Source organism: Centruroides sculpturatus, unplaced genomic scaffold (assembly GCF_000671375.1).
Source record: "Centruroides sculpturatus isolate CEXI.00-Female unplaced genomic scaffold, Cexi_2.0 scaffold917, whole genome shotgun sequence".
NCBI classification, from domain to species: Eukaryota; Metazoa; Arthropoda; class Arachnida; order Scorpiones; family Buthidae; genus Centruroides; species Centruroides sculpturatus.
The window spans coordinates 1-127,654 of NW_019385056.1; the positions used below are offsets into that span (position 1 = coordinate 1).

Genomic DNA, 127,654 nt, shown 5'->3' on the forward strand with positions numbered 1-127,654 from the left:
ATAACTTAACATTATTATAATAATTAATTACTGTATATAAATAAAAATGTAAATGTTCGTTTGTTCAAAATCTTAAATTTCTAAAAGTTCTTCACAGATTGCTTTGAAATTTTGACACAACGTTGCATTCAAATATGTGCATGCTTTTATATCAAAATTCCCCCGAGGGGAGAGGTAGAAAATTAAGGCTTTAACCTGAAGAATGGCTTCTATTGTACTATTTTAGATGTAATTTTTTGTTTCCGTGGTGATAACTTAATTTCCAAACATACAATATTTACGTTTTATGATTTTTTAACCAAATGTTCAAACTGTTTTAATTTAAATTCAAATTTGTTATTGTATATTGGTTTGATTATAGAATGATTGTAAATGTTCCAGATAATTGATCAGATTGAAAATGTTCCTTTGAAGCAGTAAAATGATTCTCAGCAATAAGGGGTATGTGTTATATAACGTTGTTATAAATTAAATAATTACTATGGTTGTTGAAAAACTGAATATAAATGGTGTTATGATGCCCCATACCATCATTCCAATTATACATGATGGAGCTTGCCTCTTTAGAGTAATATCCTTTGTTTTATATGACATTCAAGTGATGGCCAAAGAAGTATGCACAGAAATAGTGGCTTATGTGATGAATCACTGGGATGATTTTTCAAGAGAGGGTTATTTCTATCAAATTGCAAAATCTGTGCGGGCGAAGCACTGGGTTAGCTAGTGATAAATAAAACAGAAATAAAATGACGCAATTAGCAACTTTTGTCATTTGGTACCATTTCATATTTTCAATACAAAGTTTAGGAGTTTCTTTCTCCTTATTTTATAATTACATCTACAGTAAACTACTAACAGAAATAAAACAAAAAATCAATATTTCATTGTTTGAGATGGTATCTTCTAAACTGCATACTGGTGTCATGCTTACAATTACAACTCTGGAAGCACAAGGTGTACAATGGTGTAAATTATGCAAAGGATTTATTTTCATTCTAATAATTTTGTGTGAGGTATATGCCACTACAGACTATCCACACAAAATTATAGTAATATATTAGAAAGTAATCCAAAACTATGATTATTTTAATATTTACTTACTGATGCACATTATATGCTTGCATCCAAGGATTATTTTCACTATGATCATTCTGATGAGTCACTTTCTATAATTAAAAAATATAGATATTATATATAGAAAATTTGCTTTATAAGATAAGTAAATTAGTTTTTATGAAATATATATTTAAATCTACACTTAAAATCAGTCAATTCATTCTATAATTATGTGCAGTTGACCCCCCTATAACACTGTTGATAATTCTGTTTTATATGAATTCCATGTTGTACGAGTCACTTAGATTTTACAAATACATGAGCTGTTCACAGCCCGGCACACATATTTGTAAAATCTAAGTGACTCATACAACATGGAATTCATATAAAACAGAATTATCAACAGTGTTATAGGGGGGTTGACTGTATACTCAAAAGAAACATTAGAATGAAGAAAGCTTTCAATATTGTTCAAAGTAATTTCTTCAATAGATAACATACTGTATACATTAAGCTTGTTCACAGTTTTGTTTTCAAAATTTATTCATATTTGTCACAAGCTATTTCTTTTGTCACTCTGTGTTCTCAAATTACCTTCCAAAGTCAAATCAATATTAAAAAATATTGATTTGACTTTGGAAAACAAGAAAAAGACTAGAAAAAGTAAATAAGAGAAATAAGAAAGTCATTTAAGAAAGCAGATTAATCAGCTTATTTTGTAATTATCTGTTTTATTAAAAATTCAATCGCCACTAGACAATAACAGTAGTAATTTCAAACAGAAAAAATTCCCTCTATTTTTGTCCTCTCTAAAATCAAGGTTTTTAGAGATAATTATTTTGGTTTAAAACTATAATTAAAAATTATAAGTTATTAGATACATATATTAATTTTTTATGATTAAAAATATTAAGATCTCGTATATTAATCTAATTTGATAAGACAGCAAGTCTTAGGAAAACTGAAAATCCAATGTGTCGAAAACTTTAACATATATCTAAGAATTGTTTCAAAATTATAATAATTTCAGGAGAATGCAAAGTATCAAAAAGGCCTAAAGAACTAATTCAGGAGTACTAGAGCTCATGATAACCATAAAGAGATCTTAGACTAAAAATTTTTCTAGTATTTTTTCAATTACTGTGTCAATTACTTTAAAGTAAACCATTTATAAAAAAAAAAAAATAATAAGTTGCTATTATACAAAATGATCTATGTTTTGTGTCCTTAACTTTTCTAACAACAAACTTTGTTTAAACTGCCACAGAAACAGAAAATGGATTATTATTTTCTACTTATGAATCAAGATTCAATTTACAAACTGATTCTCAATGTATTTTCATCTAAAAAAATTTATAATTATCTTTCCAACCTCAAGTAAAAATATATCTTTGGTGATAGCAATATGTGAGGATCTGGAAATATTTGTATATCTTGTTGAATGAATACATATCACTTTATGGCATTTACAAAGACATTGAATGCTTTATATTACACAAGCAAGGTCTATGATTCTCCTACTTTATGAATTTTCCAATGTAATAATTTTATTTTTGTGGATGATAATACTTAAAAGCAAATAATAGTCTGACGTTGAGATCTGGGATTCTTTGGTGATAATTTGACCAATTAGACTAGACCTCTATCCTGTAGAGCATTCCTAAGATACTCAAGAGAAATATACGAGGGGAGTCCAATATTAAAGATACAGGCCAAAATTACACTAACATTTATAATTAAAAAATATATTTAATACATTCCACAAAAACTACACACTTTTGTTTATTTCTCAACATAAACTCCATAAACATTGAGACATTTATCCCAGCATGACACTAGTTTGAACATCCTAAATGATACTGTTGCTTGTCAAGTTGCTTGTAGTAGTCCAGAACAGTATCTTCCAATTCCTCCTGATTCGCAAAGCGTTTCCCTGCAAAAACTTCTTTAGAGGTCCGAATAAATGAAAATCCAAGGGGGCTAAATCTGGACTATACTCCACATGTCAAATCAAACAAAACTGTGGTTGGCACAGTGAAATTGGGAGGTCCTGCAACATCCTCAATATAGTCCAAATTTAGCTCCCATCCAGATTTTAATTTATTTGGACCGTTAAAGAAATTTTTGGTGGGAAAATGCTTTACAGATCAGGAGGAATTGGACGTTACCATTCTGGACTATTTCAAGCAACTTGACAAGCAACAGTACATGAAGGGATGTTTAAAATAGTGTCATGCTGGAATAAATGTCTCAACATTTACAGCAATTATGTCAAGAAATAAACAAAAGTATGTAGTTTTGAGGAATGTATTAAATATTTTCTTTAATTATAAATGTTAGTGTAATTTTGGCCTGTACCTTTAATATCACACTCCCCACAAATGTTCAGTTGAATGACCCACTTAAAACTCTCAATGCATCTTGTGGTTAAATGGAAATCATGTAATTAGTATGATTCCCTGTTGAGAATCATTATTTTAAGATGAATGTGTCTATTAATTTACTGCAATGAATTCATCTAATGTCAAATTTGAAATTCCATAAACATCCATGATCCATGATAATGATTTAATTATTTATACTCAATTGTATAAACAAATATAAAATTGCAACATTCTCCACAGTAGCCTCAAAAGAAAGGTCGCCTCCATGCTTGTGAAATTGTGGACTGTCAACTGGAGCAAACGATGGATGAATAACAGAAGCAAAATATTTTATCTTTGTTAAATGTTGCAATTTTATATTTGTTTATACAATTAAATGTAAATAATTAAATATAATATCATCAGCCATGTTTTATATTTTATATTTACTTAAATTAAGATTATGATTTATCAAAATAAGGATTTATTGTTATATCTAACAATAATTTTTTCTAGCTTTATGATTGCATATAAAGTACATATATTTCAATTTTCAATAAAGTTTATTGTGTTTCAAAATTAAATTTTAAATTTTAATCTTAGATATCAGCATACTTGAATTTGGTGCATTGCAATAATTATGAATATGGATATAAAACTAGAATTAATTTTAGAAACTAACAGATATTCCATAAGAACAAAAAATAAAATTTTTGAAATTAAAATTATTTTCCTAAACTGAATAATTTTGATAAAAGATAAATATGTTTAGTCAGTCATACACATAAAATGCATATAAGAGGCCTCAATTTTGAAATATAAATACCATAGAAATGACAAATGTTATTTTTCACATAAATAATACAAATTAGGTAATCTGATTTTACTCCATTATTTCATAGATAGTATATTTCTGAGTATAGAATGACAAGAAATTACCAAAATTCATTAACAAACTTCAGGCAAAAGTATTGTGAATTAAGTCATAGTTCACAAGAAAAACTTATCATTTGGAGCTTGTTTAATTAATGGATAAAAAACCTGAGTAATGTGTGTTGATACTTGTAAAATCAAAACAGTAAACATAACATTTTTCTTTGCATCACAATACTGTGTGCAATTATTAGCTTATTAATTACTTATTAATCTTAGTTATTTACAAAATAAACTAAATTTATTTAATTAGTTGTATTTATATTTTGTAATTTTGTTTTCAATTTAAGCACTTTCAAATATCTTTGATCAGAGCAACTACACAGATCACTTTCTATGACTTTTATGTGATCATTTCTGAAACTTTCTGTATATTGTTTAAAAAATATTATCATTGCAAATTAGTTTTATTTTTAACTATCCATTGTCAAATTTAAATATAATTAAAAAATGATAATTATATACCTGTCAATATACATATTATAAAAATATTAAACCAAGTTTTTTAATAAAATATTGTTTCAATAATCAAGAAAATATAAATTTTCTTTTAAACAAGACTGATACATGGCCAATTAAATTATATACATTTTTGAGTTATTGAAACTTGAATTTGAATACTGTATTTTCAAATATTTGTATTTTAATTTCAACATATATATTAAGGGCAAATAATCTTTTTGATTATATATTGAGCTATATTATGGCTACTATTTAAGAATTAAATATTAAGTAATTTTGCATACAGTAGGAAGTTATTCCATCATCTCTTGATCAATTTAATAATTATAAATAAATAAAATTATTTAATTTTTTTTTTTTAATTTAGAAAGTTCTGGAAGAAAATAATTAACCTGGAGCAGGACTCAAACCTGCAACTCTTGTCTATTGTGAAGATGTGTTGTCAGTAATCATAAACTAACCTGACATATAATCCAGTAGAAAATTAAGCAAAAATCAGGTTAATGAATGTTTATATTTCAACATATGTATATGTATACGGTATTTAACTGATACCATATTTAACTGATATTTGTCTGAATTGAAATTACCAACAGTGTATCAAAATTTAGAATAATTTGTTAAATAGATATGTATCAATAAACAAGAGGTTTTCCAAATTAAAACTTAAAAAAATATAACCCATATTTTGGTTACCTACATAGCTGCTGCCAATCTTCAGTGTAACATCTCTGACAGATGGCATAGATATTTATGGCACCAGCCTACTGCCCTGGAAACCCCAGAATTTCAAAATTCTAATGAAATATCATAGTTTGCTGTTTTTAGTGCCTGCCTGCAGCATGACAATGCAAGATCTCATACAGTCAGCCATACCATTGGCCTTATTTGGAATATAAAATTTGGTGTTATCCCATCTTCCATTGGATTTCATTGGATTTCCATTGAATTCCATCATTCTATTGGAAGATGGAATAACACCAAATATGCCCAACATAGCAGCAAGGAGAAATACTGTACAACAAAAACTCCAAACTAAACTAAAACAGCATTTAATGCTTTCTTGGAGTAAATAAAAAATAAATTTAACTTTGTATTTACTCCTGCATTATATGCTATTTTAACATCAAGTAATTATCATATTTTTGGATCTTTAAAAAAAAAAAAAAAATGCTATATAAACAAATCATTTCAGGATGTTATATAGGCAGTGTATAGAAATGTTTTCTCCTGTAAAATTCAGAAATTAGTGATCTATTGAAGGTGTTAAATGTCAGAAGAATTTCATTGAAAATTGACAGTAGTAGTTTTGATTTTGTACAGAATCAAAACTTTTAATGTTTTTTGATTTTCATTTGAACCACATTATATTTTAAAGCATGCAGAACATGACTTAATATCTTTTATTATAAAACAAATATATTAAAAACAGTGACTGACATTTCATAACACACACATTTAAACAATTCTTATGTTACTTGATAAATATTTTATAACTTACAGAAGTTACTGATTGTTGTTGTATCTGATTATATATATCAGTGGATATGTGATGATGGGCTGAAGTAGAACCCTAAATCAATAGTATAAATTCTGTCAATATAAAATCAAATAATAAGATTTTAAAAATAATTTTTTTTAAAATGACATACTTCTTGTATAGATGGAGAATTTAAGCAATTTCCATCTTGAGCTGATCTCAGTAATTGTGGTCCAAGGACAGGCACTCCATCTACATGAGTACTAGTAGGTTGAGATCTAGAAGACTGTCTCAAAGCTGCAACCATTCTCAAATCAAAAGACTGAGGATCATGCTGAACAGATACAGGAGCCTATTTTTCAAAAATATTCAAAATACAATAAATAGTAAATTATTTAGCTCTATGGAGGACTTATCACACACTATTGATACTGTTGGAGTAATCAAATAGAAGCTAGTAGACACAGGTTTATTATGACAACAGTATGCATTTCAGATAGGCTGTCTGTCTTTCTTCAGCTGTATTTGTTACAATTTCATGGGTTTACAGGTATTTAAAAGGGACATTCTATTTTGTTGCTAATGCATAGATGACTTCATTTTCAGGATTAGTAGCATTGCTTCTGTAGTAGAAAACATTGTACGAGCTGACTGCGAAAACTTTATTTATTTCACAATTAATTTCATTAAGTAACAATTATAATCTTCTGGTTGCTATTTGTATGGAAAACATAATATAACATCTGTGAAAAATCCTGAAAAGGAAGTCATCCACACATTAGTAACATAATAGAATGTACCTTTTAAATACCTGTAAACCCACCAAATTGTAACAAATACAGCTGAAGAGGGACAGACAGCCTGTCCAAAATGCACACCGTCATCATAACAAACCAGTGTCTATCCACTTTTGTGTGATTACTCTGACAATGCTAATAGTGTGTGATAAGTCCTCCACAGAGCCAAAAACTTGTTGCTCATAGATTCATATTGTAATATAAGGACAAAAAACAAATCACTAATAAATTATTTATTGATAAAATACAAATCTAAACTTTTTAAATATGGGTATCCCTTGTACAACACGATACTTCTATAATATAGTTTTGCTCTAACACACAGTTTGAAAATTGGGGAAATACCCTGTACAACACAACTTCCAGTTTCACTCTAAAACAGTTTTGGAAATCATCCATAAAAAGTTTCACAATTTTTAAGTGTAAATTTTATTTGATATTTTTTTTTATTCGAGTAAGCATGCATGTTGTCTCAAATTTGCTGATGGATTTTAAAATATTGAAATTCTCAAATTATTTTGTGCTTTTTGTCAGGTTTACTTTAATGAAAACTGCTAGAACAAGGAAGAAAAAAAATTGCACTAACTTTCCTATCAACCAGGTATCATTGTGATTGCTCTCAGACTTTAGCCCTTAAGACTGACACTGTGTTTTGTTTATATAAATTAATCTTTGTATTTAATAAAGTTTATTTAAATATTTTTAGGTAAATGTTACTAAACTTTTTTTCACCACAGATAAGCAATCATTCATAAAAATGACAAACAAAATACAGCAGTACCTTGGCACTCAAATTGTTCCCAACTGAAAAAATTCGATATTTGAAAAGAAATTCTAAAAAAATTGTTCAGTACTCAAATGAACAAACATAAGCTCTAGAACAAATTTTTGATTAACAACATATTTTTATTTTGTAATCCATAAAAGATTTTAAAAAAATGACAATGTTACCGTTATTTCTGATCATAATCAACAAAAAAGCGCAGAAGACAACAATAAAAATAAAAATTTTTCTGTTCTTAGTAATCATAATGAAAAAAAAACCCTCATTTAACTAAAATTAATATTAATAGTATTTTTAATTATGCTTGTTAGTTAATTATTGATTGAAAATAAAGTATTGATTGCTTTAATAAACACATTCCTCTTAGTAACAAAAAAGAATAGTATACTTTTATTAACTTTTAGAACCTAACCCTATGTTTTACATTAGTCCTTTGTTTTGTATGACGGATTCAGATAACATGGCACTTTTTCAGAACCTATCTACTGTGTTATATGAGGGATGCCTGTATATAAAATTGTTTACTGTTTAAAATTGTTCAATAGTTAATTAAAAACTACGTTGTTTCAAATGTAAATAAAACAAGAATATATACATAAAAAATAATTTTCTGCTGAAATGCAGATAATAATTCATATTCAAATTAAATTTAACTAAAAACTAAGCAATCTTTTGTGATATTCCAGCTAACAAATAAAATGAACTAAATAGGTACAGTACTTTTATGAATTTTTTCAAAAAATGTAAAATTGGATAAAAACTTTCCAATTTAAAGAACATTTCTGAAGAATAATTTCTGAGTAAATCAGAATTATGGATACTTGTCCTTGCATGCAATACTCCCATTACTTTTTCTTCATTTAATGCAATTATATCGATAATTACTTTAAATGAAGATAAAAGACATTAATAATTAATTAAAAATTAAATACTTGTTTCTTTTGAAAGGTTTTTATATCACACTTTAAAGTTTTAAAAGATTCCTTGATGTCAATATTGTATATTAGCAATTGTATTTGATGGTAAAAATTTAGCTGATACAGTTATTCAACTAGTAATCATTAAATATGCATTGCAGCTGTCAATAAAAATAATAATTTTTCTGTTTGTGGCAATCATGTAGGTATCTAACCTTTTCAACAACTTAGAAAAAAAAGCTCTGATGTCATTCTTCTTTCTTATATGCTGTATATTTAATGTCTTGGCATTCAGAAACATTGAAGCTTTAAAGATTTTCCAATCAATAACAATGGCAGTGCTTTCATTAAATGTATAATTTTTTCACATCATACAGTATTGTACTAACATAAATATAAGAAAACTGTGATGCAAAAACAAAATTCATTTTAACTGATTTCATTGGCAATTATACTGTAGACAGTATAAAAAATGTGTAATGAATATAAAAGTGTGTTATTTAAATAAAGAAATTTAATAGATTAGGAGTGTTTAAATTTTGAGCTAATCTAAATTAAACTCCTAATACAATTGAACAATTACAATGTAAAAGTAATTCAGCAGTCAATAAAATTAATCATAACATATCAAATTTTGTTTTTAATTTTCTAAAACTCTGATGAAATTTTAATTGCCCTGGAAAGTCGAATAAAAAATGAAATAATAGTGTCCTTAGAATATGCATTATCCCATATTAATGTAGAAAATAAAGGTAATATTACAGCAGATTTAACAAATATGATTACAAGATTTAATAAAAATAAAAATTATAAAAAGAAATATAATAAATATCAAAATCTCATTTAAAAAATTAAAGCATACTATATAGATAATTTAAATATAATTCCAGCTGATAAATCAAAGCAAGTTGTAATTACAGAAACCAATAAACTGAAGAATATTAAAAATGATATTACATCTGATATGTGATGATACAACTTCCCAATGACCCTACCAATAATATCAGGAGTTACCCAGAAAAAGAATCTAAAAACCTTTAAAGAAAAATATAACAGATAAAAATGTATATCATTTTATTATGGAATACAATATTAGACTACCTAAGCTCAACATTAGAGTTAAAACACATAACAAAGAAGCCTATAGACCTTTGGCAGATATAAAGAACTACTCTCTTTATAATTTAGAAAAATATATAAAAAGAAAATTATATATTTTTGAACTGTCAAAGCATAGTATTAAGAATACTGAAAATCAAATTAAAAATCTGTAAGCGTTGAAAATAAAAGATAATTATAAAATGATGAGAGGACATAAAAAATATGTATCCATCTATCAGAAAAAAATTCATTACTAATTCCCTTCATAGTTTAAAATGTGAAGAATATCTTATTAATCTTATTTTATTGATTTTTAATAATAATTATTTTACAGATAATGATAAAATATTTTACACACAAACTGATGGAATCTTTAGGTTTATTGCATAGGTCCTAAACTTGAAGTTATGTATGATACCAGTGGACGATATAATTTATAATTTTACAGGCACAATATTCTACAATAGATTTGTTGATGATAGCGTTTTATTCTATGACTCTTCCTTAACAAACCCACAAGTTATTTTAGACAATGCAAATAAAATTAATCCAGAAATAAAATTTGATATTAAAGCTGAAGAAAATAATCAAATTAATTCTTTAGATTTAACTATTCTTACAGAAATAAACTCTCTAAACTTTAGTAAATACACAATAACACTATGTAATGTTAAAAAAAAACTATGAATTTTTATTCTGATGCTCACTTATATATATTTGAAAAAGAACATTTTTAACATGTATATAAGAAAAGTAAACTGAAAACTAGTGATTATAAAAAACAGAAGGAAAAAATAGCAGAAATTTGTAAAATCTTTCATTTAAATAATTACCCTAAATTTTAATAAATAAATGGCTGAAAATTTTACAATAATTAATAAATCTTTTCCAAATAAACCAATTAATATTAAAATACCATATATGGCTAATTTATTTGAAGAATTTCAAAACTTTTTAAACCTTTTATTATTATTATTATTATTTTAGTTCTTGTAATATTATTATTATTATTATTATGCTCTTGTAATATAGTCCTGTCTACATCTGTTGTTTCTGCTGGTTTGAAAATGAAATTTTTTTCTCTAATTTCTTGCAAACTTTTCATGAAAGAGCTCCCAATTAGTAAGTGTTTGTATCCTTTTCCCTGTAACATTATTACCTATTTTTATGCCTTTAATTTCAGTTAGAATAATTCTGTGGTCACTGGCAGTAGTTGTAGTAAGGGTTTCACAAGAGTTAATTCTATGCATGAAGTCATTGGATATCAGACATATGTTGTTCCATCCTTTGGCAAAGCCAGTAAAAAACATGGGGATAGTATTCATGTTCCTCGACACCAGGTCCATTTCCTCCATTAATAAATTTAATTGTCTTCCCCTCTCATCCACCTTGGGGCTGAACCAAATAGGCAATTTTGCATTTAAGTCTCCTGCTACTATTAAGGTCTTACTATTTATTTTTCTTAGAATTTGTTCTAGATTCTTGATGGATTCTGTCATCTTCACTTAGTGCCAGTTAAACACTCATGATGTATATCTCTGACTCCTGATGTATAACTGCAATTGTAATTATGTTATTAGAAAGATGAGGGACCAGAACCATGTCAATGTTGTCGTTCCTAACAGTAATCCTACTCTTTGGCTTTTCTTCCCCTTGTTTCGCCAATATCTGCCATCCCCAAATCTCACAATTTTATTATTGACCATATAGGGCTCTTGTATGAGGACTATGTCTGAATTTAGTTTATTGGCGTTTTCAATTAGCAATGAGCTTGCCTCCTTGCTCCTCTGTAAATTAATTTGTAAGATTCTCATGCTTTGGCTGATTGTATCAGTTGCAATGTTGTAGGAGAGGTTGTATACTTGTCTCCCAGTGTTGTTGCTGCTCTTTTGGGTGGCAAAGTTGGTGATTAGGCTGAATGGGTGGTTACCTATTCAGCCTAATCACCAACTTTGCCACCCAAAAGAGCAGCCATCCAGAGTATGATATTGTTGATGGTGACTATATTCTATAATTTGTTTGCTTGATTGTCTGTGTCTTTGTTCTGATGTTTTAGGTACAATATGGGTTGAAAGCATTATGTCTGGTGTCATACCTCTGGTGTTCTGGGAGTTCTTTACTAACTGCCTTACAGTTGGTGCAGCATGAGGAATGATCTAATCTTTGGCATTCACCATACCTGTGTGCCTTCGCACAGTAGCTGCATTTTTGCTTCTGTGGGCAGCTGGTGGAGAAGTGATTATATCCACAGCACTGGTAACATCTTACCAGTGGGATATAATCATTCATGTAGATGTTTGCCCATGACATTGCTGTGTGTTTGGTCCTGATGAAGATGTACCTTATTTGTGGGGTGGTCGAAAGGACCACATGCCTACAGTTTTCTTTCGTTTTTTTTTTATTTAGAATGGTGCTAATCCATGTCAAGCCGTTATAGTCTTCCTGTTTTACTGCTTCAGTTAGTTTTTTTTTTGGCTGTAGATTATTGAAATTATATCTAATTCATCTATTGAATTAGGCACATTTGTGAGGATGATCCTAGGCCACCTTCCGTTGGAAATTTTACTTTGTACCTTTTCAGATATATCAGGGATATCCCTGATATATTTGAAAAGGTACAAAGCTTTCTGATATCAGGTGATAAGCTTCCTGAGTATTAGTTCAAAAGCAAATTCCATCTCCTTTGACCTGTTTTACTTTTTTGATTTTTATTTTTAATTTCTGGGGCTCTATCTTCTGTTTAATATTATTTTTGATTTTCTTCATGTCAGTTGAGTTTTCTTCCACAGCTTTCATGGATGGCATGCCACTGGTGATTTCATTTGTGTTTGCTTCCCATTCAACAAAATCAAGTTTCTAGTTGGCAAGAATTGTTTGGATTTGGATCTTCCCACAATTAAATTCCTTTGCAAATTTTGATTAAAATTTTAATTTCACTTTGCTTAATTACGGAAATCTCTTTCTTTAAAGTAAGGAAAGAAAGCTTATTTTTGCTGTGTACATCAGATATCTTGTTTTGACTTAAAAATGAAGCAATAAGCCCTAAAATTTGTGTGAATTCTCAAAAAACTTTACTGTAAAGAAATAAATAAATGTCATTTTTGGGAACCAAACAAATTGTTTTTGTTTGGTTCCTAAAAAATGACATTTATTTAATTACAGAATACTTTGTATTCTGTAAATGTATTCATTCCATTGCAATTTGAAAAAATTTTCTGCTGAAGATGTTCTTATAAAAGAACGAAAACATTTCCGATTAGAAACAATTTGTTTCATTCCTGAAAATAGCATTTATTTATTTATTTAATATGGTGCAAAATATGGATGTACTTTTTATTGTTATTGTAAAGAAAATTGAATCAAGAAAGGGAACAAAAACAGACCAAGCTAACAATGAGTCATCAGCCTGATATGTACAGTACTGTATTATTTCCAAACATACACAAACAAAAATTTAAGACATTGTATTGAAAGATACCATACTGAAATTTACAAATTTAAAATCATGTTATTATTAAAGTATTTAAAATCAGAATAAAATTAGTCTAGTGCATTACAAACAAAAATATCCATATCCGAAGTGATTATATGATATGGCATATAATAAATAATGATCTGTAAACACCATCAACTATATAATTCTCAACTGAACAATATGTTCTGATTTAAAAATATAATTTTTAAATGCAAACAGTATATTTTAAAAAACAATATTTTAAAATATAATTTTCAAAAAATGAATATGTTGTGATTCAGAAATAATATATTCACTTCTGTAATGTTAATTTTACACTGTTATATCTAATTAAACTGTATTATCTAACCATACTGCATAAACAATATATATATAGGTTTTATTAAATCAGAACTCATAAAATTGCTTGCATTAAATGAATTTCTCAACAACATTAGATAAAATGACATTCCAAAATAATTAAAAATTCTTAATATTTAAGACTTTAAATCTGATTTTAGTTTAAACTATAAACAAATTATAGTCATTTTTTTCAAAAAACAAAAAAATAATAATAATAATCTAAAAATATTTTATCATATAAATTTTCTTAAATATTAGTGATAAACATAATCTTAAAGCACTTTCATTCTATTGCATTAATTCTAAATATTACAATTTTCAACTAATGACAGAAATACAAACTCAAAAATATTTTTGAACTTGTACAGTTAGTAAATGCAAATTTAAGGAACTATGAAGTATGTAATTAATTCATAAGAATTTTTTTACATTAATAAATTTAAAAATTTTAAATATTTCAGCAAAATTTGTGCAAAATATACTTAGAAATAAATTTAATTTTTAATTAAAAGCTAAAAAACTATTTAAATTACAAAATAATTGAATGTATCATGAAGTAAATATAATATATAATGAAAAATATACCAAATTTTAAATAAATTATGTAAATTTTATAATTTTGATATATCCCTTATTTTATTAACTAAATATAGCCACCCAATAAATGACTAATTTAAAATAAAACTACTATTTCTTTATATTTATCATAATACTGTAAATATGTTTTATAAACTAACAATGTTTTTTTATCTATTGTACTGTAAATATTTAAATTCTTAAATTAATTCTAATGATATATATATTATTTATCTTTCAAAATGCATTCATTAATTAGAAATATGTCTACGTTAATTATAAAAAAACTATTTTACTTCTAATTTTCAAAAATTAATTTTAATATTTACCACATTATGATCTTTTATCATGTCAGATCTTCTATTTGATATAGTTGAATTTTGTGCAGCACGTTGCTGTAATATCGCCTATATGATATTAAAATGTGGGAATAAATCATTTTATGTTAATTATATTATATATATTAATAAATTTAGTATGATAATTATCTGAAAGTTAATGATTACAGAATTAGTAATCTTATGGATTAATTAATAATTTTCATTTAAAAATTATAAAAGAACAAAGTGGATAAGTTTTAAATTTAAATGTTTTTTTATAAATAATTTGTATTAAATAATTTTATAATTGTAACTGTTTAAGTAAAAATTAATGAAATGAATGCAATTTTTGATAATTTTGTAATCAGAAACTTACAAATTATATGAAGTGTCAGTTAATAACTTTTAAACTTGAATTAATTAAAAACTCAAAAGTTAAATTGAAATTTATAATTAAATTTATAGTGCTGTTGACTTACAAGATAGTTGTGAGTCAACAAGTTTCAAAGTTCACATAAATTGTTGATAAAAAAGTAAATAAATATTAAATACTAATAGTTAATTAAACATGAAGACATTATTTAGAATATTGTTTAGACAGAAATTAGAAATTTTAAAATAAAAATATTCAAACTGCTATTACTTTTGCATTATTAATAAAATCATCATCAAGGAAAATAATTTTATTAGAAAAACAATAATCATCAAAAATCAATCTAACTGATGTTAAAAACATGTATTTATTAAAAACTGCAAATACTGTACTTTCAAAGATGTACAGGCCTTCGTCCTCAGGCATAAATCAAAGACAAATTTTAAACGTAAGAATGGAACATAAATGCAATGTTTATCTTTTAAATTCAGTAAAGGCACAAGGTTGGAATATTAAATATTCAATAAAAATTAGAACAGTCTAACAAAAATGTTTGCAAAATTATCAACAAAGATATAAACCCCCAATTTCTCTCCCTTATAACAATCCCGGCATAAAGTGAAAACTGTTTTTATCAATTATCAATGAACAGACTAATCAGCGAATAAATGACAACCATAATTATCATGAGTTCTTTAAGGTTAGTTTAGATTACCTGCATTGCAACATTTTGTCTTCCTCCTCTTCTTTCTCTCATGCTGTTAATTGAAACTTCTTTCATCGTATTTCTTCTATCTGTTTTTTCATTAACTAATTCTGAATTAATAACACATCGATCTGATAAATCTTTTCTTTGTTGTTCTTCATCTAATTTGAAACGTACTTCAGGAGTGTTTCCTTCAGATTGATTTTTTAAGTTCCTTAGTGAAGAATATTCATTCAGAGAGCCATCTTGTTCAACTAAAAATGTATTAAATTTTATTACATCAATATATTCATGTGTACTAAAAAATTTTATTATAATAATAAGTTAAAAACTCTTTCTTTATAATATTTATTTAACATGTTGACTGTCATAATGATAAAAATTTCTGTATCTCTGAGGCCAGGTCTTTTTATTTGTTTAATAATTATAGAAATGTAATATGTTAACAACAGTCATACTCAATATGGCAGTTTTTCTTTAAACAAGATTTTGAAGGATGAAGCAAGTGTGCCTCAGACAGCCTATAATAAGGTAATTTTCATGTTGATGCCATGGGGTGCACACGTGCCTTGCAGGCAAGCACCTCTGAACCTGAATATTCTAGGGAAAGTTTCATACGAATTATTAAATACATTCATTGACAAAAAAGTTATGCAGCAAGATAGAATTGATCCAATTACTGCAAAATATTGCATACAGCTTTTTCAGACAAGTATGCAAATGATTACAACTATGATCCAATTACACCTCAGATAATACAACTAGTATGTCTAAAATCACTAACCCTGTATACCATAAAAAAATTCATAGAGAATCAATGTATTCAGAATTTTCAGTAAACCTATTGTTTGGTCTTTGAAAGCCAAGTAGGCTTGTACAACAGTCGAAGACATTATTGACAAAATTTGATAAAAGCAGCATCCAGTTGAAGGAATCAGGATTGTCATTTCATCAAATTGCCTGTTATCTGGACCATTCTGACCTGACTGAGGTGGTGTTAGGGGACAGTAGATACATCAAGGGCACGCAAATAGTAAGCAATAGAAGACCCAGATACATCATCAGTTTAGACTATTGCCTGATCATGAAACAAGCACAAACAGCTACAATGGCATCTTTGTTCACCATCCAAAGACAGGTAAGCCTTGATACAGAATCTTCTCTCATCTCATACCATTAACAAGCAACTGGAAGAGGCAAATTTGCATGCTCAATGACCACTACACATTCTGCTATTAGCACCCAAAAAACATTATCTTTGTTCGCAGTGATGCAATGACAGAAAGCAGATCAGTATTGTATTACATTTAACAGTAAATCCCAGTTCTGTTTGGTGATAAAAAGAAATCTATTCTCCAGAATTATCTCCTATCAATATCTTCTATAAGGATTTGAAAGATTAGATGGTAGACCAGCTTCATTCTTCTCCTAATGTGAGAGATATGGAGCAACATCTGTGGGAAAACTATCACAGAATAACATATAGTGCCTATTTCCAAACATGCTCAATTGTGATGCTACATGTATGCAGGCAAGGAAATCCTACAGGTACTAAAGGTTTGTTTAAATTGCAACATTATTGCATAAGAAATTGTTTCTTTGCTATGATATTGTGATCACTTATTACCATCATTATATAAACATGATGCTACAAATAATTGATAAAGTTTCATTTGATTCCAACACCTCCTCTTCAGTACATAACTTTTTTATCAATGAGTGTATTTCAGGTATTTTATTTAATGTTAAAACAGATTATTATATTGTAAAAATTTCTAATTCTTAAAATTAGAAGCCAATTTGCTAAAGTTCTTTTGAAACTATTTAAGCTATATAATATTATTTTTAAAAAATCTAATTTCAATTACTATGATCATATAAGTTAAATCAATTTATTACATGATTCAGACAATAACTGTTTACAGTTCTGACAAATATACTTTCAATACAATATACTTTATTTTCTACTAATAATGATACTTCATCTTTCATATACTCTGCCCTACCATTAATATCTAGACACTGCTAGACTGAATACAAAGTAGACTTCAGTTAAGCAACACATCACTGTGTTGCTATAAACACACTTGCTTGGCTTTGAACAGACCATAGCAAAGGGAGCACATTTGCAAACATTCTGTGCAAGACATCACAGTCACACTTGGTATTCCAAAGTCAATAATTATTGATGTCGCATGCAAATGAAAGAGGAATAGGTGTTGAATTTGCAAAGAAATAATCCCAGAAAACCTCCCAAAAAAGAGAACAAGATAGTTTGTGCAAAATGGTGCTCACAATCTTTACATTACCATTGTCACAGGACACACAAAACTCTGTATGAGAATTCTGAAATGACTGTCAGCACAAATACAGTAGAAAGAAGTCTTTGTGCTATAGGTTATAACTGCTGTGCACTTGTTCTGAAGCTACTATCATTCTAACAAATGCTAGATGCTGGTTGGCATGTTATAAGAAATGCAATTATTGGACTTTAAACCATTGAAAATCCATTCTATAGACAGATGAATCAAGTTTCACAATCTACCAGTCAGATAGATCAGCTGCACCTGGATATGGCAAATGTCAAGGACATAGTTCTTTTCAGACTGTATCATCACAAGAAAAAAGTTTGATGGAAGTGGTATCATGGTTTGGGCTCCTTTTTAACTGCTGACTTAGTTGGCCCACTAGCTGTTATTGATAAAACCATAAATGCTGTGTGCAGTCTGGACATTCTGGATGATTATGCACTTCCAACATTCTGATAATATTTCAAGGATATTTATAAAAAATTGATGAAAGTCTGTCACAAAAAGGAAGGGCTATCCTAGCAGAAAAATGTTTCAGCAAAAAGTAAATCATGTTTTATCTAAAATCTAGATATCAGAATATTAACAGTAGGAAAGGGTATTTATTTCATCACAATTGGCATCAATGTAAGTTTTTGTGTAAATAAAAGATTAATTTGATTTGCAAATTCATATTATTTTATAAAAAATTAATCATGAATGATGATATTATCTGGTATTCTAAATTGAACTGCATTGATGAATTAAGAACATATATAACATCTTAATGTAAATCTGAAATTAGAGGTATCAGTGCTGAAAATATTTTTTGTGTAATTAATATATTGCTATTAAAGACTTGACCTTTTTTTTTAACAAAACAATATTTTTAAATTGAGAGAAATTTAAATAAAACTAAGAAAGGAAAAACAGGAAATAAAAATCAAAACCAAATGAAAAGTTAAAATAAGATATTCCATAAATGAATGGTTTCCAAAATTAGTATTTTTTAGCCACAAAATTATTTAATAACCTGTTTTAATTATATAAAATTATAATTAATGAATACCTATTGATTTCCCATTTCCATCACATTCATTGCCAATGTTATGAGATGAAGAATTATTGGCTACTGTAAGTTCTTGAATTTGTTGCATAACTTCTTCAGAAAGAGCTTCTATCTGTTGAATTGCAGTAAAATGTCTGTGTTCTCCATTTGTAGTCTTTCCCAGTGATAATATTTTCTTGCTATAAAATTATTCAAATGAATTTATTATATAATATATACCAACACAAGTTTTTAATTTTTTTTATCTAACATATATGAATCATTTTCATGCCTAATAAAACTTTTGTGTGAAACATATCAGTTATTTTTACATTCAAAATAAATTAATCAGTGAGTTTTCCCTCCTCTTATCTGTTATTTGGCATGAGGATCAAGCTGTACTGTTATAAATTAATCAAACATAAAGAAAAATAGAACTTACGAAATCAAAAATATTTTTGTAACTCATGCACACTTTTTTGTATTCATTAAAAAGTTGTTTTTAAGTATGTACCAATACTTTAGCGTTTTTTAATGTAATGTATAAGCAATTTTTAAAACTAATAGATTATATATAAATGTTACAAATTATTTATGTATAGTAAATCAAGAATTAAGAAAAATTATGAACTGTCTCCAATTACCTTCCAATTCCATTTTCAGCTAACCATTCACCACTTTCACATAAGCGAACAGCTCTTAACCAATCACTTTCTTTTCCTACTGGAAAGTCAGCTTGAGATGGAAATTTCAAATTCCTTTAATGTAAAAAACATTTCTTATGTTGTGTGTGTTGTGTTTAAAACTTATAAAAAAACTTTAGAAATAATTAATTTTATTAATCATAACTTTTCAAATGGCTAAATATTAAATGTTTACTATTAGTATTACAATGTAATGTTAAAAAATAAAAATAATAATTTAATATTTGTTAAAAATTTTTATATTACTTATGAGCTTTTTTCATTGGCAAAAAACACTGTAGGTCCCAATCTTCTGGTAAAGGTATATCTTCATCTAAAAATAAAATATTACACTGATTATAGAAAAATATTTCATTTCAAATATATACTTTCCATTTTTTATTTGATTATAATCTTAAAAGATAGTTCTCTATCAAAAACAATATTGTTATTTAAATATAATTAAATTAAATTCATTATTATAAATCTTCAATAATAATAAAATCTTGTACTGATATAGTTATACAGTAGACCCCCCTATAACGCTTAGATACGTTCCACGCTAATCGAATTTTACGTTGTAGGAACGATTAAATACATGAGCCAATTGCAGCCCGATAGGTGGGAACTTTACGGACTAAGGCTGTTCGAAAGGTTTTCTTCTATAAAATTAACCGATTCTAGACTAATTCGACTCAACATTTCCAAAATACGTATAATTTTTTGGGAATAATCTGTATAAACTATGCTATAAACAAAAAATTATAGGATTACTTACCGAGTGTGTACCGTTCGACTACGCCGTTGCTTAAAGCTGGTTTTCATCGCGGAACAGCACATTAAACGGCGGCCGCGATTTCTAATAACGAATTTTTCGCATAAAAATAACTTGACCTTTGGAGACATCATTAATATAAATAATTTTTATGGCCGTTGAATAAGAAGTGTTTCTTTCACAAGAAATGTATAAAATTAGTGCTGTATTAGACTTACGGTACCTAATTTACATACTGTACAGACGATAATAAACTCAACTTACTAGCCTAAAATCTCCGTAGCGTGTTGCCAGGCGGCAGAAAGCATATATATAATTATAATAAAGTTACAATAAATTAAGTTAATATATAATTATATATACAGTACCTAATTTATATATAATTAATATATAATTATATGTACAGTACCTAATTTATATATAATTTATATATAATACTAAACAGACGATAGCAAACTCAATTTAGCCGCTCCGTAGCGTGGCGCAGGGTCGGAGGTAAGTAGTTCGGCTGCTCATCCACTATTGGTCCAGACTCTATCAATCTTGTCGCGAAACGACGTTACTTTATACGAAAGTTTCTACAATTTTTTCGCTACGTTATAGGAATTGTCGTTATAGGAATGTACGTTATACGGGGGTCGACTGTACTGTTTTCAATATTTAAAACTGTATTAATTTATTTATAAATTAAAAATTTGATTTAATATACAGCTGTTATGAATTAAATTACAAATTTTTTAATAGTTAAAATTTTAATTATTTTTAGTAATATTAGTTATTACAAAAATTTTATTGTTAATTATAAAAAAATATATATATTAAATTACATAAAATAATGCAGTTTCCCCAAACAGAATGTAAAACTCATATAACAGTGCATATTTTTCATTTAAAAATTGTATACATGTTTTTCATAACTAGATATTGGTTACTTCTTAATTTCATGTAATTCCTACAACTGCAGTCAAAGCTGTTAGAGATCTGTTGAAGATGGAAAAGCTCACACAGAGAGAAATGATTGGTAAAAATTATTATTGAATGAACGAAGCATTCATTATTTATGAAAATTTAAATACAAGTGAAAGCAATGAAACAGCCAGAGAAGAGTTTAGTCAAAGTTTGAATGTGAATATGAGAAGATGGGATAATTATAGTTATAAAGTTAAATCCCTTGACTTTAAAACATGGATACTATTGTTGAATGATTGCTTACTTTTGGACACTCATCAAAGTGATGATACACAGTTGTTTCAATAGGACTACTCCATTGGTAGAGAGGTGGCAGTCAAATTCAAAAAGATACGAGACGTTGCTGAATTTTCACAAAGACGTTTATATTACAAGTTAATGTATGTACAGTTTCAAAAGTTCACAAACAGCAGTTACAAAACATCAGGTGTAACAAAGTTCAAATACTTTTAATCCACGACTACAGGTCCATCGAAAAGGACACCTTGCGACGAACTCCTTCCAACGTTAGTTACCGCACAGCGAGACGAAACAATCTTCTAGGCCAGCTTAGGCAAAGTTAGACGAATGTGAGTTTCCTTGATGTGTCCTAGGCAAACTAAACTTCCCAACTAAACTCAATCCTTTTATATGGATTGAGGCAAATGGAATTCCACCAATCAGCACTTACTAGCGCTACAAGACATTCGTTGGTGGTACGATGTCTTGCAGCCAATCCGCGGTCGAGTTTCCAAAGTTGTCTGATCGGCGTTCCCATGGTGACAACCGTCGTTCGTTTGAAAATACGGAAAAGCACGGGAAATTGTATGTAGGACGATTTTATCCCGACAGTAACAATGACAGCAAAAACAATCACAATAAACACATTCACTTTAGTTCTATCAATAAAAATCTCTACGAAAAATATAGAACATTTTGGGAACTACAATGAACGATAGATAAACTATGAAAATTTATTTTAGTAAAAGTACAGTACATAATTTCATAGAGAAAGCTGGATGTAACCAAAGATTTTGATGGTGATTATGTTAATGGAAGAAGAGAATGATTTCAGACAAAATAATCTGCATGTTCATTAAGAGTTATTTGTTTATAATCAGAAATCCAAGATAATATCTTGAATAACCATCTATGAAAACCAAGATATCATCACTTTTCATGATAAAATAATAATTTTTCAGATGACACTGATGATTATTTGGAGTGATGCTGTTCATTGGAAATTCGGCTATACCAATGAGTGCGGCCAATAAACAATTCTAGTGTCTGTTCATTGGAAAGAGCTAATATTAGATTTTGAGTTAGATACCTTAGTCAGCACTTTAGTATTAATAGTATTATCTTAAGAAAACTTTGAAGAATGATGTAATTTCAACAAAGATATCAATTTGAGTGTAGAATGAATTATGGTTAAATTATTAATATTGTAAACGGCAATAAGTACTTTTTAAATGCTCTTAAAGCCATTGCTAGTGTAATGTAAATTTAACAATTATTACATTTATTACCGTATTAGCCCGAATATAACGCGATATTTTTCGACCATTTATTTTCCGTTAAAAAACCAACTCGCGCTAAATTCAGGGTTTAAGTAATGGAATGTAATATAAACAAGGACATTTTCCTACAGAGGTTGAAACGCGACTGAACGTCTGGCCAATTCATAGCTCGACCGACCATTTCAAAACAACCATGTTATCTAGTTAGTAGGCCTGCGCTTTTGTTTGCATAGCGCTACTATAGTAAGGCTGTCGCTGCTTGTTAACGTCTCATGCAACTGTTTTGTTTCATTTGTTTTTTGCTCTAGTGACTAGCGATGGTTACTTTACTTTTTTCTTTATTGCCCATAAAAAATGAGTGCGAGTAATAAAGGTAGTGTTGAGAAAAAAGGCTCATCAAAGAGTCAAATAAATAAAGGTACCAGGAGAATCTACAATATGAATTATAAAATTATGGTTGCGAACGAGGCAGAAACAACTTGAGAGCTTCGAGGAAATACGGAGTTCCAGAAATAAACATCCGCCTATGGAGAAAAGATTTAAGGAAATATAAGAATGCAAATTCTTCAAGAAAATCTTTTAGTGGACCTAAAAAAGGAAGGTTTAATGAAGTTGAACAGCAAGTGTTAAAATTCGTAATAGAAAAGCGGAATGAAGGGTGCCCAATATCCCGTGAACTCATAAGATTTAAAGCGTTAGAAGGGGCTGCTAATTTAAACATTCCTAGAAAGGACTTTAAGGCAAGTATGGGTTGGTGTAGAAGAATGATGAAAAGGAACAGCTTATCACTAAGACAGCGGACTACTCTTGAGCAAAAACTTCCTGACGACTTTAATGAAAAATTGTTGGCTTATCAGCGCCATGTTATATCATTACGCAAAAAGCACAATACAGTCTTAGAAATATGGGAAAGGCAGACCAAACACCAGTCTATTTTGACATGCCTTCCGACCTTACGGTAAATAAGAATGGTGAAAAAACGGTCTTATTGAAGTCAGCTGGTTATGAAAAGTCCAGAATTACTGTTATGCTTGCTGTTACTGCTTATGGACAAAAGCTTCGACCTTACGTTATATTGAAAGGTAAAACAATGCCCAAAGAAAAGCTGTGTCCAGGAATTGTTTTTGGGTCCAAGAAAAAGGTTGGATGACAGATGAGTTGGTATTAGACTGGGTGAATGTGATATGTGGGAAACGGCCAGGTTCTCTGAGAAACTCCCGCTCCATGCTAGTCCTTGATGCATTTCCAGGCCACCTTACGACAAGTGTTAAGGAAAAAATTGAGGCATTGAATTCCGATCTTGTAATAATACCAGGTGGTATGACTTCTCAGTTGCAAGTCTTGGATGTGGTGGTTAATAAACAATTTAAAGAGAACCTTCGAAAAGAATACAACAATTGGCTATTATCGGGCAATCATCCATTGACACCTTCAGGAAAAATAAAAAACCCTCAGTCTCTCTTTTAGGAGAATGGATTGCAACTGCCTGGCAGAAGATCGAACCTGAATCGATAGTTAAATGTTTCAAGAAATGCTGCATTTCCAATGACTTAAATGGGACGAAAGATGAAATTTTGTGGGAGTCTGAAAGCGTGAATGAAAATACTGATGATACCGATGTGACATCAATGAGTTCTCATTCTGAAAACAGTTCAGATTCTGAATAAACATTTCCGTTTTTTGTTGTTACTTACAGAATATTAATTTTGTTTTACATTACTTAATTTTATTGACATAAATGTAACCTGTGTTATTAGCTATAATTACCTAAATAAATGCTTATCTGATTGAATTTTACTTTCTTTGAATTCTTTTATGAGTATTATTTTTTTCTAAATATCTTTATGAAAATTTCGGACTCGCATTAAATTCGGAGTTGCGTTATATTCAGGCTAATACAGTATTTAAATATAATTTAATAACATACTTATTAACAAACTTACATTTTTTTGGATTGAATGCAACAGGCACAGCAATTTCCAAGTCATTCAATAATTTACAGAATCCATGCCAAATCCTATTGAATATTTTTAATATAATTTTTATGTATAGTTTCTTAATCAAAACTATTATACTGCAAATATTGCCATAAGAAAAACATACTGTGGTCTTCTAACAAAACCTTCCTGTTGTAACAGTTTTGGATCTTGAAGAAACCAATCAATAACAACTTTAACAGCTGGAACACAATAATATTCTGAAGTTTCTTTGGGATCCAGTGATGCATGAATTGGTAAGAGAAATGAATGAACCATACTTGCTGAAATGATAAAGATACACTGATGTAATGGTATAAGTTTTATTAAAACACCTAAATTAATTTATGGTATATTAAAAATTAATTTATTATTGATTAAATGAAATTTATAAACCAGAATTACTTGTAAAATATTTACAGATTTAAGCATTTATAAAATACAATTGAAATTTACTCAAACATAAAATATATGTTTGGATATTAAATATTAAATTATTTATCAAAAATTTTTGGATAAAATCTATTTTTTGTTAAAAGATCTTTTCTGCATATGTTTTATTTTTTTTGAATATACACTGTAACATTTTTCTTTGACAGAAAATTAATATATATATTTATTTTTATAAATATTTTAGTAATGAGATACTATCAAATTATTTTTCTTCCAAAAGATGAATTCTTAATTATTAATCTCTCATCCATTTATTAGCAAATTATAATTAGCATTAGTAAATTTTCTTTACATGTATAAAATAAACATTATTTTGCAATTAGTGTTTAAATATAAAAAAACATATTATGTTAGAAATATTAATTTATTAAATTAAAAATTAATACATTTAAGCATAAATAGTTATTACATAATTTATTTGTTCAGTTTAAAAAATTTTTAATATAATATAAATTATTAAAAATATTTTTTATTTTTATTTTTTATATGTGCTGATCTAGAATTTAATTTAGTAAACAAAACTATATATTACTATTGTAACTTTAAAGAAAATTCATTTTTACAATATGTTTAATTTGATACAATTTATTATTTTACAAAAATAAATATTAATGAATAATTCATAAATAATTTAATGTATTCTTTAAGAAAATCTTTATTTAATTATTATTATTACTTGAATATCATACCTAATAGTTCCATAACTAAAGAAGCTGATTTTTGTTCATCTCCACTTATTAATTCATTTTCTTGTTTACCTCTTTCCCATTCTAAATTACCTAAAGCATGCTCTACAGCAAACATACAAATAGCAGCCATTTGTATTAATTGCCAAGTTTCCATTTTCTCAGCAATAATAAGAGCTGGAAGGGATGACATCAAATGACATAACATTCTCTCTGCTTTTCTTAGATCTATAATAAATATTTTATTGTGTTAGTATGAAAATAAGGAAATTATTATTAACATCATTTCTATTAAATATCATATTGCATCAATTTAAAAACTTTAAGGGTAATCTATCAAATTTCAATTTTAAAATATTCAATAAGTTAAAAGTTAATAAATTATATATATTTAATACAATATCAAATATTAAAAAACCAAGTATAAATATTTTGGTAACTAATAGAATAAAATTTGGATTTATATAGATCATTACATCGATAACATGAACAAGATGTAAACACTACAATTTTTCACAAAAATTTTGTCATTTATTTTCAAATATGAAATAATATCTATAATAATATATCTTTAAATAACTGATATAAATATTTAGGAATGATGCACTGAGAAAAAATGCACTTGCTATGTAAACACCATCTGTTGTTTGCTCCCAAGTCATCTCTCATTCTTGCTGTGAAAGCATCTCTTGCATTATGCTCATGTGTTTTCAGTGCTTTTTTTTTAGCTTTATTTTTAGTGTGCTTGATTATTATATATATAACCCCTGTCCCCCAATCTATTAACCATCATGGTTAATAGATTGGGTTAATAGATCCAAGAAGAGTATGGAATCAATGAAGCCTAAGATAAAAGTTATAGCATTTAAGATGCCAAAGCCAACAGTGTACAACCAGTAAATGCAATTTTCATTTTATTATACAGTATTTATATATTTTATTTATTGTTTCATGTTTTAAGTTATTATTTAGGCATTTAATAGTGTTACTTTTACCTTAAATTATGTATTTGCTGTTTATTGAAATGGGTATTGTTAGGGTCTGGGAATGTATTAATTCACTTTTCATTATTTCTAATAGGAAAAACTGATTTGGACTTTGAACAGTTCAGAATTCAAACAGCCTCCTGAAATGAATTAAATTCAAAGTATGAGGAACCACTATTATGTTATTATAAAAACAAATTTTTCAATTAGAAAATTCTCGAGAATTCTGTAATCCTGTGTCTGCAGGTGTATAGGAATGCTACCAGTAAATCAATGATCCAAAACTACATACTTAGATCTAGCTCTTAATTTTAGTTACTGATGAAGAGCCATAAAATATAAGTTGGCTCAAAATGTATATAGTTATGTATGTAATCAACCAAAATAATCATAATTAATCTATAGTTTTGGATTGTTGAATTACTGGTAGCATTCCTATGTACCTGCAGATGCAGGATTATGGAATTCCCAAGAATTTTCTAATTAGAATATAGCTGGTATCCCAACAAGAAAGGAAGCATTTTTCAATTGTTACCCAAAGATTTTGATATACTAAATTCTTTCTCTTTGAAAGTTCATGGAAATTATTATTGATTGATTTGTATAAAACAGTGTTTCTCAACGGGGGCGATAGGGCCCCCAAGTGAGCGTTTTTCTGTGTTGAGGGGCGATTTGTAACAATTTATATTTTGGGGGGCGAAAAACAATTTTCTGGGCAATATAGTAAAACATTATATTAAGAATGATTAGATATTTTATTCGTTATATTGTACAATAATTAAACAAATAACATTATACTAGTCACTAGTCTATTCAATGTAGTACGAATTTGGCATTAGCCTTGGCCCTCGGCATCAGAATTTTGAAGTGAAGGGGGCAATACTACGTTGAAGGGGGCGTCGATTCATTACAGGTTGAGAAACACTGGTATAAAATATTAATAAATATAATTTTTTCATATTCAGATGTTACAAATGATCTTCCACTTATTTTAAAAAATAAATTTAAAACTCAGTTGCTTTTTTTATATTAAAACTGTTATGAAAATATATTGTGTAACTGTGACAAAAAAAATCTTTTTGAAAAACTATTTTAAATTATAAATGCTAGCATCATTCCAGGATAATTTTTTTTTCTTATAATGTACAGTAGATTGGTATTATAATTTTCTTTTAATTTACTCTTACAATAAATAAAATTTTAATACATTTCTGAGATTTTACATAACAACAAAATTGAATTCATTCTTATTACAGTATTTCTAATAAATAAATAACACAGTTTAGTTTTTATACTGACTTGTGAGTAACATTTATAGATCAATTTATATTTAGTTAACATCAATTAATTTTTTAAACTCTTTCTGCCCTGTGGACAGTAAAAAGACATTATCTTCATGCTCACAATGAATGAGAAATGGGGCATGACATATTAGGATGACCATCCCCAAAAATTCCTCAAATTTTTTGACTGTTTGAATTCAATCCTGGGTCACAACAGCAGTATGCTGACACCTCAATTGCCTTGGCAACCCAGCCAGCTAATATTAATTAGTATAAAAGTTTATTTTATGTTATGTAAAGAAGATCAAAAATATATGTATCAAAGATTCAAAATATTACAATTTTATTACTTTCTTTAATAAATTATAATATATTATTTTAATAAGAAATATAAAACCTTACATACAGTAATTTAAACTCTTTCCTTCTAATTCAAGTTATGGCTGACCTTGAAAAAATTTATTTATATGTAAGATTGTGAAATATAAGGAAAAGTAATATTATAATTACCAGAGCCTAAATGTACTGCAGCATGAAAATGGAGAAATCCTGTAATATACTCAAAAGCAGACATTCTTGCTTTTCCTTCAAATGAATTTCTGGAAATGAAAATATATTTTAAATTATGAGCTTTAAACTAAAAATATCAATAATAAAAAATAATATAACATTAATGTTAAGCCCCAAGCTCGAGCTATCTTGGGCAAGTTACATAGCGTTATATAAAACTCGGCGTTTGGACCCCCTAAAAATTTTTTGTTTTTTTTTTGGGGGATTTTTGGAATGTTTTTTAAGTCTCCAAATTTTTTCAAAATTTTTTCCTCACGCGAAAAAATTTTATCGCTATTTTAATTTACCTTTAATGATGCATGATTCACGATTTAATTGTTTTTTAATGGGAGTTTGATATCAAATTTCATTAATCATTCTAAAGTTGTAGTGCATGGATTTTCCTTCCGTAAAGTTATTTAAAGCTAGTTTTCTGATGTCAAAAACAACCTCCAATAGTTTTTAAATTTTTTTAATTAATAGATTTTATTATATATAAGTTTAATTAAGTCGGGGGGTTGGAAATCGCAATTAAAATTTTAATTTTTTAAAAATATTTAAAAATATACGACCAGCTAGTATTCACCCTACTATAAACCCATCACCTCCCGAGACTTCTGAGAATGTCCCGGGAAATCCAACTCCAGCTGTGTTCAAGGTCATCCAGCTGTGTAAACAATGACTCATCAGGGTCAGATTTCACAGAAAGGGGAGACAAAGGAAAATAAAATTTGAAGCTTTTTCTTCAAAATTAATGCATTTCTTTCAGTTTTACGTATTTTTTATGTTTAATTATATTAATATCAAAAATTTCTAGAGTCCCAAGGAGTTAAAAGTTTGATTAAACTAAGTCAAATAATTAATTGAACTATTGGTGATATTATCTACTATCTCTCATGGTGAAATTATTGAACTAACTTTACCATGAGAGATAGTAGAGTTTATATATCATAATAATCTATATATACAGAATATATTAAAGCAAAATCTATTTCTAATTTGTTAAGGTACTTGTGTCTGAATTACAGTACATTTACATTTTATATATAGTTTTAAAGCTTATTTAATATGGATTAGTCCTATTGCATCTGTGTGTTTAATTTCATTTGAAATAACTAGAATAAAAAATATTCTCAATTTCACTCTTGCCATACTGGCTCTCCTCCCTGCCATTCCAGCTAATGAACTTACCAGTATAAAAATGCTTCAGAAAATAACTTCAAATTGATATTGAGTGACTTCTGATTATTTTTTATTTTTAGTTATTAATAGAAAGATTATTGTAAATTAAAATTTTGGTTAGGAGAACTAATGTCATTTATTTCAAATACAAAGATAATTCAAAAACTAAAAGTAATTTTATTTGAACTTGGGTACTATACAAGTTCATGCAAATATGCAAATTAAACAATTTATTTTTCAACTTACTCCCACATTACTGTTACACAATTCTTATAATGGTCTAGAAGCTTGTGGTTTCCATCAGAGTTTTGCAGCTGGGCATGTAGCCAATCATGTGCCACTACTTTTACTCCTTTATCACTATCAAATCTGACCATGTAAGGCTTCTTTTAGGGGTCCAAATAAATGATAATTGGTAAAAGTGAAGTCCAGGCTGTTGATGAACAAGCTATTTGACATGCAAGGTTGATGGCAACCACCAACTCATCTATCATGTTCATACTTCTGAACTTGAACCATTTGATCTACAGATAAACTTTGAGACATGCAGCTGCTTTCATACTGTGCTAACATTCTTCAGTGCACTTCTATAGGTTTTATGCCTTCTGCCTCCAAAAAGTGGATTACAAAATGCAGTTCCTACAATGTGCAGCTGACAAGTGATACATCCATCCTTCCAAGGTAACAGTTGAAATGATAATGCTATTACCTTAGAAAACTTGTATGACACATATTCATATACATCATATCCAGTTTACTTCATCCTCCAATAGCAATAATAGAATTTCTGAATTGCTTTTACTTTTTGAATTACCAGGAGGCCCAAGGATGGCCAATCAAATTTGTCTCTTTTTATTCATAAGTACTGGTGCTAGTCAATATATTGTTGGCACTGGTCCATATATTTTCCATATTGTTTGAACAAGTCCCATCTGCTCATATGAATTACCTACATAATATAGTGACTAAGCAAAGAACTTTATAAGCAGGTGATAATGAAATAAAAAACCATATTCGATTAAATGTTGTTTGCTGAGAAATTTTATAAGTCATTTATTAATAAATTTATTTGCTTCTTTATTTCTCCTAATTATTTGTAATTTAACAATAATTTTTTATAGCAAATAGCTAGTTTAATAATTTTACTTTATTTAAATAAAATAAAATATTGTTATTTATTTTACTTAAATAAGCTGAACATTACACACAATTCGTAAAAACTTAAAAAGAAACTTTTGAAATGATACTAACCCATCAGAAAGCATTTTAGAGAATAATTTCTGTAAATTTGTGGCTGCTGCAGGGAAAGGATGTTGAACAGCTAGACTTCTTACATAAAAGAATACAGTAGATAACTTTTCTCCACTGGCAGCTTCTAAAATAGCTAATTGATTGTACGGTTGGCCTGTAAGAAAAAGAAACTACTATTGCAGAAAAATCTAAAATGAAAATCATATTTAAGTTTGAAAACCTAATTTTAAAACTTTTCAAAAATTATTTTGTAATATTTTCTATATACTTTTATTACAATTATGAAATTTCTTATTTATACAAATTTACATTTAATGAAGACTTTTTTAAAGTATAATGACCTAACTTGATATGAGTATATTTAGAGTGATCAGAACAGCATTAATCATATTTTCAAAATTATTTCTTTCATATGATTAAACTGTCTTGAATTCTAAAATATCAAAATTCTAATATCAAATATCAATTTCTACATTATATTTTGTTTTATGATAAGGCATTCAATACTCAAGAAAGCAATGAGGAAAGAAAAATGTCACAAAGAAAGAAAATTTTATGAAATAAAATTCATTTCTATTTGATGCATCAGTTTAATAATCATAATTTTAGATTACAGTGATACCTCAGTTTTTGTCAATAATACATCTGAAAACAATCGCTGAAATCCAAGACCAAAAACTGAAGCAATTATTTCCATATGAATCAATGTAAATCCAATTAATTCATTCTAGACACTCCAAAATTCATACCAAAAACACATTTTATCGAGAATAAATATAGTGTTTAATACTAAAAACTAATGATGCACCAATAAGTGAAATGGCTGATTACTGATTAATCGACCACGCATTATCGGTCGATACTGATTAATCAGCCTATTAGTGTTAATAATTTATTGTGTTCATAGTTAAATAATATTATGATTATTATCTCATTACAGTAGAGTATCGTTTATATGAAAGCCAACTGGTTAAGCAACGTTTCGGTTGATCGAAAGCATTCCAGTTGGCAAATTTTCACTAGTGCTGTGGTGCTGCGACCTTTGGCTATGTCTTGGGCTACTCCAATATTTTTTTTTGTTGGTGTGTGTATTTTAGCTGGCAGCACTGGCACTCTTGTGTGGTGTTTTTTTGATGACTGTGTCCAGATGTGGGTCATGCTGAATCAAACGTTTTTGATACTAGATTAACTTCTAAAGTATAATTTCTATTTTTTCAATATATTTATTTTGTTTGTACAAAATAAAGAAATCATTTTTAACGATACAATAGCCATGATTATGATTATTATAAAAATTTACATTAGGCTTAACATCAACGAAAAATCAACGCAAAGTGACACGCAACGGAGAAAAATTTCAACATGGGACAGGTTAATATATTTTTTCATACATAATCGATTATCCAAAAAATAAGTTATCTGAACAACCCCAGTCCTGAATTGATTTGGATAAATGACACTCTACTGTATTATTCTTAATAAAAATATAAAATTTCATATGATAAACATAATTTTATAACAATTTGTTATATAAATAATCTATATAAATAAAAATGTAATGTTTGTTTGTTCCTAATAGCTAATCTCTGAAAGTTCTTCACTGAATGCTTTGAAATTTTCACACAATGTTCCATTCAAATATGGGTGTGTTTTTATATAAAATACATGTCAAAATTCCCTCCCATGAGTTAATAATAAAAAAGTTATTTTTTAATGCAATCTCATAAGAGATGGCACTACACACAATTTTAACTTCATACTAGTGTGTCTGTGTCTTATATTTTCTTAAACAAATATTTTTCGCCTGGAAAATTATGAAATACTTAGCTATAAAAGTTTAAAAATTAATTAAATCGTATTTACAATTCCATATTTTTTTGTTTATTATTGCCATATAGTTCAAGAGATATTTCTGAGAACAAAACTTTGGTTCGAGACATTAAACTTACAGGAGATGAACTCTTAAGGACATTTTCTTGCAATCCAACTAAGTGGTAAGAGCGAGGATACTACCGCATACATTTTAATCAGAAAAATAGAATTATTTTTAAAGGTAATTTGATGTTTAAAGAGGAATTAATCTATACAAATAAAAATGTAATGTTCATTTGTTCAAAATCTTAAATCTCCAAAAGTTCTTCACTGATTGTTTTGAAATTTTGACACAATGTTGCATTCGAATTTGCATGTGTTTTTATATAATTTAAATGTCAAAATCCCCCCTGCAGAGGAGATGGATAGGATTAAGACTTACCATGAAAAACTGCTTCTATTATACTATTTTAGATGCAGTTTTTTGCATTTTTGATTGCATTTTAATAGGGTTCATCAACAGAATGTATACTAAGAAGAGATTTTTCAAAATTCCCCATGGGGGAAGTGTTATACATTTATAATAGATACATTTTGAGCCACAGCAATGCATGGCTGGGTCTGCTAGTATTTAATATGAAGCTATTTTTTCTTTTTCAGATTTGTGTATTAAATTAAAATAATAAATTATTATTTTGAAAAACTTTTTAATTTTAATTAATAGCCAAATTCAAAACCTTCTTGGCTTCCAGTATTGCTTGAAAATTTTTTAAGAAAGATAAAAACAAGAAGTTTTCCAAGTGCAATTTATGGCTTCTATACTCAGAGGTGAAAAAAATGCTAAAACTTTTACCATCACAAACATGATAAATTATCTCAAAAAAATCATCATGAAAACTTTTAAAAAGAAACTGGAAAGATGAAAAGAAAAAGTTTCGAAACCAAAGAAGCTGGACATTCATCAGTAACAATGGAAACTCATATCCAAAGACAAGCTACTTTAATTCAATTAATAGAGAAGAAAAAATGATCAACAATCCAAAGAAGTTCATTATTTGATTGAAGAAATGATAAGTGTAGATACACAGCCATACTCTGTTGTGTCTAATTTAGGATTTCAAAGATTAATAAAAGAAATTTTTCCTAATTACAATATTCCCAGCAGAAAATACCATCCCTGATATATTTCAAAAAGTTCAATCAAAAATTCACAAAGCTATTAATGATGCAAAATATATTTCTTTAACTGCTGATATTTGGACAGCAACTACAAACAATTCTCCTTTTTTAAGTGTAACAGCCCACTGGTTGAAGGATAATTTTCAGCAAGAAAAAGCTGTTTTGCGAATTGTTCCCTTTTAGGTTCCACACAGCTACACAAATCAGTGAACAGATAAAGTGGTTCTTTATCAGTATACGTTGACAAGTGCTAAGATATTCTTAGTACTGACTGACAGATTCTGCAGCAAATATGGTAGCTGGAATCAGGAATTGCAATTTAGAGGCATTATCATGCTTTATACTGCAGCTGACACTAAATGAATTTTTGTATATTTTCTCAACAAAATGTAGAAACTATAATCACAGTTAATAGAAATAATGTCACACATTTTAATCATTCTGCTGTAGCTGTAATCAAATTGGAAAATTTGAACACAAGTTAGGTTTGCAGAAACACAAATTAATTCAAGATGTTCCTACTTGCTGGAATTCTACATATTACACGTTGCAAAGAAACTTGGAACAGCAAAAAGCCCTTGTCACGTATGCTATATATAAGAAAATTCCTACATTGAGACAATATAAGTGGTCTCTCATTGAAAAAATTGTTCTACTTTTAAAACCATTCAAAAAATTACTGTGGAAGCCAGCAAACAAGAAACCACCTCATCTTCAATAATTCCCACAATAGATACTCTGAAATTATCTTTATCAAAAGCAAAGAACAGTAGTTCCTTAGTGGCATTAATTAATTCCACAATAGGTGGACTAAAAGATTCAATAAAAAAATTTTTTACCATATGTAGAAAACAAGTCTTTATACTTGTCATCTTTATTAGATCAAAGATTCAAAATAAAATTTCAAAAGAAGAGTATGGTAGAGGAAATGAAAACATGGACAATTGATAGCTTAGATGATGTTGGTTCCAAAATCTCAAGAAAAATTAAATTCTGAAGCTTCTACTTCTGGAAATGATCAAGATGGAATACAATCTCTAAGTTTTTCTAATTTATTTGATGAATTAGCTTCTGGTAAATAAAAAAATGAAGAAAAGTATATTTTTAAAAAGAAATAAAAAATGAAACAAACAAACAAACATTTCGATCAAGAATTAGAAGAATATTTACATTTATCTCTTATACAAAGACATAGTGATTCATTTCTGTGGTGGAAGTTCAAAAGAACTTTTTCATAATTTGAGCAAAATAGCTATAAAATATCTAAGTGCCCCAGCATCTTCCATCGAAAGTGAAAGAATTTTCAGCACTGGAAATTACATTTATGATCTGGCAAAAAATAGGCTATGCCCCATTATCATGTTTTTGCATTACAATTTAAGGGTTTTAAAATTTGAATATTAAATTTTTATTTGTTATATATGTTTAAAGTTTAAACTTTAAATATTCAATAAAAAAGATAGTTTTGAATAGGTTATACTATACCTTATAACATATACATATTCATAAAAGTAATAATTTGAGTTGAAAATTTTTTTTTAATATTCAGTTTGTCATGTAATAAATAATAAATATATAACGGAAATGTATAATTTTTTTATTACTAGCCTTATACATAACATTCTAAGAAAAATATTAAAATGCAAAATTGGCCAATTATCAAAACCAATTAATCGGGGAAAAAAGCCAGTACTGATTAATCAGAGAGATGGCTAAAATAGCTGATTACCAATTACTTACCAATTAATCAGTTTATCCTTACTAAAAACAATAAGAAATTAACATAAAAAACTAATATAAAGAATAAATGAACATTTAAACATGGCATTCGAAGGCTACTGGCTCTGGAAACTTTCTTTTGTCCCATGATGGAGCTAAAAGGAAAGGAAAAGCAATGGAATTGGCTAGACGTGCAGGGTAATGCTCACAACACCAAACTGAGACAAAAAACGAGAAACAACGTCACACTGAGCCAGAAAACACGAGTCATCCTTTGTTTTCACAAAATTAGCGGCAAGATCACATGGGCATGCGGACGAAATCCAAGGCAATCAACAAAAACTGAGACAAATTTTTCACATAAAAAAATTCACAAAAACTGAAACCAATAATAACCAAAGTCAACAAAAACCAAGAAATTACTGTATTCCCATAATATGGGAATCAATGGCATAGCCACATATTCAGCACCCTGGAGCAAGTAGAATGGGTGCGCCCCTTGTTCCTAGAAAGAGATCTCGCAAAATTTGTTTTGAACATTTAATTTAAAAACATATATCTAATTATTTTGATTTAAAACATTACTTAATAATTTATTTGAGATTCCAGGCATTTCAAAAATATATTCAATTTGATAAATATATAATAATAAAATATAATATAATTCTTTAAGTACGGAGTACCTAATAATATTTACTACATAGTATATAAACTGTATTGACAAAATGTATGCAAGTTTAGTTTCATAACAAATACATAATAATGTGATTGACCGATTTGCAAACGAAAAAGCGAGTAAACAACAATCTTGAAGATAAAAAAACTTCAAGATTGTTGTTTACTCACTTTTTTGTTTGCAAATTGGTCAATCACTTTCTCCAGATCAAGCTGACAAGCTATTGTTTTTTCAATTGATATAGCCAATGGAACTAAGACAGTGTTGTGACATGCTACTTCTTAAATAAATTTTGATTAATTTTAGTTTTGAAAAACTTCGTTCTGCTTTTGCTGTTATCGCCGGTAAAGTTAAAAAAAAAAAAACAGAAGTGTTGCAATAATGTCGGAGAAGCTACTTGAGGCTGCAGTGTGAATTAAAAGTAGTTCAACAACTTCACATTTAGAAGTAATTTATTTTACCTGAGTATAAAATACATTTGAAATCGAAGCAGTTCAGGTCTAAAACTAGGCGAAATGTCGGAGGGATATGCCGATTGTAAAAGTTCTGAACTTTCCAGAATATTTTTATCAGATGACGCGACAAGATATGCAAGTATACACTTTTTAAATGATAATCATTTAAAAAGTGTACAAAATTGTCGAATATGGATTCAAATTTAACAGTTAATTGATTAATTATTAAATGCAAACATTTTTTTTACAAATGTTTTTACAAGTTTTTATTTTGCCCTTTTTAACTTGGCACCATCATAATTTGTGCACCTGGAGCAATTTGCTCCAACTGCTCCACAGTAGCTATGCCTCTGATGGGAATATGGTAATACCTTCAAATAAAATTCGAAATTTAATTAATGACAAAATTATATCATCAACTGGATAATTATAATTTATTTATTTATCCATTTTGTGCACAGATTAAAACTGACTATTGGAATACAAATAAATAATGATAAATGAATAAATACAAACACAATTATAATCTGATATATATTGAAATTAAATCAATAGAAATAAAATAATTATGCCAAAGAATTAGGACAAAAAATAGATCATAAAATGCAGAATAAAATATACTTCTGATACTCTAAATACAGATACAATATATTATTATGGAATATTCTAAGCAAACATTTTAAAATTATTCATAAATATAATTTTAAATTATTTTAAAATTATAAATAATTTTTGTTAATAATATTCATTAATTTTTATATTTATTTTCCTCTAATGGGTGAACAGATTTATTTGTACCTGACACTGACAATGGAAGGAAGCGGGCAAGTCTTTGATGATATAAGATTACACCCATCATTTACTGTATTTTTTCTCCCTAGTCATCACAAAATTATTTGAAAATAATTTATGTATTTTTGAATAATTTAAACTTCTGGTGTAATGACATAATTAGGAGGAAAGTTATATCTTCATTTCTGATAATTGATGATGATGGCAAAGAAAAACATATTTTTGCCAATGCAATACATGAACAGTTCTTAATTCATTTTAATTTTATTGATTAGAACATCTTTAACTAAAGTGACTTTTTTAGAATTTTGTAAATAGAAAATTATTTTCCAGTATTATTAAAATTTTCATAATGTCTTTATTTTTAATATCAAAGTTTCCTAAAATTTATTAAATGCTAATTGAAATAAGATAGAAATAAAAACAAAATTTTACTTTAATTCATTCTACAAAGATTGCAATATTTTTGAAAGATGTTCAGAAAATCAGACAATAATAAATACAAAAAGTAATAAAAAAAAATACTACTACTTTATAAATATGCTGAATTTAATTAATAAAACAATTATTTATGAAAGGAACTACCTTTTTCTTTCAACTAAAATGTAATGTTTCTGCTGGTAAGAATAAGAAAGAAAACAGAAACCCAGAACTAAGCATTTTTTACATTTCTCAAACTTTACCGTATGATATCACTTATAAAATTATCAAAGAACATTATTTATAAAGATATTTTTCCAATAACTTTGTAAATTTACATTTCATAAATAAAAAATTCATTGCAACTATCAATCATACTAGTGATGAGTATATTAAAGGCTGAATAGACATGAATACAAATACAGTAGGACCTCGATTATCCAGACTAATTGGGAATGAAGGTAGTCCGGATAAGGAAAAATTCGGATAATCGAAAACTTTAATTTGTCTTTTAATGATAATACAACGCATTTTCTTTTCGATGACATATCAGTAATATTAAAAATAAATACTGTATTTAAATCATAATCAAATTTTCAAGAAACAAACGTTCCTATTGAATTTGGACTACTACTGACCAGCACTATTCTATTCGTTCTATTCTATTCGTCTCCCCCTGGTTCATATGGAGATAACAGCCTTAGTGTGCCTTTTCTCTGATAAGTTCTGACCAGTGCTAACAGACTATCTATTGTTTAAAAGGCCCTTTGGTAGTGCAAGAAGACGGATTTTATAAAATAAAAAGCAGTTGAAACTGAATTTTTATGAATAAAAATTTGACAAACTATCGTTTTATGACGAGCAAAACTTTTTCGTCGTGTTTGCGGCTTTTAAGTAATGCATAAACCTTCGAGGCGTGAGGCCCTTCGGATCGCGAGGCATAGGTGGTGGCCCACATTGCCCGTGCACTGCCCTTGGTCATAGAAATGATGTAATTTGAATATAAATTATTTATAAATATGTATGTCAAGTTATATTTTTATTACGACGCAAAATATATTTAAGAGTTTACGACCACTGTGCTGGGTGAGACGTTGTTGAAATAAAAAAAGTTATGCATTCCATCATGTACATAAACAGTATCATAATTCGCCAAGTGCAAATCAGCAAATTCGTAAAATTTTTGTTTATTTTGAACAATCCGAATAATCGAAAATCTGGATAATAGAGATCCGGATAATCAAGGTTCAGTAGTATATTCATAGGTCATCTCCAAATTTTATTATTATTCTTTCTTTCATATTATACCACTAAATATTAATATTTAATAAATCCCTAAAATAATTTATTGCAATAATTGCCATAATATAATATATTATTTTTATTTAAAATGATTNCTAAGTCAAATAATTAATTGAACTATTGGTGATATTATCTACTATCTCTCATGGTGAAATTATTGAACTAACTTTACCATGAGAGATAGTAGAGTTTATATATCATAATAATCTATATATACAGAATATATTAAAGCAAAATCTATTTCTAATTTGTTAAGGTACTTGTGTCTGAATTACAGTACATTTACATTTTATATATAGTTTTAAAGCTTATTTAATATGGATTAGTCCTATTGCATCTGTGTGTTTAATTTCATTTGAAATAACTAGAATAAAAAATATTCTCAATTTCACTCTTGCCATACTGGCTCTCCTCCCTGCCATTCCAGCTAATGAACTTACCAGTATAAAAATGCTTCAGAAAATAACTTCAAATTGATATTGAGTGACTTCTGATTATTTTTTATTTTTAGTTATTAATAGAAAGATTATTGTAAATTAAAATTTTGGTTAGGAGAACTAATGTCATTTATTTCAAATACAAAGATAATTCAAAAACTAAAAGTAATTTTATTTGAACTTGGGTACTATACAAGTTCATGCAAATATGCAAATTAAACAATTTATTTTTCAACTTACTCCCACATTACTGTTACACAATTCTTATAATGGTCTAGAAGCTTGTGGTTTCCATCAGAGTTTTGCAGCTGGGCATGTAGCCAATCATGTGCCACTACTTTTACTCCTTTATCACTATCAAATCTGACCATGTAAGGCTTCTTTTAGGGGTCCAAATAAATGATAATTGGTAAAAGTGAAGTCCAGGCTGTTGATGAACAAGCTATTTGACATGCAAGGTTGATGGCAACCACCAACTCATCTATCATGTTCATACTTCTGAACTTGAACCATTTGATCTACAGATAAACTTTGAGACATGCAGCTGCTTTCATACTGTGCTAACATTCTTCAGTGCACTTCTATAGGTTTTATGCCTTCTGCCTCCAAAAAGTGGATTACAAAATGCAGTTCCTACAATGTGCAGCTGACAAGTGATACATCCATCCTTCCAAGGTAACAGTTGAAATGATAATGCTATTACCTTAGAAAACTTGTATGACACATATTCATATACATCATATCCAGTTTACTTCATCCTCCAATAGCAATAATAGAATTTCTGAATTGCTTTTACTTTTTGAATTACCAGGAGGCCCAAGGATGGCCAATCAAATTTGTCTCTTTTTATTCATAAGTACTGGTGCTAGTCAATATATTGTTGGCACTGGTCCATATATTTTCCATATTGTTTGAACAAGTCCCATCTGCTCATATGAATTACCTACATAATATAGTGACTAAGCAAAGAACTTTATAAGCAGGTGATAATGAAATAAAAAACCATATTCGATTAAATGTTGTTTGCTGAGAAATTTTATAAGTCATTTATTAATAAATTTATTTGCTTCTTTATTTCTCCTAATTATTTGTAATTTAACAATAATTTTTTATAGCAAATAGCTAGCATCATTCCAGGATAATTTTTTTTTCTTATAATGTACAGTAGATTGGTATTATAATTTTCTTTTAATTTACTCTTACAATAAATAAAATTTTAATACATTTCTGAGATTTTACATAACAACAAAATTGAATTCATTCTTATTACAGTATTTCTAATAAATAAATAACACAGTTTAGTTTTTATACTGACTTGTGAGTAACATTTATAGATCAATTTATATTTAGTTAACATCAATTAATTTTTTAAACTCTTTCTGCCCTGTGGACAGTAAAAAGACATTATCTTCATGCTCACAATGAATGAGAAATGGGGCATGACATATTAGGATGACCATCCCCAAAAATTCCTCAAATTTTTTGACTGTTTGAATTCAATCCTGGGTCACAACAGCAGTATGCTGACACCTCAATTGCCTTGGCAACCCAGCCAGCTAATATTAATTAGTATAAAAGTTTATTTTATGTTATGTAAAGAAGATCAAAAATATATGTATCAAAGATTCAAAATATTACAATTTTATTACTTTCTTTAATAAATTATAATATATTATTTTAATAAGAAATATAAAACCTTACATACAGTAATTTAAACTCTTTCCTTCTAATTCAAGTTATGGCTGACCTTGAAAAAATTTATTTATATGTAAGATTGTGAAATATAAGGAAAAGTAATATTATAATTACCAGAGCCTAAATGTACTGCAGCATGAAAATGGAGAAATCCTGTAATATACTCAAAAGCAGACATTCTTGCTTTTCCTTCAAATGAATTTCTGGAAATGAAAATATATTTTAAATTATGAGCTTTAAACTAAAAATATCAATAATAAAAAATAATATAACATTAATGTTAAGCCCCAAGCTCGAGCTATCTTGGGCAANTTAATAAATTTATTTGCTTCTTTATTTCTCCTAATTATTTGTAATTTAACAATAATTTTTTATAGCAAATAGCTAGTTTAATAATTTTACTTTATTTAAATAAAATAAAATATTGTTATTTATTTTACTTAAATAAGCTGAACATTACACACAATTCGTAAAAACTTAAAAAGAAACTTTTGAAATGATACTAACCCATCAGAAAGCATTTTAGAGAATAATTTCTGTAAATTTGTGGCTGCTGCAGGGAAAGGATGTTGAACAGCTAGACTTCTTACATAAAAGAATACAGTAGATAACTTTTCTCCACTGGCAGCTTCTAAAATAGCTAATTGATTGTACGGTTGGCCTGTAAGAAAAAGAAACTACTATTGCAGAAAAATCTAAAATGAAAATCATATTTAAGTTTGAAAACCTAATTTTAAAACTTTTCAAAAATTATTTTGTAATATTTTCTATATACTTTTATTACAATTATGAAATTTCTTATTTATACAAATTTACATTTAATGAAGACTTTTTTAAAGTATAATGACCTAACTTGATATGAGTATATTTAGAGTGATCAGAACAGCATTAATCATATTTTCAAAATTATTTCTTTCATATGATTAAACTGTCTTGAATTCTAAAATATCAAAATTCTAATATCAAATATCAATTTCTACATTATATTTTGTTTTATGATAAGGCATTCAATACTCAAGAAAGCAATGAGGAAAGAAAAATGTCACAAAGAAAGAAAATTTTATGAAATAAAATTCATTTCTATTTGATGCATCAGTTTAATAATCATAATTTTAGATTACAGTGATACCTCAGTTTTTGTCAATAATACATCTGAAAACAATCGCTGAAATCCAAGACCAAAAACTGAAGCAATTATTTCCATATGAATCAATGTAAATCCAATTAATTCATTCTAGACACTCCAAAATTCATACCAAAAACACATTTTATCGAGAATAAATATAGTGTTTAATACTAAAAACTAATGATGCACCAATAAGTGAAATGGCTGATTACTGATTAATCGACCACGCATTATCGGTCGATACTGATTAATCAGCCTATTAGTGTTAATAATTTATTGTGTTCATAGTTAAATAATATTATGATTATTATCTCATTACAGTAGAGTATCGTTTATATGAAAGCCAACTGGTTAAGCAACGTTTCGGTTGATCGAAAGCATTCCAGTTGGCAAATTTTCACTAGTGCTGTGGTGCTGCGACCTTTGGCTATGTCTTGGGCTACTCCAATATTTTTTTTTGTTGGTGTGTGTATTTTAGCTGGCAGCACTGGCACTCTTGTGTGGTGTTTTTTTGATGACTGTGTCCAGATGTGGGTCATGCTGAATCAAACGTTTTTGATACTAGATTAACTTCTAAAGTATAATTTCTATTTTTTCAATATATTTATTTTGTTTGTACAAAATAAAGAAATCATTTTTAACGATACAATAGCCATGATTATGATTATTATAAAAATTTACATTAGGCTTAACATCAACGAAAAATCAACGCAAAGTGACACGCAACGGAGAAAAATTTCAACATGGGACAGGTTAATATATTTTTTCATACATAATCGATTATCCAAAAAATAAGTTATCTGAACAACCCCAGTCCTGAATTGATTTGGATAAATGACACTCTACTGTATTATTCTTAATAAAAATATAAAATTTCATATGATAAACATAATTTTATAACAATTTGTTATATAAATAATCTATATAAATAAAAATGTAATGTTTGTTTGTTCCTAATAGCTAATCTCTGAAAGTTCTTCACTGAATGCTTTGAAATTTTCACACAATGTTCCATTCAAATATGGGTGTGTTTTTATATAAAATACATGTCAAAATTCCCTCCCATGAGTTAATAATAAAAAAGTTATTTTTTAATGCAATCTCATAAGAGATGGCACTACACACAATTTTAACTTCATACTAGTGTGTCTGTGTCTTATATTTTCTTAAACAAATATTTTTCGCCTGGAAAATTATGAAATACTTAGCTATAAAAGTTTAAAAATTAATTAAATCGTATTTACAATTCCATATTTTTTTGTTTATTATTGCCATATAGTTCAAGAGATATTTCTGAGAACAAAACTTTGGTTCGAGACATTAAACTTACAGGAGATGAACTCTTAAGGACATTTTCTTGCAATCCAACTAAGTGGTAAGAGCGAGGATACTACCGCATACATTTTAATCAGAAAAATAGAATTATTTTTAAAGGTAATTTGATGTTTAAAGAGGAATTAATCTATACAAATAAAAATGTAATGTTCATTTGTTCAAAATCTTAAATCTCCAAAAGTTCTTCACTGATTGTTTTGAAATTTTGACACAATGTTGCATTCGAATTTGCATGTGTTTTTATATAATTTAAATGTCAAAATCCCCCCTGCAGAGGAGATGGATAGGATTAAGACTTACCATGAAAAACTGCTTCTATTATACTATTTTAGATGCAGTTTTTTGCATTTTTGATTGCATTTTAATAGGGTTCATCAACAGAATGTATACTAAGAAGAGATTTTTCAAAATTCCCCATGGGGGAAGTGTTATACATTTATAATAGATACATTTTGAGCCACAGCAATGCATGGCTGGGTCTGCTAGTATTTAATATGAAGCTATTTTTTCTTTTTCAGATTTGTGTATTAAATTAAAATAATAAATTATTATTTTGAAAAACTTTTTAATTTTAATTAATAGCCAAATTCAAAACCTTCTTGGCTTCCAGTATTGCTTGAAAATTTTTTAAGAAAGATAAAAACAAGAAGTTTTCCAAGTGCAATTTATGGCTTCTATACTCAGAGGTGAAAAAAATGCTAAAACTTTTACCATCACAAACATGATAAATTATCTCAAAAAAATCATCATGAAAACTTTTAAAAAGAAACTGGAAAGATGAAAAGAAAAAGTTTCGAAACCAAAGAAGCTGGACATTCATCAGTAACAATGGAAACTCATATCCAAAGACAAGCTACTTTAATTCAATTAATAGAGAAGAAAAAATGATCAACAATCCAAAGAAGTTCATTATTTGATTGAAGAAATGATAAGTGTAGATACACAGCCATACTCTGTTGTGTCTAATTTAGGATTTCAAAGATTAATAAAAGAAATTTTTCCTAATTACAATATTCCCAGCAGAAAATACCATCCCTGATATATTTCAAAAAGTTCAATCAAAAATTCACAAAGCTATTAATGATGCAAAATATATTTCTTTAACTGCTGATATTTGGACAGCAACTACAAACAATTCTCCTTTTTTAAGTGTAACAGCCCACTGGTTGAAGGATAATTTTCAGCAAGAAAAAGCTGTTTTGCGAATTGTTCCCTTTTAGGTTCCACACAGCTACACAAATCAGTGAACAGATAAAGTGGTTCTTTATCAGTATACGTTGACAAGTGCTAAGATATTCTTAGTACTGACTGACAGATTCTGCAGCAAATATGGTAGCTGGAATCAGGAATTGCAATTTAGAGGCATTATCATGCTTTATACTGCAGCTGACACTAAATGAATTTTTGTATATTTTCTCAACAAAATGTAGAAACTATAATCACAGTTAATAGAAATAATGTCACACATTTTAATCATTCTGCTGTAGCTGTAATCAAATTGGAAAATTTGAACACAAGTTAGGTTTGCAGAAACACAAATTAATTCAAGATGTTCCTACTTGCTGGAATTCTACATATTACACGTTGCAAAGAAACTTGGAACAGCAAAAAGCCCTTGTCACGTATGCTATATATAAGAAAATTCCTACATTGAGACAATATAAGTGGTCTCTCATTGAAAAAATTGTTCTACTTTTAAAACCATTCAAAAAATTACTGTGGAAGCCAGCAAACAAGAAACCACCTCATCTTCAATAATTCCCACAATAGATACTCTGAAATTATCTTTATCAAAAGCAAAGAACAGTAGTTCCTTAGTGGCATTAATTAATTCCACAATAGGTGGACTAAAAGATTCAATAAAAAAATTTTTTACCATATGTAGAAAACAAGTCTTTATACTTGTCATCTTTATTAGATCAAAGATTCAAAATAAAATTTCAAAAGAAGAGTATGGTAGAGGAAATGAAAACATGGACAATTGATAGCTTAGATGATGTTGGTTCCAAAATCTCAAGAAAAATTAAATTCTGAAGCTTCTACTTCTGGAAATGATCAAGATGGAATACAATCTCTAAGTTTTTCTAATTTATTTGATGAATTAGCTTCTGGTAAATAAAAAAATGAAGAAAAGTATATTTTTAAAAAGAAATAAAAAATGAAACAAACAAACAAACATTTCGATCAAGAATTAGAAGAATATTTACATTTATCTCTTATACAAAGACATAGTGATTCATTTCTGTGGTGGAAGTTCAAAAGAACTTTTTCATAATTTGAGCAAAATAGCTATAAAATATCTAAGTGCCCCAGCATCTTCCATCGAAAGTGAAAGAATTTTCAGCACTGGAAATTACATTTATGATCTGGCAAAAAATAGGCTATGCCCCATTATCATGTTTTTGCATTACAATTTAAGGGTTTTAAAATTTGAATATTAAATTTTTATTTGTTATATATGTTTAAAGTTTAAACTTTAAATATTCAATAAAAAAGATAGTTTTGAATAGGTTATACTATACCTTATAACATATACATATTCATAAAAGTAATAATTTGAGTTGAAAATTTTTTTTTAATATTCAGTTTGTCATGTAATAAATAATAAATATATAACGGAAATGTATAATTTTTTTATTACTAGCCTTATACATAACATTCTAAGAAAAATATTAAAATGCAAAATTGGCCAATTATCAAAACCAATTAATCGGGGAAAAAAGCCAGTACTGATTAATCAGAGAGATGGCTAAAATAGCTGATTACCAATTACTTACCAATTAATCAGTTTATCCTTACTAAAAACAATAAGAAATTAACATAAAAAACTAATATAAAGAATAAATGAACATTTAAACATGGCATTCGAAGGCTACTGGCTCTGGAAACTTTCTTTTGTCCCATGATGGAGCTAAAAGGAAAGGAAAAGCAATGGAATTGGCTAGACGTGCAGGGTAATGCTCACAACACCAAACTGAGACAAAAAACGAGAAACAACGTCACACTGAGCCAGAAAACACGAGTCATCCTTTGTTTTCACAAAATTAGCGGCAAGATCACATGGGCATGCGGACGAAATCCAAGGCAATCAACAAAAACTGAGACAAATTTTTCACATAAAAAAATTCACAAAAACTGAAACCAATAATAACCAAAGTCAACAAAAACCAAGAAATTACTGTATTCCCATAATATGGGAATCAATGGCATAGCCACATATTCAGCACCCTGGAGCAAGTAGAATGGGTGCGCCCCTTGTTCCTAGAAAGAGATCTCGCAAAATTTGTTTTGAACATTTAATTTAAAAACATATATCTAATTATTTTGATTTAAAACATTACTTAATAATTTATTTGAGATTCCAGGCATTTCAAAAATATATTCAATTTGATAAATATATAATAATAAAATATAATATAATTCTTTAAGTACGGAGTACCTAATAATATTTACTACATAGTATATAAACTGTATTGACAAAATGTATGCAAGTTTAGTTTCATAACAAATACATAATAATGTGATTGACCGATTTGCAAACGAAAAAGCGAGTAAACAACAATCTTGAAGATAAAAAAACTTCAAGATTGTTGTTTACTCACTTTTTTGTTTGCAAATTGGTCAATCACTTTCTCCAGATCAAGCTGACAAGCTATTGTTTTTTCAATTGATATAGCCAATGGAACTAAGACAGTGTTGTGACATGCTACTTCTTAAATAAATTTTGATTAATTTTAGTTTTGAAAAACTTCGTTCTGCTTTTGCTGTTATCGCCGGTAAAGTTAAAAAAAAAAAAAACAGAAGTGTTGCAATAATGTCGGAGAAGCTACTTGAGGCTGCAGTGTGAATTAAAAGTAGTTCAACAACTTCACATTTAGAAGTAATTTATTTTACCTGAGTATAAAATACATTTGAAATCGAAGCAGTTCAGGTCTAAAACTAGGCGAAATGTCGGAGGGATATGCCGATTGTAAAAGTTCTGAACTTTCCAGAATATTTTTATCAGATGACGCGACAAGATATGCAAGTATACACTTTTTAAATGATAATCATTTAAAAAGTGTACAAAATTGTCGAATATGGATTCAAATTTAACAGTTAATTGATTAATTATTAAATGCAAACATTTTTTTTACAAATGTTTTTACAAGTTTTTATTTTGCCCTTTTTAACTTGGCACCATCATAATTTGTGCACCTGGAGCAATTTGCTCCAACTGCTCCACAGTAGCTATGCCTCTGATGGGAATATGGTAATACCTTCAAATAAAATTCGAAATTTAATTAATGACAAAATTATATCATCAACTGGATAATTATAATTTATTTATTTATCCATTTTGTGCACAGATTAAAACTGACTATTGGAATACAAATAAATAATGATAAATGAATAAATACAAACACAATTATAATCTGATATATATTGAAATTAAATCAATAGAAATAAAATAATTATGCCAAAGAATTAGGACAAAAAATAGATCATAAAATGCAGAATAAAATATACTTCTGATACTCTAAATACAGATACAATATATTATTATGGAATATTCTAAGCAAACATTTTAAAATTATTCATAAATATAATTTTAAATTATTTTAAAATTATAAATAATTTTTGTTAATAATATTCATTAATTTTTATATTTATTTTCCTCTAATGGGTGAACAGATTTATTTGTACCTGACACTGACAATGGAAGGAAGCGGGCAAGTCTTTGATGATATAAGATTACACCCATCATTTACTGTATTTTTTCTCCCTAGTCATCACAAAATTATTTGAAAATAATTTATGTATTTTTGAATAATTTAAACTTCTGGTGTAATGACATAATTAGGAGGAAAGTTATATCTTCATTTCTGATAATTGATGATGATGGCAAAGAAAAACATATTTTTGCCAATGCAATACATGAACAGTTCTTAATTCATTTTAATTTTATTGATTAGAACATCTTTAACTAAAGTGACTTTTTTAGAATTTTGTAAATAGAAAATTATTTTCCAGTATTATTAAAATTTTCATAATGTCTTTATTTTTAATATCAAAGTTTCCTAAAATTTATTAAATGCTAATTGAAATAAGATAGAAATAAAAACAAAATTTTACTTTAATTCATTCTACAAAGATTGCAATATTTTTGAAAGATGTTCAGAAAATCAGACAATAATAAATACAAAAAGTAATAAAAAAAAATACTACTACTTTATAAATATGCTGAATTTAATTAATAAAACAATTATTTATGAAAGGAACTACCTTTTTCTTTCAACTAAAATGTAATGTTTCTGCTGGTAAGAATAAGAAAGAAAACAGAAACCCAGAACTAAGCATTTTTTACATTTCTCAAACTTTACCGTATGATATCACTTATAAAATTATCAAAGAACATTATTTATAAAGATATTTTTCCAATAACTTTGTAAATTTACATTTCATAAATAAAAAATTCATTGCAACTATCAATCATACTAGTGATGAGTATATTAAAGGCTGAATAGACATGAATACAAATACAGTAGGACCTCGATTATCCAGACTAATTGGGAATGAAGGTAGTCCGGATAAGGAAAAATTCGGATAATCGAAAACTTTAATTTGTCTTTTAATGATAATACAACACATTTTCTTTTCGATGACATATCAGTAATATTAAAAATAAATACTGTATTTAAATCGTAATCAAATTTTCAAGAAACAAACGTTCCTATTGAATTTGGACTACTACTGACCAGCACTATTCTATTCGTTCTATTCTATTCGTCTCCCCCTGGTTCATATGGAGATAACAGCCTTAGTGTGCTTTTTCTCTGATAAGTTCTGACCAGTGCTAACAGACTATCTATTGTTTAAAAGGCCCTTTGGTAGTGCAAGAAGACGGATTTTATAAAATAAAAAGCAGTTGAAACTGAATTTTTATGAATAAAAATTTGACAAACTATCGTTTTATGACGAGCAAAACTTTTTCGTCGTGTTTGCGGCTTTTAAGTAATGCATAAACCTTCGAGGCGTGAGGCCCTTCGGATCGCGAGGCATAGGTGGTGGCCCACATTGCCCGTGCACTGCCCTTGGTCATAGAAATGATGTAATTTGAATATAAATTATTTATAAATATGTATGTCAAGTTATATTTTTATTACGACGCAAAATATATTTAAGAGTTTACGACCACTGTGCTGGGTGAGACGTTGTTGAAATAAAAAAAGTTATGCATTCCATCATGTACATAAACAGTATCATAATTCGCCAAGTGCAAATCAGCAAATTCGTAAAATTTTTGTTTATTTTGAACAATCCTAATAATCGAAAATCTGGATAATAGAGATCCGGATAATCAAGGTTCAGTAGTATATTCATAGGTCATCTCCAAATTTTATTATTATTCTTTCTTTCATATTATACCACTAAATATTAATATTTAATAAATCCCTAAAATAATTTATTGCAATAATTGCCATAATATAATATATTATTTTTATTTAAAATGATTAAACTATTATTATTACTATTATTTAATGATTAAAGACTAAATTAGTACTTACCATTACTTGGTACAAGTTCTACCGCATGCCGATAAAACGTCTCTGCTTGTAAAGACTGTCCTCGATATCGTGCTAGTAAATATTTTTGTAGAGTAAATTATATGATTATTGTATTTTATTAAAATAAAAATTTGTTAATATTTACCAATATCTCCAAGATGCACCAAGCAATGCTGACAGATGTAAAGAATTGAAGACTTTCTAGGATTTGATAAGACTGGTTGCTTTTTTTTCCATTCTGCAAAAACTTTTTACTTAATTTTTGATAACTACTACTTGCTTAATTTTTTAATAAAATTCTATTATCTAAAAAGAGTTTAATATTTTTTTCAAACAGAATCAATAATGAAAAACAATATTAAAATAATTAAAATATTTTCATCAATGAATGAACATAATACTACTGTAAACAAGAAATGATTGAAATGATTGTTGTAATATTGTTACAAAAAGTATGTAACATATTAAAATATTACTAATTAATTACTAGTATTAAAAACAAATTAATATACAAATCAAATCTAATAATATATCCCTTTAATTCTAGAATTTCACATAAGATGTTAGATTTATAGATTTCATTTAGACAGACCAGTAGAGAGCAGTTCTATAATAAAAAAAAACCTGACATACATTTCTGAAAATATAAAAATATTTAAGAGCCAATCTCTAAGCATTGTGTAGTCTTGATGTTTAAAACATTCCTTCTTTGTGTTTATAAATTTCAATGTTTTCCTGACCTTGTCCAAACCAAGATAACTGACATGTCTAACAATTTGATCATCATTTCATAACACAATGCTTTCTTGAACATGTCTCATAACAAATGATACCTAAATTAGTAGATGTCAAGAATCTTGATTTAACCAAGATTGGAAAAATACTGAAAATCTATGAACAGAAAAAAAAATGTATTAAGCATGAAGACAGACACACTATTCAATGCTTGATACTTGCTATTAAATAGCTTTTGATGATTAATTTTTGGACATTCATTTTAATATTTTGTTTTTATTTCTTTTATCCATGTTATTCATTTGAATTAGCTTTATATTTATTTTTTAATATTAATTTTTGTGTCTATTTACTAGTTTTACTTTTTTCTTTATTTATTTATTGTTTATTTTCATATGTTGTTAATATTCAAGTGCTGTTCCAACATATGAATAGAGAAAGTTCCCTTTTTAATCAAATTTGTTTTACACAATTTTATATTTTGACACTCATTTTAGTTATATGAGAGTTTTAGAACTCTCATATAAGAGAGCTAAATGGCACGTTCTCTTTGAGAATATCAAATCTATAAGGAATGAAATATCATTACAATGCAAGAATGAAGTATGGAAGAAACTATGCTCTTAATGCTATTGACAACAGAGACTCTTTTGTCAATAATAAATTATTATAGCTATTAAAAATAGTGTTGGATAGCATCAATATTTGGCCTCAATAAAATTTTAAAAATTTGATTAAATCTCTGCTTGAAGTGAGTAATAAAGTATTGTTACAGTTGGAAAATGATGGTGATAATGATGAATCACTTTCCATTAGTATTCAACTTTTGCCAAGCCACAAACTTACATATAAATGAATAAAGAAGCTTTTCATTATCTTAAGTCATGCTCTATGATCTTTGAATATGAAAAAATAATATGTTAGATTGTTCTGCTTCTTATTAATTAAGAATTAGTACATGAGAAGAAACCAGAAAGCCAAACTCTAAATACATTCATCAAGAAACCATAAAGTAATAGCTAATATTGTTTTAAAACACTTCTTAATTACAGAATGAATAAATAAAATGAAAAAAAAACATATTGCACATAAAATTCTACAAAACACAAAGCAAATTACAATTTATATGGTCTTATTTTGCATGATTTTGAAATAATGTGATCTTATAATACAAATAACAATGACAAATAAATTTTATATGATCATACAGGATTAATAATTACAAAATTAACTCCATCTCCAGAAATTAAAGAAATTGCACTGAGTACTTTGTTACTAATTTTTTCTTTTTTTCTGCATTGTATAGTTGAAATTTTTTAATTGAATTATTTCTAGAAAATAATTTTTAAAATTTTATTTTAATTTAAATGAATCAAAAAATTTATATTGATCATATTTATGCATTAAAATTTTAGGAAGATTGCTGTACTTCTACAGGATAACTGATCTTAATGTAAGATAATATTTGCACACACATGCATTCCACAATCCTATATAAATCATTATATACTGTATTTTATAATATAAAAATAATTTATAAAAAACAAAAATTATAAATTATTATTTTCATATATATGTTTTTAAAAATAAATATTAACCTATTTTTGCTTAATTATTAAATAAAAAAACTTTTGTAATACCTTCTCTAAGTCCAAATGTTGAATCTTTAGGATGGCACGGAAGTTCAATATCATATGCACAACAGAGTTTTTGAAGTAACTATTAAAAAAATTATTTATATCAAATTAGTACAAAATACTCTACATTGTTAAAATTATATATATTTTTCTTAAAGCTGAATTTTCAATAGCATAAATAAGTACAGTGGTGCCTCGTATAACATATGCCTCGAATAACGGGCATTGCGAACAATGGACTTTCTGTTTGGCTGTTATGTGACTCGAGCAACGAACTAGCTACGAACAAGTGTGAATGATGTTCTCACTCTTTTGCCATTGCCAATGACAATCTGCTATTTTTATAATATATTAGTATTATTAGAATATATTATTAGTATATCTGAAGTACAGAGCTCCCATTGGGATTCAGCTTGCTCCCTTGTTTATTACGTGTACATCACTTCAGTGCAGGGTATTTACATTTATTCAAGTGTTGTGCAAATCATGGCTTCTAAAAAAACAGAAAGGTGATTTCAATTGAAACAAAGCAAGAAATCATCAGAAGGAGTGAAAGTTGACAAAAACTTCCTTGTCAAATGGGGAGAGGTTCAGGAGTTTACCAACACTCATTATCCAAACAGAGCTGAGGCCAACAGGATCAATGATCTCTACAATGATACCCTTGCCCGTCATTTCCAACAGGTGTTGAAGAAGAGAGAGAAACAGACCACCTTGGACATGTTTTTTAAGAAGCTAGCAGGCAAAAAACAAAGGATGGAACAAGAGGAGTTGACCCTGCAAGCTCCGATAGCCTCTCCTAAATCTGACTCCAATTAAAAAACAATAAAAAGAGACCTACTGCAATGTGTAAAAAGTCTGTATCTGTATGAATGTGTAAAGAAAGTATTCCTCCACCTCCTCCTCACAACATCTGACTACACGGCATAATTGGTGATTGCTCTATTTTCATTTTTTTTTATGCTACACTATGGTTATTTTATGCTGCAGAACGAATTATATGTTTTAACATGTATTTATATGGGAATACGCGTTTCGTATAACAGACTTTTCACTTAACGGACATGCATCTGGAACAGATTAAGTACGTTATAGGAGGCACCACTGTATATTGTATATATTTTAATGTACAGTAGACCCCCAATAACACAGTAAATACATTCTGTGTTTTATGAATTCCATGTTGTATGAGTCATTTAAATGCATGAGCCAATCACAGCCCAGCACGTATGCAGTTTACGGACTACGGCTGTTTGAAAGGTTTACTTCCATAAAATTAATCGATTCTAGACTAATTTGACTCAAATTTCAAAAACATGTATAATTTTTTGGGAATAATCCATATAAACTATGCTATAAACAAAAAATGTATGATTACTTACCAAAGTGTACACCATTCGACGACACCATTGCTCAAGCTTGTTTTTGTTGTGGAGTGGTGCATCGAACGGCTGGCATGTGTTTCCTGATAAATTATATTTCTGCGAAAAATTCACTGAACTTTGGAGACATCATTAATATAAATATAATTTTTATGGCCATTGAATAAGAAATGGTTTTTAGTAGATCTGCTGTTTGTTTAAACTCAACGGTTTGTGCAATATCCGCTATTGGTCTAGATTCGACTAATCCTGTCACGATACAAGTCAGCAATGCCGTTTTACCATATTATACGAGTCTCTTTTAGTGTGTTTATACAAATACAATTGAAATTTTTTCGTTGTTTTATACAAATCCATATTATATGAACCTGTGTTATAGGGGGTCTACTGTAATAATAAAACTTATTACATCTTCATCCACTGTATTAAAGTTATAAACTGTAATCTAACACACACACATACACACAAACTATAAAATACACATTTTAAATAGAAGAAATACTATAATTACTGATTATACATAATTATAAATTATATAACTTTATGGTGTCATTTTAGTAAAATAACTGTCAAAGAACCAGGGAATCAATGCCTTTTATTACATTTCTCTATTGGATGAACTGTGAGATGTTCAAATGAAAAATGTATATAAATAAATCAAGGTGTGTTCTTTCTGCAAGACATAGCCCTCCAAACCATACAAAAAGTCAGGGATTTGGAGTTCAAATTGTTGGACCATTGAGTCTATTGACCAGATTTCACTTCCTCATATTATCATGTATTCCCAGCTTTAAAAAACACTTGAAGTGAATTTTTTTCCAATCAGGAGTTCATTGGAGCTGTAGAGAGCTAGTCTGTGGATCAACCTAGAGTTCTTTTTTTTTCAGAGATTAAAAAAATCCAGCAATGAGTTGCTTAACTTTCCCAGCAATATTTGGTGGCACCATCTGTTATTTTATTTTATTTGTATTACATCATGATATTTTAAAAACTTTTAATATTTTTAATTATTATAAAATAGCAAAAACTTAATTTTGAGGGTAGAAATGGGTTTTTGTAAAAAATTGTAAATGCTAGTAATGAGAAAAATCATCATTAAGCCCGACCTTACTTGAGATATGATACACAACCTCCCTTTATCTCTCCATTCTGTCAACCTTTAATCACCAAAATTTAACAGCATCAATTCCCTAATACACAAACCTTCCTGAAAAATTTCAGAAATTTTGAACTAAAAATAAAGGAGTTATTAAGCTTCAAAGAAGGTGAACAAAATTGTGACCTCCCAATTTTTACTTTCAGTTTTTCAAATTTGTCTTTTCTTGTAGGATAATAGGATAAGTCAAACTTTTCAGTATCTCATATATGAAAAGAATTATTTCATTTTTTTCTATTTTAATTAATAAAAAATTATCCTCAAGAAACTTACATTAAATATTATAGTAATACCTGTCTAAAACAGCATCTGTCTAAAATGGAAACCTGCCTAAACAAAGAAAATTTCACAACACAGCAATTTTCTACATTAAATTTTACTACAAGTCAGAAACTTCTTACATGGAAAAATAGAAGAGGTTTTTGAGTAGGAAAAACATAATTTAACTTGAATAAGGACAAAAATTATAGATTTCACTTGTGGATGAATAAGTAAAATTACTCCAGGTATAACAGTCATTGGAAAACATGACAAGCTGTATTCCAAGAATAAGTCTTAACCTTTTCAGAGAAATAAAGGTCATTTGATAAGAGACATATAGACACAAGATTTTTGTTGAAATTAATCAATGGTACAATTGACTTTTAAGAGCAAGAACCTCCAAAAATTTAAATGAGTTTCTGAGAGCCAAGTTCAAGAATAAACAATGAATGTGCTTCCAATTTTACTTGTTATCAACTTGTTCTTCCTTACTTAGTGGTATTTACTTAGTAACTTGTTTACAGAGTAGCTACTAAGTAACTAGTACTTAATAGGCAAAAACAACTTGATTAATATTGTTAGTAATTACAGAGATTGAAGTTCATAATTAATTAAAATTCCTTGAGAAGTCAAATTACAGAATAATTTGGTCTCTGTATACATTTTAATGCAATTAGAATTTCCAATGGCAGAGTGAAATACTGATTCTTGGTTCTCAAACTGGCTTTCTTGCTTTCATGTGATCCAAAAGAATTATATCTGAAAACTCTTAGTATTTGAATATACTGCACAAAAAAGTGGGAACGCATTAGAATCAAATGGTTCTCAATTCTTGCAGTTTAATCTAAATTAATCCAAAATAATTCCAACTAAAGATGAAAATCTTTAATTGGAATCATTTTGGATTAATTTAGATTAAACTTAATAATAAAATGTTTCTTACATACACAAGTGATTTTATTAAAAAATGAATGTAACTGTGTAAAATTTATCTAGTATAGTTTAAAGATTTAAAAAAAATAGCACTAAAATTTGTTCAAAATGGTAAAAAAATTTGAAACCATATAATTCCAGTTTAAACAAGCTTTACTATATTAAGAAGATAAGCTGGCATTGAAAAAGGTTTAATGCAAGAGAATAATAATATATACTGTTAATGAATAAATTATACTGTTATAAATAAAATATATACTATTAATTTAAATAATAGCTGAAAATCATTGTTAGGAACACCCCTAGTGCATGTTCTAGGCATTCTGTGAGAGATGACAGATATGCAAACAGTGGGATCAATGGCTTATATAAGTAGATAGAAGAAATAATTCCAAAAAAAATCTTGACACTACATATTACTTATATTTTAATCATTAGTTATTTTATAACTTTAATGAGTAATTATTTATTGTGACATTTTCACAGTGCCAGGCTGCAATTTTTAATCACATTTTTAATTTATTTAATATAAAATATATGCTCTCCACCACCAGTGCCGGCCTGAGGCAAGTTTTAGGATGGAGTGAGATCCAATTTGGCACCCCTTGGTTGCCCCTAATTTATACCCTTTAAGTTTCTTTACCACTGAGGAGCCCCTAGGACTTTGCGCCTGGAGCGGCTGCTCCGTTCGCCCTATGGTAGGGCCGGCTCTGTCCACCACCATTAGTAGTATCTTGCTCCTGTACATCATACTTCCCTACTAGTAATAGAGTTGTGCCAGTATTTATCTAACTTCTTTCAGAGGAAAATTTTTGAATTGAAATAACATGACTTCTGGTGCAAACTGGAAGTTCATATACAGTTAATCGGGCCCTCCTGTCCCTAAGCTTTCATATCTGGTCTTGACTTTCATCTATCTAACTCAGTTCTCAAGATAAGGAAGAACAGACAGCCAGACAAATGACAGTGGGAATTTATAGGTCTACAATTTTTTCAAATTGCAGCCCAACTAGAGTTAATTGCAGTGATAAAAATTTTATATAATTATTTTAAATATAACTGTTAAATCAAACTAACAATATTATTTGTAAAACTTATAAAATTACACTTATCATTTTATAACTACAGTAGAGCATCGATTATCCAACTCCCGATTAACCATCACATCGGTTAACCGACCGTTCTAGTCAGCAAATTTCAAATGTCTGCTAGTGATGTGGCACTACAATATTTGGCTATGTCTTGGCTACTTTAATATTATTTTTGTTAAATTTTTGCATGTTTTAGCTGGCAACACGGCTCGACCACTGAAGGGAGGCCAGTATTTAAACGAGACTTAATTTTCTAATTATGAGTGGTTGTTCATTTTGTGAGCAATAAAATAATTTAAAAATAATTTTTAACGATACAATAGCGACGATTATTATTTTTTTAAAGAATTTGTTAGGCTTAACATTGATGAAAATTCAACGCGAAGTTGGTTAATAGCGATATACTAATATATTAATTATATGGGATATACTAATATACTATACTAATAATGTATTTTTTTCATTCTTTTCAGTTATCAGACCAACCTGAGTCCCCAATTGAGTCGGATAATCGATGCTCTACTGTAATATTAGTTCTTGTACTTTTAACAATTATTTATAAAATCAAAATCATTTTGAAATGATTTTTGCTAATTTATTTTTAGATATTTCATATGGTAAATTGTCTCATATTACTGTGTTGAATTGCTAGATCTTTGTAAATTTAATACAAAAGCAAAGCCACGTCATTATAGTAATGTGTAAATAGAAAATATTTTGTGAAGTCAAACAAGTTAAATCAAATGAGTAACAAGTGCTTCTACAATTCCTAGCATGTGCACTAGTTTCATTAGGTGCACATGCTCTAAAATAATGATGTTTCAAACTCTAATGAAATTCACAAAGGAAAGAGTTCATGAAGAAAATGGTGCCTGAAAATGGCAGAAAACATTTTGGAAAATAATAGTTATTAATTCAAATTTCAATCTAAATAGTTTAGATTCAAATAAACATTTTAAAATATACTATAACAACAATAGATAATTTAAAAATTATGTTGAAAATTAACACAAAAAATAAGTTATACCTTCTGTTCTTTGGCTTTTGTTTGAAATGCTGAAATTGGATTTCTGAAAGCATAATTCCAAAGATCTTGTTCAACTTTCTTATCCAAAGCATAATCCAGATCAGTTAACAAAACTAATTCTAAAAGTTGGCATAATTCCTGTCGTCTGTGCCAAGCTGTATTACTTGACTGAGATTCTCCTAAACAATATACAATTAAAAATAAGTTTTAAAAATTCAAAATAAATTATTAAATAAATAATTTTCCCAGTGTTTTATTAATAAAATTTTTGTTTTAAACAATTGTAATATTTTTTAAAATGTGTTTGTTTCTGTAAATTTTAAATCCGAATCTTTAATGAAAACTTTAAACCAAAGATTATTATTATATATATTAGATGTATTAGATCAGGGGTGTCCAACCCGTGGGCTGCATGTGGCCCAATAAATGTGTAAACAAAACCAACAAATTTTTTAATTTAATTTTATTTATTTATTTATTTCAATGGCATAAACTCAAAAAAAAAAAAAGAAGTTTCACAAAGTCATAAACCTCTAAACATATTTTATTTTTAGGTGAAAAGGAAATGTTTTCAAATACAGTAGAACCTCGATTATCCGGACCTCTATTATCCGGATTTTCGATTATCCGGATTGTTGAAAATAAACAAAAATTTTACGAATTTGCTGATTTGCACTTGGCAAATTACGACACTGTTTATGTACGTGATGGAATGCATAACTTTTTTTGTTTCAACAACGTCTCACCCAGCACAGTGGTCGTAAACTCTTAAATATATTTTGCATCGTAATAAAAATATAACTTGACATACGTATTTATAAATAATTTATACTCAAATTACATCATTTCTATGACCAAGGGCAGCACACGGGCAATGTGGGCCACCACCTATGCCTCGCGGTCCGAAGGGCCTCGCGCCTCGAAGGTTTATGCATTACTTAAAAGCCGTGAACGCGATGAAAAAATTTTACTCGTCATAAAACGATAAATAGTTTGTCAAAATTTTATTCATAAAAATGCAGTTTCGACTGCTTTTTATTTTATAAAATCCGTATTCTTGAGTCGCCAGAGGGCCTTTTAAACAATAGCTAGTCTATTAGCGCTGGTCAGTAGTAGTCCAAATTCAATAAAACATTTGTTTCTTGAAAATTTGATCACGATTTAAATACAGTATTTATTTTTAATATTACCGATATGTCATCGAAAAGAAAACGTGTTGTATTATCATCAAAAGACAAATTAAAGTATTTGTTTCGATTATCCGGAATTTTCCTTATCCGGACTACCTTCATCCCCAATTAGTCCGGATAATCGAGGTTCTACTGTACTTAGAAGTGTGTTAATGAGGAATGAATACTAAATAAAGCTAAAGTTGAGACTCAAAGAATTATAGACCCAAATTCGGGGAAAGAAGAGAAAGATCAAAAGATAAAAAGTAGTGAGAAAGGTTAAATAGACTTTCTGTTATGCAAATATAGACCCTTAATTTTCCAACCTTCTTCACTTCTTTATCTTCTTGTCCTTTCTCTCCTTTCCTCACATTTGGGTCTATAATCCTTTGAGTCCCAACTCCAGCTTTATTTAGTATTCCTTTCAGTGTTGCATGATTTGGTTACTTTGCGCCAAAGTTGACTACGCCCTTAGTTTGGCATAGAAAATATCATTTGGCACGTTGGCTACTTTTTGGGCTACATATTATTTATAAATATACTACTCAAATAAAAATGCACTTTAAAATGATGTTTTGTCATTTTTTATTAATTAGAGACCCAAATAAAACAAAATATTTGTGTTTTTCAAATAAATTTTTGTTTGTTTCCTTTATAATAAATGAATTTATCTATTTCTAAGTAAAAATTGAAAGTGTCTGTAGAAGTAATTTTTTAAAATATCCTTTTTCGTGATAAAGATTTAATACTTATTACTATAATCTAGACATGGTAATCCTTAAATATACTTGTATATTTAAGGATTGAGCCACAAGTATATATAATATACTTGTGGCACACAACTCCATGACATCTTCCAATGTGGCTCAGAGAAACAGAAAGGTTGGACACCCCTGTATTAGATAATAAGTATGCAATGTGGAAGTTGTATTAATATAATAAAAAATATATTTTATTATATTAATACAACTTCCACATTGCATAATGGTACTCCACATTTTTCAACAGTATATACCAGACATGGGAAAATACAGCTCTTTTTGAGTTACATGCGGCACTTGTGAAAGTGTTAATTTCTGCTTTTTATTATTATTTTTACAATTTTATTTCCACAATTTTGTGAAAATATGTTTATTAAAAAATTCAATATTTGTTTTATATTATATTTATATTATATAATAAAATCGCAATACAGAATAAAAAAGTACAGAACTGCAGCTTTCATGCATTTTGCAAAACCTACAATTCGGCTCCCACTGAACGCTTGCTTGCCCACCCCTGGTATATACTGTTGAATCTCAGTAAATCCAAGTTTAGACAAAAAAATAGTTTTACAGAACTATAACTTAATTATATAATGGATTTATAAAATTAATAATATTTAACTTACACTATTTTGTGTGAGTCTACTTTCACATATTATCTTAGGAAGCAATTTGTCTAGATTATTCATATTTTTAAGAGCTCTAACAATTAGTCACTCTTTAATTATTATGGAATTTTCTCATCTTTTTACTGGTCAAGTTTAGTTTGTATGTTTTTTTGTTGCAAATATCAGCTTAATTACAGTTACATAATGGTGACTTGAGGCAGAAAACAGAAAAACAAAATTATGTTAACTAAGCCCCACTTTTACTATTGAAGTACAAACATCAATAGTAAAAGTGTATTCAATGAATGATAAGGAAAATATTTATGCAAACTTTTACAATATACAAAAATTACTTCAACAAAAATTTATTTTAATGAACTTGATATTAAAATTGGAATAATACAATTTATGTAAATAATTCTGCCAAAAGTTAAAACTTTTCAAGAAAAGCACATATTTTTATAATAATATATGAATACAAAAATGAACACAAATTTGTTATTCTTTTAAATTTTCTAAAGCAAAAAGTATATACATTCAATAAACCAAACATTTATTAAAAGTTAATAGTATTTTAAAAATTTAAAAAATACTTGTTTTAATAAAAAAAACACCTTTTTATTCTAAAAATAAATAGAAATAGTTTATTTTTATTAAATAAAAAAAGATATTAATATCCCCTTTATGAAAATATATAATGACTCACAGGAAAACTGAAATAATTTTACATCCTCTCACTTACATGTGTAGTTATGTCACTATTCTAATGCAATGATAAGCAGCCTTTTCTGGATGTGCGCTGCAAATAAACTTCATAGACTTCTAGTGGGCCACAATTAGTTTTTCTTATGGAGTTGCAGGTTAGAAGCTTGCTAAGTACAAACATATTTGATAACTTTCAGTATAGGCTACTAGCTACTAAAATAATATGCGCTAACTAGTAATTTATAGTTTTTTCTCATCTTTTTACTGGTCAAGTTTAGTTTGTATGTTTTTTTGTTGCAAATATCAGCTTAATTACAGTTACATAATGGTGACTTGAGGCAGAAAACAGAAAAACAAAATTATGTTAACTAAGCCCCAGGAGCTGTAAATTAAGACCTCAAAGCCCAGANTTTTACAAGGCGACTATGTCCGTCATATGGTAGTATGTGTGTCTTTAACCTCTAGACATAGACAGGCCCCCTGAACTGGTATCAGAAGCATGTATTTATTATTATATAGATTATCTGTTAATTAATTAGGGAAAATTTATCATTTCTTTTATGAAAAGTAAATTATATAATTTACCATAACATAATGCTAATTATGTTTATATTTTTTAATAGAAGTTTTTAAATGACATAGTAGCTAGACTAATTTTATATCTGTATTTCTGCACAAATAAAAGCATACTCTTATGTGCATCAGATTGTTTTGGCTTATAAGAGCATTACATTGAAGTGTCAATGTAAATTAAATGTAAATGTACAGATACAATAAGTACTCAGTGACATCTCTGTGGTAACCATTATTAAAAATAGAAAAATGCTTTTGATACTACAAGGCTGTTCAAAAAGTATCGGACCTTTGGTTGGCAAAAATACATTTATTGATTATGAGGTACAAAACCCTAATCCCCTTCAAAGTAGTCTCCTTGGTAGTGTATACACTTCTCCTAGCATTCCTGCCATTGCTGGAAACACTGCTGGAACGCATCTTTTGGAATGGCCATCAGCCGGTCTGTCGCATTCTGCACGATGTCTTCTCTCGACTAAAATCAGATTCCTTTTAGCGGCATTTTCAGCTTGGAAAATAGCCAAAGGTTACACGGAGCCATGTGGGGAGAGTACGGAGCGTGACGAACCACAGGAGTGTTGTGTTTGGCGACGAAAGCCCAAATCAGACGCACAAAACGGGCGGATGCGTTATCACGATGGAGCTACCAAGTTTTGATCGACCACAGATCCGGTCATTCGAGTCGCACAGCATCGGAAAGACAACGAAGGACCTCTTGGTAGTACCCCTTTGCGATGGTTTGGCCTTGTGGTGCGTACTCACGATACACCACCCCACGAGAGTCGAAAAAACTGTCAGCATGACCTTGATATCGCTGCGGACCTGCTGCGCTTTTTTTGGCCTCGAGGATCATCCCCGAAAGCCTGCTGAATTTTGCGAATGGTTTACACTTGGGTATCACCAAGACTTTTGGCAAAATTTGATGTAATATCGCTGCTCATGTTGTTCAGTCATTTTCCAACTTAGTGAAATCTGACAAGAGCTCACTATCTGTCCTCACTCATAGGCCGACTGCCAACGACTGGCACTTCCTGCAGGCAGGAAAAAATTCAGGGTTATGCATGACTTTTTCCTCCACAACTCCACCGAAAGAGGCCTCCCACGCATCATTGGTTTACGCAGAAAAAATAAAAGTCCGATACTTTTTGAACAGACCTCGTATAAAAGCTTTTTTAAAAATTGAGATTTTTAGATACTATTATGGTATTTTATGGTTCATTAGGTACTAGGTCTTTTTGGAGAAAACTATAGTGCCAATTTTGCCCAACAGCATGCTCATAAGAGTATGCTCTTATTTATGTAGACATATCATAACATTTTTTAGCTATTACTTAAAGAATGTTTATCATTTATTTTTATATGAAAACAGTTCTATACCTTTTGTCTTTATATATTCTTTTCAATTGACTTTATCGTCATAAACAATGAAATGCCTTTTAAACTTAAATAATTTGTGTATTTTTTGTTTTTGCAATGTTTAATAATAAAATATAAAAACTAGATTTAAAAGTAGCTCATTTATATTCATTACAAACAAATGTGCATTAAATAATAGATAACATAAATGAATTTGAATGTAATAAATTCAAAAACTTCAAAAAATAATAAAATAAAAATAAATTAAAATTTTTATAAATTTTATCTCCACAGATTATAAATATTAAATATTTTTCCTAATTTTATATGCTTCTAATTAGATGCATTCCTCAAATTAATTTAACAATATTATAATTTTGTATCCTTAAAACATCTGCAGAACTTTCAATAGTATTTTCCAGTAATTTCAAATAATTGTACATGTACATGAANGTATGTTTTTTTGTTGCAAATATCAGCTTAATTACAGTTACATAATGGTGACTTGAGGCAGAAAACAGAAAAACAAAATTATGTTAACTAAGCCCCAGGAGCTGTAAATTAAGACCTCAAAGCCCACATTTGGCTAACAGGCCACTGGTTGCTCATGACTGTTCTAGTGCAATTTTGAAAGCATAATGACTTTCAAATTATTTAATATATCTCATTTATGGTCTATAAAATGATGTCATATTAGTGTTTTATGGACCACCTATAAAATAACTATTTTTATTATGTGTTAGACTTAACAAATAATATTAAATATTTTTACAAATTTTATGCATAATATAATTTCTATTGACTATCATTTACAAAATAACAATAAAGAGAAAGAGAAGTAATTCCTGGCAACTGCAAAATGTTTACAACTGAAACATTGTTAAAATGGAAATTATAAAAAATTTCGAAAGATATCAGTCTGATTGAAACAATAGAAAACAAGATATTGAAGTTTAGATATATGTTGTTTGGATCTATCAAGGTCTTCATAGATTCAAATAATCTAAAAATATTGTCAATGGATAAATTGAAAGTTAAGAATGTATAGACTAAAAATTAAGACAAATAATTGAAACATTTTATTTTCTAAAGTACAGAGATTTTTTTTTGTGTAGTATTTATGCACTACACAAAATGATGATGATAATTCTTTGTAGATTTCACAAATTATTGTGGGCTAAAATAAAAAGCTACAGCGCTATATTAAAAATATCTGAGAGAGAGAAATATTTACCAAAGGAAGCATTGAAGTTTCCACAAAATAATTTCCTTTTTATGCTAAATCTGTATTAATGGATTTTGTCAATATTTTTCTACTGTATTCATTGTCATATCTAAAATTTCTATGCACTTTTAAAACTGTAGATCTGATGAAATAACATTTCAAAACATTTTAAAAGTATATAATTTATCCTTCATTTTACTTAACTCATACAATAAATTTATTGTTTCTATATATAAGAAAAAGAAAATGTTCTTAAGATAAACTCAGATAATGTTGGCATCATAACAAAATTGACAAAAATTCTCTACTGTGATTTTATTCTACAATCCTACAAATTCATATTATTCTTAGAGCAATGTAAATTCATAAAAATTGTGGAAGATCATATGTAGAGAAAAGAAAATTAGCTAAATATATAGTTTGTATTGATCAATGTTTAATTAGGTACAGAAGATGCAGATAAATTTTTTGTTATAATTTCTTTACTTAAAAGTTCAAATAACTATTAATGTAATCTGCAAATATTAACAGTTTATTTTGTCTAGTTATATTAAATAAACAGAAGTTATTATTATTGTATACCATGATTAATAGTAGTAAATATAGAAAAATCATATAAATCCAACATAAGTCAATGTATGGAGTAATGATATTCACCTGTGTTTATTTATTTTTTTAAGACTTAGTAGTTACTAGTCATTATTTTGTCACTTTTTAAATAAATGACAAAGTATTAATCATAAATTGAATATAAATATACACAACCATTGAAACCCGATACCTTAAGCTAATACATCTACAAGATAAATTGAATATATTTTATTATGACATTATATAATGCAAATACTTAAGAACAAATTTTACTATTGTTTTTTTATTAATCATTGAATTTCTATCTCCACTTACACCAATAACTTCAAAATATTTGAATTTGTGACTTTAAAGGCAACACACAGTCCAAAATCTTTTCTTATTAAGCAGAATTATTATACAGTACTTTCTTTTATAAAATGCTGTTATAATTCATACTTGAAGATACTTTCATAAGTATATATACATATATACATACATACACACACACATACAATCAAACCTGTCTATAACAAAAACTCAAGGGACCAAACAACTCTTCCATAGTAAACGGGTTTCCACTATATACAAGTTACCTACTATAATAGGTGTTTCTTGATTAATGCAATTAATGAATTCCTCAATGTTACCATGTATATCAAAATCACATCAATCAAATATAGTGGTACATCGGTACTCAACCGAACATTCACCACCTGCTAGAACAAAATTTTGGTTAATAACAAATATTTTTATTGTAACTTTAATTTTTTCATTCATCCATAAAACAGTTCTCTAAGATAAAAATGAGTAATCAATTTAAAAATAAAATAAAATGCCTTACAGCTGCCTACCTTCATTTGACAAAATTACACTCAATTCAGTTAGTTTTTCTCATAAGTGAAAAAAACCAACTGCATGCAGAACACGATCATCAACATGTTTTACAACTATTTCAAGTGGATGAAGTGTTTCAACAATACACTACACACTAAGATTTATTGCAAATTCATGATTTGTCAATCTTTAGCAATTTCTTCTTGCAATTTCTCTTCAACAGCTTTTGGGGGCCTGTACATTTTGTATCCTTTAGTTCAAAATTTCCTAAACAAAATTTTCAAAACTACATTTGATACATTTGGAGTTTAGAAACATTTTCCCCATACACAGTACAAGTATATTTTACTATTTGTATAGTGTGATATCTTTTATGAAACTATGAATGTATGTCTCTTTAATCCGAAATTAAGTTCGGTAGACTATCATTACAGCTTTCAGGTTAGACACTTCTTTTATTGATTCCACGTGTATTTCGGACTTATATAAATGCTAAGCCCCTCTTCAGTACAATATTAAAAATTGTCACATTTATACATTACATATGGTTCAGTCTTCTAAAACCACATTGTATAACGGGTAACATTATAATGGAAAGATTTTTTAAGCACTTAAAATAGTTTATGTCATGTTCTAATATTTCTATTTTCTTCGTAAGAATGACTAATCTGTTTTCTCTATCCATTTGTTTCCAATATTCTTCAGGTTAGTCATTCTTATGAAGAAAATAGAAATATTAGAACATGACAAACTATTTTAAGTGCTTAAAAAATCTTTCCAATGTTACCCATTATACACCGTGGTTTTAGAAGACAGAACCATATGTAACATATAAGTGTGACAATTTTTAATATTGTACTGAAGAGGGGCTTAGCATTTATATAAGTCCAAAATGCATATGTGGAATCAATAAAAGAAGTGTCTAACCTGAAAGCTGTAATGATAGTCTACCAAACTTAATTTCGGATTAAAGAGACATACATTCATAGATCGTAATAACAGCTACCACAAGTGATATCCTTTATGAAACTTAAGAAGCATGCATAATGTGCCTGATGTGCATTTTATCTGCAGACATTACAACTTGATTTTATTCAAACGAAATGTGATGTAAAAAAGTTTAAAATAAGCTTCAAAACAAAGAATACAATCTCACATCAGGAATAATGTGTTAAATTTTACAACTTATAATTACATCACATATTTATGTTAAGTAAAAACAGCTGTTAATAAAAATACACAAAAACTTTCCATTCAAATCTCAATAAAATTACCATAATACAGTAGTCATATTTTGCTATTCTGTATTGAGCATGTGTATTTTTTGACTTTTCTATGATTTATACATGCTAGGCTTGTAAACTTCTTGTTAAATTTATGTTAAATCAGATAAAGATAGTGATTCTTCCATTATACGACCCTATTTTCCTTTCTGTTTCTGCATTGGACAGGTTCTGCTATATACAGGTTAATTTATATTACTTTTTTGCAAAAAATTCAAGGGACAGCTTTTTGCTATATACAGGTTCTGTTATAGATAGGTTTGACTCTGTATGTATGCATGTGCATACATGTATGCATGCATGTATGTATGTATAAGATACTTTTTGGAATTCTCTTATACTTGTCACTGAATGTAAGTGATCATACTCAGAAATTCCTGACACCAAGTTACACATACTACTCAAGTTTAGTATAATGTTAAAAAGTAACATACTCTGTCTTGTGGCATTAAAATCCACATTTTATTCAAAGTTTCAAGTACTTTCAATAGCTTACTACTATCCTCTTCAGGTTGATTCAATTAGACTCAGATAGAACAAGATTTTTTATATTTAAATAAAATTGGAACATAACAGGCAACACTTCTAAAAAACCATTCTAGCTACATGCTCATGTAATGTTGGAAATTAAAAAAAACTTTTTTACAATAAAAATTACAAATTATTAAAAATAAAACTTAATAAATGTTATATTAAACTAAATATATACATTTTCTTACTCAAGTTTTTGAGCATTTGACATTGATACAGTCTCATACATGGGACTAGGGGAAGTGATGAGATTCAGTTGGAAAGAGTCACTCAACACAGTTATTAGTCTTAAACATTTATTAGATGATACAGAAGTTTGTACAGTATGGTGCACATCTAAGTATGACATAGGGTTTGCATTAAGTCTGTTATTGTTGTGGAAAGAGCGAGTTTGCAATTTACAATACTTTCATATTTGAACAATATTTCTCCCATTGGAAAGCACAGTAAGCAGTAATCAAAGTTGAAAATAATAGTTCTCAAGAATTTCAGATTTAGACAATTCATGTAAAGTAGTACCTAAACTGAATGCAGATGAAGCACATAAGCACAAATCCAACTGGGTAGAAAGGCACACAAATACTAATCCAAACAACTTAAAGAACAGACAATGACTGACTAAAATCGGCTATCCCTCATATTCAAAGGTGCAAATTTCCCAGAGTTGACAATAGTCAAAGGAAAGGTGTCATAAGGAATCACAACGGATTCTGAGAAAGCATTAGTTGACATTCTCAGGTCTTTCTAGAAAGTTGACATATCCGAGCTTCTAACAAGATCATATCATTGGATTTTTCCTTTGTTTTGTTCAATTCTCACATATATAATAAAAAAAAACATTGCTACAAGAAATAAAGCCAATTTTCTGACAGAATCACATAAAACTTTCTATTGTTTAAATATATCCTTATCTATACTGAAATTTTTATTTCAATCTTGTTTATTTTGCTCAACAATCTTCCTTAATCAATAAAATTTTGTTTCCTTTTAAACTGTATTGAAAATCAATCAATTCAAATTCTAGCTTTTCTAAATTAACATGTGCTGACATTATTATAAAAGAAACAAGTAAAATGGCAAGGCCATTTTTGGGACAAGACTATGTCTTGGAGACTCACTACTAAGCAGGATCACTTTGACACTCATGGTGGGTCTTGTTCTCATTCTCCAATCTTTTTTGGTATTGCTGGTTTTGAGCGTAATCATTCAAACTTCACCAGCCTCAGCCATGGCCAAGACCACAAGGTCGTCCATGATGCATTTTCGGTGAAATTAACCTATTCAATGTCAGAATTTCTCACCATTGTGTATCACCTTGGTTTGAATTTTTGTCAATGCCTAACGAAAATTTCCCATTTTTGAAAAGAAAATAATTGTAGCTATTGTATTGTCTGAGTTTTTTCTTTATTTTGCACAAACAAAATAAATATATTAATAAATGTAAAAACAAAAAAAAACTTATATTTTGGAAGTTAGTTTTAATATAAAATTGTAACAACTAGCACCATCTAATTTCAAAAATGTTCTGATGCTGAAATGAGATATCTCAGGTCAACCGGTCAAGGTCAGCAGAGATATGTAGGGAATAACACGGGACAGGTAAATGGGATTTTTCAAAGATTCATTTGTCGAAATTTAATTTTGCAACATTCACAATTCCAACTTCCCAACAAGCAACAAATGTGCAAATCTCACACTAGCGCCTGTTTGTAAAAAGAGTGTCGCCATTTTGTATTTTATTTTGACTCAGTTCTTGGTCCTGACTACCTACAAGTCTGGGTTTTTTTGTGTGTGCACAATTTGGGCACCAAATACTGTGCCAAATTGCAACTCCTGACATGTACTCCTTCATACCTCTAAGGTGTCCAGTCATTGACAGCACTGCAATTTTATAAACAAGACATAGTCTTGTCAATAAATTGAAATTTTATCTCATATCCCTAACAATTTTGAAGCAAAATTTATTAAAGTTTCAAATTTTTTTAAGTATTATGAAATTCTTACCAAATGCCAAAATTGGCATACATCATTGCTATGACAACATTGATATATGCAGTAAATAGACATGCAAATAGCTTTACTTCAATTCACTTTATTCATTTTCAATCCATTAAGAGATAGAAAAATTTTAAGACTTAAAAAAATAATCTCTTATAGTTTCATATCATATCACATACTGTGAGAAACTGGACTCTTTTGGGAGTTTTAAAGGCTTAAAATATTATAAAAATTTTATTTTATCATTATTTCCCTTGTTCCTCCCATTTTCCCTTTTCTGGAAGTGGAGTTTAGACCTTTTGACCCATCATGCGTCACTTCTTTGGGTGACTGAGAAACTTTCAAAGACGTCCTAAACATCCGAGGAAAGTCTATCCTCACACCAAGGGCTCGTTCAGTTTAACCATAGTTACAATGTACAAACTAATTTGCCAATTAACAAAAACCTAAAATCGTTATACAATAGAGGGTAGCTTGAAAGATCACCCACAAGTGGAGTCCAAACCAAACCAACCCACTCATTTCTTACTTCATCCGATTTTAACTATGATAAAACCAATCAGATAACACACCAAATGAACAATTATTACTAAGGTTGCAGTACATATCCTAACCTTAGTCACCTCCAGTCATTAAATCAGTGAGTTTGACAAATTTATGATGAGAGTATGTCAAAATAACAGAAAGAAGGGATAATAAATCTAAAGAGACATTTATTTTTGACAAGTAACATAAACACCAATGGATGCAAGTCAAACTTGCGATTGCATCAGATTTTTCCCCCCGATAATTTCCCCTCCGGGACATATGTAAAAAGGGATTGCACCTGCACATCGGTGCGATCGCCAAGGAGAAACTTTTGAGCCCGCACCTGTAGAACCATCTGCTCCCGAATTAAAAACTTTGCAGTCCTCGATCGCCACTGCAACCAAGGTAAAGACTTAGAAAATTATTTTTACTTCCCTCTCTCTCGGCTTCAGGTTAGTTTTTAGAAAGCTAACGGAAAGGAAAGTGGACCTATGGAGGTCCCCGCGATGCGGAGCTATTATTATTATTTTTTTTATTTTTACAATTTTCCTCTTGATTGAATTTGGATGTATCTGTATTGTTTGTTATTAATTAAATATGTTATTCCTAATTTTAATAATGTGTCATCCTTGAGCGCAACTGACACCTTGTCACAACCTCACTACCCCTCCCACTCACTTAATCAAGTCCATCCCTGACACAAAAGCTGATAAGTGGGGAGAAGCTCGGCGCGCTAAACCCCTCGGTTCTCACACATACCATTTGTGCTTTCTTAGCATCTTTTTAACAGTTTCTAATAGTGAACTGTTTACAATATTATCATTAGTTATCATTTATAATGACAATAAAAGTAATAAAACTGTATAATCATAATGTTCTAATTAATAATGCAGGGTGTTTTTTTTAGAGGTATACAAATTTAAAATGAAATAAAACACGTAAAAATAATGTTAATGGCCATGGTGTTGGCTTTATTTAAAAGATAATTTTATGCCATTAGTGTTTAAACATGATTTCGGGCATATGGGTGCAATGGCTGGCTCGAATGAAGCGCAATCAGGAAGAACAGTTTTCGACCACTTTATTGAGCAACTGGGCCCGTATATCGACAATAACGCAGCGAATGTTGACTTCCAAGTGGTCCAACATCTGTGTTTTATCGACGTAGACTAGTGACTTCACATATCCTCAAAGAAAGTAATCCATAGGTGTGAGATCACATGATCGTGGAGACCAGTTCACAGGTCCATTATGCAAAATTATGCGCTCATCGGATGTTTCTGCAATAAATTGTTGGTGTCGCATGCTATTTAGCATGTTGTGCCATCTTGTTGAAACCAAAGCTCTGCCACATCAATACCATTCAACTGAAAAATGAAGAAGTCAGCAATCATGGCTCTAAAAGTGCTCTCCATTGATGGTAACATTCTGGCCGGCATCATCTTTAAAGAAATATGGGCCTATGATTCTACCTGCCCATAAAGCACACCAAACAGTGACTTTTAATGAATGTAAGTTACTCAACATTCGCCATGTTATTGCCGATATACGGCCCCAGTTGCTTGTTAAAGTGGTTGAAAATTGTTCGTCCCAATTGCGCTTTATTCGAGCCAGCCATTGCACCCATATGCCCGAAATCATGTTTAAACACTAATGGCATAAAATTATCTTTTAAATAAAGCCAATACTGTGGCCATTAACATTATTTTTATGTGTTTTATTTCATTTTAAATTTGTATACCTCTAAAAAACACCCTATACTAGAATTTATAGGCATATTTAAATGCACATGAACTTATTGTTTTATTTACTATATAAAAAACTGTAATCGATTTTTATCTAATCTGACTTAATTATTATTGTTCTCTAAAATTTATGAATAATTTATACTTTAATTTTTCAGAAAGACATTACACAAAATTTGCATAATTTTAAAATGAATTAATTTAACAATATTATAATTTTGTATCCTTAAAACATCTGCAGAACTTTCAATAGTATTTTCCAGTAATTTCAAATAATTGTACATGTACATGAAACAGCATATAATTCTTTATAGAATTTCTTCATTCCATTTATCAAAAAAGTTTACATAAATAATGTAACAAATGAATTCAATTGAAGAAATGTAATGGCAGATTTTATATTGAATATTGCAAAAATGGGAAAACTTATACAGTTAAACATTTCTCTACAATGCATTGTAAAGAATGTTTAACTATATAAATTTTCCCATTAACTGTATAAGTTCATGCCATACACTGTATAGTACCATTTCAAGGTAGAACAAGGAAAATCTACAGAAAGAATGGGATGTGATTGAAAGAGAAGATAAATGACTGAAAGGAAGATGAACCAACTAAAGAAAAAATTTTCGGGAAAGTTGTACAAATACTTAGAAAATAGGGAAGAAAGTTCAAAATTTTACATAGACATATTTGCTGGATCCTGAAGGAGGGTCAAGTGACTCTCAAGAAGCAAAAAGCTGCTTCAAAATACACAATGAAGAATTTGCTACTAAAAAACAAACCCTTCTGCTGAAGTTGCATGACTGAATCTTGGAGATGTCAAACAATCTTGATGTGGTTAACCAACTGAAACAAAAAATTTAAGAAAATGGATGGGAAGCTGGATCTGCAAAGGAATTGGAGAATGGGATCAATGTCAAACTTTGTCACTTCCGAAGGTTAATAGAACAGGTTAAAACTAGAGTTAAAATTGCAGCTGATCATTGTTTCAATCATCTCATCTGATCATTAAACAACCTATCTGTACCCAATAAACCTTATTTTAAAATAAATAATGAATTCTAAAACCTTTGAAATTTGTGCAGATTTTTAGGATATATATTATGTTATATTATATTGATATATTAATTAAACTAATTAAAACTTAGTAGTAAAAGTAAACAGAAGAATTATTATTATACAGCTATTAAGAAAGAGGTAAATTTACTATAAATAATCTTTGAATATGTTATAAGAACATTTTACCTGATAATGCTGATTTCAAACTTTCTGCTTCCCTAATTATAGTAAAAGAAAATCTCTATTAATACTATAAATTTAAAAATAAATTCATATATATTTTTAATTTTTATATTATAATAGAAAAATATGTTAAATTCACTTAAAATTAAATTTAAAATTTCTGAGATTCAATGTATATTCAAATTCAAACTTATAAAAATATCTAGAATATCTTTAGATTGTTAAATTTTATTATTTTTGTAATCATATAAAACTTGTCGTAATCTAGTATAATATACGTAAATGAACTGTGTAACAATTATTAACTTGTATATTTCAATACACAAACACTAATTCAATAAAAAATTCAGTTTTAAATCACATAATCTGATATAAAATAAGTAATTTGAATATTTAAATGTATGTTAAAAATAAGATTATTTTAATTATAAAAAGAGTATTCACTAAATGTAAATAATTATATGGGTAACTATTTGTTTCATATGAAAGCATAAAAATTTTAAATATGTAAAGCTGGAAAGATGAAATTGATGCTATAAATGATATAAAAAGAAATTTGAAATATTCTTTTTATAATCATTTTCTGATTAAAAAAAATAATTGCAAATATCATAAAAGTCACTACTATGTACAGTTACAACTTCCAAACAAATAGAAATAAGCAAGATTGAAGTTACACATCACCAGACAAGTACTAAGTAAATGTCATACAATTTACTCAACATCTATATAAAGACTGAATATATTGGCAGAATAAAAATTTTATAAAATTTTATGTATAAGCTATGCAATTCTATATAAAATTATTTAAATAACCAATAGTAATAATCATAGTAAATGTAAGTTTGGTGAATATTAATATATTGTTTAATGTGCAAATTATAAATTGCATTGAAAAATAATATATATAAAATATCATCTTATATTATTTGATGATGATAAATAATATGCAACTTTTTTTACAGATTCATAGACTAAATAATTATCAAATAAATAAGTTAGATATATATTTACAGTACATAACTAAATAGATTAAGAGAAAATGACTAAGTGTTAAGCACTTATTATATTATTATATTTACTTTAAAATATGATGATATGTTCATTTGAATCTTGTGTATTTTGTTGAATTAGACAGTCATAACTTTATTTTCAAGAAAGTTTATAAAATTTCTTGTCATCATTGAATTATTCTTAAAAGATAATTAGAATGGGTATAAAAATTCCTTTAATAAATGCAGAGCTAGGTGATACTTTTTGTTATTAAACTTCTAGAACAATTTGGAGCAGGTTAATAAACATAAAAATATTTTGAAAACAGAATTATCATAAAAACTAACAACAGACATAGGATCAGTGATAAGAATAAAAATATTCAAATTTTAACTATATTGCAAAAGTGCTGGTATTTATAAGAGAATCATTAGAAAGTTTATTGAAAAAACTATGCAATAATATCAGTAGTATTTTAAATGATGTATAGCACAGCAACAACAAACTTAATTTCAAGAAACTTTACAATCAAGTCTCCTTATTATCAAAATTAATAATAATATTGTAAAAAAAAAAATGAAAATTTCAATTGCTTACCTTCAAATTTCATATATCTTAACACCATCATTTCAACAAAATAAAATAAATATGCTTCTTTAATTACCCCTTAAGCCCAGTAGCCAAACTAATAAAGAAGCAGTTTTATTTTTTGTTTAACTGCTTAATTTTTAACTTTATTACACACCTTTAAAACTATATTGTAATTTTTTTTATGTCATTTATATTAAAATTCTTATGTAAATTAAAAATTTTTAATATAATTTTTTCACATTTTACATTTATTCTAATAAATTTTATCAAGTTATTTACATGCAAAAGAAACTTAACAGTAAAAAAATTTTTATTTACAACTAAAGTATATTAATAACAACAGAAGTAACTTTATTTCACTGAAAATATTATAGCTAGTATAGAATCCATTATTGCATTAATCTTTTGTCATACATATTTCATTATCTTTTATTAATACTACATAAACATCAATGAAATATAAGCAAATATTATCTATAAATGGAATTAATTATAAACAGAACTTTGAACATGAGAATTTAAATAAATAATGCTTCAAAAATTTATAACAGGATTTCCATCTGTCACCAAAAAACTGAAATAGAGTAGATATTACAATTTTAACAAACTGAGAGATAAGAATAACCAAATTTATTTTTAAAAAACATTAAGAAAGGGTATATAATAGGTCCAGATATTTAAAAATGATCCAACTATGAAATATTTTATTTCAAAACATTTGCGAAACCTGAAGTTCACAATCACACAAAAGCCTAAATGCTGATATAATATTTAATATGCATGAAACTCAACATTAAATTGATTGTAAAATACTGAGCAAATAAATTTGAAATATAAAAGTTTTGTCTTTTAAAGTTTTTTCATCATCACTTAGGATATATGTTAAAGTCATACCTTGTATAAACATTGTTCTTATATTTCTATTCTTTTACAGAAACAAACTATTAGATATATCAAATTAAGTTTTCTTTCCAAAGTTCTTTAAAGTAACCTTCCAGCAACAAAGCATTAATCAACGTCAACAGAGCTCACAAACCTTATTGTGCTTTGCATGTAATTGCAAAAATCATTACATTACATTTTTAGAGAATTCTACCTGAGGAAAGTCCTAGGACCTAGGTGTAACGTTAGTAACATAATAGTTTTCACAATTACATACAAAGCACAATAAGGTTTGTGAGCCTTTTTTACAAAGTTCTTTAACTTATAAACTGTTTCATCTTATCACAAATCTTTAAGAATAGCCATAAGTTCTTATTCATCTTCACATAGAACATTGGTCATAGAGATTTTAAGCATGTCATAAGGTCTTCAAAATACTGCTGACCACAAGATTATCTGCTAACATATATATAAAAACTGCTAGTTACATCCTATGAACCTATTTTCTTGAGCAAAAACATGATTTGTATTTAGAAAAAGTTCTCTAACAAAGCTGGCCAAGCTAACATCAAACAAAAACTTTACACCTAAACTGAATTTGACAGATATGTTAACAAAGATAAATTAGCAATAATTTTCTTTTCCAGTGAGATACTTGCCATTCATCTAATAAATTTTCCTACTATCAATTTAAATAGTATGCTGTATTCTTTAGCAATATCTGATCAAAGTATAACAGCTAATGTTTTATTTTAGTTTGTTAATATGTAAGTTATTGATATATTTAACTAAATATATACTGGGTGTAGATTCATAACAGAATAGCATGTAGACAAAAACATTTAATCATGCTATATCTTGCTTCTGCTACATATTAGCTAAATAAAAGTGTAGTAATCAGTAGCAGGCTATTCAAATAGCATAGTCAGAAAGATATATGCTTCTTGACCTTCCTCCTCAAGCCAAATTCTATCTCCTAAAGGAGGAATCAGGATGTGTGATGACTATGCAATCAAATAGCAGATTACCAATTACTATACTCCTCTAAATGTGTTTTCAGGTAATATGTAACAAGCAAGACAATACTTTTATTTGCAAGTTACTTTTTCAATTATTTGTAATTTGTTTTTAGTTATCATATTTAATAATTGTATCAGATGAATAAAAATTATATACAATAAAACCTTGCTAACTTGGATCCCACTAACTCAAAAAATTTTTTTCAAAGCAGTAATTTAAAATTTCTTGACAATAGAAAAATTATAATTAACAAGTGTTTTCAATATCCAGAAATCTTTGTGATAGCATTTTGCTGTAGTCAGTTAATAAAGACTGTACATTGCTATATATTGTACTGTTATGAAATTTTTTTCTGTTCATTTCTTGTAAAGAAAAATTCAGCAGTATAATCTCAGTTCATTAAAACTTCTGTATAGAACTGATTGTAACAAACTGTAACATGGTGTCATTTTCAAATCATTGAGAAAATACCCCACTAGCTTGGACTTTTGTAAACTTCAACAGCCTACACCCATTAGTCCAAGTTAGCAAGGTTTACTGTATTTTATAAAACTGTATATTTCTTATACAGTAGAGCATCGATTATCTGACTCATTGGGGACTCGGGTTGGTCGGATAACTGAAAAAATCAGATAACCGAAAAGAATGAAAAAAATACATTATTAGTAAAGTATATTAGTATATCGCTATTAACCTACTTCGCATTGAATTTTCATCGATGTTAAGCCTAACAAATTTTTTTTTTAAAATAATAATCGTCACTATTCTATCGTTAAAAATTATTTTACTGCTCACAGAACAAACAACCACTCATAATTAGAAAATTAGGTATCGTTTAAATAATGGCCTACCTTTCATGGTCAAGCCAGTGTTGCCAGTTAAAATACACAAGAATTTAACAAAAATAATATCAAAGTAGCCAAGACATAGCCAAATATTGTAGCGCCACATCACTAGCAGACATTTGAAATCTACCGACTAGAACGGTTGGTTAACCGATGTGACGGTTAATCGGGGGTCGGATAATCAATGCTCTACTGTATTTGCCAAAATATTTCCATAATTATGCTGTTATACCATTAACAATATCTTGGAGACATGATGAGATCTGTATGGAATTCAGTGTATTACATTTGTTTAAGATATGAAACATTGAAAAGTTAGTGCTTTTACACCAATAACAGCTTTCTCTTGTAATTTTATTATAAGTATTATAAACTTATATTATAAAAGTTCTTCTAAGAAAGAACTATCATAAAGAACTTATAAAAGTAATATAAGTTCTTGAGCAAGGCTACAACCCGCTATGGTCTAGAATGGCAATACTTAAATGCTGCAACAATTGAAGGCTTATGTTAATATAAGTATTATTTTGTAAAGATTGAATATTTATTCAAACAAATCTGCATTATTATTCACTAATATCTAATTTAACCAAATAAAAGAATAATTTCTAAGAGACTTTCTAAAAAATTTGTTTTTTGTTTTCATAATGTTTGACTGATTAGACTTTTGTTTATGGTATTTCAAAAGACATTTAATTTTACTTGATGACCTCATAAGCATGAAAATAAAAATAATGATAATATTCTACAATAATATCAATTATAAATGTAATTATTGAATTCAAAAGTAAAATTGTCATTAGTAATACATGTAAAAAAATCTAGAAAATCATGAAAATGAAATGCAATATTAATTCAAAAATACAAGACAAAAAAAATAATTTAAATATTAATTGAAATAGTACATTAAGAAAAGACTCAGAAATCAGTGTGATAAATACAGTATAAAATAGTGAATTAACTAGTATTTATTTATTTTAGTAAATAACAAAGAATAAAATAAAATAAAAAATATGAATAAATTTAATTTTGTATGAATTTCTAGATTAAAATATTTTATATTTATAAACTTGGTCAATAATTTAAATTTTAACTAAAACATTGTTTTTACCAGATAAATTGAAAAAAACTTAGATTTTAATAATGTAAAACTGAATCAACCTACTTGGTATATGTATATATGCATTTAATACATAATTTGAATATAAGGCTATAATATTAACCACTAATATGCATATACACCAATATAAAGTCAATAATAAATATGATACAAATAACAAATCAACATTAATTATATAGATTTATTATTATATAGATTATCTGTTAATTAATTAGGGAAAATTTATCATTTCTTTTATGAAAAGTAAATTATATAATTTACCATAACATAATGCTAATTATGTTTATATTTTTTAATAGAAGTTTTTAAATGACATAGTAGCTAGACTAATTTTATATCTGTATTTCTGCACAAATAAAAGCATACTCTTATGTGCATCAGATTGTTTTGGCTTATAAGAGCATTACATTGAAGTGTCAATGTAAATTAAATGTAAATGTACAGATACAATAAGTACTCAGTGACATCTCTGTGGTAACCATTATTAAAAATAGAAAAATGCTTTTGATACTACAAGGCTGTTCAAAAAGTATCGGACCTTTGGTTGGCAAAAATACATTTATTGATTATGAGGTACAAAACCCTAATCCCCTTCAAAGTAGTCTCCTTGGTAGTGTATACACTTCTCCTAGCATTCCTGCCATTGCTGGAAACACTGCTGGAACGCATCTTTTGGAATGGCCATCAGCCGGTCTGTCGCATTCTGCACGATGTCTTCTCTCGACTAAAATCAGATTCCTTTTAGCGGCATTTTCAGCTTGGAAAATAGCCAAAGGTTACACGGAGCCATGTGGGGAGAGTACGGAGCGTGACGAACCACAGGAGTGTTGTGTTTGGCGACGAAAGCCCGAATCAGATGCACAGAATGGGCGGATGCGTTATCACGATGGAGCTACCAAGTTTTGATCGACCACAGATCCGGTCATTCGAGTCGCACAGCATCGGAAAGACAACGAAGGACCTCTTGGTAGTACCCCTTTGCGATGGTTTGGCCTTGTGGTGCGTACTCACGATACACCACCCCACGAGAGTCGAAAAAACTGTCAGCATGACCTTGATATCGCTGCGGACCTGCTGCGCTTTTTTTGGCCTCGAGGATCATCCCCGAAAGCCTGCTGAATTTTGCGAATGGTTTACACTTGGGTATCACCAAGACTTTTGGCAAAATTTGATGTAATATCGCTGCTCATGTTGTTCAGTCATTTTCCAACTTAGTGAAATCTGACAAGAGCTCACTATCTGTCCTCACTCATAGGCCGACTGCCAACGACTGGCGCTTCCTGCAGGCAGGAAAAAATTCAGGGTTATGCATGACTTTTTCCTCCACAACTCCACCGAAAGAGGCCTCCCACGCATCATTGGTTTACGCAGAAAAAATAAAAGTCCGATACTTTTTGAACAGACCTCGTATAAAAGCTTTTTTAAAAATTGAGATTTTTAGATACTATTATGGTATTTTATGGTTCATTAGGTACTAGGTCTTTTTGGAGAAAACTATAGTGCCAATTTTGCCCAACAGCATGCTCATAAGAGTATGCTCTTATTTATGTAGACATATCATAACATTTTTTAGCTATTACTTAAAGAATGTTTATCATTTATTTTTATATGAAAACAGTTCTATACCTTTTGTCTTTATATATTCTTTTCAATTGACTTTATCGTCATAAACAATGAAATGCCTTTTAAACTTAAATAATTTGTGTATTTTTTGTTTTTGCAATGTTTAATAATAAAATATAAAAACTAGATTTAAAAGTAGCTCATTTATATTCATTACAAACAAATGTGCATTAAATAATAGATAACATAAATGAATTTGAATGTAATAAATTCAAAAACTTCAAAAAATAATAAAATAAAAATAAATTAAAATTTTTATAAATTTTATCTCCACAGATTATAAATATTAAATATTTTTCCTAATTTTATATGCTTCTAATTAGATGCATTCCTCATTAGATAATTCCTCACAGTTATAAGGAATTAAAGATAACAAATTTTTATTTATTACTTATCAATAATTATGTTTCACATGCTAACAAGAAAAATGTAACATTCTTTCTAAATGTTAAAATTTTAAAATAAATTATCTTATAATACGTTGTTCATCAAAAATTAAGCATGGATCACAAAAATCTAAATAGCATAAAAGCTTAATGAAAATTAGTGTATAGGTATAATTTAGTATGAGAACTTAAAATTATGCAAAATGTATATAAATATGCAAATGAAGAACATTGGGAAAATACCAGCATCTTCCCAGAGAGCACTATTTTTGCTGAAAGGATACTATAGACAATAAAGAACAGAAAACAGAATTGTTATGATGCAAACAGTACATAATCATGTCCCAAAGATGTTTACAGGATTCAGAAAGATGGAGAGCTGTTGGAAGATTGGAAGCTGGTCAATCAATTACAGAAATGGAGAGATTTATTGTCCGTCATTCTGTTATCTCAAGGCTTTGGAGACAATTCCAAACAACAGGAACTATTGTCAGGAGACTTGTCTCATTCACAGATGACAACATTTCGGGATGATCGTTATATACAGCTCCTAGCCAAAAGAAACAGAAGATCATCTGCAACATCTCAACATACTAGCCTCATTTTATCCACAGGAAGACAGTTATCTGTCCCAACTGTTACTACAAGGTTTTACAAGGCGACTATGTCCGTCATATGGTAGTATGTGTGTCTTTAACCTCTAGACATAGACAGGCCCCCTGAACTGGTATCAGAAGCATGTATAGGCTAGACTCTAGAACAGTGATTCCCAAACTTTTTCAATCCACCACCCCCTTTGTTCCATAAAGTTATACCCAATGCCCCCTAATCCATTTTCTCTTGTGTGAGAAAGGATTGGAAATATTCTTAGGAAAACTTTTCTATGAATCTCACACTTTATGCCCTTACTGTACACATTGTTCTCAACATCTGGAAACCATTAAATGCAATTTTTCCTTCCAGTGACCCCAATTTTGCCTTTGGTCACCATTCAATACCCTGCCTCCAGTGTCCCCCTAGATCTACTCATCGCCCACAATGGGGAGTTATTGCCCACTTTGAGAAATGCTGCTCTAGAACAATGAGCTCATATCCTGTTCACAGATGAGTCTAGTTTCTCCCTGGAATCTGACAGTAGGCATATATTGATCTGGAATGAAGATGGAACCTGTTACAAATCACAGAACATAATGAAAAGACATGCTTTTAATGGTAATAGGGGGACTATCTGGGCTGGGTTTTCATTAGATGGAGGTACCAACCTCCATGTGTTTGATTGAGGTACCATTACTTCTCACAGGTATACTGGACCATGTCAAACCTTATGTTGTGCACTCAGAGATAATTTCATTTTAATGGATGATAATGCTCATCTGCATCAAGCAAAACTGGTTGACCAATACCTTTACGAAGAGGAAAGAGGGAACAAAATGAATAGATTGGCCTGCATATTTTCCAGATCTCAATCCCATAGAATGTCTACGGAAATCTCTAGAGAAACATGTTTCAGCTGTCATACTCCTCTGCAAACCCTTGGGAGTCCTCCAAACCACTCTTTTGTGTGAATGGTAATTGCTGTCTTCTCAGTTTTTGCAATTTCTTATTGAAGGTATAACTTGACACTGTCAAGCTGGCATTTAATTCTATATTGACCTCAACATTTGTATTCAAACCTTTTTTTTTTGTATTCACATTTATTGTTACTTGCATTCATCTTATTTTTTCTGTTAACATTCACTTATTTTTTCCTAAATTTATGCAGTGTATACCTTAGTATGTATGTATGTATGTATGTATGTATGTATGTATGTATGTATGTATGTATGTANGGCTGGCTCGAATGAAGCGCAATCAGGAAGAACAGTTTTCGACCACTTTATTGAGCAACTGGGCCCGTATATCGACAATAACGCAGCGAATGTTGACTTCCAAGTGGTCCAACATCTGTGTTTTATCGACGTAGACTAGTGACTTCACATATCCTCAAAGAAAGTAATCCATAGGTGTGAGATCACATGATCGTGGAGACCAGTTCACAGGTCCATTATGCAAAATTATGCGCTCATCGGATGTTTCTGCAATAAATTGTTGGTGTCGCATGCTATTTAGCATGTTGTGCCATCTTGTTGAAACCAAAGCTCTGCCACATCAATACCATTCAACTGAAAAATGAAGAAGTCAGCAATCATGGCTCTAAAAGTGCTCTCCATTGATGGTAACATTCTGGCCGGCATCATCTTTAAAGAAATATGGGCCTATGATTCTACCTGCCCATAAAGCACACCAAACAGTGACTTTTAATGAATGTAAGTTACTCAACATTCGCCATGTTATTGCCGATATACGGCCCCAGTTGCTTGTTAAAGTGGTTGAAAATTGTTCGTCCCAATTGCGCTTTATTCGAGCCAGCCATTGCACCCATATGCCCGAAATCATGTTTAAACACTAATGGCATAAAATTATCTTTTAAATAAAGCCAATACTGTGGCCATTAACATTATTTTTATGTGTTTTATTTCATTTTAAATTTGTATACCTCTAAAAAACACCCTATACTAGAATTTATAGGCATATTTAAATGCACATGAACTTATTGTTTTATTTACTATATAAAAAACTGTAATCGATTTTTATCTAATCTGACTTAATTATTATTGTTCTCTAAAATTTATGAATAATTTATACTTTAATTTTTCAGAAAGACATTACACAAAATTTGCATAATTTTAAAATGAATTAATTTAACAATATTATAATTTTGTATCCTTAAAACATCTGCAGAACTTTCAATAGTATTTTCCAGTAATTTCAAATAATTGTACATGTACATGAAACAGCATATAATTCTTTATAGAATTTCTTCATTCCATTTATCAAAAAAGTTTACATAAATAATGTAACAAATGAATTCAATTGAAGAAATGTAATGGCAGATTTTATATTGAATATTGCAAAAATGGGAAAACTTATACAGTTAAACATTTCTCTACAATGCATTGTAAAGAATGTTTAACTATATAAATTTTCCCATTAACTGTATAAGTTCATGCCATACACTGTATAGTACCATTTCAAGGTAGAACAAGGAAAATCTACAGAAAGAATGGGATGTGATTGAAAGAGAAGATAAATGACTGAAAGGAAGATGAACCAACTAAAGAAAAAATTTTCGGGAAAGTTGTACAAATACTTAGAAAATAGGGAAGAAAGTTCAAAATTTTACATAGACATATTTGCTGGATCCTGAAGGAGGGTCAAGTGACTCTCAAGAAGCAAAAAGCTGCTTCAAAATACACAATGAAGAATTTGCTACTAAAAAACAAACCCTTCTGCTGAAGTTGCATGACTGAATCTTGGAGATGTCAAACAATCTTGATGTGGTTAACCAACTGAAACAAAAAATTTAAGAAAATGGATGGGAAGCTGGATCTGCAAAGGAATTGGAGAATGGGATCAATGTCAAACTTTGTCACTTCCGAAGGTTAATAGAACAGGTTAAAACTAGAGTTAAAATTGCAGCTGATCATTGTTTCAATCATCTCATCTGATCATTAAACAACCTATCTGTACCCAATAAACCTTATTTTAAAATAAATAATGAATTCTAAAACCTTTGAAATTTGTGCAGATTTTTAGGATATATATTATGTTATATTATATTGATATATTAATTAAACTAATTAAAACTTAGTAGTAAAAGTAAACAGAAGAATTATTATTATACAGCTATTAAGAAAGAGGTAAATTTACTATAAATAATCTTTGAATATGTTATAAGAACATTTTACCTGATAATGCTGATTTCAAACTTTCTGCTTCCCTAATTATAGTAAAAGAAAATCTCTATTAATACTATAAATTTAAAAATAAATTCATATATATTTTTAATTTTTATATTATAATAGAAAAATATGTTAAATTCACTTAAAATTAAATTTAAAATTTCTGAGATTCAATGTATATTCAAATTCAAACTTATAAAAATATCTAGAATATCTTTAGATTGTTAAATTTTATTATTTTTGTAATCATATAAAACTTGTCGTAATCTAGTATAATATACGTAAATGAACTGTGTAACAATTATTAACTTGTATATTTCAATACACAAACACTAATTCAATAAAAAATTCAGTTTTAAATCACATAATCTGATATAAAATAAGTAATTTGAATATTTAAATGTATGTTAAAAATAAGATTATTTTAATTATAAAAAGAGTATTCACTAAATGTAAATAATTATATGGGTAACTATTTGTTTCATATGAAAGCATAAAAATTTTAAATATGTAAAGCTGGAAAGATGAAATTGATGCTATAAATGATATAAAAAGAAATTTGAAATATTCTTTTTATAATCATTTTCTGATTAAAAAAAATAATTGCAAATATCATAAAAGTCACTACTATGTACAGTTACAACTTCCAAACAAATAGAAATAAGCAAGATTGAAGTTACACATCACCAGACAAGTACTAAGTAAATGTCATACAATTTACTCAACATCTATATAAAGACTGAATATATTGGCAGAATAAAAATTTTATAAAATTTTATGTATAAGCTATGCAATTCTATATAAAATTATTTAAATAACCAATAGTAATAATCATAGTAAATGTAAGTTTGGTGAATATTAATATATTGTTTAATGTGCAAATTATAAATTGCATTGAAAAATAATATATATAAAATATCATCTTATATTATTTGATGATGATAAATAATATGCAACTTTTTTTACAGATTCATAGACTAAATAATTATCAAATAAATAAGTTAGATATATATTTACAGTACATAACTAAATAGATTAAGAGAAAATGACTAAGTGTTAAGCACTTATTATATTATTATATTTACTTTAAAATATGATGATATGTTCATTTGAATCTTGTGTATTTTGTTGAATTAGACAGTCATAACTTTATTTTCAAGAAAGTTTATAAAATTTCTTGTCATCATTGAATTATTCTTAAAAGATAATTAGAATGGGTATAAAAATTCCTTTAATAAATGCAGAGCTAGGTGATACTTTTTGTTATTAAACTTCTAGAACAATTTGGAGCAGGTTAATAAACATAAAAATATTTTGAAAACAGAATTATCATAAAAACTAACAACAGACATAGGATCAGTGATAAGAATAAAAATATTCAAATTTTAACTATATTGCAAAAGTGCTGGTATTTATAAGAGAATCATTAGAAAGTTTATTGAAAAAACTATGCAATAATATCAGTAGTATTTTAAATGATGTATAGCACAGCAACAACAAACTTAATTTCAAGAAACTTTACAATCAAGTCTCCTTATTATCAAAATTAATAATAATATTGTAAAAAAAAAAATGAAAATTTCAATTGCTTACCTTCAAATTTCATATATCTTAACACCATCATTTCAACAAAATAAAATAAATATGCTTCTTTAATTACCCCTTAAGCCCAGTAGCCAAACTAATAAAGAAGCAGTTTTATTTTTTGTTTAACTGCTTAATTTTTAACTTTATTACACACCTTTAAAACTATATTGTAATTTTTTTTATGTCATTTATATTAAAATTCTTATGTAAATTAAAAATTTTTAATATAATTTTTTCACATTTTACATTTATTCTAATAAATTTTATCAAGTTATTTACATGCAAAAGAAACTTAACAGTAAAAAAATTTTTATTTACAACTAAAGTATATTAATAACAACAGAAGTAACTTTATTTCACTGAAAATATTATAGCTAGTATAGAATCCATTATTGCATTAATCTTTTGTCATACATATTTCATTATCTTTTATTAATACTACATAAACATCAATGAAATATAAGCAAATATTATCTATAAATGGAATTAATTATAAACAGAACTTTGAACATGAGAATTTAAATAAATAATGCTTCAAAAATTTATAACAGGATTTCCATCTGTCACCAAAAAACTGAAATAGAGTAGATATTACAATTTTAACAAACTGAGAGATAAGAATAACCAAATTTATTTTTAAAAAACATTAAGAAAGGGTATATAATAGGTCCAGATATTTAAAAATGATCCAACTATGAAATATTTTATTTCAAAACATTTGCGAAACCTGAAGTTCACAATCACACAAAAGCCTAAATGCTGATATAATATTTAATATGCATGAAACTCAACATTAAATTGATTGTAAAATACTGAGCAAATAAATTTGAAATATAAAAGTTTTGTCTTTTAAAGTTTTTTCATCATCACTTAGGATATATGTTAAAGTCATACCTTGTATAAACATTGTTCTTATATTTCTATTCTTTTACAGAAACAAACTATTAGATATATCAAATTAAGTTTTCTTTCCAAAGTTCTTTAAAGTAACCTTCCAGCAACAAAGCATTAATCAACGTCAACAGAGCTCACAAACCTTATTGTGCTTTGCATGTAATTGCAAAAATCATTACATTACATTTTTAGAGAATTCTACCTGAGGAAAGTCCTAGGACCTAGGTGTAACGTTAGTAACATAATAGTTTTCACAATTACATACAAAGCACAATAAGGTTTGTGAGCCTTTTTTACAAAGTTCTTTAACTTATAAACTGTTTCATCTTATCACAAATCTTTAAGAATAGCCATAAGTTCTTATTCATCTTCACATAGAACATTGGTCATAGAGATTTTAAGCATGTCATAAGGTCTTCAAAATACTGCTGACCACAAGATTATCTGCTAACATATATATAAAAACTGCTAGTTACATCCTATGAACCTATTTTCTTGAGCAAAAACATGATTTGTATTTAGAAAAAGTTCTCTAACAAAGCTGGCCAAGCTAACATCAAACAAAAACTTTACACCTAAACTGAATTTGACAGATATGTTAACAAAGATAAATTAGCAATAATTTTCTTTTCCAGTGAGATACTTGCCATTCATCTAATAAATTTTCCTACTATCAATTTAAATAGTATGCTGTATTCTTTAGCAATATCTGATCAAAGTATAACAGCTAATGTTTTATTTTAGTTTGTTAATATGTAAGTTATTGATATATTTAACTAAATATATACTGGGTGTAGATTCATAACAGAATAGCATGTAGACAAAAACATTTAATCATGCTATATCTTGCTTCTGCTACATATTAGCTAAATAAAAGTGTAGTAATCAGTAGCAGGCTATTCAAATAGCATAGTCAGAAAGATATATGCTTCTTGACCTTCCTCCTCAAGCCAAATTCTATCTCCTAAAGGAGGAATCAGGATGTGTGATGACTATGCAATCAAATAGCAGATTACCAATTACTATACTCCTCTAAATGTGTTTTCAGGTAATATGTAACAAGCAAGACAATACTTTTATTTGCAAGTTACTTTTTCAATTATTTGTAATTTGTTTTTAGTTATCATATTTAATAATTGTATCAGATGAATAAAAATTATATACAATAAAACCTTGCTAACTTGGATCCCACTAACTCAAAAAATTTTTTTCAAAGCAGTAATTTAAAATTTCTTGACAATAGAAAAATTATAATTAACAAGTGTTTTCAATATCCAGAAATCTTTGTGATAGCATTTTGCTGTAGTCAGTTAATAAAGACTGTACATTGCTATATATTGTACTGTTATGAAATTTTTTTCTGTTCATTTCTTGTAAAGAAAAATTCAGCAGTATAATCTCAGTTCATTAAAACTTCTGTATAGAACTGATTGTAACAAACTGTAACATGGTGTCATTTTCAAATCATTGAGAAAATACCCCACTAGCTTGGACTTTTGTAAACTTCAACAGCCTACACCCATTAGTCCAAGTTAGCAAGGTTTACTGTATTTTATAAAACTGTATATTTCTTATACAGTAGAGCATCGATTATCTGACTCATTGGGGACTCGGGTTGGTCGGATAACTGAAAAAATCAGATAACCGAAAAGAATGAAAAAAATACATTATTAGTAAAGTATATTAGTATATCGCTATTAACCTACTTCGCATTGAATTTTCATCGATGTTAAGCCTAACAAATTTTTTTTTTTAAATAATAATCGTCACTATTCTATCGTTAAAAATTATTTTACTGCTCACAGAACAAACAACCACTCATAATTAGAAAATTAGGTATCGTTTAAATAATGGCCTACCTTTCATGGTCAAGCCAGTGTTGCCAGTTAAAATACACAAGAATTTAACAAAAATAATATCAAAGTAGCCAAGACATAGCCAAATATTGTAGCGCCACATCACTAGCAGACATTTGAAATCTACCGACTAGAACGGTTGGTTAACCGATGTGACGGTTAATCGGGGGTCGGATAATCAATGCTCTACTGTATTTGCCAAAATATTTCCATAATTATGCTGTTATACCATTAACAATATCTTGGAGACATGATGAGATCTGTATGGAATTCAGTGTATTACATTTGTTTAAGATATGAAACATTGAAAAGTTAGTGCTTTTACACCAATAACAGCTTTCTCTTGTAATTTTATTATAAGTATTATAAACTTATATTATAAAAGTTCTTCTAAGAAAGAACTATCATAAAGAACTTATAAAAGTAATATAAGTTCTTGAGCAAGGCTACAACCCGCTATGGTCTAGAATGGCAATACTTAAATGCTGCAACAATTGAAGGCTTATGTTAATATAAGTATTATTTTGTAAAGATTGAATATTTATTCAAACAAATCTGCATTATTATTCACTAATATCTAATTTAACCAAATAAAAGAATAATTTCTAAGAGACTTTCTAAAAAATTTGTTTTTTGTTTTCATAATGTTTGACTGATTAGACTTTTGTTTATGGTATTTCAAAAGACATTTAATTTTACTTGATGACCTCATAAGCATGAAAATAAAAATAATGATAATATTCTACAATAATATCAATTATAAATGTAATTATTGAATTCAAAAGTAAAATTGTCATTAGTAATACATGTAAAAAAATCTAGAAAATCATGAAAATGAAATGCAATATTAATTCAAAAATACAAGACAAAAAAAATAATTTAAATATTAATTGAAATAGTACATTAAGAAAAGACTCAGAAATCAGTGTGATAAATACAGTATAAAATAGTGAATTAACTAGTATTTATTTATTTTAGTAAATAACAAAGAATAAAATAAAATAAAAAATATGAATAAATTTAATTTTGTATGAATTTCTAGATTAAAATATTTTATATTTATAAACTTGGTCAATAATTTAAATTTTAACTAAAACATTGTTTTTACCAGATAAATTGAAAAAAACTTAGATTTTAATAATGTAAAACTGAATCAACCTACTTGGTATATGTATATATGCATTTAATACATAATTTGAATATAAGGCTATAATATTAACCACTAATATGCATATACACCAATATAAAGTCAATAATAAATATGATACAAATAACAAATCAACATTAATTATATAGATTTATTATTATATAGATTATCTGTTAATTAATTAGGGAAAATTTATCATTTCTTTTATGAAAAGTAAATTATATAATTTACCATAACATAATGCTAATTATGTTTATATTTTTTAATAGAAGTTTTTAAATGACATAGTAGCTAGACTAATTTTATATCTGTATTTCTGCACAAATAAAAGCATACTCTTATGTGCATCAGATTGTTTTGGCTTATAAGAGCATTACATTGAAGTGTCAATGTAAATTAAATGTAAATGTACAGATACAATAAGTACTCAGTGACATCTCTGTGGTAACCATTATTAAAAATAGAAAAATGCTTTTGATACTACAAGGCTGTTCAAAAAGTATCGGACCTTTGGTTGGCAAAAATACATTTATTGATTATGAGGTACAAAACCCTAATCCCCTTCAAAGTAGTCTCCTTGGTAGTGTATACACTTCTCCTAGCATTCCTGCCATTGCTGGAAACACTGCTGGAACGCATCTTTTGGAATGGCCATCAGCCGGTCTGTCGCATTCTGCACGATGTCTTCTCTCGACTAAAATCAGATTCCTTTTAGCGGCATTTTCAGCTTGGAAAATAGCCAAAGGTTACACGGAGCCATGTGGGGAGAGTACGGAGCGTGACGAACCACAGGAGTGTTGTGTTTGGCGACGAAAGCCCGAATCAGATGCACAGAATGGGCGGATGCGTTATCACGATGGAGCTACCAAGTTTTGATCGACCACAGATCCGGTCATTCGAGTCGCACAGCATCGGAAAGACAACGAAGGACCTCTTGGTAGTACCCCTTTGCGATGGTTTGGCCTTGTGGTGCGTACTCACGATACACCACCCCACGAGAGTCGAAAAAACTGTCAGCATGACCTTGATATCGCTGCGGACCTGCTGCGCTTTTTTTGGCCTCGAGGATCATCCCCGAAAGCCTGCTGAATTTTGCGAATGGTTTACACTTGGGTATCACCAAGACTTTTGGCAAAATTTGATGTAATATCGCTGCTCATGTTGTTCAGTCATTTTCCAACTTAGTGAAATCTGACAAGAGCTCACTATCTGTCCTCACTCATAGGCCGACTGCCAACGACTGGCGCTTCCTGCAGGCAGGAAAAAATTCAGGGTTATGCATGACTTTTTCCTCCACAACTCCACCGAAAGAGGCCTCCCACGCATCATTGGTTTACGCAGAAAAAATAAAAGTCCGATACTTTTTGAACAGACCTCGTATAAAAGCTTTTTTAAAAATTGAGATTTTTAGATACTATTATGGTATTTTATGGTTCATTAGGTACTAGGTCTTTTTGGAGAAAACTATAGTGCCAATTTTGCCCAACAGCATGCTCATAAGAGTATGCTCTTATTTATGTAGACATATCATAACATTTTTTAGCTATTACTTAAAGAATGTTTATCATTTATTTTTATATGAAAACAGTTCTATACCTTTTGTCTTTATATATTCTTTTCAATTGACTTTATCGTCATAAACAATGAAATGCCTTTTAAACTTAAATAATTTGTGTATTTTTTGTTTTTGCAATGTTTAATAATAAAATATAAAAACTAGATTTAAAAGTAGCTCATTTATATTCATTACAAACAAATGTGCATTAAATAATAGATAACATAAATGAATTTGAATGTAATAAATTCAAAAACTTCAAAAAATAATAAAATAAAAATAAATTAAAATTTTTATAAATTTTATCTCCACAGATTATAAATATTAAATATTTTTCCTAATTTTATATGCTTCTAATTAGATGCATTCCTCATTAGATAATTCCTCACAGTTATAAGGAATTAAAGATAACAAATTTTTATTTATTACTTATCAATAATTATGTTTCACATGCTAACAAGAAAAATGTAACATTCTTTCTAAATGTTAAAATTTTAAAATAAATTATCTTATAATACGTTGTTCATCAAAAATTAAGCATGGATCACAAAAATCTAAATAGCATAAAAGCTTAATGAAAATTAGTGTATAGGTATAATTTAGTATGAGAACTTAAAATTATGCAAAATGTATATAAATATGCAAATGAAGAACATTGGGAAAATACCAGCATCTTCCCAGAGAGCACTATTTTTGCTGAAAGGATACTATAGACAATAAAGAACAGAAAACAGAATTGTTATGATGCAAACAGTACATAATCATGTCCCAAAGATGTTTACAGGATTCAGAAAGATGGAGAGCTGTTGGAAGATTGGAAGCTGGTCAATCAATTACAGAAATGGAGAGATTTATTGTCCGTCATTCTGTTATCTCAAGGCTTTGGAGACAATTCCAAACAACAGGAACTATTGTCAGGAGACTTGTCTCATTCACAGATGACAACATTTCGGGATGATCGTTATATACAGCTCCTAGCCAAAAGAAACAGAAGATCATCTGCAACATCTCAACATACTAGCCTCATTTTATCCACAGGAAGACAGTTATCTGTCCCAACTGTTACTACAAGGTTTTACAAGGCGACTATGTCCGTCATATGGTAGTATGTGTGTCTTTAACCTCTAGACATAGACAGGCCCCTGAACTGGTATCAGAAGCATGTATAGGCTAGACTCTAGAACAGTGATTCCCAAACTTTTTCAATCCACCACCCCCTTTGTTCCATAAAGTTATACCCAATGCCCCCTAATCCATTTTCTCTTGTGTGAGAAAGGATTGGAAATATTCTTAGGAAAACTTTTCTATGAATCTCACACTTTATGCCCTTACTGTACACATTGTTCTCAACATCTGGAAACCATTAAATGCAATTTTTCCTTCCAGTGACCCCAATTTTGCCTTTGGTCACCATTCAATACCCTGCCTCCAGTGTCCCCCTAGATCTACTCATCGCCCACAATGGGGAGTTATTGCCCACTTTGAGAAATGCTGCTCTAGAACAATGAGCTCATATCCTGTTCACAGATGAGTCTAGTTTCTCCCTGGAATCTGACAGTAGGCATATATTGATCTGGAATGAAGATGGAACCTGTTACAAATCACAGAACATAATGAAAAGACATGCTTTTAATGGTAATAGGGGGACTATCTGGGCTGGGTTTTCATTAGATGGAGGTACCAACCTCCATGTGTTTGATTGAGGTACCATTACTTCTCACAGGTATACTGGACCATGTCAAACCTTATGTTGTGCACTCAGAGATAATTTCATTTTAATGGATGATAATGCTCATCTGCATCAAGCAAAACTGGTTGACCAATACCTTTACGAAGAGGAAAGAGGGAACAAAATGAATAGATTGGCCTGCATATTTTCCAGATCTCAATCCCATAGAATGTCTACGGAAATCTCTAGAGAAACATGTTTCAGCTGTCATACTCCTCTGCAAACCCTTGGGAGTCCTCCAAACCACTCTTTTGTGTGAATGGTAATTGCTGTCTTCTCAGTTTTTGCAATTTCTTATTGAAGGTATAACTTGACACTGTCAAGCTGGCATTTAATTCTATATTGACCTCAACATTTGTATTCAAACCTTTTTTTTTTGTATTCACATTTATTGTTACTTGCATTCATCTTATTTTTTCTGTTAACATTCACTTATTTTTTCCTAAATTTATGCAGTGTATACCTTAGTATGTATGTATGTATGTATGTATGTATGTATGTATGTATGTATGTATGTATGTATAACCCTATGAAAGTTTTATAAGTTTGTTTAACTGGTTTTGAAAATATTTTCATTTTTGTGATCCATGCTTAACTTTTGATGGCCAGTGTACATTGAATATTTACATGCTATATATTTTATATAGGATCTAGCAGAAAAACAGGCAATTATAAATAGACATTTATTAACTTTTAGATATTTATTAACAAATCTTCACATACAAGATTTCAGACATCATAGATTGCCATTTATGTTTTTAAGATGACATTATGCAAGTGACCTTCATTCATACACTAATACATCTTTGAAGGATATCATGTATAAAACAGTGCAACATATTCTTTATTATGATATTGACTATATGACAAATTTTTGCCTTAAGAGTTTTAAGAGTGTATGAAGAATGTGATATATAAAGACTGTCCACAAAATATTGAAATTCTTAAGGCAAAAGTTTGTTATGCAATCAATAACACACCTAAGAATATGTTGCATCACTCTGCATGACATTCTTCAAAGATACAAAGTGTGTTTGTGCATGAATGAAGATTATTTGCATCATCTTCAAAACATAAATGGCAATCTAAGTTGTCTAAAATCTTGTATGTAAAGATTTGTTAATAAATATTTAAAAGTTAATAAATGTCTATTTATAATTGCCCATTTTTCTGTCAGACCCTGTATTTTTAATATTTTTAATAAGAATTAAATTATCTTATATAGAGAATAGAATATGTTTATATTAAAAAAAATTGAATTCTTTAATCAGAACTACTAAATGACAACTCATTTAAATTTGCTTTAAATACAAATTAGTAAATAAATATTAATTTCTTTAATAAATCCTGAAACAATTTTAATACTATTATATTTAGTACATTTGAAAATAGAGTTAATATACTTAAGAATTAGGAACTGTTTAGAATTAAAATAATCAGATCTTGTTACATCCAGATCTTATTTATTTTAATCTTACTTAAATTAAATGGTTAAATAACACATTTCTCAAAAAATATAAAACAGGTATTAATGTTAAATTTAAAACATACAAGTTAAATATATTATATCTTTAAAAATAACAAAGATATTTTTAAATATTTAAAGGAAATATTTATTTAAAATCAGAATAATTATAGTTGCAAGACTGAGATAAACAAATGTGGAATATGAAACTGATTTCCTTCTAAATGAACTTTAATGTATTTCAAAGGAAAAATTAATGTCTTTATATTTAATAGAACATGACATGTTCCTAGAATGATTCGTTCTTATTTATAATCTTGTATAAATTCTCATATTCATCTTTAACAAACATCATTAGTAGTGGCAAATATATAAATTAATAACAAAACTTGCATATATAATTTTACTATTGAAATAAAAACAAAACATAAATTAATCGTTTGCAGGTAACGTCAGCAAGACCTACTTGATTATTTGTGGCGGCGATGCTTTCATTTTTAAGTAACTGAAATATCTTCCATTTTTATTAAAATCATTTCATTACATTCTTCTTGATTTATTCATAAAAATAATAAGTTTCTCTTATTTCTTCAACGTAGCTCCCACCCTCCATCAAACGAAAATCGTCAATTTCACGAATCACAGCGCCTCTACAAAAAGTTCTTAGATTATTCCTTAATTTTTGAATACATCATTTATTCTATAGATATAATATAACTTATTTTATTACCCAAAATAATCAATTTTATACTATTATTTATTTTGTTAAATAATCGAGATTAATAACTGTAGTAAATAAATAATAGTTAATAAAGAACTGCGTCGTAGCTACTGTAAACTTTCTAATTTCTGTTGATTGATTTGGATCCATCAAGTTAAAATCATATGAAAAACTAAATAGAATATTGATTTGGATTTCTCAAGAAAATTTATCTTGATGTTATCCGAATTTTTTTTATCAAAACAATAATTTAGCTGATTAATCGTATTGTGATATTCGATGTAGTTGAAGACGTGAATGGATGAAGGTGTTCGGTTACAAAATCAAAGTTTTGAATGAATTGATATTTAAATTTTTATTATCTAATTATTTCGATGGAAATATATCCTTGAAGTAGTATGTTGCAGTGAGAATTACTGTGTTTTTTTAATTTCTGATAAATTTTATGGTGGTATATGAGAAATGAATACACTACATGGATAATCCAGGATAATCCAGTTTTAAATGATTGTAATATAACATTTTCATCCATTTTTGTCTTCAATTCGTCTAGCTACGTATATTGGTTCGGAAGTCGCATAGCCGAGGTGCTAAGGCGTCAACTTACCGCTCTGGAAGACCCGGGATTGAATCCGGGCGAAAATAAAGCCTACTAGGATAAGTATCTATGATTGAAAAGGCTAAATAAAGAAGTTGCTAACAAAAAACAACAACGAGTTAAAAACAATTTTAATAACTCAACTGCACATACCTTGATATTAATGTTTTAGTAGAGTGAACTATCTTTAATTCTCTCCCCGCAGAGTGGAATTTCCAAAAATCCTTTCTTAGTAATCATTCTCTTGGCGTACCCTGTGTACCAAATTTCAACTTTCAACGTCTAACCGTTTGGGCTTTGCGCTTATTATTATCATCAATCCATCTTGAGTATAGTACAAGATTCTGTGAAAAAATATCTATATGGAAAAATAAAACATCTAAATTCATTAGGCCACATGCTATAAATTTTGGGGAAAATATCTAGACAATATTAAAAGTACTTAGACCTAGATACAAATTACAAGTATTTAAATTTTGTACCTTGTACTTAAATTGGCAATAGTGAATGTAACAGAAAGGATATTTTAGTTGCAAATCGCCATTTTACCCGAGGCTGCACTATTTTTACTTCTTGTGTATTCGGCACTTTTAAAATTTTACTAAATAACAGGACAAATGACAAACTGGCCGGGACGCAGGGACCACGTCATCAAACCGGGACGTCTGATAAACCTATATATACAGCTATAGCATAAAGTGTTAAGGTGTGAGTGTTATTAGATTTACTTCAAGCTTCTTCATATGCATTATCAGAATCCTGACTGGCCAGTGATACATCTAGATTTTGAAAGTCGAAGTTTTATCTTATTTGCAAACGCCCCTGATGTCTTGTTCCAACAGGACAATGCCTGATCAAATGTAATTCAGAGTATTGTGTCTACTATACCTCTTTTCGGCTTTGCGAAATAACCAGATTTATTGCCTATTAGACATGACTGAAATATAGTCGTTCAGCAACTCGTTCGTCATACTACATCAGCATCTATCGAGAAGAACGTCTGTTTTAAACAGAAGCGGTTTAGTATGAGATACCAGAAATAGCCATCCAGGATTTCTCCCATTCAGTGTTCTGCCATATACAGCCTGTTATTGCTATCCAGGAAAGCACACTAAATACTAAATACAGTCAAACCTCGAGTTACGAAAAATTCGGTTTACGAACAAAATTTTCAACGCCATATTTGCTCCGGTTGCCGTACGATAACTCGGTTTCCGGATAAGCTACTCGGCAACAACCGTCCTCAGACGGTGAACTCCATATTTTTCCTGTGTTATTAAAGAAAGTGAATGGCCCGACCAATCAACGACGGGACTACAGATTCAGACGTTAATGACACCGAGATCGACTCGCGTCACGTAACCAATTATCGATGACGTTTTATTTAATTAATTAATGAATTAAAATTAAAATTGAAATCAAATGAATTGAAACACAATATTTCGGAAAGTATAGATAAAGTATGATACTTGTCGGTCCTAATAGATTTGATTATATTTCATCTTGGCAGTCAGAGTTGAATCTCTATTTATAGCATTTCTCTGTAAAGTGTTAGTTTCGGTTTCAGTTCCGTTACCGGTGAGGGAACATTTTTCTTTTAATACTATACGTATAGAATAAATATAGGTATAGATATAAATAAATATACTGTATAACATAATATTGCCTTTATGCATGAAATACAGTTAACAAGATAAAAAACAAAACCTGTTTTTTACCTTGTTAGCTTGTTTGAGTAGGAAACGGATTAATCCATTTTACATTGTTTCTTGTGGGAAAATTTGTTTCGGTTTGAGAACAAATCGGTTTTCGAACAACTTTTAGTAACGAATTAAGTTCGTAAACCGAGATTTGACTGTATTGTTTTAGGATTTTATTCTTTTATAGCTACGTATTTTTCGGCTATTAATCACGATTTACCATACCATGATTTCTGAGGAAACTTAACTAGTATTTTTTTTTATTTCTTAGTAAATTCTAAACTTCAAGATGTACTGTACATTAAGGTAATAGATAAGATAATAAAAGGTACTTTAAGTGAGTATTGTAAAATAAATTTAAGAGTTGTCTGGGCTCTTTGAGAAATTGTATCGATAAAAATAATTGTAATTAATGTGAAAAACAAAACGAAATTGTCCAAATGTAGTGCTCCAACTGAAAAAAGGGTTTAAAAAACCCCCGAAATATACCGGTACAGTACATCTTGGAGTTAGAGTTTAATAAAGAAAAAACCAAGTTAAGTTTCCAAGTTAATAGCCGAAAAATGCGTAGCTATAAAAGAATAAAATTCTAAAAAGAAAAATAAGGATTAGAAGCTTTACGAATAAAACTAAATATTGTGTCCCCTCTATACCTACAACTTCATATTTCTAATCATTTAAATCTTGTGTAATTTGCCAGTAGATTTCACTTTGTTATATCATTATTAGTGTTTGACAAAAAATATATTTAAAAGTTTATTTAAGATTATGAATAAAAATTAATCACAATTAAAAAAATGTTTTTCGTTCTAGTGAAAATGACTGATTCGTTGATTGAGATATCATAATATTAAAGCTATGGTCTAAATATGCTGGTTTTAATATGCTGGTATACATTTTCAGGCGCAATATTATTTCTAATATTTTTCATTTTTATTTATAGTCTATTACCTGGTGCGAGTTGAATATTGACGAAGGTATGGCATTTCAAAACAATTTTTTTGTTCATTTTATGTAGGGTGATAAAGGGCGTCAAATGCAAGTCTTGCCCTGGGCGGCATAAACTATAGCGCCGGCTCTGGTGATAGCCTAATGTCAACCAACAACAGCGTAGAATGGAATCGGCGCCTAGGCTCGTATCAATCATGATAAATTATGGAACGTAGACTGAATTCGAATTTGGATTCCTATTAGGAAAGGCAAACAACTAATCGTACGGTCAAATAGTAGGTTAATTACAGTCTTCAAACATATTCAAATATACAATTGTTACTTCAAATTGTTTTAAAAAAATGCAGCACATTTATTTTGAGAAGAAACGTTGCATATTGTAACCAGTATTACTTTGTGACTGGAGAGAAAACTTTATGACATCATACTAGAGAATGGTAAAAATATGGTTGTTTTTTAAGTAGATTTCCATCTTAACAAATTTAGATGGCTTGATGGCAGAGGAAGTAAAAGAAGTATATCTCGAAGATCCAGGTTCAGGTCGGCTCAGAAATTTTTATTTATGAATTATCCAGATATATCAAGCCTTCATTACCCGGCTGCTTCCAGCCCCGTGGAGAAACAGCACGGGCCCACGGTAAAATCTCCAGGCATTCGGCCCCTCTCCTGGCACATTTTCCCGTCTGCCTCGTCCAAACGATCCAACCAGATCCGACTCGTCAATCTTTTTATTTGAGAGATTATTCCATATTCCCTTCTCCACTTACCACAGTGATATGTCCTTGCAAAGAAACAAAGAAATTTACTTTAAGAAACGGGCTCTCGGTTCTTTGTAAGGGTCCGGGTCTGTCAGCGCTGGCTGCTCCCATCATATGTTTGACGTCACTCGTGATGAGCATTAGTAAAGGTCCTCTCAGTACAGTTTTAAAATTTTCATTCGATATTAGAATATGTCTACTAGCTTTCTTTAATTTTCAAATATTTGATTTAATTGCATGTATTACGATTTGTTGAAATTTATAGGCACGTATGTAAAGTCGAACGAGGGAAAAGAATGTCATCATCATTAACCTAATTTAGCTAGATATTTCAGCCGATCATTTAATAAGACGGCTGTTCCTAAAGCTGAAGTTCTATTTGTTATTAATTTAATCGTATTTGAATTTTTTTTCAGTTTGTCTCACACAAGCAGTTATTTGCGTCGTTTCATTTTTTAATCCACAATTTGCACATTTGATTAAAATTAGAAATATCATTGTTGCTGGACGCCACTTTCTTCACGAAGCGAACTCTTTCGTTCGTGAGGTTCGTTAGACTTTTATTTGAAATGTCATTATTATTAGAGTAAATCAGGGTTTCATGGTGAATAAAATTTCTAGAAATTGTGAGTGTGAAAATAAATTTTATTTTAAAAAGCTAATTGAACTAGAACAAACATAACGAGCAAAAGTAACAATGTTTTCATAAAAACAGATTCCAAAAAACAAAATATAATTTTCTGCTAATTTATCATTTCACCCTTAGAGATGTGGGTTAGTTGGTGAACAGTATACGATGAGCATGAGCCTATCTCTTTTACCAGATTTACCAGAGCCTACTCTGTTGTTTTTGACCGATTACTGGCTAGACTTATTATTTAAGCTTCTAAAGCAGTGATTCCCAAACTTTTTGAACCAATGTTCCCATGGTTTCATAAACCCAACGCTCCCCAACTGTACTCCAACGTCTCCTAACCCATTTTCTCTTGTTGGACATATTCTTAGAAAGGAAGAAGAGAGGAAAGGGAAAGATTGTCAGCGACCTCAACCCTCGCCCATGGTCACCGTTCAGTATCCTGCCTCCAGCCATTCCCTGCTGTCCACTTCTTTTATTTCGCCCCTATATTTACTCACCTTCACAGGGAGGCGATAACGCGCCATTTTGGGAACCACTGTTGTAAAGTATTAGTGTACTGTACATACAAAATTCAAAGTCGTCCGCTAATCTTAAGATTTTCAAAGCTACAATAAACATAAACATGTGAAAAACATCCTGCAAGTCAGAAACAGAAACATTTGATTTATTCACAATTTTTACCTAATTTTCACTTAATTTTACAGTAAATGTGCCTAAAAGGCAAACAAAGCAAGCATGGCTTTCACTAACACAATATATCAATACGTGGCACTATCTTTTAGGTCAACGGTTCCCAACCTTTTTCGGGTGGCGACCCCCTTTTTATAAAAGCCAAGTGACCCGCGACCCCGATACAATTGAAAAAGGTATTTTTAATAAGATAATTAAAAAACAATGAAATTAGTTTTTTAGTATAATTTTATTTTAAATTATGTTTAATAATTAATTTAATGAGATGGTTGAAATTGCATGTATTATTAATTAAGACACCATTAAAAATAAATATTGCATTATAGTGAAAATTTTGTTTTAGTTTACTGCATAAGTTGGCGACCCCACAGAAAACTCATCGCGACCCCCTTCTGGGTCGCGACCCATAGGTTGGGAACCCGTGTTTTAGGTGATACAATAATTAACGTATTTACCATTTAGCCCTTATTTACCCTAAGAATGCAAACTAAAAGGAATTATAGTCCCTCCCAGAATAAAATGAAGCAGATGTTTATTAGTCTATTGCCTATACGCGAAGGAAAACACTTCTATGTTCATTACAAAGTAGAACATGTATTTAATCGAATCTGCGTAAGAGAGCATCTTCGGAATCTCAGCATTACGCTTTTTTATTCGAAATAACATCACCCATGGTTCATGGTATTAGAATCTCTCCACTCCTTCCTGTCTTGCGAGCTTTGTATAACGTATATTAATGTTAAATTCATTACCACATAATTTTGTGCTCATTTATTGGTTTTCGTTTTATGGAATAAACAGTAAATAAAGTATATTTACCAGTCAGATTATATTTACGGTTCTTCTTCCCAGAATACAGTAAGTGGCTGAGCTGAATATATGTAAATACCCTTGCTTCAAAATTACTGAACGCTCTCTAATGTGACAAACAGTACAAAAATAAATAAATACAGTACTGCAAGAATAAAGTTATCGGGCTGCAATTTGGAAAAATTGTAGACCTATAAATTTTGACTGTCGTCCCCGTCTGTCCGCCTGTCCTTCCTTAATCTCGAGAACGGAGTTAGTTAGATGAATGCCGAACCAGATATGGAAAGCTTAAGTGCAAAAGACCTCGCAAACTGATGCAAACCGGAGGTCACTTTATTTCAATTCAAAATTTTCTCTGAGGAGTTACATAGATGATCGGCACGATTCCATTTGCTAAAAGAAAAGCATTATGTACAGGAACAAGATATAATTTGAGGTGGAGAACATATATTTTAAAGTAAATAAATTATAAAATACGATTAAAAATTGCAGCCTGGCATTGTGGCGATGTCACAATAAAATAATTACTCGTTTTCTATCAAATTTTCTTTTGATAATACGTTGAAATAATCTACATGCACTATCGCAACTATGCTTACAATAAACAAATTTACTTAAAGAAGTCCGAATTATCTTTCAGGTACAATTACTCGCAGTCTTTTTCGAACTCGCAAAATGTACTAGAAGTTATTCAAATATAATCCCACCAATTTTAAATCTTTTTTCATTACCTAACTCCTCCCTGTCACATTTTGTCACCAATTTTTAGACACCCCATGCTGATGTCACACTTGGTCTGCCATCCAAATATTAAAATTAAGCATTTCTGTAAAACAGATCTACACTACGTTAATTTATCATATTTCCTGACAAAGCAAGCTAATTTTAAAATTAAGATAATAGAAAAAGAAAAACATGAAATTCGCTGATTTACCATAGAAGAAGAGTCCGATGACGTTGTACTAAGTAACTCCTAGACCAAAATAAATATGTTATATATCGATATACCTTTCAGCTGTAATGTGTATGTGTAAAGGTTAAATATAAAAGTTTGTCATATGTTGTATATGGTACTGTACAAAGCGAGGAAAGATTATTTTTCGTAGAAAAATTTTTAAAAGTGCAACATAATATTTTTCGGAATTTACTCTGATTTCAAAACANTATACCTTTCAGCTGTAATGTGTATGTGTAAAGGTTAAATATAAAAGTTTGTCATATGTTGTATATGGTACTGTACAAAGCGAGGAAAGATTATTTTTCGTAGAAAAATTTTTAAAAGTGCAACATAATATTTTTCGGAATTTACTCTGATTTCAAAACACAGATAAAAAAAAATTTTTTTTTTAATAATTTTCGAAAAATTAAAAAGAAAAACAGATTTACAATAATAATAAATGTTAGATTTTGTTATGTGAATGTTATAAAACTGAAAATTGTTATATTTGACACATTAGAAATTATAAAAGAATAATTTAAATGTTATCGTTGGCCAAAGATTTGAAGATATTAGCATAATGGATATTCATACAGAGTTTTAGAATAATGAAACTGTACAATTATGTTAACGTAATTAGGCCTAAATATGATGTCTTTGTCTTATATCGTCCGATTACGTAGTGACCATATATTCTGCTGCCTGGCAGAATTCATGGACAGTATTTACAACTTATGATACTAAATTTTTATTTACTTTCTAGTCTAATTATATTCTTCACTGTAATGTTTTGTCTCTTTCGATTTTACTCCTTTTCCGCTCACAAAAAAAGGCTTTTTAGATAGAAGTACGACTTGCTTCCAAGTCATCATCAGAACCTGTCATCATGCATCAAACTTTCGTTTATATATACAGTGTATACATTTTTTTCCTGTATATTATATTTATTTTTAAATTTTCCTCCTTTCTTATCGAATGTATACACTTACTTATTATTTATATTTTTCTCTATTAGTTCACAAACTAGTTTTTTATTAATAATTATTGATTTGTCAATCGCATTTTCTGGTAAGGTTGTGAAAAAGTTTTGACATAATTTTCTTAAATTTAAAAAAAAACCCAAAAAATTTTATTTTGTTTTATTTTCTTCATTTAATACATTTCTTTTTCTTTAACTGTTATTAAACTTAATCTGTTATTGAAAATATTTTAGACTTATATGTAAACATAATAGATTAGAACAGCAGTTTGTTTATCAATATTTAATCATAATTCTATTTCAAAAATTGTTTTTTTTTTGTAGAAATAGAGGGTAAATTAAATTATTAAAAATAATTTCAAAAATTCCTCTTAATAATAAAATTTCGTCTCTATCTCGCAATATGTGTATTTAGGATTAAAGTAAAAATGAAAGCTTAAAATTGTATTTCCCCCCTTATTTTATAGTTATTATGAAATTCTATTCAGACGATCTTATCTCGATAAATATTTGTTGAGTCATATTAGTATTAATAATCTTTTTACAAAAAGAATTGCTGTAGATAATGTACTGTAGATATATAAAGATAGGTATTTGACATTCAATAGATAAACATCTGAATATCTCAAAAAATTCAACTGGATACACGTGGATAATTTTAATTAAAAAGAAATTTTCTATTTAATTAACCGCAATAAGATATGTGAATTTAGAATGTTCGGTTTGTCTTTAATGCATTGATAATTATCAGTAAATCTTAAATTATTCATTAACTGAAATATCATAATATCAAACTATTATTTGCAACCTTAGATAATTTAAATATCCATTTTTAAAATAGAATAATTTGTTTTATAAAGTTACAAAAGTTTATTCGAAATAGCAATATTTGTAATTCTTTCTATTTAAAAATACAGCAATTCAAGGTCGTACATATGGGATTTTTAGGAAATTTAACCCCTCCCATTTGGCAATTCAAACAGAAAAATGTTACTATGTTACAAAATAATATATTGTATTAATAATAAGAAATTTTTATCTTATTAAAAATATTTATTTAATATTAAATTTACATAAGAAAATGCTTAGATAATACACTATTTAATAAATTTCATTGAATTCATCTATCTTTAAATTTTAAATTCTTATTAGGTAATATTGTGTAATACTTCCTGTTACTGTTCCAGTGAACACTAATTCAAGCTTAAAGCTAGCTTCCGAGATTATTTTTGCTATTACAAGTAAGAGAAAACGATTATTACAGGGTATATTCATTTTTATGCCTGTGAGACATGGGTAATAAGGCTAATAACAAAAGATATGGAAAGAAAGATATTAACATTTGAAAGAAACTGTTACAGAAAGATCTTACAAATAGGATGGATGCAGAAAGTCACAAACGAAGAACTTTATAATAGGATATATATGAAAAGAATCTCTTACAAAAAACTATACAACAAAAACTTCAACTGTTTGGACATATCACAAGAATGAATAATAACAAAAGATATGGAAAGAAAGATATTAGCATTTGAAAGAAACTGTTACAGAAAGATCTTACAAATAGGATGGATGCAGAAAGTCACAAACGAAGAACTTTATAATAGGATATATATGAAAAATAATTACTTACAAAAAATTATACAACGAAAACNAACATTTGAAAGAAACTGTTACAGAAAGATCTTACAAATAGGATGGATGCAGAAAGTCACAAACGAAGAACTTTATAATAGGATATATATGAAAAATAATTACTTACAAAAAATTATACAACGAAAACTTCAACTGTTTGGACATATTACAAGAATGAATGAAAACAGGTAAATTAACTCTAGTCTATGGATTATGATTGGATCTAACAAAGGAGGCAGATCATATAGAGAATGAATTGATGACGTAAAGAAGTGGTGTGGAGCGAATGTACAGGAATTGAGAAACTAGGCAGTGAATAGAGAGAAATGGAAGGAAATGGTAGAAAAAGCATCAGACACCAACGGGCAATGAGCTCACGGTTGATGATGATGATGATGATGATGGTGATGATATTCATTTTTCATAACTTATTATTAAACACTTTTAATGCTGGCTTAAATTATCTTTATTATCTATTTGAAAATGAATATATTTTCTTAAAAATCAAATAAAATTATTTTAAAATATTAATTTATAAAGAAAATAAACATGAATTTAGAATTTATAGTTAATACAAAATTGTTTTCTAATAATTTCACTCCGTTAATTAAGTCTGATAAGATTTTAATTATTATTCTATTCAATGGCATTACACATCATGATAAAGCGGTACAAATCGTAATGATTATGTTATAAAAGTGCGATGACATTGAAATATTTCCTTAATATTTTACGTTATCTTCAGTTGTGTAATAGAGCATAATAAGATTTCAGAGAATCGCCATGAATTTGAAATCGTCTTTGAATCCATTCCTAATTTTCTAACTTATTTTGAATTCGTTCTCTTTTCTTACGGATGTTTACCGATCATCAGAGTCAGGAGTCAGGCCCATTATAATAAGAGAAATTGTCTTGTTTTGTCGTAGTCGATATTATAGCTACTGTTTCTTACTATCCAACTACAATTTCTTAGAATCTACGGTACGGACATCGATGTGCCAACGATGGATAATGTTGTTTATCCATTGTTGTGATGATATGTTAGGACTTAGATATGTTAGGACCAAAAACCCAAAACGCGTTGTGGTCGATTTTTCGCTCATTGAGCGAAAAATCGACCACGACACGTTTTGACTTCTCAGATCTTGCCACAACGCGAATTTTGTGTCATGGCACATTCAAAAATGTGCACAACACGTTTTGACATATCCAGTAAGATCACAAATTCGTGTCGATATTCTTTTAAATTAATAATCAATTTTACATAAAATCTGTCAAATAACTTTCATTTGCTGATATTTCACAATAACAAATTAATTAACTCCATGGTTAATAAAAAAAAACTTTGATATAAAACTATTTTAATTCAATATTGCTTGGCTTGGCTATTGGCTACCAATAGCCAAGCGGTTCTTTTCCCTGAACTCTGGAAATTCGGTCGTGGGTTCGTACCTCGCCAGGATGGGCTGGCCACGTGGAGTTTTCTGGGTTTTTTCCACGTCTGTAACGCATGAATAGGGGCCAGTTATACTTAAAAAGACCTCCCGGAAGGCATTCACCCTAGACAGATCGCCAAGTGTTGCGTTGCCAAAGTTAATAAGAACAAAATCTAACATATTCGATGAAATAATAGAAGTTACTAAAATCAAACCATCAAAAGAAATATTTCATCGTATATAATTTCTTTCGTTTTTATAACAATTTTCCGCTGTAATTAGGCTATACAAGAGCATGTAAAATTTTTAACTGACTAGATTTTTAAAAACTCTTTTTGCCTGCGGGCATTAAGAATGCCTTTTTAACAAGCGGACGTCAACTCTTCAGGATCGATTCCTGGTCCCTCAGAGCGGTAAGTTTTCACCTTAACTGCTCGGTCATCCGGTAGTCGTTTTAACTTTTTCAGTTATAATAGGGACATTATTTTTGTGTTTTAAAAATATATTTGTACATTAAACTTGTACATTACTTAATTAATTAATTAATTTTTATGTTCTATTTTTTCTAATTTTCTAATAGCAAGCACAATATTAATTCGTAGGCTATGTTATTTAATTCTAAATAAATACCTATTGAAGTTTTTAATAATTTTATTTCAATTTTTATATTTTTATTCGTATCATTATCTTTATTATGAATAATATTAAATTACGAAGTTTTAAAGTTATTATACTTTTAACTTTTGTGATATTTTATCTAGAGATCTCTGAAAATATTTTATTTTATGATTATTTGGCTATGTTTTGATATTAATTATTTGTTTACTAATATTTTGAACATGTAAATTTTTGTGATATTTTGATGAGAGCTGCTTTAAAAATCATTTTTACGGAATTGTATATACATGTAGTGTATTTTCGTATCGTTTTTCTCTTTCATGTGTTCTTAAAAGGAGTAGTAAAGGGCTTTGAGAGATCCCAGTTGATCTATTGAATTCTCTTAGAATTGGTGCCTTTTCTGCCTTGACTATCTGCTTTCTGAGCATTTATTAATTTATTAGAATTAAAAATAATTGTAAAATAGCAAATTTGTTTATTCGACATTTATTTTTAATTAAAAAATAGTTTAAAATACAATATAGTTATTATACATAATATTTTAAATAAATATAATTATCAAGTGTCATATTTTAAAGCAAATTTCATAATAAATATTTGTGTTTTAAATAACACATGACACTAGTTTAGGATTGTTCAAATTGTTTTTATTACCAAATAAAATATGATATTCTAATAAATGCGTTATATAATATATAAAAAGAAATCAATGCTGCAGTATTCATAAAAACTCACTGATAATGACTGCAAACTGTATAAAATGGATTTTATTTTTCGCTTTAATAATTTATTCATCTGCTGTAAGTGAAAGTAAGTCCGTTTACATATCCTATACATTCTTAATACTTACAAAATATAATTAATTAAATTCAATTATATATTTTTAGTTCAAAAAGTGTTTTTTAATGTAATTAGTAGAACTAATTTAAATCTTTTTTTTAGTTGACAAACAGTATTGTCCAGAACCACATAATATTTTTGATGCAAGTGGAAGAAGATGTGATAAAGCATGTCGTTCTGGAATTATCCAAAGCGATTGTCTGAAACTATTTGTTCCTCGCTGCGTGTGTGAGGATGGTTATTATCATAATGACGACGGATCGTGTTTATCCATATTTTTATGTCAGTAGACCAGTTAAACTTTAATAAATATAGTTTTTGCTGGAAATAACATATATATGTATAATAAAAAAAAACTCATGTTATATTTTTTAACGCGTTTATGAATTGATAAACTTTGAATATAATACCGTATGTCTGTATTCATCGTTTCAATATCGATAATAATTTTTAAATAGAAAACACATTTACTAAATTAAAATATAAATTTTTATTAAGCTTAGTAAAGTTACTGAGATGATCGAGCGATAATATTTTATGAAATTTACTGTTTTATAAAATACCATAAGATTCTATCTTTACGACGCTCTCCGCATTTTTTAATAGTAACAATTAATAGTAAGAAAAAAAACTTTATAATGCTTTTGTCTACGAACGTCGACAGTTACTTTTATACAATGGCGCACTCAATATTTAATCTTGGGGAGCCGAATTGAACGAATAAAAAACTTTTTAATGCGAATTCAATAAAATTTCTATCTTATGCGACCGCTAATTCATAAATAATATAGAAGTAGAACATACAGCACAATATAAATAAAAAATAAATTTTAATTAGAAAAATATTTTGAACCATTTACTAGTGTTTCTTTTTCTTTTACTTTTGGGGATGCCAGGTTTTCATTGCCCATTCATAGACTTGCGAAAAAGATGCCCTCTTAGTGCCATATGGCAGAAAGAGTTTAGTTTCTAAAAATTATATTTAAAAATTCAGAATTATAAGACACTCTCCTCACGAGTATGTCTTATAATTCTGAAAAATGATTTTAAAAATATTTTTTATTTAATAAAATATTTTCAATGTATAGTTTCTTAATTACGTCTCTTTTTTATTTATGATTTTATGAATTATTTTAGAAAAGTTAGAAGTAAAACAGAATTTGTTATCTTTTTAATGTTTCGTTTATATACTTTTAGATTAAATAAAATTCAATGTTAATAAAATAAAACAAAAATTTGAAGAATAAAAATACCATCGATTCTGAATTATTTTGTAATAATTTTTATTTTCATAGTCTTATCGAAAAACTGTTTTATTTAAAATTTTGTTGTGAAAGGAAAAATTCGATTTAGTAAAAAAAAATTCATAAAAATAAACTGATTTTAAAGTATAAGTTTATCATTTTTGACTCTTGCTTGAAAAAATTAAATAAAAGCTCTCAGGATGCCAAATACAGAGGGAAAAACAATACAGGCAATTATACTGATGTATAATGGCATTGTTGATTGTAATATTTTATCATGTGCCATATCCTCCTTTTCATTTATTTTATTCTCATAAATCATCATTTCATTTTCATAAACTTCCAATTCGTTTTTATAAATTTTAATTCTGTTCTTATAAATTTCCAATTCGGTTCTTTGGTTGTTGTTAATATTTATTTCCGTTTTTAGTTGTTCTTCCACTAGATTTTCTGTATTCTTCAATTTTTCTATCTCATTTTTCAGCTTTTCTACGTTAATTTTTTCTTTATCCAGTTCTTTTCTTATCTCCAGTTCACTATTTTTATAAATTTCAATTTCATTTTGGTACAGTTTTACTTCATTTTTCAGTGCTTTGTTTACGTTATTTACTAGCTGTAATTCTTTTCTGGCTTCGATTTCTTTATTTTTGTAAATTTCTCGTTCGCTTTTCAATATTGCAGCAGCTCCTTTCACGCTTTCAAGTTCGGATTTAATTTTCGATGCATTTTTTTCATAATTTTCTAGTTGATTACATAAATCTTCGATAACATCTTTACTAATTTCCGATGCTTCCTGAAGATCTTTTATTTGATTAATATAGTTTTCGCTGTTTTGTATGGATAACTGGTATATTTTTTTAATTCTTCTGTCAGGTCCATATATTTGCGAATTTGGTAAAGAAGGGTTGAGTACTTCGAGTACAGTTTCATCTCTTTCTTCATCATTGTCAGGATAACTAATAATAAATTTACCCGTGTTACGAGTATCGAATAACATAGATTTTAGATCTGAAACATCGGTTTTCTTTCTACAAATCGGGCAGGATTCGTTATGAGATAGCCACACAATGATACAACTTCGGCAATAAGTATGGCCACAAGAACATTTTACTGGATTTTTGAAAGCAGATCGGCAAATACTGCATACTATTTCTTTCATTTCTTCGTTCAGGGGTATATAAAAAGTGTTTTCTTTTTGTGAAGAACGAAGTGTGGCCATTCTTCAGTTTCGTTCGTTTAGTTCTTTAAAAGATTAGGCCAAAAAAACTCGAACAATTGACTTAATAATGAAACTGTTTAATAATCAATACTTTAACTTTGTAAGTAGGCAAGAAATTATTTGAAAATTAAATTTTATTTTGTCATAAAATTAAACTTGCTGTAAAATAAATATCTTAAAAATTAGTATAAATTATGAACATTTTCTAACAGTAGTAAACAAATTTAAAAAAAAAATACGTTAATGCGAGTAATACGTTCCATAGTTAAAATGATTAATACTTTTAGTTAATGAATTACCTTGAAAATTAATATTATATTGTTAGATCATTACTTATAGCCTAATTATTCAAGTATTTTTGAGTTAGTATCTCTTTAGGCTAAAATGGCCGAGTGAATAAAACCACTGAACACTGATGGCCACGTGGAGATTTCCGGGTTTCCTTTACGTTGGTAACACTTAAATAGGGACCAGTTTTTCATATTGCCACAAATGTCATCACAAATTAAACGAATTTTGAGTTTAATATGTTAACAAGTTATCTAAGTTATGGATGCACGCGCGGAAGGTAGGGAGTTTCGTTTGACGATCTATTTCATGTTGTATTGTGTTTAGTCAATGTGATTTTCGAACCAATCCAAATTTATTTTCTTAACATTATTATTGATACTTTACCTGAAATTAATCATTAAACGAAACTGATCACTCTGCCCCTATTGCTTGTCGCACCACGTTATCATCAAGTAAACGAAATTAACACCCAAATTTATTTTAGAAATATTATTTTTTAATAACTTTTCTCATCGAATTCTCATCTTTAGGTTACATTTTTTTATTTTAAATATTTTGTTCTATATACTGTCGGAAGATGATTCAAATAGTTTAAAGTCTAGCAGATAGTGGTGCAGACCAATTCGCTCGAAGACAGTCTATTTTCCATCTGTTCCTTCGTACGGAATCATTCGAAAATAGAAAATTCTTAACTTTGTTAGCTCCTTCCGGCCTATTTTTACAACTACTTTCCGAGTGGCCATCCATACTAAGGCGATAGATATAAACAACGTATTAAAACGAGCAATTATTTATTGTGACATGTCATAATGCCGGATTGCAACTTTTAATCGCATTTTTAACTTATTTAATTTAAGATATATGCTCTCTTCTTCAAATTAGTGTTTTGCCCGTGTACATACATCATACTTTTCCTATAGCAATAGAGTCATGCTGGTCATCTATCTAACATCTTTCAGAGAAAAATTTTTGAACTGAAATAACGTCCTTAATCGAGGCCACCTGTTCCTAATATTTCCATATCTGGTCTCGGCTTTCATCTATCTTACTTAGTTGTCGAGATTAAGGAATGACAGACAGTGGGAATTTATTGGTCTACAAATTTTTCAAATTGCAGCCCAATGAGCGTTTAACGTTACCCAAACCTATAGTAAACATGACGTGAGTCAGTTACTATATTTTGGATCGAACATGGCGGATGCGTTGGAATCCTTATTTAACGGTCATAGACCTAGGGTACACTCTCGTTGATCTGACATCCATCTGTGAGAGGAATGACTGGATAAAACCAGTTCAGATAATTATGCAGTAATGTAGATAGAAAAACCCGATTTCAGAATATTGTGTAAATAATTATTAATATTCGTAAAGGAAGGTCTCGGAAATTTCCTTTTTAAAGTTCCTGTGACGATGACGAGACAGTTAAACATCCTGCTGTAGTGCAAATAAAAAAGATCGTTTACTGTTAATATCTTTATTGTTTACTTAATAGGTTAAAAGAGGATATAAAATATAACGCATTCAATGATGAATTATATGTTTATAATTCTCTCACTAATTAGTTTTTATATATGGACAGATAGATTCACAGGTAAGATCAAATATTTATGTTACTTAACAAATTGAATATATTATTTATTTGAATATTTTTAAAAAATAACTTTGTTTTTGCTTACAAAATAGTTAGAAATTGTGCAATAGTATTTTTCATTTATTGCAAAAATAACTTAATATATTTATTAATTTCTGTACTGTACTTTTCTGTAAACGGCTTCATTAGGCCTATCAACTCGCGAAGTAGAAGCTTGCTAGTTATATTTCACAAATCCAAGTCTTTTTTGCGCCCACTCTATTTTTACCTTTTGGGTTGCAATTTGAAAAAATATGGATCTATAAATTCCCACTGTCGTCCGTCCGTCCATCCGTCTGTCTTTCCTTACTCTTGAGAATAAAGTAAAATAGATGAAAGAGTTGACCAGATATGGAAACCTTAGGAGAAGGAAGACCCGATTAAATGTATATAAACTTCCGATACAAACCTAAAGTCATGTTATTTCAATTCAAATACTTTCCCTGAAAGGTGTTAAACAGATGACCGGCGTGATTCTATTGTTAAAGGAAAAGTATGATGTGCAGGGACAAATCATTACTATTTTGAGGTGGAAAGCATATATTTTGGCAACATTGACTAAAGACTACTAAAAATTGCAGCCCGGGATTGTGATGATGCCACAATAAATTGCTCGTTTATTTTTCGGTTTTCTCCTTTTTCTTCTGCTATGAGATGTTCCTGAAAGAATCTTTGACTTGAGTATTATCCGGCACTGTATCCGGCATAGTGTGTGACGGGAGTATTATAAATATTCTTACCCTCCGAGACAAAATTCCATTAACTTGCCGATAGAGTGTAACTCCAGGTACTGTACATCCCGACATGAAAGCTACCCCACACTTTAGCTTCGATCCCTATCTTTATTCCTTCAAACACTATTTTCACAACCCAGGCAACAAACTGAGAAAGCTTGTTGCCGAGTTTGCAAACTTACTTCCGGAAACACAAAAAAAATGTTTACTAAACTATAAATGCCCTGGAGACTCACAGACAAAAAAGTTGGCTCCGACATACTTTGCCATCAACAGTAAAAGTGTGCGCGGGAAACTCTTCAGTCAATGTCAAATTTGAGAAACACGTAATGCATACTCTTAACCTCTTCTCCCTTACATATAACATTAATTAAGACAGTCAAAAATCAGAAAAGTTATAGTGATTAAAGTCCTTCTGCCCTATGTATAATATTGAATATTGTTAGTTATAGAATGAGCATCGAATATTGTTTTTAAAAACAGTTTTAAATTTTAAGAAAGAATTTTCAGCTATGTAAATACAAAGAATAGCTCCACATTTGTCATTTTCATGTTTTAAAAGCTAAAATAGCTTTGTTTGTTTTGAAGAAATTAAGTTTTTTTATAAAGTAAAAGTCATACAAAGTTCGATAGTACGAGTATTTATCCTGTCATTAATGCATCTGAAGTACAGTACATGACCATAATTATCTTTAAAGATAATTATAATTAACAAAAAGTATTTGATTTTTGTACACTTATCTCACACAAATAGCAATTGTCTCTGTTAACTTAAAAGGAAACTTAATAAAAACAATCTATCTCCCTGTTAAGCAGAAAAGAAAAAGATTTGCTGCCCAAATCAATCTTTTTTCTTTCTGGGTCCTTCGGAAACATTTTCATTACCTTACCTTTTTTCGGTGAATTTGTGTATTCAAACGCTCCGCAATGTGATATTATTGTTGATTTCTTGATGAAAAGAACCCCGCAAGTATCTGAATAGCTACTATCGTATAGCAGAAGTAGGGAATTGCCGACAAAGCATGGCCTTCATATAATATGCGAGTTCATTAACCAATAGAATTCAATCGTAGAAAATGCCAACCTCTTACTATATAGGACCACTAGGGTGGCTGAGAAATAAGGAACGAGGTCCGATATATCCGGGATAGATCGCTTATGAAAGATTTCTGGAGATGCTTGCCGGATTCGATCCTGATCCTCCAGAAGATCTGATATCTTAACCGCATCGGCGATCCGTCCGCTCAGTTTTACTACTATTACTACTACATATAGTTGATAAATGAAAGTATTTTAAACAAAATAATTTATATAGGTATATTAGTTTTTAAAAAACTATATGAAATTTATCTGATGTTAAATACTGATTTAATAAATATCCTTTTATTTAACTTTTTTATAAATTAATTACAGTTGCATTATCTGATTCCGCAATAACATTTGAATCCGATAAGTCTACAGATGAATCATGCAGAACTGATTCCGGAATACAAGGTAAATGTGTAAATATTCAAAAATGCACCGGTTTAAAATTGAAAGTAGAATCACTTACCATATGTAGTTGGGAGGGACATTTACCTGTCATTTGTTGCACACATCATTCTGAGAGAAAGCCAGTTAAACTTCTTGCCAATCCAGGTTATTTTATTATTAATATATTTAAACAGTTTCAATATATAGTAAATTAACTTATGAATTTAAAATATGAATAGTGTGCGGTAGACGACCTACTGATCCTAAATTAATGTATGTGAAAAGGTCTATAACACGTCCACCTTACGTTAAAGTCGTTGTAGGTGGTAAAGATGCAGAACCGTTTTCTTGGCCTTGGATGGTATGTTAGTATTTTGTTGAATGTGTTAATATATCGTGTATACTACTAAGTTTAATGTTTTATTTAGGTGTCTATTCATCAGAAAACACCTTTAGGTGAAGGCTATGTATGTGGTGGTTGCATTATCAGCGATCGGTACATCTTAACTGCTGCCCACTGTTTCGGAGAAAATACTAAGTATGTTTTAAATTAATATTTCGTAATAGCATATGTAAATTATATAGACAAGTTTGCTTATTAAGTATTATTTTTAAGAAAAATATTTTTTGCTTTTAAGAAATTAAGTTTCATTTTCTTCATTAGAAAACTCGTATTTATCTTTCTAATTATAACGTAGGATTTAATTAATAAATCATTAATCGTCGGAATGTATAATATTTTAACATTAATGTATATAAAAATAAAGTATTTTACTAAAATTACAATGAATAACCACAAAATATATATTTTAATTTCAGACCCGCATCAGAATATTTAGTCAAAAGGCAAGGAATTAAAAAAGAATTAGGAATAAATGAGGAGGTGGAAAATGTAAAGCTACATCCAGATTTTAAAAACGGACAACATTATAATGACATTGCCATAATAACATTGAAAAATCCGCTTTTATTTAATGATAAATTCATGCCTGCTTGCTTACCAACCGAACAAATTGATTATTTAGATAGAAAAGTAACTGTACTTGGTTGGGGAGATACGTCTTTTGGTAAATAAAATAAAGCATTACTTATTAAACATAATACTGTATTTGTGTGTTTAAAAATTTTTGTCTTTTTTGAGTTTTTAAAAAATTTTAATATTTCAGATTTAATAGTTACATATATCAAATATTTATATAATTAAATATAGTTTTTAATGTAATTTGTGTTGCAATTTCATGCGTATAATTACTGTTCTATTGAAATAGCCGGACGTTCGAGTGATATTCTTCAAGAAGCAACTCTCGATGTCATTCCTACTTCAGAATGTAACGCTTCCTATAGTAAATTACGATCATCGGCGATACCTAAAGGTGTAACACAGGACTTTTTATGCGCAGGAATTTTTGAAGGAGGAAAAGACGCGTGTCAAGTAAATTTTTAATTGTGTATGAAAATTCATAAATCGATTACAATTATAATACACTAATTTATTCATATTTTAGGGTGATTCTGGTGGTCCTTTAATGACAAGAGAATTTCCATCACTTAATTGGGCTGTGGTCGGTGTAGTATCTTTCGGGTATCAATGTGCCAGAGCTGGATATCCTGGAATTTATACAAAAATATCCAATTATATACAATGGATTAATGATAACACTAATTTAATTATTTAAATATTTTATTTTGATTGTAAGAAATGCGAATGTATTCGTACTAAAGATCGTCCTTTAGACGAAAATTTGTATTTTTATAATAAATATAAGGTTAATTAAATATTTTGTAGAAATTCTTTAATGAAATATAAATGTACAATGAACCTACAATGAACATTTCTAACTGAACCTTTGTAATTATTAATGAAGAATAAATTTATAGTTTAAATTACAAATTATACATTAACAATAAATTTCAAAGCATCATTTTTTTTCTTCATTGAGATGTAATTATAACATAAAAAATTATATATAAATAATTTAGTTTTATATTATAAAAAATAAACTTTTTTAAAGAAAAACTCGCGTTATTTCTCATTTTTTGAGTTTAATCTTTTAATAAAGAATAGCGAAGGAAATAAACTAATTTTTAAATTGCTTATTATTTTGTTTATGGCATATATAGGGTGTTTTTTAGAGGTATACAAATTTAAAATGAAATAAAACACGTAAATATAATGTTAATGGTCATAGTGTTGGCTTTATTTAAAAGATAATTTTATGCCATTAGTGTTTAAACATGATTTCGGGCATATGGGTGCAATGGCTGGCTCGAATGAAGCGCAATCAGGAAGAACAGTTTTCGACCACTTTATTGAGCAACTGGGCCCGTATATCAGCAATTACGCGGCGAATGTTGACTTTCAAGTGGTCCAACGTCTGTGTTTTATCGGCGTAGACTAGTGACTTTACATATCCTCAAAGAAAGTAATCCATAGGTGTGAGATCACACGATCGTGGAGGCCAGTTCACAGGTCTATTACGCGAAATTATGCGCTCATCGGATGTTTCCCGCAATAAATTGATGGTGTCGCGCGCTGTGTGGCATGTTGCGCCATCTTGTTGAAACCAAAACTCTGCCACATCAATATCATTCAACTGAGGAATGAAGAAGTCAGCAATCATGGCTCCAAAAGCGCTCTCCATTGATAGTAACATTCTGGCCGGCATCATCTTTAAAGAAATATAGACCTATGATTCCACCTGCCCATAAAGCACACCAAACAGTGACTTTTAATCAGGGCTGTGGAGTCGGAGTCGGAGTCGTGGAGTTTTGATGTCGGAGTCGGAGTCGGAGTCGTCAAAAAATCCGCCGATTCCTTATTACTTACCAACTTGTTATGTAAGTTATATAAAACTTTTCCGTTTTATATAACTTACATAACAAGTTGGTAAAAAAAACAAAAAAAAAAACTTGGAGGGTCAAATTTGACACGATTCCAATACGGAAAAGTATTGGAATCGTGTCAAATTTGACCCTCCAAGTTTTTTTTTTGGTTTTTNTTCAACAGTATCTCATCTGTTCTTCGTGTTGTGTTCTTCCCATTGTACTCTTCTAAATTAGCTGTCCATTTATCCATTAGAGAAGATTGCAATATGCAATCATAAAAATTTGCTAAAGCTTTAAAAAGTTATATATATTTGAAAATATATTTTCATTGTATAGGCTATTTATAGAACTATAAAATCACTAGAAAGTAATAAGGTATAACATAAATTAAAAAAAAAAAAAACATGTGTCATATCTCTTAATGAATATTTTACACGTTATTAGCGTTCAAAATTTAAAAAAATAAAATAAAATTCGTCTTTACCCTCAAAGTAAGCTTTTTTGCCACTTTATAATAGTACAGTAAAACCCGTTAAGATGTTCTCGCCTAAGATGTTAGAATGTATATGGGGACATGATTTAGTTCAACCACTTTGATGTTAAATAACTAACTGCTATGTTAAACCATCTGACTCCGATTCTGACCACTCTGACCACAGAAATTATTAGGCTTCAAACAGGGTGAACGAAATCATGCCCCCCCCCATACACAGTCAAACATCCACACATATAGAAAAAACCTCGAATCTTTTGCATATCTCGAAATTTCAAGGTGTCCAAAAATGTAAAAATTTGGGAGGGGTCATTTTTTGACCGAGCGCTACACTTCTCCTCTGTTATATATAACAGCCGGAAAAGTAAAAATTATCGAATACATATTTACATATTACTTAGAGAAGTCTTTTAGCTTCGGAATAAAAAGTTTCTACGCTCTATCTTTATTACAACTCTATTGAATATTTTATTCTGAGGTCACGTGATGACATCAGAATTTCCGGGTCTCTTTCGGTAACAAGTCTGCCCCTAGTCGGAGTCGGAGTCGGATGGTAAGGAAAAGTCGGAATCGGAGTCGAAGTCGGTAGATTTTTACGCGACTCCACAGCCCTACTTTTAATGGATGTAAGTTACTCAACATTCACCGCGTATTGCCGATATACGGGCCCAGTTGCTCAATAAAGTGGTCGAAAATTGTTCTTCCCGATTGCGCTTCATTCAAGCCAGCCATGGCGCCCATATGCCCGAAATCATGTTTAAACACTAATGGCATAAAATTATCTTTTAAATAAAGCCAACACCGTGGCCATTAACTTTATTTTTACGTGTTTTATTTCATTTTAAATTTGTTTACCTCTAAAAAACACCCTGTATTTTGATAATTACGCTGTCTTTAATATTGATAAGCACATTTATAATATAAAGAATTTACTAAATAAACTTGCTCTTAGATCATAAATGTAAAATAATCATATTAGCACGAGACTGTTATATTTAGATATTAAGATATTTATTACAGTAGAAACTCTTATACAGGGATCGAGACCGATGCCGAGAAGGATACGAGAATAGATGGATAATAGAATTCCCCCTAATAGTAAAAAATAATTTATTTACAATCCACAATTAATACACAACTCTACACATACAGTACTGTACAATCATCCGTTTATTTACTGTACAATGCAGTATTTATACAGAAATAGAAGTTTACATACAGTAAAAATCAGCAAAATACATAGTACTCATTATAGCAATAGCAAAAGAAAATATACAGTACATAATTCTACTCCCTAGAACTGAATTTAGCATTGTGGCAGTTAAAAGAGTGATGGATAATCGACTTTTTACTGTATAATAGCTAAATATAACAACCTAATAATGAACTGATATTAATTTAATCAAAATAAACTTATTTCTAATTTTATTTTAGAACATTGATAACTACAGTTTATTTTTATTGTCATTAAGTGTTTTGTTAAAGTTTCGGTACAAACAAATAAAATAATTTTCTTGAAAATGAAAGCGACATTCCTTGTAATTACTTTATGTATAATGGCGAGGAGTTGAATCCCGAAGCTCTAGTTACGTCTCGAGGACAAAGCAAAAGATTTTCTATTTAGAAAATGGCATTGGAGTAAATTAATCATAAGCATGCATCATGTTTAGTTGTTAAAGTTATCAAATAGATATGTATAAAGCATTTAGACTGTAAATTTTTATAAACTACAATGACTAAACAATTGACAAGCAGTTTTTAAAAATATTTTAATAGTGTTTGCTCCTCAACTATATACATCGCTAGTGCATTTACACAATTTTTTATATGATTATGTTTATCGAGTTTCGGAGAAGGAAAGAGAGTAGTGTAAACCGAACCCTAAAACATCATTAAAATACATTGTCATCACACTTAGAAGTCTGAAACTTTAAGGATATATCTATCTTAATTATTGAGTTGCAAGATTTGAGGACGTACAAAGCACGTTAGATAAAAGTTTAAAAAGACATTTCAATAATATGTATTTTATTCTTCTCTTCATGTATTAAATGCGCAACCTATTGCAATTAAGAGACATTGATTTTCTTTGATACTATCCTTACATTTTTCTTGTCTTCTTTCTCTTTGTTTCCGATTATCTCCAATTGTAAATCTGTTTCAACAGTATCTCATCTGTTCTTCGTGTTGTGTTCTTCCCATTGTACTCTTCTAAATTAGCTGTCCATTTATCCATTAGAGAAGATTGCAATATGCAATCAGTAAAAATTTGCTAAAGCTTTAAAAAGTTATATATATTTGAAAATATATTTTCATTGTATAGGATATTTATAGAACTATAAAATCACTAGAAAGTAATAAGGTATAACATAAATTAAAAAAAAAAAAAACTTCATCTTGACTGTCAAAAAATGCAATACGTGATACTGATGAAGATTATCGAAATATATTTATTACAATAAAGGCATTGAAGAGAAGTAACTTCGTTTTTATTTGGTTATTATTTTGTCTTTTTAAAAATAGTTTTGGAAAACCTAGTTTGGTTTTAACAACTAACTATCTTTTTAAATATTTATTTATAAAGCTGTTATTGAAGATTTCAATACATTTATTTAGTCTATTACAAATTTACTTTAGAATAAACGATATTTAACATTTAAATATTTAAATTAAAGTTATTTGTATCAATGACTGAATAATTTAGTCATACATAAGACAGTAATGAATATTCTAGGGCATCATTGCTTCACCGAATAGCATGTACTCGTACCGAATATGAATTAAAAGACAATTAGAAGTGACCAATTCGCCTTATATTAATTTACAATTCTAACAGTTTATCATAGATAATTCTCAATAATTATGCAATAAATTATCTATGATAAATTGTTCGATTACAGTCCGTTTCCTAAAATAAATATATTCATTGTTTATTCATTAATTATTGATTTTCATGGGATAATAATCATTATACAGTATATAATTCTTATAATCTTCTAAGTAGAAATAAATTATATATTAAGATTCATGTTGTAATTTTAAACGATGGACAAAATTTTAAGATAAATTATAATGCAGTCACAAACACCGGTTTACTTAAAATTTATTTTTTAAATATCTATAAAAAAAAGCTTTATAAATTCGTTTACCGTTTTTATTTATAAACGTAAGCATGTTAATAAATGTAAATATTTTGCGATAAATATAAGTCTATAATTAATATAACATTAGTTTTTTTTAATTTATTTAATATTAAATAAATATATAGTGTATGTTTACATCTAAACGGTCTAATTATATTGCTAATGTATATATTTTATTGGATAATCAGGAACAAATATCGCATGCTTGATTATGGAAAATTATTGATATGAAATATGTTACATCATTACAACAATTCTAAAATGAAGCATTGATTACAAATATGTAACTATCCATGCTAACTTTATATGGATAGTCACATAAAACCTAATGGATAACCTAATAAATAGATAAAGTAATAGTACATTACCTTATAATTGAAGTTATTCATTTGTTACGAATGATATGGATTTTAAGATCTGTTCGTGTATTTAGAAAATTACAAAAATTACAAATAAAAGTGGTTCTCGACTAGCGAATAATAATAATTAGCTCTTTAGAAAAATAATAAAAGCTCTGCAACTAATTATCATAAAACAAATTGCCCAGAATAACTAACGAATGCGAATTAACGAATGATGTACTAATTAGATAAGTTATCAGAATCATTAAAAAGTTCACAATTTCTTGATTGAGAATGCTTAGAGGATTACAATGAATACAAATTGTACTTTTATTCTGTATTATCCGTTCTATTCAAATTGGCATAGTATGTTCTACTAATTTTCTTGAATTTCTCTGCATCAATCTAATTACATGAACGTAACCAGAATTCAGAATATATGAATTAAATTACGATAAGAGTCTTTTAATACCATTGTATATATATATTTTTTTCAGTTTAGATTATATCTATTGATCCATGAATATAACGAGTATCTCAATTCACATTGCTTTTCAACATTTATGTATTGTAGAAAAGTCTTTGTAAAAAAGGAAAATTATTCAATTAAATTTTAAAATAAATAACGTAACGCCACTAATTAAATAATATATTTCATCTTCATTATGTATTTAAATGTTAAGAAAAAAACTTTTCTCAAGGAAGGAATTTTAAAACACTTTTTAAAAAATATTTCCCTTTAAATGCTTCAAGCCACGTTTTATTTTTAAATGAAATTTGGGTTTATCCCTCGAGGAAAAGTATCGACTACTAAAATGAAAGGAATTTGTAGAGAATAGTTAAATGTCTGTTTGTTTTATGTAACTATCCATGCTAACTTTGTATAGACAGTCACATAAAACCTAATGGATAACCTAATAAATAGATAAAGTAATAGTACATTACTATTAAGTTATTGTTGAACAAGCATACAACTATATATTAATTTAATCATGCATATATTATTATATTATTCAATATTTCATATCGTTAATGTATTTGTATATTAACAATAAGAAATATTGAATAGTCGATCTCACGAAATAATAAATGCGTATGAATATTTCAAATTCTTTTATTAATTTGGTATTATATATAAAGTGTTTTATAAAGCTTGTTTAGGATAAATATGACAAAGATATTTTTTTAGTTTTTTGTTTAAAGTATAAATCAGAATTATTTATTTTTTTATTTACTTGTAACATGTAGTTTTTTGGGAAATGGCTCTTTCCGCCCTATGGGCACAAGAGGATCCTCTTTCAGTTGGGTTCGGCAAGGTCTAAAATGGGGCATTGTTAAGTGGCGCGTTACAGCGTCACGGGGACCCAGGAAAATTTGAATTAGGGGCTCTATGCAGTGTTGACTTCAAACATTTTTCTTCGGGAGAATTTTTAGAGAGCATTCCCGTTATCCTTTTTTTAAACGCGACCTGATGCTCGACCTAACGCCATGCCGGCAATCTAGGGTCCCCAGATATGGCTCGAATTTAAATTTCGATATTCTTACTATAGTAATGACTTTATAAAAGATTGGTTGGGGCCCTGCTGATGAGGACCTCAGGCAATTGACCTTTTTGCCCATAGAATAACGCGCCACTGGGATGGATGGGTGGTGAGGTACGGGACCCGATTTGTCGTCTACGAAAAATTCCTGGGGTTATTTGTTCAGATTCTATTCTGGGTCTCCCAGAGAGGCAGGCTAACGTCTTAACGTCTTGGCCATTCCGGAAACTGTAACATATACTTAAATACGTCTGTGTAATGATGAATTTTTGGAAAAGTAATTTAATTGCAATCGAAGTATTTTCGATTCCCTAAATTTAAAACAATTTTATTTTCTCAGAATTACAGTATATCGAAAATCCCACAAAATTTCTAGTTGTATGAGAGAGTATTAGTCTATTCTTCTTTGTCTTTGACTCAAAGTATAATTATTATAATTATAACTGTATTAGTCGAGTTTAATTTCTAAACTAATTACATTTGAATTTGATTTCTGATTAAAAATTATTCACACTTTTTAAATATTTGCCATTTTCTGTAATAAATATGTAAATATAAATATTATTTGCTACGTGACAAGAGTAAAAATCTCTTACTTTACACAAATTATAAAAGTGTATAAACTCGTATTTTGTCAAATGTCATTAATAATAATTATTAAAAATTCCCTTTTTTAATGTTAAACGTAGGTGTTTATATTTATCTTGAATATTAATTAATATATNGCTTAACAAATGTCTTGAGGCATTTGGAGAAATTTACATTTGGATAAAATATATTTCATTTATTTGCTGTATTATCTGAATTATATATTAATCTGAAATAGAAATTCATATTATGACCGATATTTATATACAGTAATATTTTAAATAATTCAGTGTTAAAACATGTATTATTTATGTTCAATTATTTTTCTTACATTTTAAACTGACATTAAGTAAGTTTGTCACTTTAAAATAAAGAATAAAAGGGGTAAAAACTGGTTCTACATTTCGGTGAATTCGCTCGTACGAAAAAAAAAAAAAATGCACAAGTAGTTTTATTTGTAGACTACTTGTAAAGTGGGAGGATGAATTTCCGGTCGTTAAGTGATTTTAAAGGAATATCGATAAAATTTTTTAAACCTTAGCAATTATTTTTACATATTTACTATTAAATACTCGCTAAATATTCTCTACACAATAAAATATTATATAAAATCTTAAGTTTATTCGCCTGAAAGACGAATTAATATTTTTTCTTTTATGAAATTCTAATAAATAACACGCAATTCCTCCAATAAACCTTACTGAACTTTACTAAAACGTTAAAACATTACAGATAATTTTAACTATAATTTAATTTTTCAGTATATAAATTAATTCATAATTTACATGATTTGTTTTTTGAATTAGTTAAATATTCTTCACTGTAATTCGTAAAAATGTTTAATAAAAAATGTCCTTAGAAGTAATACGAATAGCTTATTCCAACATATAATTATTTGCATATAATACCTCGATAAGGACAACCAGAATGACATAATTCGTGACATAGTTTTCATGGTCAATTTTCCTGGAAGGCTATTACTTTTCAGTTATTCTATCCGGAAAATTTACCTTTAAAAAACTCCATCGACAAATAACTTTTCGCATTCTCTTCTTTTAAGTAGTTGAATTCGTAGTGTTTCATAGACACGGTATGCCAAACTTTAATACTTATCTTTTATTTTAATATAGTAAATGCACACAGCGTTTATCTAAAATATAAATTAAGTATATTTAAAAATTTAATTTTTAATTATTCATAGATTCGATGAAGCATTACTTTATTTTGAATCTTATTTTTATATTCATCAATCAAGTATGGATGGAAAATCCAGAAGGTATAGTTTAAAATCATTTTTTAGATATCGAATGACTACTGCTTTAAAATTTTAATAATACTATTAAATATTATTATTTAATTTTAATTCCTCAGTTTTTAATGAAATAATATTCAAGACAATCATTAAATATGCAGTGTAACATAAATATTTTTTGTTTTATTGAACTCAACTAGTTTTACAAAATAGTAAAATAATCTATGTAGGCTATAATAATATAAATCTATTCACAATTATATTATTTTATTATTAATTAATATAATTATACTAGTATAGTAAGTAGTAACAGAGTGATTATAAAAAATCACTGTGCAGATACAATGTATTGCTTGTAATGTATTGTACAGTACGTGCACGGAGATGGAACCATCGACAGCTCATATGAAACCCGGAGGTAGAGCGGGCCCTTTTAATTTCTGTTTTTCTTATTTCTTTTTATTAAAGAAATGAAATATGTAGAATATTTCTTTATTAATAAAAAAACAGTCTTAAAATTTTATATTTTGTTAGTAAAAATGTTAATTTTTTAGGATTTGTAATCATTAAGGACCCTTAATTTTTCTCCGTTTTCGTGGAGAAAATCTCCAGCATCTCCTCTTCACGGCCTTTTTATCACTCTGTGATACTATTATAGTAATAATTTGAGTATCTATAACAATACTACAATAATATTATTGTAGCATAATTATTTAAAAACTTAAATATTATTCATTTAAAAATTTTTATATTTGAATATTCTTCTAAAAAGTAATAAAAAAAAGTAAATTTTCTTGAAAACTTAAATCATTCAGTCTTCCATCTCAAATGTCATGACTGTTAACCTACGTCTACATTTCTTTGATAGCTGCCACTCAAGTCTACTTTTTACGTATACATCTATTGTAGTAATAACATTCATATAATTAAACTGACCTTTCGATTTTCTTCGTAATTTAATTGTGCTTGCGCTCCTTTAAAAAATATATTTATTTTTTTTATTAATAAAAATATATTTTAAAAATNATGAAATAATATTCAAGACAATCATTAAATATGCAGTGTAACATAAATATTTTTTGTTTTATTGAACTCAACTAGTTTTACAAAATAGTAAAATAATCTATGTAGGCTATAATAATATAAATCTATTCACAATTATATTATTTTATTATTAATTAATATAATTATACTAGTATAGTAAGTAGTAACAGAGTGATTATAAAAAATCACTGTGCAGATACAATGTATTGCTTGTAATGTATTGTACAGTACGTGCACGGAGATGGAACCATCGACAGCTCATATGAAACCCGGAGGTAGAGCGGGCCCTTTTAATTTCTGTTTTTCTTATTTCTTTTTATTAAAGAAATGAAATATGTAGAATATTTCTTTATTAATAAAAAAACAGTCTTAAAATTTTATATTTTGTTAGTAAAAATGTTAATTTTTTAGGATTTGTAATCATTAAGGACCCTTAATTTTTCTCCGTTTTCGTGGAGAAAATCTCCAGCATCTCCTCTTCACGGCCTTTTTATCACTCTGTGATACTATTATAGTAATAATTTGAGTATCTATAACAATACTACAATAATATTATTGTAGCATAATTATTTAAAAACTTAAATATTATTCATTTAAAAATTTTTATATTTGAATATTCTTCTAAAAAGTAATAAAAAAAAGTAAATTTTCTTGAAAACTTAAATCATTCAGTCTTCCATCTCAAATGTCATGACTGTTAACCTACGTCTACATTTCTTTGATAGCTGCCACTCAAGTCTACTTTTTACGTATACATCTATTGTAGTAATAACATTCATATAATTAAACTGACCTTTCGATTTTCTTCGTAATTTAATTGTGCTTGCGCTCCTTTAAAAAATATATTTATTTTTTTTATTAATAAAAATATATTTTAAAAAT

General features: G+C 28.6%; 3 protein-coding genes across 3 annotated transcripts in view; 1 reads left to right on the forward strand and 2 right to left on the reverse strand.

Moving 5' to 3' along the window:
• Nucleotides 1-57: 57 nt before the first annotated feature.
• LOC111634032 (protein SMG7-like) lies at nt 58-96,390 on the reverse strand. The gene is given in 20 exon segments (XM_023378708.1): nt 58-1,166; nt 6,316-6,387; nt 6,467-6,646; nt 14,616-14,693; nt 15,695-15,939; nt 19,043-19,221; nt 19,666-19,779; nt 19,972-20,038; nt 24,891-24,964; nt 25,051-25,207; nt 26,066-26,290; nt 41,915-42,003; nt 42,308-42,461; nt 50,810-50,881; nt 50,955-51,047; nt 53,185-53,332; nt 59,032-59,210; nt 85,417-85,448; nt 96,110-96,293; nt 96,374-96,390. Coding segments are annotated over 19 exon segments (2,256 nt in total). The 5' UTR covers nt 96,139-96,293; nt 96,374-96,390; the 3' UTR covers nt 58-1,097.
• Nucleotides 96,391-110,276: 13,886 nt separating this feature from the next.
• Nucleotides 110,277-111,506, reverse strand: LOC111634035 (RING finger protein 219-like). The gene has a single exon (XM_023378713.1). It carries the CDS (start codon nt 111,414-111,416, stop codon nt 110,379-110,381), a length of 1,038 nt encoding a protein of 345 aa, XP_023234481.1. The 5' UTR covers nt 111,417-111,506; the 3' UTR covers nt 110,277-110,378.
• A 1,514-nt stretch (nt 111,507-113,020) lies between these two features.
• LOC111634033 overlaps nt 113,021-127,654 on the forward strand; it is a 22,228-nt gene continuing 7,594 nt past the window's right edge. Inside the window, exons 1-8 of the mRNA XM_023378709.1 lie at nt 113,021-113,298; nt 115,485-115,709; nt 115,784-115,905; nt 115,973-116,082; nt 116,364-116,611; nt 116,813-116,976; nt 117,050-117,218; nt 125,678-125,752. Coding sequence (XP_023234477.1) covers nt 113,232-113,298; nt 115,485-115,709; nt 115,784-115,905; nt 115,973-116,082; nt 116,364-116,611; nt 116,813-116,976; nt 117,050-117,218; nt 125,678-125,752 — 1,180 coding nt within the window. The 5' untranslated portion in view covers nt 113,021-113,231. The remainder of the gene's footprint in view (nt 113,299-115,484; nt 115,710-115,783; nt 115,906-115,972; nt 116,083-116,363; nt 116,612-116,812; nt 116,977-117,049; nt 117,219-125,677; nt 125,753-127,654) is intronic.

Coding starts and splice junctions, on each gene's coding strand:
- LOC111634035 (XM_023378713.1), bottom strand. CDS start 111,416: ATGGCCACACTTCGTTCTTCACAAAAAGAAAACACTTTTTATATACCC.